Raw genomic sequence first — 115,864 nt, forward strand, 5'->3', positions numbered from 1 at the left:
CCAGCGTAAGGATACCAGTTCAAGCCCCCGGCTCCTCACCTGCAGGGGAGTCGCTTCACAGGCGGTGAAGCAGGTCTGCAGGTGTCTGTCTTTCTCTCTCCCTCTATATCTCCCCCTCATCTCTCCATTTCTCTCTGTCCTATCCAACAATGATGACATCAATAACAACAACAATAGTAACTACAACAATAAGACAACAAGAGCAACAAAAGGGAATAAATAAATATTTTTTAAAATAAAATAAAAAAATTTAAAATATTTTTTTAAATTTAAAAAATATTTTTTAAAAATAAAATAATTTTTTTTAAAATACGGCTTAGCCAAATATGCCTTTCCCAAGCAAAGACAATTTGTCAAGTGGCAAACACTCAAGAGCTTTGATCTGCAAGGCAGATAGATGCATTTAGATATTTCCTAGATCTGTGAGCCAAATCCTCCCAAATCCACCCACTCTCAGATTTTCATATTTCACCGTTCCTATCAAATGGTTATTCTCTCTTTCAATCTTACACTAATTTGACAAATCCCAGTGAATGGATCCACATTCCATATTCAAACACTCCCATGTCTAAGATAAACTTCAATTTCAAACCATTTATCATATGCAGCTAAAAGGGAAAAATGAGATTCAATAAAACCTTAACTCACATAACTAAGCCTTGCCTGATTGAATGACAAATTCATCAAGTTTGCTTGTTTTTTGGTTAATTGTACTATCTTTTTTTACTGAAAAAAATTAATATTCAAACTCTATCAGGTAACAAAGGGCAACTTAATATTTGTGAGGAATGAATTTCTTCACAGTTTATACACAAAATCACATTAACCTTGAAAGAAAGGATGATAAAGCCAGAAATCAAAAGGAACAAAGGTAGAGTTTATGGTGCTGCCTGTTTTTTATAATTTGTTTTTAAAATACTTTTATTTACTTATTTGTTAGATAGAGACAGAGAAGTTGAGAGAAGTTGATAAGGGAGGAGGAGAGGAGAGGAGAGGGGAGGAGAGGAGAGGAGAGGAGAGGAGAGGAGAGGAGAGGAGAGGAGAGGAGAGGAGAGGAGAGGAGAGGAGAGGAGAGGAGAGGAGAGGAGAGAGGAGAGAGGAGAGGGAGAGGGAGAGGGAGAGGGAGAGGGAGAGGGAGAGGGAGAGGGAGAGGGAGAGGGAGAGGGAGAGGGAGAGGGAGAGGGAGAGGGAGAGAGAGAGGCCTACAGCACTGCTTCACCTCTCAGGAAGATTTCCCCTGCCGGTGGGAACTAGGGACTTGAGCCTGATCCTGTGCACTGTAACATGTGTGCTCAGTGAGGTTTGCCACCACCCTGTTGCCACCACCTGTTGCCTGCTTTTTGAACAGATGTCTAAAATGAGTAGAAAATTCTATATAATAAGAAACTACTGTCTAGAAAAAAGAATACATAAACATGCATACACATACACATACATGATTCTGCAAAGACACTCAAAAGTGGATAAGAACCCAAGAGGGAAACTTCTAAATAGAAAATTCTTGGGAAAAATCAAAGCTGCCAAGCAGAATCCTTATTTGTAACAGAGAAGGGGAAGTAGTGAATGTTATTTATAATTGCAAGTTAGAGTTAGCAGAAAGTCCTGAAATCTCTTATTCGCATAACCTCAATTACCCCCCAAAATCGCATCGTGTTCTTTGACCTCTACTGAACCCAAAAACCTAGTACTAAGACATCTGGTGTTTCACTTTCTCATGGGTAAGAGAGTTTATTTAAAACAAGTATTAGTAGTATGATAATCGATAATACTTCTATTTTCTGCTTCAGGTGAATCATCAAAGAAATCTTAAGTGGCAATTATGCCTAGCATCTTCACTTTATAATTCAGAAGTTAAAATCAGAATGCTTAATATGCTCAGTCTTGCTTGGCCAGTAAGTTGGAGAATAAAGATTCCTATACAGAAGAGTGAAGAGAGTTTGAATCCCCTTTCTGGAAAATCATGGTTTAATTGTAAGCTCACTGTTCACAAGGTTTGTAAGATAAAATTATTTTTAGAAGAGGCCAGACAGTGGTACAACAGGTTGAGCACATATTATGATGCATAAGTACTCAGGTTCAAGCCCCAGTCCCCCACCTTCAGGGGAGGAAGCTTCACTAGAGGTGAAGCAGTATTGCAGGTGTCTCTTACCTGATCTTCCTCTTCTCTCCCAATTTTCTCTGTCCCTATCAAATAAATACATTTCATTTAATTTAAAAATTATATTTTGGAGAGAAAGTCCATTAGTCCTTCCTTAATATTTTCCTTCCGTTGTGATAAGGTCTGAAAACTGAGTTCTGAGCAACCTTCCTCACTGCTCACTAAAGTGTTTTCTTTCTGTCATGTTGGATTCATCCTTCTAACTCTTATCTCCATCTTGATTCAGACCCAAAGTGCTGTTTCCTCACTTTCCTGTCCATTTAAACTCACACAAAAAATGAAGATTAATTAGTGACAACAGTTGTATTAATCAATTTTTAGGCTTATGCACCAAATGCAGTTCTTGAACTCTGCATGTATTTACTCATTTAATTTTCAAAATTTCATTAGGCGTGAGGTACTCTGTTGAAGCCCAAGTGAAACAATTTATCCAGGGTCAAATCTGAGAAATCTGGAAACATAAACCACTGGAGATATGCACATACATTCAATAAATTGTTTAAAAATACAGGTTAAAAAAGAAAAGGGGGCCAGGTAGTGGCACACCTGCTTACGCGCCCACGTTGCAGTGCACAAGGACCTGGGTTCAAGCCCCTGGTCCCCACATTCAGTTGGGAACACTTCACGAGTGGTAAAGCAGGGCTGCAGGTGTCTCTCTGTGTCTTTCCCTCTCTATCTCCTCTTTCCCCTCTCAATTTCTCTTTGTCTCTATCCAATAATAAATAATAAAAATATTAAAAAAAAATTAAAAGTCAACTTTTTGTTTTGTTTTTGTCTTGCCCCCAAGGTTACAGCTGGGGCTCAGTGCTGGCACTATGAACCCACTGCTTCTAGCCATTTTTTCCATTTTCTTGGATAGGACAGAGAGAAATTGAGAGGAGAGTGGGAGATAGAGAGGGGAAAAGAAAGAGACACCTGCAGACCAGATTTTGCAGTTTGTGAAGCTTCCCCCTGCAGGTGTGGAGACCAGGGTTCGAACCCAGATCTTTCAGCAGGTCCTTATACTTAGTACTATGTGCCCTTAACTGAGTATACCACCACCCAGCTCCCCACCCCCCCCCCAAAAAAAAAATCAAGCTTGATCTTCACACATTATATCCAGAGTGATGCTCTGGTTCTCTCTGTCTCTCACTAATAAATAGATGAATCCCCATATTTTCTTTAAAAAGTTCTGAATGATGATAAACATATCTAGAGATAATTTCTCTGGGTGATCATTAGGCATAAACTCTCGGTTAAGCACTGTGGTTAGTACAGGGGTCATGTGTGGCAGGTTAGGAGAATGAGGAAACCATTTCATTTTACTAAAAACTCTGTATGTTCTATATTACCTACTTAATTAAAGAAAGAACAAAGTTTTATTTAAAAGAAAAACTAAATTGAAAGTTGCGGATTTTATGGGAAGACCTAAACTAAAGGCAATTTCTCACAGCACACCATGCCCTGCTCTGGCAACCAGTTTGTGCTTCCAAGAGCAGCAGGCCAGCTGCTTCAGGCTGAATTAAGCTAGCGGCAGTTGATAAATGAAATAAAATGGCCTCTCCTGACAACATGAAGAGGTACCTGGGCATGATCATGTTGATGTACCAAGGAAAGGATAAGGATATTAAGACATCTTGAAGATCACCTTCACTATCTAGAACAAAGATATGAGTGTGATCCTATTTTATAAGCATAGTCAACGACTGCTACCTCTCCAGATTCAAAGGAAGTCTCAAAACTTTACATCAGGCTCAACCTGACGCTGTTGACTGGCTACGGAAGAAGGGCAAATGCTAGAAGAAGAAGATAAGCATAGACACTGTGACTGTAGCTTAGAATATATATCTGCAAAGTCCTTGGAGACGCTTACATGTTCAGAACCTAACTGTCCTCCAGAAAGAAAGGAAATGGGGTTAAAGTAAAACATAACAAAAATCTTCTGGGTTTGGCAGATCTTCTGGGATATATATGCACGAAACATCACCAATGCAAGTATGCCATTCTTTTTTTTTTTTAATTTTTTATTTAAGAAAGGATTAGTGAACAAAAGCATAAGGTAGGAGGGGTACAACTCCACACAATTCCCAACACCCAATCCCCATAACCCACCCCCTCCCATGGTAGCTTTTCCATTCTCTATCCCTCTGGGAGCATGGACCCAGGGTCGTTGAGGGTTGCAGAAGGTAGAAGGTCTGGCTTCTATAATTGCTTCCCCGCTGAACAGGGGCGTTGACTGGTGGGTCCATACCCCCAGTCTGCCTCTCTCTTTCCCTAGTAGGGTGGGTCTCTGGGGAAGCTGAGCTCCAGGACACATTGGTGGGGTCTTCAATCCAGGGAAATCAATTGTATGTCTCAATGTTTCTCAAAAGACAAACTGAATCTTTTTAATATATAGGCTATGTATTTGATATGCGGACTCTTTCAAAAGCCTAGACCAAGTAGATTAGAAGCTTCCAACAGCACAGCTATATACAAGATAATAGGTACTGTCCAGCAAACCATAACAAAGGGACTTTTCAAAGTTAACCCAATTAACAAATAATGTGATGATAATATTAACTATTGATTGTCTTTTTGAACCCTAAGACAGCAGGAAGTATGCCATTCTTAATCTTTTTGAGGAAGCCAGAGAAAGCCAGTGGGAAGAAAATAAAATTGAATGTGTGGGCTTCAAATATGGGGACGCAAATAGGACATACTTGAGTGACTCTAACAAGCTCATTTGGCGCTCCTTGTATAAATAAGCTCAAATAAATCACAGGGCTTCAAAAAGAAATCAAGCTTCCTTGCTGCAAAGTTTCACATAATAAATTTTTTAAAATTAATTAATTAATTAATTTTAAAATTAATTAATTAATTTTAAAAAGGAGACATTAACAAAACCGTAGGATAGGAGGGGTACAGCTCCACACAATTCCCACCACCAGATCTCTATATCCCATCCCCTCCCCTGATAGTTGTCAGGGGATCTGCCTACCAGCATGCAAGCAGATAAAATCTTTAATGCTCGTGTATTCATAGACTGACTAAAGAAAGGAACTGCTTGCTTCAGCTAAAACCACAAAACATGCTTTACCTAATGAAATGCAGGCTGGCAAGATAGCTCACTTTGATGAGTTTGCTTTGCTTTTGTTACTACCCAGGTTCAAGCCCAACTCCTATCACATTGAGTTTCCTTTAGTACTGTGCTATCTTTCTCTCTGTCTTTCTTTCTGAAAAACTCAGCCTACAGAGGTGACAACCAGAAAAAAATGAAATACTATTATTAATTTTTCCTGTTCCCAAATTATTTTTGTCATATCCTCTGTTAGGGAATAATTAACTGAGGTTTTTTTCAAGACTTCTGTGTCTCCTTACCCATTAGTTTCTTTTTGTCTTTCAGTTTATATCTATCATGGCCACTTTTAAATTATATTGTATTTTGAATATTTTGCAAAAAAAAAAAAATACTTTCATTCCTTAGGCACCAAAGGTCCCAGGTTCAATTCCTAGCAATACCATAAGCCAGACCTGAGCAGTGCTCTGATCACTGGATAAGACTTCCATATTCATAATATGTTTAGTGTCTACCAAAGTAATACTAAAATAATGTCTTGCTTTTTACTGTAGAAACTATTTTATGACAAAGATCATAACTAAAATATGCCACTCTTTTTTTTTTCCTAGTACTGAAATTCTTCCTGACAGATTGTGCTGATTAACTGGACAAATCAGGCTATCATTGTCTCAAAAAAAATTAATAGATATACATGTTATTAGCAGCAAGAATAGAAGTCAATGAACAGAGAAAGTATCAGAAGCCAAATAAGATAAGATGATCACGTGTGGATTGGTCAAGTCTGGTTCTAAAGAGTATCTTAAGACAGTCTCTTCCTCAGAAGCTTAATTACCTATCATAGAAACTAGAAATCAGTGGGGGAAGCTGGGTGGAGTATCTTAGAGGCAAGAAAGAATGTGAAGTCATTCAAAAGCAGAAATCTGAGGCAGGGGTAGACAACATGATGTTTATGCAAAGAGACTCTCATGTCTGAGGCTCCAAGGTCCCAGGTACAGCGCTGTCACCACCATAAACCAGAGATGAGCAGTGCTCTGGTAAAATGAATAACTAAATAATAAAATAAAATAAAATAAAAATAAAGTATGATTGCCTGGGACTGAAATACAATAGCAAATTCCAATGTGAGAGGCAGAAACTACCTAAAAGGAGAAGATGATGACAAAGTTCAAAAAGAGAACCTAAGGAATCTGCTGAAGTCCTATGGAGAGTATCGCTAAAATAAAAGCAAGTGGTCTATTTCTAGAGTCGTTTATAACTAAAAATACTTTTCCAGCTGTAAAAACATATTCCAATGGAGATCTCACTGTTCTTGTATTCCCAAGAGGTTACAGTCCAGAGAGATGTTTGTCTTTTTAATATATATATATCCTCCTCCTCTTCCTCCTCCTCCTCCTCCTCTTCCTCCTCCTCCTCTTCCTCCTCCTCCTCTTCCTTCTCCTCCTCCTCCTCTTCCTCTTCCTCCTCCTCCGCCTCTTCCTCCTCCTCCTCTTCCTCTTCCTCCTCCTCCGCCTCTTCCTCCTCCTCCTCCTCCTCCGCCTCTTCCTCCTCCTCCTCCTCCTCTTCCTCTTCCTCCTCCTCCTCTTCCTCCTCCTCCTCCTCTTCCTCCTCCTCCTCTTCCTCCTCCTCCTCCTCTTCCTCCTCCTCCTCTTCCTTCTCCTTACCAGAGCACTGCTCAGGTCTGACTTTTAGTGGTGTCGGGGATTGAACCTGGGACCTTTGGCACCTCAGCCATGAAAATCTTTTTGCATAGCCATTATGTTATCCCCCCCAAGCCCGTATGTATACTTCAGATAAATGCCCTTGACACCGCCTGAAAGAGTCTCTGTTGAAACCAGAACTAAATTACATGAAATATGCATTCATAAGTATAAATCAACAAGGTGAAGACAAGAAACTCAGTGGAAATATGAGCAAAATATATGAACAAGCCACTCTCAAAAAAGGGAACTCAATAGGGTCTCCAGTGTTTGAAAAATATGACCCAGAAATGTGCAAATACAACATTAATCAGAAATGTTAAAGTCCATAAGAATGTATAACAAAATCAAAAAGTTAGAAAATATGAAGTTTTGACAAGGTTGTGGAGCTTGGGCTGTCTCCTCTGCTAGTGCAAATATAAACTGGTACAGATATTTTGGAGAACAGTGAGATCATATTGACTCATTTCATGCATTTGATGTTGTTATTAATGTTACTATTATTGCCACCAGGGTTATTGTTGGAGCTTAATGCCTGCATGACTCCATGCTCTCAACAACCTTTTTTCTTTCTTTTTTAGATAGGTGAAGAGAGACAGAGAGAGACAGAGAGAGACAGAGAGAGACAGAGAGAGAGAGAGAGAAAACAAGGAAAGGGCAGAAGTATTGCAACATTGCTCCACCACTTATGAAGTGACCTCCTTGAAAGGACTTTCTTGTAGTGACTAGGGGCTAGAAACTGGCTTCTCTTCCATGGTAATATGTGCACTTAATTAGGTGGGCCACCTCTGGTCCGTTATTTCATGTACTCCCAGTGAAATACATGACACCTGCCAGTAGAATGTCTGTAGTTACATCAAATATACTTCAACACAAGAAGTATGAATTCATGTGGATAGCAGATTAAATTGTATGATTTAAACTGTATGTCAGAATGATTGCTTTAAGTAGAATGCAGACTCTGTAAGTGGGCAACTAGAATTCTAGTCAGGGAGCCACTGTACAGCCACTATGAAAACGTCAGTGACTTTAACCTTCTACCAACATTAGAGAATTCGCCAAGTAGACTAGTAGGTTTGGAGAATGGATTTCACTAATAAAATCAATAGTGCCCTGCCGTTCCATGCCATTCTATTCTATCCTGCATCAAAAGAGCTAAGAGTTTAGTGAGTCAGGGCCAGCAAACTAGCTCACTCTACACTCATTTGGGACATATCTGACCCAGATTTGAACCTGACCCCCACCATGCTGAAGAAAGCTTTGGTGCTGTGGGTACCTTTGTCGGGTTTTCATTGTTTCTGACTATCTGAAAAAAAAGGCCTGGAGTGATGAAGCCCCAGCCCCAGTTATAAGAGAGTGGGAGAGAAAGTGAAAGAGAGAGAGAGACAGAGAGACAGGGAGATACAGAGACAGAAAGACAGAGAGAGAGAGGGAAGCTAAGGAGGCAGTAGATCCAAAATTTGGTTTGTAAAATGTCCATATCCTGCCGTTGGTTCACAGGGGCTTCCCAGCTTCTTGAGCTCAGTGGATAATGAGACAAGTACTATTAATGAAATGTTGTCATATCTTTCTGAAAAATTTTATGAAAGCATTTTTGAAGCACCAGAATTTTTTTAAAGACAAAATTCTAGGCATTCACTGACCTTTAAGAAAAATATATTGACAGCTTTGCTTTTGATTGCTAGTAAATGTCTGTGACAGAACGTGCTGTGAGACTTGCTTTTATTATTATTTTCATGACAACACTGCAGGAAAGCAGTTGACCCTGGTCTACATTCACCTGTAGGTGGGTTCAGAGATCTATCACAAGTACAGTGACAGCCAGCCAGAGCTGAAATAGGGCTGTTCAATGGTGGTTAATATTTTATTCATTATCTTCTAAATTAAAGTCTATAAGCCAGGTTTCTCTCACAAGCATTTTAAAATTGATATGCAAAAAGTTTTATGTAATTCAGTTCTATACAAACTCCAGAGTTTTGTACATGCTGTTATTGTGAAAAAATGTCAAGCCTTTTGTCCAATGCCATAAGTAGAAAGTGAGTGTAATTATGCACTTGACAGAATGAGAACACCAGCACATTACTAAATCAGCATCTGAGACAAAGGCATCATCCTAATTAAATGGCAATGATTTCTCATTTTTTCTTTTTTTGGCAATGATTTTTCTAAGATGCAGGAACAATGCATCCAAGATAGGATTTGGGAAACATGGTGTTTAAAATCCTTCCCAGTGTTCTGCTTTGAAGGGTATAATTTAGCGGGTCTTTGATAAAGTAAACAGCAAATATTAAAAAGCGATATAATCCTCCAATTAATGTAGTCTTATAAATCACCATTTAATTGATATGAGGGGGAAATAGATTGAATGTCTCAAACTTTGTGATGCATAGACCCCAGTCCTGAGTATATATATTCCTTCAGTCTAAGCACTTAAGGTTTCAAACTGACTGAACTTTAACAGTGGGCTTAAACTGTTAATACATTTCTAATAATGATTTTTTTCTTCAAAATATATAATCACCTATAATCTTAGATCAGGGAGATGAGAAGCAACTGGCCCTATCATATATAAGCTACAGCTATATGTAGATAGCATTAAAGGACATAAAAAATGGTGAGGTCTTGAATGATATAGGAAATCCTAACCATAGGATTTTCAAAATCAACCAAATTCCCAAATAACTTGGTTATAATAATACCTGTTACCTGCTTAAGCTCTAAGAGAGCAAGGAAACCTTCCCCATTCTCTACAAAACCCGTATTTCTTCCAGTCCTGGGGATTCTGGGCCAGGGCTCGCTTTTCTGCGTGCTTCTCTCGATCCACACCATTTGATGCTGCATTTGCTGATCTCAACCAAATCAATGCAACCAGTAGCACCTTGACACATTTCACTTCAGACTGTGTCCAGAGACCCCAGGTATGTAATATCAACCCTTCGGCTCCATTACTCTGGTGAGAAGTTTCCTAGGTCATAGGACTCTTTAATTCCATTTCCGGTGGTGCACTTCCTAAGAAAGCCACAGAACCTAGATATAGACCAGGGCCCATGAGACAGTGCGCATGTGCACATGTATCCATAAGTTAGGGGAATATATACCTTAAAGTAAAAGTGTGCAGTTTGCAGTGACTCAGTAAGTTCAGCAAGCAAGTAGAAAGACCTTTAAAAAAGAAACCATAAAGCACTTAATCAAACAGTTTCTTTTTTTTTTCTTTTTTATTTAAGAAAGGATTAATTAACAAAACCATAGGGTAGGACTTAGACCAAATACTCTCCTCTCCTACTTCCTATTTCACTTCCATCAATCACCCCGTGGCTAACCTTATCAGACAGAGTAAGGACTACAATAGCTGGATAAGGGCAAGGTACCAGCATACATTAATGACGGCTCTTTTGGTCACTACCAGGTCACTCCATCATCCAGGGCACTAGTCAGGCAATCCGGAGATTCCCACATAGACATGATGGGAACAGACCTCTAACAGATCCCTCTCTCCACCTTCACTGGTCATCTCCATCAGGAACAACATAGTGGACCCTACTGTGGACCTTTACAAGACCTTGCCCTCAATGTCCATCAACAATGGTAGGGAATGCTCCATTCTCCTAAGGGAGGTTGGGTCAACATATTCTACCACTTGAGGAAGACGGATCCCGCAATAAATGCAGCCTAGAATGTTCCTAGCTATGACCACAGAATGCAAACTTAGATCTACAGAGATGCAGAGGTTACACAGGCTCCTGTGCTGAATATGGGCCCCAGATTAAATCGATAGGGTTTACAGTTAATGATATTTATATGCTTTTCCCATATTTGGGAGCTACTCTCTTTCCTGATCCAGTTTTTGAGTCCTTTTTTTTTTTTCTTCCAGGGTTATTGCTGGGGCTTGGTGCCTGCACCACGAATCCACTATTCTTGGAGGCTTTTGTTTTTCCCTTTTGCTGCCCTTCTTGTTTTATCATTTTTGTGATTATTATTATTGTTGTTGCTATTAATGTCATTGTTGTTGGCTAGGACAGAAAGAAATGGAGAGAGGAGGGGAAGAGAGAGAGGAGAGAAATATAGATACCTGCAGACCTACTTCACCAACTGTGAAGTGACTCTCTGCAGGTGGGGAGCTAGTGGCTCAAACCAGGGTCCTTATGTTGGCCCTTGCACTTTGCTCCATGTGCACTTAACCCACTGCACTACTGCCCGACCCCCTCTAGTCCTATTTTCAACTCTGACACCATCTCCCCAGACAACTCCTTTAGGCCACCTGCATGTTAGCTGTTGGGCTCAGGCAAAAATTAGTAAAGTCATGGACCTCCAGGAATATACCTAAAATAGACTTTCAAACTTTTTCCAAAATGGAGATGCCCCAAATCTCATCTGCTCTATTCTTGCCTTTATGTTCCTGATTATTAAACAATGTGCTCTGCTTTACATCTTAATGCTTTTCAGTCACCAAGTTGCAGATGATACTATGAAGCCAACCTAACTTCCCTGGGCAGACGACCTCACCAATGTGTCCTGGAAACCCCTGTCTCCAGAGCCCTGCCCCACTAGGGAAAGATAGAGACAGGCTGGGAGTATGGATCGACCTGTCAACACCCATGTTCAGCAGAGAAGCAATTACAGAAGCTAGACCTTCCACCTTCTGCACCCCATAATGACCCTGGATCCATGTTCCCAGAGGGATAAAGAGCAAGAAAGCTTCCAATGGAGAGGATGGGATACGAAACTCTGGTGGTGGGGAATTGTGTGGAATTGTACCCCTCTTATCATATGGTTCATTATTAAATCAGTTAAAAATGATATTATCCATTGGTAATTTTCAGGCTTACCAAGGCTGCGTTGATAATTTTAATAAACACATTTCTAACAGAGGATTTTAATACTTGAAATCTTTAAATCTAAATATGACAAATGCATAGTGTCAAGTCTGCTAACAGTCTTTGGTCAAAATAAAAATACTAGTAGGACACAAATCAAAAGGCAAATTGGTAGAGTGCACATGTTACAATGAGCAAGGACCCAGCTTCAAGTCCTTGGTCCCTCCTGAAGCTTCATGAGTTGGGAAGTAGTGCTGCAGGTGTCTCTCCTTCCCTCTCTCTCTCTATCTCCACTTTCCTTCTCAACTTTTCTCAGCCTCTATCAAAAATAAACAAAAATTCAAAATATTTAGAAAAAGAAAATATGGACATTGTGTCATAATTTCAACTCATACCACTTTTATGTGATGATATAGAGTGCTGGTTAAGAGGTCAAATGTATTTTTTAATTGTTAAATTTATTTTATTTGATAGAACAGAGAGAAATTCAAAGAGAGAGAAAGAGAACCAGAGAGACACCTGCAGTACTGTTTCACCACTCATGAAGCTTCCCCTCCTGCAGGTGGAGGTCAGGGGGCTTGAACCTGGGTCCTTGTGCATGGTCATACCTGCACTTAACCAGGTGCAGCACCACCCATGCCCTTGAAGTCAAACTATTTTAAGAAAGATTTTTTCTTCATAGGAACTGGAAGGGGGGGTAGTCACTTCCCTATCTAGATTATCAGAAATATGTATTTTAATTTTTTTAAATCACTCATTTGTTTCAAGAATGGAAATTTGACATTTATTAAATATCAAAGTAACTTGTTTCTATGTTATGGAATTCTTTCTGTTTGGAAGTTTCTGTATTTAGTCCATTAAGATAAATCTTGACCTTGCTTCTAAATACAAACAATAGTCTTACTTATTCCATTAGAAGGAGTCAAAAGAGATATGTCATGGTCAAAGTAATTGGAATTACTGGACAGTGCCAAGAGAATGCCAGGGGGCATCCTGTCAAGAGTCAGTGGGTGTAGCAAGGAGTCTTAGCACTGGTTCTGCAGTCTAACAGGTGATTCCTACACTGCCTGAGTTCTTTAATATTCACAGTGACTTCTCTGCTCTTTCCTCCAAAGATCTCCCTATAGTTCCATAAGCCTCCAATTCTCTACACAAAGTGGTTTCTGTTATTTTGATGGAGCAGTGCAGAAATACTAGGCTCTGAAGAGGCCTTCTGGGACTACCCCACGTGATTATCTCCTTTCTCTGAACCCCAAAGCCATGATTACTAAAGGAAAGCTGAATGTTAGCCTGCTACTTTCTTTCTTTTAAAAATTTTTTATTATATTTTATTTATTTTTGGGTAGAGACAGCCAGAAATCAAGAGAGGGAAGGGGGAGATACAGAGGGAGAGAGACAGAGAAACATCTGCAACACTGATTCACCACTCATAAAGCTTTCTCTTTGCAGGTGGGGATGGGGGTCTCAAACCTGGGTCCTTGCACACTGTAATACGTGCATTAAAACAAGTGCACCGCCACCTGGTTCCTGTCCTGCTATTTTCAACTGCAAGCTGAATTCCACTAATTCGAACTGAATTCATAATCTGACCAAATATTTTGGTGAAAATTAGGATGAAGTCCTAATAATATAGAATGGATATCATAACTACACATATGCAAGGCACATAATATCATTTGCTCGGCATGTTCATAAAGTAACACAGATTATATTGCTTCCTTCTGTAAATTTCTCCATATTTGAGAGACCAAATGATGAAATGTCTCTATCTTAATGTCAGAACAGTGAGGAATAAAGGTGGGTACACAAGGGGAAGTTATCATGCTGTAATTAGTTAATTATCAAGTTCTGTGAGGGAGGTAAATGTGGGAGAGGGTTTTGAGTAATAGTACGTGGGTGGATGGAAAGACTTGACATTTCTATTTAAAATATGCTTCCAAATGAAGAGTGTGTGTAATAATCAAATGCAGATTTGGTCAGTAGAGTGAGAAGGAAGACTCATAAAAGTAATACAGTCATGGAGTCCTGTATTCCTTTCATCTTTATTCACGTTTTCTGTTAATTTTACAGAGCCCTAAATGATGATTTTTTTTTTCATTTTTAGTTTTGTTACAATTATAAAGCTGTCAACCAAAGTGGAGTTATCTCCCAGTAATTCTAAGCAAAGTATATATTATCCTTTTAGGGGAAATTGCTTTCAGATTTCATAAGAATCTAGAAGCTTCTACATCTTCATTGTAATTGTTTTTATTTATTCTTTGCGTAACCTCAGTTTACAACTCCATAAGTGTGTGTGGTTTTGTTTGTTCATTTGTTTGCCTGTCTGTCTGTTTTGCCTCCAGGGTTACTGCTGGGGCTTGGTGCCTGCACTACAAATTCACTGCTCCTAGAGGCCATTTTCCCCATTTTGTTGCCCTTGTTGTTGTTCCTATTGCTGTTGTTGCATAAGAGAGAGAAACAGAGAGAGGAGGGGAAGACAGAAGGGGGAGAGAAAGATAGAAACCTTCACACCTGCTTCACCGCTTGTGAAGTGACTCCACTGCAGGTAAGGAGCCGGGGTCCTGAACCAGAATCCTTTGCGCTTTGCACCATGTGCACTTAATCCACTGCGCTACCGCCCAGCCCCCTCCATAAGTGTTTTAAGTATATTTTTCACCAAAAGCATTACTCCAGTACCACCTTCACAGAAGCCTCAACATCCTTCCACCAAAGTCAGAAATCTCTATAATCATGTTTATATATGTATGCAACAAATGAAATCAAGAAGAGAAACATCCTCATCTGTGACCTAATGTTTGAAAACAAAGCACATACATATACATGTACTGTCATTCTGTCCACACAAAATTCACCTTAATTAGATTTAAATATAATAAAGTTCAGGAAATTTTAGAAAGGAAAAACAACTTTCAATAAATCAACGGCAAAAAAAAATAGTCGATTACAGGTTAGGTGGAAAAGCACACGCGGTCTTCATTTCTGTTAAGGCTGCATTCAGTTACCCAACTCTGACATGCATTTGTGATTCTCTATATAACGTTTGAGGTTCAGGTCACAGTAAGTAACTATTGAAACTAGTAGACAACTATGACCTAAGTAAATAAACTGTCACACTCCTTTAACAGTCACAGCTAAGGGACAGGAGACCAAATCTCATGGGGCACTGAAGCCGTTCTCCTCTTGAGGAGGAGAGAGAAGGTCCCAGCTGAGAAGACCCCACTACTCTAAAGTTGCATATTGTCTTGTGGGAAACAGTAAAATGAACACGCGCTGACTGTGGCTAACGTGGCATCTGTGAATGTGAATAAAGTAACTGTCCTGATGATATTTTTGTAATGACAATGTCTGAATTTTAAGTCAAATACAGAGCCTCATTCAATTTAAAGAGAATGGAAAAGGTAAAAAAAAAAAATAATGATGATGATGACAAAGGAGACCTCAGAAATTTGTCTTTATAGATTGAAGGGAAAACATGCTCCGAAAGCCTGTTTTGTCTCATACTGGAAAACTCACACACAGAAAAGTGGTGGTGCACCTGGCTGAGTGCATATGTTCCAGTGCTCAAGGACCTGGGTTCAAGTCCCTGGTCCCCACCTGTAGGGGGAAAGCTTCTTAAACAATGAAGCAGGACTGCAGATGTCTCTCTATCTCTCTTCCTCTCTATCTCCCCCTCCTTTCGCAATTTCTCCCTGTCTCTAGCCAACAAATAAGTAAATAAAGAGGATAAGCAACAGGCAGTGGTGCATCTGGTTGAGTGGACATGTTACAAAGGTTGAGGACCTAGATTCAAGCCCTTGGTTCCCACCTGAAGCAGGGAAGCTTCAGGAGTGATAAAGAAGGTGATTCTTTTTCTCCCTTGTCCTTCTTGATTTCTCTGTTTCTATCCAATAAAGAAAATTAAAAAGAAAATCACACACAGCTTTTTATTGATCATACATTCACAATGTGAACCAAAAGTGAACCCCAACTCCTAAAAAGATGTAGACATATAAATATTATTAACTGTAAAACCCCATCAATTTGATATTTATATACTTTTTCCATATGTGGGAGCTACCCTCTTCCCTGATCCAGCTTTTTAGTCCTTTTTCCAACTATGATACCATCTCTCCAGACAATAACTTAGGTTACCTGCACATTAGATGTCAGGCTCAGGCAAAAACTAGTACGGCCATTGGCCCTTTAGAATATATCTAAATTACACCTACTAGCTTTTTCTAAAACGGAGACCCCAAATCTTCATCTGCAATATTCTTGCCTTTAGGTTCATGATTAATCAACAATTTGTTCTGCTTTATATCTTAACTCCAAGTTCCAGAAGCTATCATGATGCCAACCTGAATTCCCTGGGCAGAGGACTCCACCAATATGTCCTGGAACCCCACCTCCCCAGATTCCTACCCTACTAGAAAAAGAGAGAGACAGGATGGGAGTATAGATTGACCTGACAACACCCATATTCAGCAGGGAAGCAATTACAGAAGCCAGACCTTCGACTTTCTGCATCCCATAATGATCCTAGGTCCATACCCCCAGAGGGATAAAGAATAGGAAAGCTATCAGGGGTGGGGGGGGATTTGGATACAGAGTTCTGGTGGTGGGTAATTGTGTGGAATTGTACCCCTCTTGTCCTACTTCCATTTTATAAGAGAGAGAGAGACAGAGACAGAGACAGAGAGAGAGAGGAGCGAAAATATTGACATAAACTCAGCCTGTGTTGGCAGTGTTCAGAACTTAAAAAGAAATTATTCCTGGGCGGGGATACATAGCAGGAGACTCTCATGCCTGACAGTGTACCTTCTTTGTCATGCTTGCCACCAAGGTTCAAAGCTGGTCCCTACCGCACTGGAGGAAACTTAGGCACTGTCTCCCTTTCTCTTTCTAGCCCTTTGTCTCTGTCTGTCTGTTTGTCTGTCTGTCTATTTCTCTGAAAAAGTCAGTCCAAAGTGATGAGGTCTTGTTGGAATTTGTTTTTTTAATTTCTTTTTTTAAACATTTCATTTATTTATTTATTCCCTTTTGTTGCCCTTGTTGTTTTATTGTTGTAGTCATTGTTGGATAGGATAGAGAGAAATGGAGAGAGGAAGGGAAAACAGAGGGGGAGAGAAAGATAGACACCTGCAGAACTGCTTCACCACTTGTGAAGTAACTCCCCTGCAGTTGGAGGGAGGGCGGCTTGAACTGGGATCCTTAAGCTGGTTCTTGTGCTTTGCACCACGTGCGCTTAACCCGCTGCACTACAGCCCAACTCCTGGCCTGGTTAGAATTTGAATCAATCACCATCAGTTGTAAAATAATGAATGTCTAACTACAAATCTTCAGATATCATTAATGTTTAATCCAGCAACTGTCAACTTTTGATGAACACACACATACACACACACACACTTCAAAACAACACAAATATAACAAAATCAGACAGAGAAAAAAATAGACTCAGGAGTAGCTTGTAGGGGGAAAACTGTCTTACATAATACCTTGGTTTTTTTTTAAAGGAAAATATTGTGGACATCAATCGTAGAAGCAAAGGAGCTAGTAGAACATATAATGCAAGACATGTCTGTAAGATTTTTACAAGGTGTGTTCTTAACTCTCTCTAATAGACAAAATATATAAGTTCACTATGAATGGCATGAATATGCTCTGATAAAAAGGATATTTGAAATCTGGACCCAGACCAAGGAATATAAGCATCTCAGATATTTACTTTGGAATCAGGAAAGTTCATTTTAAGGTTAGGAAACTTCCCTAAAGAAAATATTATCAGAGTTTATTCTAAGTTGGATGAAAGTTAATGAATATAAAACCTAAAAGTCTATCTACATTTGGGCTCATGAGGTGTCTATGAAGTTACATGAAATATTTAGTGCTGTTTTAGAATTCATCATTGCCTACTTATATGTGAGAAGCTTTAACTTTCATTATTTTTATTTCTTGTGATTTAATGGATTTCTTTAAGAGAAGTACATTAAATACCATTGTCCTAATGCTAGGTATGAGCTATAGAATTAGGGAAATTTGTAATGGTTTATTTTTACCCATTAGTAGGGCATTTTTACTTACCTTGAATAATTCCTTCTTCTCTTGATTCTTAGTTTCCTTTTAAAAAAATGAAGAAAAGAGTATTTCACATATATGTGTGTTATTTGATGGCTAGTTTTTTGTTTTTACTTCAAGTATAATCCAAGAAAATTGTTTTAAGGGTTCTTTTGAATTAAAGGCAATAGAGTTGCAGAGAATAAGATAAAAACAAAAGTTGGCAGATCACATATTATATAATCAGTTAAGCAGTGAGTGAGTTTAACTAAAAACTATTCTTGTGATGTTCTTTGCACTGTATATTGTAAAAAAAAAATGTCTGGGAGATATTGTCAGTGAGTACAGCATAGTTAATGTGCATACATTTTGACCTGGTGGTTCTATCTCTAATATTGTATTCAAAATAACTAACTATGCCATAATATTAATTCAGGGATGCTCATTAAAATTGGAAGCAAGGGCATGCTGTTTTATCATATGTGCAGTTTCCAGCCAGGCCCACAACACTGAAGGGAGTTTTGATACAGTAGTGGTGTCTTTATCTCTCTCCCTCTACTTCTCTGTCTTGCTACTTTTATCTTCAGAAATCCAGCCCTGATCCTGACAAAACAAAAGTTGGAAAGAAGCTAAAGAGTTATTATAGCGATTTTTAAAGTGTGCATAATTGTATAAGCATAGAATAATGCACACTTCAGATTTGATATTCAAGTATTCAAGAGAAAAGACCAGGTTTATAAATATAAAAGAATACATGTGACATGAACAAGTTAATGTGCTCAAAGAAAAGGGCCTATCAAAATTGTCATGGTTGAATTTGGATCACGGTAAGCAAATGATTCAGTCTTTGCATGTAAAACTACCAAATTTCTAACCTGGTAACATAAAAAGTTGGCCATTTAAAAAAGTATGCAATGATTTTTTTTTAAGGTCGATTTTGTTGTTGCTGTTTTTTCTTTCTCTTAACATGATATTGAATCACTCTAAGCAAAATAGTAACACCTGCAAAGGTGTCCATTGACTACTTATTATCTGGTACTAAATCCTTTGCTGCCATCTACTGGACATTGCATGCTATTGCATGCTAAGGAATTTCCTTTTTTGGAAAAAAAAATCTTCCAAAAGGTTAACTATTAATTTAATATAGATTGGTAAAGCATAGTTGGATATTATTAATTATTTGGTATTAAGCTTAAGAAAAAATTAAATGAATCATATAGAAAAGATACAATCTTTCCTCTTTTTAAAATTTATTTGATAGAAATCAGGAGGGAAGGGGAAGATAAAGAAGGCCAGAGATAACCTGCAGCACTGCATCACTATTTGTGAAGCTGAACCCAGGTTCTTATATATTGTAGCATATGTGCTCAACTGGGTATCCCACTACCAGGCCTCAAAGATGTAATCTTTTTATTTTTTTATTATCTTTATTTATTGGATAGCAATAGCCAGAAATTGAGAGGAAGGGGAAGATAGAGAGGAAGACAGAGACACATGCAGTACTACTCACCACTTAGGAAGCTTTGCTCTTGTTAAACAGTGGTTCTTGCTCAGTATAACGTGTGCATTCCTTCAGGTATGCCACTACAGGGCCCCAAGATGTAACCTTTTCTTCAGGGCTTTCTCCTGAGAGAGAGAGAGTGTGTGTGTGTGTGTGTGTGTGTGTGTGTGTGTGTGTGTGTGTGTGTGTGTGTGTGTTTTATTTTCTCATATCCTAGTGAAAACTCTATTAGCCTAGAGAGTGAAACAATGAACAGAGCAGGTGTTTTGAATATGGACATGTCAATGTGGACAGCCATAATAATATATGTTCATATATACACACACTCACACACATATGAAAAATATTGAAGTTGTCCCCTTGGTCACACCTTGCTATAATAGAATCAAAATATTTGACTAGTAGCTTAGACATTTAGGAAAATTAATAATAACTGATGAGACTAGGACTCACTCAAAATTGTTTGAAATGTTGAATTTAAGTGAGTATTAAACAAACTTGTATTTTCAGACAATTTAAGACTAAGCAAAAGACAATTTGGAAAAGTTGGCATTACAAATAACATTCTAACATCTCCTAAATGTCATTACAACTTCTCCTTTTTAAACTAAATTATGTGGTTCTTCTTAAGTGCATTTAGTTTTCTAGCATGTTGTTGTACTGAGTCATATTTAAATGTGAGTTACTTATATATAACTTCAAATACACATTCAAAAAATACATTTTGGAGAGAGGGAGCAAATACTAGGATCAGGTTTGGTTCCTGTCAGTGAGTTCACTGAGGTGATTTAACTGGAATTACTCTCCTTTAAATCAAAAATTGCAGTAAGCAATAGTATTTCAAAGTCTCTGGAGAGTTTTTTTTTTGTCTTTATTTGTTTAAGTTTTATAGTTATGTTAATTGAGTGGTGTTGGTTTTGATTACTATAATAGTGGCAAACGCTAGAAGAAGACTATAATAGTGGTTGTCCCTCCAGCCTATTAGAACACCTTGTTCTAGTTAGAACATTTTGTTTAAGTGGCTGATTTTAATGAGATTATTCGCTGCAAATACTAAGAGGAAAACTTTATATTAAAGAAACACTCTGAATTAGTTTTCACCTGTGAGGAGAAAGAATAAGTTCTGCACAGGCCCTTCGTGGCTGCATTGTATAGAGTGGATTTGGGACCAGGTACTATGCACCTAGTAGAAAGTACATGTTACAATGCTTAAGGACCCAGGTTCCAATCCCCATCCCCACCTGCACAGGTAGACACTTCACAAGCGGTAAAGCAGTTCTGTAGTTGTCTCTCTCTCCCTCTCTACCTCCCCCTTTTCTATTGATTTCTCTGTCTCTATCCAACAAATATTTTTTAAATAACATGTTTAAAATAACACTAACTGAGTCCAGTCCCAGACACTCTTGTAAGTATTCCATTTGCATTTTTTCATTTACCATTCACCAAGATCCTCTAATATATATTACAAAAGAAGTTTGTCCAAGTTTCCAAAGGGTTGTGGCAAAGGTGCAAAGGACAACTAAAACTCTAAATAGCTCTTAAAGACATGACAAGCCTGCTCTTATACTCGTTCATTGAGCAGATGTTCTTCTTGGCTGTCCTGAGCAAGTCTGAAGCCTTTTTTTTTTTTTTTTACCCAATATAAACACAAGCATGGCATTATAGACACGTATTTTAACACACATTCACAAATAAGATAGCTATTATTGTTGTTGCTAGTAGTAGTCAAAAAAGATTCCCTATGAGAGGCACTGAGTAATAGAAACTTCAACTTGCATGTCATCAAATATCGCAAAAGGACGCCAGGCTTCAAAAGCACATGGAATAATGTCACTGTCATACCTACTAGCTGCCCCATTTGCCAGCACACTGTTTGTCAGTAGACTACTCCAGAATTCCCAATCCTAGCGGTAACAAAGCAATGAATACATATCCTTGGCTCTGGCAGTCTCTTGAGGATAAACTCTCACACCAGTCTAACGCTCCACGCTCTCAGGTGAGCACTGGGCGGGTCCTGTTTCCTAGGCAACAGCTGACACCCTGCCGGCCAATACTCACTCCTTTCCAAATATCCAGCGGGGTGACGTCATTTCCTTCGGCTGGAGGTTGCCTGGGCGACGCATCCCACTGAAAGGCGGTGATGGGTACCCGGGAGACCCGGCCGTGCGGAATCACTTCCTCCGGGAGACGCCGTTTCCTAGCAACCGCCTCCCACCACCGCCTTTAGTCCCGCCCCCTTAGCGTTGGCTGCTCTGTGTCGGACCTGGCAGGCCGGGCCGAAGACAGATTCCTCCCTCTCGGGGAGTCGTAAGTACCAAATGCTGGGCGTGGGGTGGCGACTGGCGCCCGGCTGGGCATTGGCCGGGCGGGCTCCGATTGCTGGGTGAGCGTGATGCGGCGGGAGGGGACCCGGCGCCACCTGGCCAGGCCGCGCTTTCCCGGGTGCTGCGGCGGGGAGGGGCGGCCTGGGCCCTGGCCTCCTGGAGCCCGGACACTAGCACCCACCCCCTGTGCAGTGCTTTTAACGCAGGCCTTCGTGCACCGGGGAATACTAGTTTTGCTTTACCGATACAGCTAGCACTGTTTTATAAGAAGGAAGAATGATTTGAAAAAACTATGCATCGTTGTTTGCAGTTAAGCATTCTTTATTTTGCCTTTCCCTAGCACTGCACCCAAGCATGATTAATTACATAGCCTTTTCAATCAGTTATGATGTTGAACTTGAGATGTTATACCTCTTTAGTGGAAGAGAGGTGAGAGATAGGTTTTGATTTTACTTTGATAACGTATTGTGGTATTAACCTACTGTCATCATTTACTTGTTTGTTTTTTAAGTAGCTGCAAAATACTTTACTGTAATTTCCGTTTGCATTTGCACTCATTGGGGGACGGGGGATTAGAAAATGTAGCTTAGTGTTTTGGTTTTGTTTGACTATTTCTATTTATTTAGTTGTGTTAATAGAGCTGCAAATAAAGCATCCAAAGAAGTCTGACTAGCTTCTTATATATTTCAGCCAGGAGCAGAGTGAAATATTTCTGTTACCTATTCTCCATATTGTAAAGTTGAGACAAAATCCAGTAGTATGTCTGATGAAGTTTTTAGCACCACTTTGGCATATACTAAGAGTCCAAAGGTCACCAAAAGAACTAGTTTCCAGGTAAAGTATTTTTTTAGTCCTTTTTTATTTTAAGTGATTTTGCCACTATTGTGTAAGGACTGGAAGTTTTATACTAGGAACAGTTCAGCTTTGATGGTGACGTAAATCTTAATTCATTTTGAGGTTTTTGTGGATATGATTGTATTTGGGCTTCAAAATTAAAACTCTCCCAGGTGGCTTTCAGGTTACCAAACTAGCCTCGGTACTAGAATTTCACTAAGTTAAAAGTTAACTCAGCTTTTTAAAGTTAAAGAACAACAAAATATTTGGGGTGGTTTGTTGTTGTTGCCCTAACATGTTATTAAACTTTCTCTGTCCACATTTTATTTTTGTCTTCTAAATTGCAGAATTGATTAATTCCCTACTGTGAGATGCTGAAACAAAAGATCTGAAAAAGTACCAGTGACTTTCATTTTTCTGATTTGTAATAAATCCTGTTTAGGTTGAAAGCCCACACTTCATTTATTTGATATTGTTGTCTCCTCTGGTTTAACTATTCACTGAGGAGAGGGTTGGGACATAGCCTGTGATCTTCACTGAATCAGAGGGTTTGGCATAAGGTAAATTGTCAGGGAATGTCTGCTCTCAAATGAAACCCAAGTGGGAAAGCACTTAGTAATCCAGGATTGTTGTTTAAAGAATTGATTCTGGAAAGCAGACCCCACCCCCCAGGTTTGGGTGGAAATTTATTTTAATTCTCTCATTTCAGGATGAACTAATAAAAGCAATTACTGCTCGCTCGGCCAGACAGAGGAGCTGGGAATACTCAGATGACTTTGACAGCGATGAGATTGGTATGTGAGATTATGGACAAGTAAACCACTCCTCTTCTTCCTTCCTTTGTTACTTTAGTGTGTTGCTGAAAATAAATTAAACCCTTGTTAAAAATTATTCCTGTGAATTTAGTTCTTGAGTTGCTTGTTTGTTTTATTTTTGCCACTGGGGTTATGGCTGGAGCTTGTTGTCAGCACTATGAATTTTTGTTTTTTTTTTTATTAGATAGGATAGAGAGAAATTGAGAGATAGAGAGGAGAAAAAGACACTTGCAGACCTGCTTCACCACTTGTGAAGTGTACCCCATGCAAGTGGGGAGCAAGGTCTCAAACCCAGGTCCCTGTGCTTGGAACTATGTGCACTTTACTGGTTTACCACCACTTGACCCCCATTCTTGGGATTTTTAATGAATAAAAAAAATTCTTAAATTTTTTGTTTGTATTTCTTTATAATTTTTAGTTGTTTGATAGAGACAGCTGGAAATTGAGAGGAAGAGGGAGACAGAGAAGGAGACAGAAAGACACCTGTAGCACTGCTTCACCACTTGTGAAGCTTTTCCCCTATAGGTGGGGACCGGGGGCTTGAACCCTGGACCTTGTTCACTGTAATATGCACTTAACCAGGTGCACCACCACCCAGCTCCTTAATTTTCAAGAATGGTATGATTGCCTTGGTTATATATGAATGTATACATGACAGTACATAATAAACTGGCACCAAGACACTGGGAGGTAGAATACACACGTTACTAAACACGAGGACCCAGGTTTAAACCATCCATCTCTATATGTAGGGGAGGAAGCTTCAGGACAGGTGGAGCAGCATTGCAGGTGTCTCTCTTTTCTCTCTACCTCACCCTCTCCTTTGGAAAAATAAGGAAAAGGAAAAGAAGGAAATTAGCCAGAGGGAATGGTGGAGTCATTGTGTAAAGCACTAAGCTCCAGTGATAACCCTGGTGGCCAAAAAAAGAAGCAAAATATACATACATTGATAGAAAATTCACAGCATAAGGTTATCTGTCCATGGTAACCCACTTTGGAGATAAGTTCATCTCTCAGCTCAATCCTCTGAGGCCCTAGAACAAATTAATAATAACCTTCAGTTTCACTTTTATATTATATTTTATGCATAGGGTATTTTTTACTGCAATGGCGGCAGTTTAAAAACACCTGGTGTATAAATACCAGTATAATTCAACTGAATTCAGTTTCTTAATCAAATTAACATTTTAAATTTCAGAGAAGAGCTTCAGAATGCTAAATTTGAAGTTCATTGTGTTATACTTTAATAAGTGACTAATTCTGAAGGTTCTCTGAGAAAATAATAAGGTAAGGTCATTATTAAATTTGCATTCTTTATTACTGTTTTCATAAAATCTAAACATTCTGGTATGAATAAAGTTCCAAATTTTTTATGGAAAACAATTATACTTAGCAAAGAACTAGTTAAATTTTTCTACATAAGCTGTATTTAAAAAAAAAAAAAGTAAAGATTTTACACTACCATTATCACAGAGGCTTAGTGCCTACACAACAACTCTACCTCCCCCCCCCCCTTTTTTTTTCATTCTGATAGAGGGTGAGAAATAGAAATGGAGCGTGGAAGAGAGAGAGAGAGAGAGAGAACACTTCCCCTCTGTAGGTAGAGACTGAGTGGGGGGAAGGGGTGTGGGCTTGAACTTAGTTCCTTGCTTATGATAATGTGTATGACACACCCACTGTACCACCATCTGACTCATATATGTTTATGTCTAGCCAGTGAAGTTGCTTGTCAATATAAATTTTACAGCCCCAAATCCAATTTAAATGTCCCATGACTGATGGCTATTTTTAGCCACCTGTCAATGACTTTTCCTAAAGCAAGCACAGTACTTAGAACACTTTCTACACTAGAAAAGTGTATTTTAAATAAATGAATGAAACTAAATTATTTGTTACATAGTCAATTAAAAAACGCCATACTTCTCTAGAATCATGGTTGAAATCTATGTTTAGTCTTAAAAATTCATCTCTGATAAGTGTGACCTTCAGAATTTTAAAAGATAAACTATTGATTTTTTTCCCCATTTTACAGTCTCCTTAGGTGATTATTCTGACACTTCAATCGATGAAAATTCAGTTAAGAAAAAACTGAATGATTTCCATATATCAGATGATGAAAGCAATTCTCCAAAACAATCATTTTTGAAAACCAAGAGATCAAACAGTGTCATAATAAAAGATGAGCCAATATTCCCTGTGAAAAATGATGGGGAAATGGCACTTGATACTTGTGAAGCCATGGCAGTAAAGTCTTTATCTGAATCCCAAAACCAAGAACAGGAAATTGAAAAGAAGACCATTGAGATGAAACCCAAGCCTAGAATTCTTCCAATCAAAAGCATATCTTCAGGTAATTTTTCAAGTGATTGTACTTGCATTTTATATAAACGTATTCAAAAATAATCAGTGCCAAAACAGCTCTCAGTGGTAACTAACAAATATTCAAAGAAAAAAAAAAAAGTCAAGCTGTACTTCACAGTTTTGTAGACATAAGTTAGAATAATAGTATTGCAGAGAAAACAATATGTGTAGATTAGATGTTTAGTTGTAACTTTCACTCTTGGGTCTACGCTAATAACTGAGACAGGAGGGCAAAGTGTTACTCTCATTCTTATCCTGGCTGTCAGCCATCCACAGCTGAGATTTCTGAAACACCTGGCTCCAGCCTTACCTAGCTCTGTGAACTTTCATGTTGTTATTCCGACTAAAACTGCAGTGAAATCCTTTGTAATCCAGCCCACAGTCCAGAAAACAGACTAATAGCCACATCAATACCCTTCTTGGGACATTTCATTCCCATGCCACTCACTATTTTATCAGGCCATTTATCTCCTCCTCCCCCTCGTCCACTTCCTCCTCCTCCTCTGTCTTTCTCTCCTTTCCCTCCTTTTCCCATTTGTATACTGAAATGGAGAAATGCGGTTCCAAGTATGGTTGTTTAAACCTCACACTCCTTAAGAAAAGACCACCATCATTTGATATCTCTGTGTTCCAGGGAAGTCCACTAAAGTCAGTGCTCAGGGGAGTGAATTCATGGTATAATCTGGGATTACCTTTGTTTTCTTCACAGCCCTGCTGAGCCCGGGCACAGTGGAACAGAAGTAAAGTAGAATAAGTGTGAACCCTTCTGAGATTCCCTGGGCCGCCCCACAGAAGCATGGGCATTCGAGGTTAAGGTTTTAGTGTCATCCAGTCTGTCTTCCTTTTTCTCTTTCATAGAAAAATGATTTCTTCATACTAACTTTCATGAGAATATCTTTTCTTTTTACATCACTAAATACCATGCTGCTAAACTGTCCCTATTTTGTATATTAGTTGTTATGTGTAACATTAAACAGAACTATATTGTAGACTTGTAATAAGGAACTACTTCAACCCACCCCTATCCCATTAATTGTCAAATGAAGGGTTATGAGCAGAACAGGGAAAACGAGAAAAAAAAAAAAGGCCACTGTGTAGTAATTATATGTGACCTCGGCAAATAAGATAAGCTTTACTGCCTTCATGAGGAGGAGGGTGAAACCTGCTCTTCTTGTCCTGTGGAACTGCAGTGGGAATCTTTTGAAGTGTGTGTCTCATAAAGTGTGTAATTTTACAAAACTAAGTTCATGACACTGTAAAGTAGATTAGCTTGTTGAAAAATACACTAAACACAATCAAGCATCAAGAGAAGGGGAGCGTTATTGAGCTTGGAGAGTAAATTTTCCAGTAAGTAGTGCACCATTTCCCAAAACATATCACCATGTTGTTCATCGGTGTGGGAAAAACAGTTACAGGAATGTGAAACTACCTCTTCCTGAGAGGGTTTTTTTTTTTTTTTCTTTTATTGGAAGCGTTCATGGTTGACAGTACAGTTATTGACACATGGCTACAGCTTCTCACCTCCCTGGGATAGGTGTCTGCAGAACACTTTCACCCACAGTTTGGGTCCTTTCCATCACACACCAGGACTCCAATGCTTTCTCTATATCCCTTGCCTTCCTGTCCTTCCCAGAGTCCTTTGCTTTGTTGCCATATACCACACCCAGTCCCAGTTTCACTTTGTGTGTTCCCTTTTCATCCTTGTTGCTTAAGTTCCACTCCTATAAATGAGATTATCCACTATTTGTCCTTCTCTTTTTAGCTTTTCTCATTTACTTCAAGTTTCCTTCAAGTTCCATCCATGATGAGACAAAGATGACTTCATTTTTAACAACTGAGTAGTATTCCACTAGGAACTATTCTACACTGCTAGGGGGAATGTAAACTGTTCCAACTCCTGTGGAAAGTAGTTGAGATTTCTTAGAACATTAGACATAGACCTAATCTTTGACCCAACAGTCTCTCTCCTGGAGATTTATAAAAAGGAAGCAAAAACACCTGCCCAAAGAGATTTCCATATACCTGTGTTCATGGCAGCACAATTTGCATTAGCGCAAACTTAGGAGGACCCAGAAGAGAGAATTTCTGGGTGCTATTAATAAAGAAATGAGGTGGCTGGGAGATAAGTCACCTGAGAGAGCACAGGGTTTGCATTGCTGAGGCTCTTGGTCCAACCCTTAGCATCATATACACACTGGTATATGCTTGGCCCTCTCTCTTTCTCACTGTCTCATATGAAATACATAAATCAAACCTTATGAAAATAAAGAAATGTGCACAGTGGGTCTTCAAGAAGAAAAGAGAAAGCAGTGTTTCTTCAACTAAGCTGAGCTTAGAAACCTGTTTTCTTAAATCATTTTTATAGTATTTGTCTTGATGCTAACAAATTTTTCACTAGGCTAGTAAGAAAATGAGAGGACATTTGAGCAGAAAATTTTGATCTAATGCAGTGAGGTATATAATTGAATTTTATGGTAAATAATCTGCAAGAATCCCTGTGCTTAATACCTTTTTAAAAAATAAGTTAAAATGAAAAGATAAATACTATATTTTAACCACAAGATGGCAACAAGAGCAGGGGGGGTAGTTAGAATAATGGTTATGCAAACAAACTGTCATGCCTGAGGCTCCGAAATCCCAGGTTCAATCCCCCCCCCACACCACCATAAACCAAAGCTGAGCAGTGCTCTGGTTAATTTAAAAAAAAAAAAAAAAGATGGCAACAAGAGTCTAAATGCTAAACATAGACAGGCAAACACTGTATTTTTAAACTATATTAGGTATTTGCGTTTCCGTTCATGCATGTAAAAGCGATTGCCCAAATAGGTGATTTGCATTTGGTATTAAAACAAAGTAGGTTTTTTTCCTTTTTTTTTCTTTCTTTTTTACTAATGGTTTACAGTTGACAGTAAAATATAATAGTTTGTACATATGTAACATTTCTCAGCTTTCCACATAACAATTCAACACCCACTAGGTCCTCCTCTGCCATCCTGTTCCAGGACTTGAACCCTCCCCCTCTCCCACCCCAGACTCTTTTACTTTGGTGCAAGACACCAACTCCAGCCCAAGTTCTGCTTAGTGTTTTCCATTCTGATTTGAACAAAGTATTTTTATACTATATATTATAAGATATTATGTACTATAATAAGTAACAGAAAATACAATATTTTACATAATATATATAGACAGTATTTCTGGAAGCAAACTTATGAATAAAGTATATTAACACTATTATTTCTAGTTTCTTGAGGTTAAAAAAAAATGAAGCTTGTGGTGTTATGATGTTGCCTAGCATTTAGAATTCATTAAGTGTTTGAATATAGAAAGGAACAAAGAAATGATCCCAAAGGAGGGAATGAAGTTCTCAAACTTAGCTTTATCCTTGGTATTTTCAGACCTTTTTTTTTTTTTTTCCTTACAGGGTTTTCTTGGAACTGAACATTTTTCAAGTGGTGAGATAGCAATTACTGCTTTCTAAAAGGATGGAACTTGAGGCTTCCATTTGTTCTAGCTTGTCTTTTCGCTTTATTGAGTAAATATCACATGCCTGGTCGTTGAAGAACATAATTTTTACAGAATTTGCTTTTATTAGAGCATTAAAGTCATGGGCTTTAAAGTCAGGACGCTTCTGTTTTAATCCCGCATACTAAGATTTATGAGACCAGTGACACAAGACCTCTGTGTGCCTTGCTTTATTGACTCCTTAAATGAGGCTAATAGTTGAATTACACTTTGAAGCACTAAATCATTTCATATATTTAAAGTGCTTGAAGCAGTCTTGGGGTATAAATTAAACATAAATGCTCTTGTTACTCTCTTTATTACCTAGCATTTATTCACACAGAAATTGTTTTATTTATCTGTGTAGATTTATTGCAGATTTATAAATTGCATAGGGCATGTTTCATAAGCCAGGATTTTCCAGTGTTCTAAGTACTGTGGTGGTTAACTAAAAGTATGACATGAAGAAATCTCTACCAATCCTCCAGTACTAGCTCTCTTAGTTTTGGCTTTTGTAACAAAATACCTCACTCTGGGTGAATGACAACCCGAAATAACAGAAATCCATGTCGCCCAATCCTGGAGGTCTGAAGTCCAAGATCATGGTGTCAGCATGGTCACCTCTCAGGGACACCCCCCCCCCCTCCCCAGGCTAGGGCTTCAACCTAAGAATTCTGGAGAAACAAATACTCTAGCCCTAGCAAAGACTTTACATTTCAAAGGAGAGGTGTATAAAACATGCAGGAAGAGCACAGGTAAATTGACCTGAGGGCACCAGGGAAGACCTTGCAGAGGAGCTAGTGAAGACAGCAGCAGCTGGCAAACAGTAGTGAAGCCAGGGCCAGGACTCCCTTGCAAATGACCTGACTCAGCAGAAGGCAGTAGAAAAGGGACTTGTTACCTGACTGAGCATGACCATCAGAGACATTGCTTTAGGGTCAGTTAGTTTGGAGACAGCACTTCTAGGTCATCTGGATTCCCATTTTCTACCTTCCTTGACTAACCCATTCTTCCCACTCCTGTCACTACCCCCAGTATTTCCAGTCCTGGCTTCTGTCTTCTGTCCTTTGGTCTCTTTATGTCAGTCACCCCTTCATTTGACAGGGGAAAAAGCCACAAGCCCTGTCCAAAGCTAAAATAGTCAAACACAAAAAAAAAGTAGATTAGTTACCTGGGATTCAAGTGGGAAGTTGTTATTCCACAGGTAGATAGTTTCAAGTGTTCCAAGACAAGTTGTAGAGATCTGCTTAGCAACATAGTGCCTATCATTAACAACACTGAGCTGCACACTTACAGATTTGTTAAGAGGGTGGGTCTCTCTCTGCCTCTCTCTCTCTTCTCTCTCTTTTTTTAAGTGCTTTTATGGCAATAAAAGCTTTTACCTAACACCTACATGTGGACATTACACAGCATTCTGCTTAAACTGAGGCTCAAAAGACACACAGACATTTCTCAGGAGACACAGGAAGCTGACATTCTAAGCAGACAGATTAGCTTTGGTATAGGTACATTAGCAGGGGGCATTATGGGAGAGCTACAAAACACCCCTCAGCCCAGCATTTTAGGAACACAAATCACACAAGTAGGTGTGCTGTTTAGAACACAGCATAGGTATGTAGCCAAGGATGAGACCCGGACAGTCTTTATATTGTTCAAAGATGATTACATTTGCTTTCTGTAGTGTGCTTGACATGAGTTATTGAAGAATTCTGTGGAAAAAGTGCCACAAACTCATGTGGACAGTGTCAATTTCCCTGTGAGAGTGGGGTACAGTGATGTTTTAAATACAGAGGGAGACTCTGAAGTGATTTTTAGAATTTGGACTGAGCATTTTTCCTGAGCTTAGGATATATGTAAAGTTGTCAGTAAAGCATAGTGGTCCAGTTGAGAAATCATCTGATACCATTCATAGTTCAGAAGGCCATCTCTAGGTAGAGAATGGTGATACTTAGTGCAGTTTGAAAGCTTATTAGAAGAATGCCTTTGTATACAAAGGAGAATTAGATATGAACAACAGGTAAAACATAGTTAAATGGTTGTTAGACTCGGCATTAGATTTTGGTTTTAAGGTTACACGTGGTAGAAATAGTAACTAAGAAATGTCAGTGACAGCTTTTATGAACCTTGAGAAAAATACTTCCCAAATCATCTAGTTCATTCCCTCCAGGTGACTGCACACTTCTGTTTCCTGTGCAGATACCATCTTCTTACTAACCTTTAGCTATCATTTTATTTAGCTAGAAGCATCTCTCTCCCCGACAAGTAACACCCCAGAGCAGGGCCATTGCCACCATCTTGGTTATGAGAGACAGTTATATGAACTTGAACTCGCAGGAGATTCTCCATGAATGTTTGATGGATTTTAAGATGGTTTATCCTTTTATTGAAGTAGAAATTAGGGCACGGTTTGGATTTTGCTGGTTTTATTTATTTATTTTCTTTAATACTAGGAAAAGTCATATAGCTGAAGACTTTTAACAAAACTGAAAAACTGAAATTGTTAGTTACTTCCAGGATGGCAGTTGCACCTTTTTTCCTTTGGTCTCCCAGGCTTCACCACTCCAGGATGACTTTTTCAGATAGAGTCAGAGAGAGAGAGAGAGAGAGAGATCCCACAACACTAAAGCTTCCTTCAGTACAATGGGGGCAAAGCAGTACACTATACATGTAAGCTCTTCTGTAGCCCAGAACTCTTGCTTTTTCCCTGGGCCTCTGTTTAGGGAAGGACTGTTGGGCATGCTTGTTTCTTCTGTCCACCTGAAAGCACTATGTTTCCCAGCAGAATACAGCAGCAGCCTTGAAGCAGATAACCACTTTAAACCTTCACCTCGGCCACGGAGTTTATTGGTGAAGCATAGCCACAGGGAGGAGAAAGATGGGCCAGGAGAAGAGAAGGAAACTGAAGAACCAGAGGCCCGCTCAGTACCTCTGCCTCTCCCAAGACTGAACGGCAGAACTCTCACAGCTGAGAAAAAAGCCTCCCGTGAAAACCTGGACTCTGAGGTTTGCTCTCCTACACAACCACACAACTGGCCTTGGAGTGTGATTATGAGAGAGAATATTTGTGTTTGTCTGTGTATGTGTGTGAATTGCCTGTATGTATGAATTTCATGTTTTCTTCAGCAACTGATGAGAATTTTCAGGGTTTTTTTCTACATATACTTCATTAAAAAAAATTTATATGTATTTATTTTCCCTTTTGTTGCCCTTTTTTTTATTATTGTTGTAGTTGTTGTTGGTATTGATGTCATCATTAGATAGGACAGAGAGAAGTAGAGAGAGGAGGGGAAGACAGAGAGGGGGAGAGAAAGACACCTGCAGACCTGCTTCACCGCCTGTGAAAAGACCCTCCTGCAGGTGGGGAGCCAGGGGCTCAAACCAGGATCCTTATGTGGGTCCTTGCGCTTAGCGCCATGTGCACTTAACCCGCTGCACTACTGCCCAACTCCCAATTTTCAGTTTTTAACACACTGCATTCCATTAACTCTTAAACTCCATCAATGGATATTACAGTACTGGTATGTAAACAGCAAAGCCGCCAATGAAGTCTTAACACACCAGCGATTATAAGATACATCTAATTTCGGGGAAAGGAAAATGCATGAAGAAAATGTTGCCATTTTGACTGTATGCCCTACTATTTATCTCTTATGGGAAGAATTTATATTTTTATTTGCATGCCTCTGCATTATGCCGATGATGGCTAAGGACACTATAGTCCATTTCATCTGATTCCTCTAGCTTCCTTCATGTTTTTAGTACATACTGAATTTTCATGGCACTGTCATAGTCTCTGGTATAAACCAACTTGGTTTTAAATGTAATCCTTTGAGATCTCATCAGGAATTGCTGTTAGGGAGAACACTGATCTCTTTACACTCCCATCTGGTGAGCAGACTCCCACCTCACAAACATGTAGCATAGCAATCCTGAGGTAAAAATCTAGGTAATTGTGATATCATGTCTTATTATTGTTGACATGTCAATGTTTTGTTAAGACTTTTAAGTCTACACATATGGAAGATAGCTGTATTTTTTTTTTTTTACCATGAAATGTTATCCACTTTGAATATCATGTGAGTTGAGGTTTGTCTCTTCCTCTTTTATTTGCTTACTTTTGTACTATTTTTTAGATAGACAGGCAGGCAGGCAGTAAGGGGGAGAGAGAGAACATCACAGCATCAAAGCTTCTTTGAATGTGGTGGGGCCTGGGCTGGAAGCTGGATGAAACACATGGCAAAGCAGTATAAGTAAGCTTTTCACTGGCCGAGTACATTTACTATTAATGTAAACACATTTAGGGGCAACTTCTTTCTCGATCTACTTATTGTGGACTTTTGATTGAGTTCTGTCACTTGTTCCAGCATGCAGAGATGTGGCTGGAGTCACAGTATCTTTCTTTTCTGCCATAGGAGACACAGGCAGCACTGAGATCTCAGTTTAGGATCTGTGTATTGGTTCTTTCCAGCATCTGTAGTTCCACAGGACCCTCCTAGGTTTTCTCTAGATCTTCTGTAGGTGAGCAGATTGTATGCAGATTCTGAGGTTCCTGCCCTTGGCAGCTCCTCTCCAAATTTGCCTGATGATTTTCTAGTCCTGCCCTCTATTCTTTACCCCATGCAATTTTCCTGAGGGAATGCCCTGCCCCTGCAAAGCTACGGATATGGAAATCTCAGGAGAAACCGCATCTTAACTTGAAGTTAGACTTCAGTGTGTCATGCCTTCTATTATCTGCTCAGGTGGTTTCTATCAGTTGCTTTTGGAATGGAGAGAGAGAGAGAGAGTGTGTGTGTGTGTGTGTGTGTTTTATAAGATAAATATAAGAAAGAAAATTAGAATGTCATTTATTTAAAAAATCAAATGTTTTGCAAATTATCATCACCGTTAGACTGTATTGCAATTCTACAAGCAACTCTTTTAGACACACCAACATAGTGATCCCACTCAGCAGAAATTTTAGATTTTTTTGGGAGGGGAACTCAAATGCATTAAACCTATGTATTTATACTGGCTAAAGTATTCAGATGTCAGGCTTTCTACATTACCTGTTAAAAGTTGGTTTGAAAATAAAAGTCTTGGGGGTCTGGCAGTAGCACAGTGGGTTAAGCACACATGGCGCGAAGCACAAGGACCGGCATAAGGATCCCGGTTCAAGCCTCTGGCTCCCCACCTTCAGGGGAGTCTCTTCACAGGCGGTGAAGCAGGTCTGCAAGTGTCTATCTTTATCTCCCCCTCTCTGTCTTCCACTCCTCTCTCCATTTCTTTCTTTCCTATGCAACAACGACAACAACAACAATAACATTAACTACAACAAGAATAAGACAAGGGCAACAAAAGGGAAAATAAATAATAAAATAAATAATAAAATAAATAAATAAATAAAAGTCTTGCTTACTGTCCTTATACTTTCTAAGAACTAGACAATGAAGTATATAATCTTTGTTGAAAGAACTTAGATAAGATCTTATTTCCTAGCAGTAAAGTTTTAAATATTGCTTAAGAAAAGGAACACAGATCAATAGAGTAGTTAAAGTACTAGCATAGGTCTTTTAGTGATCAAGATACTAAATCTTGAAAGGACATTTAGTCTACATTGGATTAACACTTTTGGTGTTTCAACAGAAAACACCTAGTAACTCAAATTTCAGAATTACAGAATAATCTTAATACTATCCCTCTAGGGAGTCGGGCTGTAGCTCAGCAGGTTAAGCGCAGGTGGTGCAAAGCACAAGGACTGGCATAAGGATCCCGGTTCGAGCCCCCAGCTCCCCACCTGCAGGGGAGTCGCTTCACAGGCGGTGAAGCAGGTCTGCAGGTGTCTATCTTTTTCTCCCCCTCTGTCTCCCCCTCCTCTCTCCATTTCTCTCTGTCCTATCCAACAACAACGACATAACTACAACAACAACAACAACAAAAAACAAGGGCAGCAAAAGGGAATGAATAAATAAATATTTAAAAAAATACTATCCCTCTATAAATCCACTGAAATAATTTCCATGCAAATATATTTTGTTAAAACAGGATGCCTGGTTAACAAGTCTATCGATATCATCTCCCAAAGAAAGTCTTGAAGATTCTCTTTCACCAGGATTTGAAGAGAAATCATCTATAAAAGGTGGTTTGATCTAATTTCTGTATTGTACTTTGCATGTAAAGTCTGTGCTGCTAGAAATTCTACTTGGGGGAGTCGGGTGGTAGTGCAGCGGGTTAAGCGCATGTGGCGGAAAGTGCAAGGACCTGCATGAAGATTGTGGTTCGAGCCCCCAGATCCCCACCTGCAGGAGGGTCATTTCACAGGTGGTGAAGCAGGTCTGCAGGCTTTCTCTCCCCCTCTCTGTCTTCCCCTCCTCTCTCCATTTCTCTCTGTCCTATCCAACAATGACGACATCAGTAACAACAACAATAATAACTACAACAATAAAAAACTAAGGCAATAAAAGGGAAAATAAATAAATAAAAAGAAATTCTATTTGGGAGGCCAGGTGGTGGATGGGTTCAAGCCTTCAGCCCCTATATGTAGGGGGAAAGCTTTGTGAGTGGTGAAACAGTGTTGCAGGTGTCTCTCTGTCTCACTCTATCATTCCCTTCCCTCTCTATTTCTGGCTGTCTCTATCAAATAAATAAATTTAAAAAATTAAATTAAAAAATTCTATTTGGAAAAGGAATTATATTTTGCATAGATACAGGGACAAGGCATGTTCATATCTGCACTGATTGTTCATCCCAACTATCCAATTTTCTAACTCGGATCATTTCAGATGCAGAACTTACTCTCTCACTGCCTCAGTCTCTCCGAGTTATAAAAATGCTTATGTCAACAGGTCGTTGTGAAAAGTCATATGACTCCTTGCATTGGGCAGCTTGTCTGTTTTCTGGCACAAATGTGATCACTAAATGTGAACTATTATTCTGTATATGTTGTACCAATCCAGCATTCTGAAATTGGACTTAATGTTTAATTGGACTTTTAGGTTGAGAGTCAACAGAATTTGAGTTCTGACAGTCCTAGCTGAGCAAAGTAACCTCTCTGGCCATGTATAGCCCTCTCTATCATGGGGAGTATCCTACCTCTTAGGATGGTTGTAAGATTTCAGTGAGTAAATAATTCCTGTTAGAAACCTAGACCAGAACCACATAGGCACACAACATATGTGAGGCATGAGTTACTTCTCTCGCTGGTCCTGTGATATATAGACTAGTAAGAATAAAGACCTAGCTGTTTCTAGGACTGACTGTATGACTAACTCTTATTTAGTGTGTACTAGGCAGTATCATTTTTGCTATTTCATAGATAAGGAGACCCAGTGTGTGCAGAGATGTGAGGGAACATACTCAAGATCAGTGGTGGAGCCATAGTTTGAATCCATGGCTCGGAAGCTCATGTTCTTTTCATTGAATACACTGATTAGTATCTATAAAGAAGGAAAAAAGCCAAAAGTGATCCTCTATATCATGAATTCTCTCCAAATATGATTATGTAACTAAAACTATAAAATGATTTTAAATCTAGCTCCCCCAAAGCAAGTTAAAAAAGAAAAAGAAAGGAAGAATGACTGCATTGAAAGCAGCAGAAACAGGCCTTTAACTAAAGTGAAGAACCTTGAGCCTGTCCCTTGGAGCACTGAGAAGTGGTTGGCCTGCCTTTGTCCTTTTGATATCAGAGGCCACAAGGCATCTTAGTTTTTAATTCTCTGTGTGGTGGTTTCTTCTGAGTTCTTGGTTCCTGCTAACTCTATAGTTCCACTCAGTGACTGTAGTGACATAGAGAACAGCCTAGTGTTTTAGGTAAGAATTTTAGGCAAACTCTCCAGTAGAGCATCTGTGGTCATCTGGCTGGGTTTATATATCAACAAGTGTTTTTGCTGTCTTTCTTTGAGGGTAATTGTTTTTTATTTCCTAGCCTGCTATTTTTCCTAAGGGCAAGGTATGCCAAATGCTTTGGTAGATGATCCACTTTGGAACTGTTATTCTTGATAAATTTTAATAGCTTTCTTCGGACTTTATTTTGCAAAAAGAAGGGAGAGATCCTGGATAATCTTCCATGAGCGGAAAGCCAGTGAATCTTGTTACCCGCCTTCTTAAATCAGAAGGGATATTTAGTGATTTTACTCTGTCTCAAAATAGATCAGAATGAAGAGGTCACTGAAAATCAGAATTCCTTAAAATCAAGCGCAAATGAAGAGAATTCACTCTTGATAGATGCTGCTGCTACTACTGCACCTGAGAAATCCAGTGCCAGTCAGTTGGCTTCTGGTGACCTTGAAGAAGAAAAGGAGAAAACTGCTCTGATTATAAATGATCACTTAACAGCTGATGCACCACTCAAGAAATCTCAGAGTATCTTGCTATCTCCCAGTCCAACGGAATCGACAAAGGTATTTATGTAGAATTATGTCTTTTGTACTACAATTTAAAACTTGAGATCAAATTTTAGAAAAGTTACCTTCTGTACATTGCACTATGAGACTGTGTCGTCTCCTTTAGGCTGGTTTTAATTTTCCTTTTAGTGACCTCTTCTAGACATAAATTCTTGGTACTCATAGTGCTTATGTGTTGTGAGTTTACCTGTGGAAAACTCATCTTTTTTTTAGTGGTCTGGGAAGTAGTGCAATGGGTAAAGCATTGGACTCACAAGCATGAGGTCCTGAGTTCAATCCCCAACAGCATATGTACCAGAGTGATGTCTGGTTCTTTCTCCTCCTATATTAATGAACAAAAGCTAAAAAAAAAAAAAGGAAGAAAGAAAGTCCTCAAACTCATCTTTTTTTCTTTTCTTTTTTTTTAAATAGGGGGATTAGTGGTTTAGGGTACATAAAATTGTTGGTACGTGTGTGTCACGTTTCTCAGTTTTCTGTAAACCACTCATCGCCTGCCGTGGTGTTCCTCCTCCAGAAAATTCATCCTTTCATTATGGGGCTGGATTGTTAGGTGGTTCTGATGCAGTGCATTAGTTTTAACTTCAAGGAAGATTTTTCAGTCAACATGATAAATCCCAGTGTTTCATTAAAATTTAAAGTATTTTGACACTCATTTTAAAGTATTTGTTCACACTTGTTTTAGTAGATTGACAGATCATTACGAGGAACATTATTATAACTTTGAGAACCATACTTGCTCCTACTGTGTAGGATTTCTTGTTCCTGCACTAAATTACAACAGATTACTGAACTTCTAAAATTTATAATAGAGCATTTTCAGTCTGGGTTTCTTCTGAATTTAGTGTCTCTTAGAGCTTCAACTAGATGATATCTAAGTGTATTCATTACTGGAAAAGATAACAGTGCTGGCTGGAAACTTGTGACTGAATAGCACTTTTAGAACACAGACTGTTCCCTCTATTAGGATGTATGAAGCAAGTCCATTAAAACATGTTCCGGGTATACTGTTTGTAGTTACTGTCCTAAGGAAAAACACTAATGGCAAAGCTTTAGATGTGTTTACAGCTGTGTTCTCTTTCTAATGCGAACTCTCACCTGTCTGTGTAAAGGAGAGAAGATACTCCATAAATAGAAGATGGGTGTTCTCGTATTTTTAGAGAAAGTCTTAGAAATGTGTAATCAAAGCAATCCTAAATTAATTTATATATCATAAGTAAAGTAGCAGTTTTACTTTAAATAAACTCCTTGGACTTAGTTCTTACTGCTGAATCATCGTTGCTGTGGCTGAAGCTGACAATTCCCTTGCTCAGGCCTCTTTTTTTGTTTGTTTGGTTGGTTGGTTTTTTGTTTGTTTACTTTTTTTTTTTTTTACCACCAGAATCAAATGCAGGAGGCAACAAGGTGGCTCACCTGGGAAAGTTGCCTGCTTTTCTCTGTGGGTAACCAGGTTTAGAGCCCCTGGCACACCATTTGGAAGTATCACCATGCTGGAAGAAGCTTTGTTATGTCGGTCTCTCTTTTCCTTTGTCTCTCATTCTCTCTGAAAAAGTTGGCCCAGAGCACTGAAGGCCCATTGATAACAACAACAAAAGAGAATCAAAATGCAAATTCCTTCCTACTTCCTGAGAATTCCAGAATCTTCTTCATTCCCTTAACCATAACCTTTCACTCTGAGTCAGCATCATTCCCCTTTTCTGGTCCTCTAAATCGTGATCACTTGCTCTCCCTTCTCTGGCTCATAGCACTTCTTGTTTCTTTCTTCTTATGGACCTGGCTGTGAGCCCTTTGTACTCATCATCTGTCTTGGTTCTGACATCATCCCCTCTGCGAGGCCTTCCCTGAGCACCTTCACATAGTAGCTCCCCACTCTGACCCTGGCCCATCTCCATCAGGTGTTGGTTCTGGGTCTGCTGTTGGTCAGCCCTCTCTAGGCTGTGCTGTCCTTGAAAACACTTGATTCACTTGTTTTCTGCAACTGTTATATTAGACATATAGTGGGTGTGTTTTTTAAAAAAATGATTCACTGGCAGTTTGACCTCTAAACCTAGCTGTGTACAGAGTAATATACTTGTGACTTTTTCTATTTCATAGAAAACAATTGAAGATAGAAATATGAAGAATAAAAAAACAACAAATAATAGAGTATCCAGTGCATCTGGCAGGTAATAAAGTGACCAATATCCTACATTTATGGGGCTAACATTTCAATGAAGCTGGTCTTATTTCACTACCATAAAGTATATTTACTGTTTGATATTTTTACTTGTTTATTGTATTTTTTTTTTTTTTTTGCCACCAGGGTTATTGCAGGACTGGGTGTATGCAAGAGGATGCCACAACTCCAGCACTCTTTTTCTTTTTCTTTTCTTTTCTCTTTTTTTCTGACAGAGATGGGATGGGGGAGATAGGAAGACAGACACATGCATCATTGTTCTAATGCTCATGAAACTCCCCCCTTGCAGATGGAGGCCAAGAACTTGATCTTGGGTTCCTGCATGTGATAGCATGTATACTCTACCTGATATGCCTCTGCCCTGTCCCTACCATACAGTAAATTCTGTCTCCTGAGATGAGTGGAATTATTTTATGATAAAGCCATTTGGATGATTATATTCTTTTATATAAATAAATTGATGAGGAAATCTCCACAGTGTACATTGGTTCTTATTTTTCCCCGAGACACTAGATATGAATAAAGTAATAAGCTAAAATCCAGAAGTCTACTCCTATACTAGGTTTCTTTAACTAACTCGTGAAAAAAAATGTACATGAAGGACTGGTCGGTGATGGCGCACCTGGTTAAGTGTGCACATTACAGTGTGCAAAGACCCAGGTTCAAGCCCCTGGTCTCCTCCACCTGCAGGGGAAAGCTTCATGGGTGGTAAAGCAGGACTGCAGATGTCTTTCTGTCTCTCTTCCTCTCTATCTCCCCATTCCCAGTCATTTTTTTTCTCTGTCTCTACCCAATAATAAATAAATAAAAATATTTTTTTAAAAGTCCCAAGGACTAAGTTGGTTTGTTGAAACGATAAGAACTTACAACATCCATCCACACTGATGATAAATGAATGCCTGACTCTCACAAACACTTCTCAGAACTGTCTATTTTTTAGACAGTTAACCAAATTATTGCTCCAATTTTAGTATATGTGTTGCCAAAGTGAGCACCCAGATTATCATTAATAAAATAAAGCTGGGGTGAACAAAGGCTCTGTAAATTGCCAGTTAGAACAAATACTTCATTCATTGGCCATAGAGTCTCTGTTGAAGCAACTCGGTACTACTATTTGTAGGAAAGCAATTGTAGATAGTATGCAAAGGAATGAATATGGCTCTAGTGCTGAGAACTTTGCACAGCAAATCAGATAGTGGGCTAGACTCCCCAGTTAACTAACTCCTGGAGTAGAGTATATTATTCTTTCTTACTTACTATTTAGAATGTAACGGGTACAAGAAACTGTTCAAACTCACTTTATTAATAATGTTTCCATATAATTTGAGTTACAGTTCCTGGTTCTTGGAAAAAGTCCTGATTACTATTAAAATGTCTCACAAAGAGTATTCATATTGAAGCTATATAATTTAAAACTATAAAGTTGAAATTATGGGGCAGGGGTAGATAGCATAATGGCTAGACAAAGAGACATTCATGCCTCACCCTTGGAAGTCACAGGTTCAATCCCCCACACTACCATCAACCAGAACTAATCACTGCTCTGGTAGTAAAAAAAAAAAGTAAGTTGAAATTAATTATGTCGAGATGGGTTATTTGTATACAAAGCCAAGTCTATCCTTTTCAAATAAATTAAAACTTACCCAATTATAATGTTTAATTATAGTGTTTAAATATAATAGGTCAAATTCTAATGATTCCTTACCAAATGCATTAGTGATATTTTACCTTCTTTTATTTGAATCTTTTCAGATTGATGACCTCTGAATTTTTAAAGAAATCTAGCTCTGGAAGGAGAACTCCATTGACAACTACCTCTTCTCAATATCTGGGAACTTTGAAAGTCTTGGACCAAAAGCCCTCACAGAAACATAACTTAGAACCTGACAGAGCAGATAGCCTTAGGGCAGCTGTTTATCAGGTAAAAAAAAAAAGGTGGGGCAGGTGTTGGTGCACTTGGTTAAGCGCACAAACTACAGTGCACAAGGTCCTAGGTTCAAGCCCCTTGTCCCCACCTGTAGGAGGAAAGCTTCATGAGTGGTATCTCTATATCTCTCCCTCTCCATCTCCCTCTCTCCTCTCAGTTTCTCTCTGTCTCTATCCAATAATGAATAAAATAAGTTTTATTTATAAAAAGGAAACATTGACTAAACCATAGGATAAGAGGGGTACAACTCCACACAGTTCCCACCACCAGACATCCATACCCCATCCCCTGATAGCTTTCCTGTTCTTTAACTGTGTGGAAGTATGGACCCAAGGTCATTGTGGGGTGCAGAAGGTGGAATGTCTGGCTTCTGTAATTGCTTCCCTGCTGAACATGGGCATTGACAGGTCAATCCATACTCCCAGCCTGTCTCTCTTTCCCTAGTGGGGAAGGGCTCTGGAGAAGTGGAGCTCCAGGACACATTGGTGGGGTTGTCTGTCTAGGGAAGTCTGGTTAGCATCATGCTAGCATCTGGAACCTGGTGGTTGAAAATAATTAGCATATAAAGCCAAACAAATTGTTGACCAATCATGGACCTAAAGGCTGGAATAGTGCAGATGAAGACTTGGGGGTTCCTTCATTTTGTAGATAGCTAATAGGCATATTTTAGTTATATTCCAAAGGGCCTATGGCTATACTAGTATTTTTTTTTCTTTTTCTTTTTTCCCCTGAAATCTGATATGCAGGTGGATCCAAGTTTTGTCTGGGGAGATGATGTCATGGTTGGAAAAAGGACCAGAAAGCTGGATTAGGGAAGAGAGTAGCTCCCTAATATGGGAAAAGGGTATAAATATTGTTGACTGTAAACCCCATCGATTTGATGTGATCAGGGGCCCATACTCAGCTTATGTAACCTCTGCATCTCTTTAGATCTGAGCTCACATTCTGTGGTCATGAGTAGGAACATCCCAGGCTACCCCAATATGGACCCATCTTCCTCAAGTGTAGCATAAAGTATGTTGTCCATCCTCCCTTTGGAGGATGGAACATTCTCTACTGTTGTTGATCCAAGTTGAGGGCAAGGTCTTATGGGGGCCCACAAAGGGGACTATTGTGTTGTTCCTGATAGAAATGACCAATAACAATGGAGAGAGGGATTTATTAAAGGTCTAGGCCCATCTAAAATAAATTTCTAAAAAATTAGAAGAATGAATCACTAATATAAGGTTGCCTATTTATTAGGAATAAAATAACCCTGCCAAATGATGACTTGAGATAGCTTTTCACTTACAGTAACTGAGCAATCCAAACCTTTTTTTTTTAACTTTATCATTTTCTCCCAAGGTAAAAGTTTATATAAAATTTGTGTTTCTTTTTTTCTTTTTTTGTCAAGTGTTTTAGAAATAAATAAGAGGGGCCATGGTGGAGCATTTGGTTTAGTACACATGTTACCAGGCACAAGGACCCAGGTTCAAGCCCTTCATCTTCACTTGCAGGGGAGAAGCTTCATGAGTGGTAAAGCAGTGCGCAGGTGTCTTTCTTGCCCTCTCTTTTTAAAAAAAAAATAGATTTTATTTATTTATTATTGGATAGAAACAGAAATTGAGAGGGGAGAAGGAGAGACAGAGAAACACCTGCAGCCCTGCTTCACCACTTTTGAAGCTTTCCCTCTGCAGGTGGGGACCAGGGGCTTGAACCTGAAGTAAGATGTAGGTTCATATGCACTGTAATGTATGTGCTTAACCAGGTACGCCACCACCTGGTCCCCTTTCTTTCCCTCTCTACCTCCCCCCTTTTCCTCAATTTCTCACTGTCTGTATCCAAAATAAAGTAATATTTTTAAAAAAAGATGAAAGAAAGAAGAATCATAGTTTTTTGGGGGAAATTTTGAGTATCAAGTAATCTTTCATGTTCTCACAGGAATGGTTAGAAAAGAAAAATGTCTATTTGCATGAAATGCACAGAATAAAAAGGATTGAAAGCGAAAACCTAAGGATCCAAAATGAACAGGTATTTATTTTGAAACATAAAAGTCAAGACTATTCTCGATTTTTTTTTTATGCTGGTAATGTATGTCTGATTATTTAACATCTCTGAGTCAGTAGTTTTTTTTCTTCTTCCAATGTCAAAATGCAACTTTTGATCTTCACAGCTTAGTGAAGCTGGTGGTTCTTTTACCTCTAAACCATGCTATCTCTATAAGAAACCTTCTTATCATTTAACTTGAAGCAATATTATAAGGCAAGTATAGACTATTAGGCAAGTAGATTGACGTAAAGAATGTAATAACATGCTAACCAGACATTGACCTATATATTTCTAATCTAGAACACATTTTCAACATTTGGAATTGGTTTATGTGTAAGAGTTTTATTCTTTGATATAAGTCAAAACTCGGTTCCAGAGAAAAATCCAAAGGCTAGGAAGATAGATACATTGGTTGCACAGCCTATGGCATGAAAGTCCCAGGTTCAATCCCCTGCACCTCCATAAGCCAGAGTTGAGCAGTGCTCTGGTTAAAAAGGAAGGAGAAAAAACGGTAACCTCTTTGACTAGACCAGATATCTTTGCTCTGACTTCCAAGCCTGTAATTTTCCTGAAATTTTTTTCTCTGAAATATTTCACTATGAAAACTTTGCCATCCATCAGCCCATTATAGCTCATTTTCTTAAATGTGGTTAATGTACTTTCAGAAAGTGAAGTGGACTTCCTTTCCTTGCATAATGATAGATCAGTTGCTGGTAAATGTGCTGGTAAATGAAAAGGAAATTTTAAAATACAATCACCATGGGGCCCCGGTAGTGACACACCGGGTTAAGCACACATAGTACTAAGGGCAAGGACCCTCTCAAGGATCAGGGTTCGAGCCCCACTCCCCACCTGCAGTGGGGACACTTCACAAGTGTTGAAGCAGGTCTGCAGGTGTCTATGTTTTTCTCGCCCTCTATCTAGCTCTCCTCCCCTCTCAATTTCTCTCTGTCCTATCAAATAAAAAATAGAAAGTAGAAAAAAATACAATCACCAGTCTAGATAGCATGTTTTATTATAAGTTTGATTTGTCTAAAACAATGTATATCTATAATCTGCATTGAAACATAATTTATACATATGATGAGATTTGTGTATCTATTTCTTTGTCTACTTATATGCATCTATGGAACTTATTTTCCACAACAGAAAAGAGCCGCTAAGAAAGAAGAAGCATTAGCATCATTTGAAGCTTGGAAGGCTATGAAGGAAAAGGAAGCAAGGAGAACTGCTGCCCAGAAAAGACTCGAGGAAAAAAATAAGAAGAAAACTGAAGAAGAAAATGCAGCGAGAAAAGGAGAAGCACTACAAGTACTCACTGGCTACCAAGTTTATTATCTTACATATTTGGAACTGACTTTACATATTTGAAATTGAAATATATACATATTGAAATTAGTGATTTGCTGTATCTTTACTTGTTTTATAATATTCACAACCAGTAAGACCATTCTGAACTTTTTCAGGCCTTTGAAAAGTGGAAAGAGAAAAAGATGGAATATTTTAAAGAGAAAAATAAGAAGGAGAAAGAATCTGAAAGAGCAAAGAAGAAGAAAGAAGAAGAAAGTGTTGCCGAGAAAAGGAAAGATAACTTAACTGCTGTTGAGAAATGGTAATCTGAGAGGACTATAAATTTCATGTAACATTGTGGATTTTCTAAAATACATTAACTTTCAGTATACTTCTGTAACTTGGTCCCATTAGTGTGAGATTTTTTTTATGAAGTCTATACTATGTGTTTGCCTCTAACTTTCCAATTCTCTTTAATACTGTCCTCTACAGGAATGAAAAAAAAGAAGCTTTTTTTAAGGAAAAGGAAAAAGAGAAAATCAATGAGAAAAGAAAAGAAGAGCTGAAAAGAGCAGAGAAAAAAGATAAAGACAAGCAAGCAATTGACGAATATGACAGGTGGCTGGTAGGTTTTGTTTAATACAAGTATTTGTTAAGGCTTTTAGTGACTTTTTGTTGTTGTTGTTGCTGTTGTTGTTCCCAACTCCTATTCTCTTTGTCCCCTACCTCCTTACCATTTCTATTTGGAAGCTGCCTTGTTGATGTCATTCTCTCCCTCTGTCATCTGTTTGCTTTACTTATTTCTTTAATGATTCTGCTACCTGCCTGGCAGCTAATCTCCTTATTCCTGTGTCTTTATTCTTATGTCTCAAATCAGAGGGACCTGAGAAGTACACTACTGAAGCTGTGCCCTATATACACTAAGATGGAGATAGGCTGTGAGAGAACACAGTGACTCCACAGGAACCAATAGGATTTTCCTGCCATTAGAGATTCTTACCAAACTTTGGGTTCATGCCAGTTTGCTTTATTAAAAAAGGGTTCAGGGCATTCTGTAGTTTCCTTAATTTAACTGAAATTGGACTTGAAAATCTTTTCATTTGTAGAAAAGCTATTTCTGTTTTTCTTACCTTTCTAAGGCATCAGTTCATAGACATTATACATTTTTGCTGTTCTCAATTCTTGATTTCTAGAAGCTTCTTTCATGTACTAGGGAAGTTAGCCCGTTACTTCTATATGATTTAGAAATATCATTCCCACAGTATAATTGATCTCTCTGCTTTGCTTATAGTATTTGGTGCTGTGAGGAATTTCATTTTGTTTACACTTGTCATGTTTATCAATCTTTTCCTTTGACTCGTAATTTTCAGGTATAGTTGACAAGATCCTTCTCCATAAATTGAGGTTGAACAAAGTGTTTCTTCTTTTCCTCTGACAACTTTTTTTTCATCTTAATACCTAAATTTAAAAGCTTTGTCTACTGGTTATAGTAGAAAAATATGATTCTAACTTTTATCTCTTCTGAATACATCTTGTATAAAATAGACAATTTTTACCCAGTGATGTATGGCACTGCCTTTACTATATGGAACATTCACATGTTGCTGATCTGTTATTTGACTTTGTGTTCCATTGGTTCATGTCATTATGCACATTCTAGTATGTTGTTTCAGTACCAGGACTTCTTATGTTTTCATAGCTTTTCAGATTAATCTACTATCATAGCTTTTGTTTTTCTGTCTATACTTGTTTATTTTTTCAAAAAGAGTTGGAGTCAAAAGTAGATAGAAAGGCATCTGGTAGCCAATGTAGACAAATTAAAAGTCAGACAAGAAAGATAAAGCACTTAGAAATAAACTCAAGACCAGTATGAAGAAGTTTTTAAAACACCCATGAAGTAAACAAATGAAGACTGGAGAAACTGGAACCAAACTGCTCTTGGGTAGAAACACTCAGTTAAGATGTCAAATTTCTGTGAATTAGTTTATAAACCCAATGCAATCCTAATAAAAAGTAGCAACAGAATCAGTTGCTGTTTACATGTTGACTTCAGTGCATGCTGTGTGTCAAATCTATGCCAAGAAATAGTCATCAAACAAGGATCAAAATTGGTCCAGTGGTTTGAGTGAAGGAGATAGTGTTTCATGATGATTTTCTTAAACTCTTAAAATTATGTTTGTATGAAGAAAAATTAAGTCATATTATTAAGATATATACTATGGGATGTAGGATAGTGCTAGGTAGAATCTAGGACTTGTCAGCATAAGGTCCTCAGTCTGATCGTCAAGTTGTGTAAGAGTTCTCTGGTGTGTTCTCTATATTTCTCTCTCTCTCTTTCTCTCTCTCTCTCTCTCTCTCTCTCTCTCTCTTCTATTAATAAATAAATTGACTGGTCTTACTAGAATAACTGCACATAAATGTCTCAGTTTTACTTTATTTTCTACTTTCTCTTTAACATGGGATAGAATTCCCTTAATAACTATGTCATAGGTACATTTTGGTCTTAATCACTTTCTCAAGAACTCTAGTAAGTTTTCAGGAGAACAAAAGTCACCAAATCCTGACTTTCTAGCTGCCTGCAGTAAGATCAGCCTTGCTTTGGATGTCTGTATCTCCAAGTTCAATGGAGTGGGAAGAAGTTTTTTTGTTTGTTTGTTTGGTTTGGTTTGGTTTTTTGTTTTTCTCAGTTAGATTTTGGGGATATAGTCTGGTCACTGAATTTCCTGCACCAAACTGAATGTCTAGTTCTCTCGATAACACTGAAATGATTGACAAATTCACTTACAGGTTCTCTTTTCTCAGTTAAGATTCTAAAAGAAGATTCCTTTTATGCTTTAACAAGAGCAGCAAATACACTATTATGTCAAACCTTTATAGATTAATGTTTAAACTCTCTGTTATCTGTTATTTCTTTCAATATAGGATATACAGTGAAACAGAATGACTCTAAAATGTATGTGGCTTAGTATTAAAATATCTGAGAGTAAAGGAAATAGCATGAAACAATACTATTCCTCTTAAACAATAATATATGCCCTTACCACTCCACTCCCCTGTAAATCAGTGTTCTTCTCTCCTGGATTGCTCTTATCATGTCTCAGGATATGTCACCTTCTATAAACTCCCTAAATTCTTCATTTCTCTCCAGCTTTGGTCCCACATCCCACTGCTCTTCTTTGGAGCAAAGCCTAAAATTTTTGTTTATACATATTTATACCTCTACAAAATCCAGTCTCACCTCGTCCTGGATGTCACTTCTTGACTTCTCTTAGCTATATTTTCAATCTTACTGTAGTGGCCCAGATAATCTGACTCCTCTGCCTCTATGCCCATTGATAGCTCACTCCCTTCAAGTCTCAGCCACACTGGTTCCCCCACATTCCAAGTATCTTCCCTCTTTTCACAGCCTTCACATGGAGTGTCTTCGCAGTGGAAATGCTCTCTCCTCAGTGTGTACCCCCAGTGCTGTCTCGTATCCAGCATGCCTCACTCAAAAGTGACCTCCTCTGGGCCCACAGTCCTTTGAATGAGAGTAGTACTCTTAGTCGTTATCAACCACTACTGCTTATATTCATACTTTGTGATTACTTGTTTATTTATCTAACTCTATTTTGAAAGTTTCCTGAAGGACAGAGGGCATATGTCTTTGTACTTGCTTTTCTTTTTCTTCTTAAAAATTTATCTCTATATTTGCATAAGTAAGATAAGGCAGAACTCCCCTCCACCATGGAAGAGCCAGATATTGGACCTGAGACCTTGGGTATGAAAATATTGTGTTCTACCACTGAGCTGTTGTCACAGCCTGGATTTAAATCACTTTATGCAGGTCATCTTCTTTTTTTTTTTTTAATTTAAGAAAAGATTAATTAACAAAACCATAAGGTAGGAGGGGTACAACTCCACACAACTCCCAACACCCATTCTCCATAACCCCCCCTCCCCTGATAGCTTTCCCATTCTCTATCCCTCTGGGAGCATGGAACCAGGGTCATTGAGGGTTGCAGAAGGTAGAAGGTCTGGCTTCTGTAATTGCTTCCCCGCTGAACATAGGCATTGACTGGTCGGTCCATACTCCCAGTCTGCCTCTCTCTTTCCCTAGTAGGGTGTGTCTCTGGGGAAGCTGAGCTCCAGGACACATTGGTGGGGTCTTCAATCCAGGGAAGCCTGGCCAGCATCCTGGTGGCATCTGGAACGTGGTGATTGAAAAGAGAGTTAACATACGAGGCCAAACAAATTGTTGAGTAATCATGGACCCAAAGCTTGGAATAGTGGAGAGGAAGTGTTAGGGAGGTACTCACTGCAAACTCTAGTGTACTTCTGCTTTCAGGTATATATTTTGCAGTAGTTTATGGATACGTGTGAACATAAGCTCTCCCTCACAGAAACTGGTATATATCTAGGTTTTGGGACTTTGTTAGAAAGTGAACCACCTGAGATGAAATTAGAGTGTACTATAAAAGGAAAGGTCTCACCCGCGTAATGAAGCTGAAGGGTTGTCATTCCACACGTGAAGTCTCTGGACACAGTCTGAGGTGAAGTATATTGAGGTGGCAATTGTTGCATTGGTTAGGTTGTGATCGGCGGATGCAATATTATGTGGTATGGATTGGGAGACGCATACGGGAAAGTGGGTCCTATCCAAGGGTTCCAGGACTGGGGGAAGTAGGGGCTATAGTGGAGATGTGAGGTTGCTGCTGTCTTAGGGTTCAAAAAGACAATCGATAGTTAATGTTATCATCACATTATTTGGTAATTGGGTTAACTTTGAAAAGTACTTTTGTTATGGTTTGCTGTACAGTATCCAGTATCTTGTATATAGCTGTGCTATTCGATGCTTCTAATCTACTTGGTCTAGGCTTTTGAGAGAGTCCACATATCAAATACACAGCCTATATATTAAAAAGATTCAGTTTGTGTTTTGAAAAACTTTGAGACATACAATTGATTTTCCCCCTCTCATATTAATTAACTACTGATTTATATGTCTACATTTTGCTAGGAGTGTACATAAACACCATTCCCACCACCAAAAGACTGTGACCCATCCCTCCCACCCACTCCCACCCCCTACTGGCCCAGGAAGCTGCAAGTCTACCCCTCACCACAGGGTTTTTACTTTGGTGCCCTACTTACAATTTGGTCAGGTCCTGCTTTTAATTTCAGATCTTCTTTCTCAACTTCTGTTGATGAGTGGGATCATCCCATACTCATCTTTATCTTTCTGACTTAGCTCACTTAACATAATTCCTTCTAGCTCTGTCCAACATGGGTCAGAGAAGGTGGGTTCATTGTTCTTGATAGCTGCATAGTATTCCATTGTGTATATATACCACAGCTTTCTAAGCCACTCATCTGTTGTTGGGCACCTAGGTTGCTTCCAGGTTTTAGCTATTATGAATTGTGCTGCTATGAACAAAGGAGTACACACCTCTTTTTGGTTGGGTGTTATGGAGTCCTTGGGGTATAACCCCAGGAGAGGAATTACTGGATCATATGGAAGGTCCATGTCTAGCCTTCTGAGAGTTTTCCAGACTGCTCTCCACAGAGGCTGGACCAATTTACATTCCCACCAGCAGTGCAAAAGGGTTCTTCTGTCCCCACAGCCTCTCCAGCATTTGTTGCTGCTGTCCTTTTTGATGTATGCCATTCTTACAGGAGTGAGGTGGTATCTTAGTGTTGTCTTAATTTCCATTTCTCTGACAATCAGTGACCTAGAGCAGTTTTTCATATGTTTGTTAGCCTTTTGGATCTCCTCTGTTGTGAATGTTTTGTTCATATCCTCTGCCTATTTTTGGATGGGGTCATTTGCTTTTTTGGTGCTAAGTTTGCTGAGCTCTTTATATATTTTGGTGATTAGTTTCTTGTCTGATGTATGGCATGTGAAGATCTTCTCCCATTCTGTGAAGGGTCTCTCTGTTTGTTTAATAGTTTCTTTGGCTGTGCAGAAGCTTTTCAATTTGATATTGTCACATTGGTTTGTTTCTGCTTTAGTCTTCCTTGCAATTGGGTTTGATTCATCAAAGATGTCCTTGAGGTGTAGGTGGGAAACTGTTTTACCAATATTTTCCTCTAAGTATTTGATTGTTTCTGGTCTGACATCTAGGTCTTTGATCCATTTGGAGTTGATTTTTGTTTCTGGTGAGATAAAGTGGTTCAATTTCACTCTTCTGCATGTTACAACCCAGTTTTCACAGCACCATTTATTGAAGAGAGCCTACTTTTTCCATTTAATCCTTTAGGCCCCCTTATCAAAGATTAGATGCCCATAGGTGTTGGGATTTATTTCTGGGCTTTCAATTCTGTTCCACTGGTCTTTGTGCCTATTTTTGTTCCAGTACCATGCTGTTTTGATGATGATGGCTTTATAATATAGTTTAAGGTCTGGGAGTGTGATGCCTCCATTAATGTTTCTTTTCCTCAAGATGGTTTTGGCAATTCTAGGTGTTTGCAGGTTCCAGATAAATGATTGTAGTGTTTGTTCTATTCTCTTAAAGAAGCTTGGTGGAACTTTGATGGGTATTGCATTAAATGTGTATCTGGCTCAGTAGAGAATATTCATTTTGATGATATTTATTCTTCCAATCCATGAGCATGGGATATCTTTCCATTTCTTGGTATCAGTTTCTATTTCCTTGAGTAACGACTCATAGTTTTCAGCATACAAGTCTTTCACTTCTTTGTTCAGCTTTATTCCTAGGTATTTGATTGATTTTGCTGAGACAGTAAATGGGAGTGATTTCTGGATGTCTTCTTCTTCAGATTTAGTGTTTGCATAAAGAAATGCCACTGATTTTTGTACATTGATTTTGTAGCCTGATACCTTGCTATATTGCCTAATAACTTCCAGGAGTTTTCTGCTGGGTTCTTTAGATCTTTCTATGTATACTATCATATCATCTGCAAATAGTGAGAGCTTGACTTCTTCCCTTCCAATCTGTATTCCTTTGATTTCTTTCTCTTGCCTGATTGCTATGGCAAGAACTTCCAATACTATGTTGAAGAGTAATGGTGACAGTGGACAGCCCTGTCTAGTCCCCGATCTGAGGGGGATTGCTTTCAGCTTCTGTCCATTGAGTATGATGTTGGCTATAGGTTTGCTATACATAGACTCCACTATCTTGAGGAATTTCCCATCTATTCCCATTTTTTGTAGAGTTTTGAGCATAAATGGGTGTTGGATTTTGTCAAAGGCTTTCTCTGCATCTATTGAGATAATCATGTGGTTTTTGGCTTTGCTTTTATTGATGTGGTGAATGACATTGATTGACTTATGGATGTTGAACCAGCCTTGCATTCCTGGGATGAATCCCACTTGGTCGTGATGAACAATCTTTTGGATATGTTGCTGTATCCGGTTGGCCAAGATCTTGTTTAATATTTTGGCATCAATGTTCATCAGAGATATTGGTCTGTAGTTTTCCTTTTTTGTTTGTCCCTATCAGCTTTTGGTACCAGGGTGATGTTGGCTTCATAGAAGGTGGAAGGGAGTATTCCTGTTTCTTCAGTCTTATGGAATAGCTTAAGAAGTATGGGTATTAACTGTTTCCTGAAAGTTTTGTAGAATTCGTTTGTGAAGCCATCTGACCCTGGACTTTTGTTGTTGGGGAGTTTCTTAATAACGGTTTCAATTTCTTTGTCTGTGATTGGTGCATTTAGATTTTGTAGTTCTTCTTGGTTCAGTTTTGGAAGGGCATATGTTTCTAGGAATTGTTCCATTTCTTCCAGATTCTCTAGCTTGGTGGCATATAGTTCTTTATAGAAGTTTCGCAGTATTCTCTGGAATTCTGTTGTGTCAGTTGTGATATCTCCTCCATCGTTTATAATTCTATTAATTTGAGTCTTCTCTCTTTTTTGTTTGGTGAGTCTGGCTAGGGGTTTGTCAATTTTGTTTAATCTTTCAAAGAACCAACATTTGGCTTCATTGATCTTTTGTATGGTTCTTTTATTTTCGATGTTGTTTATTTCTGCTCTAACTTTAGTGATTTCTGTCCTTCTGGTTGCTTTAGGGTTCCTTTGTTCCTCTTCCTCTAAGTCCTTGAGGTGTGCAGTAAGGTCGTTCATTTGAGCTTCTTCTTGGTGTTTAATATGTGATTGTATGGCTATAATTTTCCCTCTCAGTACTGCTTTAGCTGTGTCCCAATTGTTTTGATAGGTTGTGTCTTCATTTTCATTAGTTTCCAGGAACATTTGAATTTCCTGCTTGAGTGAGTCTCTGACCCAGTGATTCTTAAGGAGTATGTTGTTTAGTTTCCAAATTCTGTGACTTTTAAAAATTTTCTGTTTGTTGTTAAATGTTAGTTTTACTCCACTGTGGTCTGAGAATATACTTGGCATGATTTCAATGCTCTTGAATTTATTGATGCTGTCTTTGTGGTCTATCCTTGAGTATGTGTTATGTGGATTTGAAAAGAATGTGTATTCCAGTTTTTTGTGGTGGAGGAGTCTGAAAATGTCCAAGAGGTCTAGTCTGTCGATCTCTTCATTCAATTCTCTTGTATCTTTATTGGTTCTCTGCTTTGTTGATCTAAGTGTGAAAGTGGGGTATTGAAGTCTCCCACTATTATTGTATTACTATTGATGTATTTTTGAAATTCTTTCAGTAGGTGCTTAATGTATTTAGATTGTCCCTCATTGGGTGCATAGATGTTAATAATTGTTAAGTCTTCTTGGCTGATTGATCCTCTAATCATTATGTAATGTCCTTGCCTATCTTTTATTACTTTATTTAATTTAAAATCTATCATGTCTGAGATGAGAATGGCTGTTCCTGCCCTTTTTTGTGGTCCGTTAGCCTGTATGATAGTTTTCCATCCTTTCACTTTAAGTCTGTGTTTATCTTGTTGTGACAGATGGGATTCTTGCAAGCAGCATATGTTTGGGTTATGTTTTCTGATCCATCCCCCCACCCTGTGCCTTTTGATGGGTGAGTTTAAGCCATTGACATTTATTGATATTATGTATTTAATGTATTGTAGTGCCATTGTTCAAAAAAAAATTTGTTTGCTCTGATATATTGCAAGTATTATAGTGATGTTCTTGTTTATAAGAGGTCTTTTAGATCCTCTTTCAGGGCCGGCTTGGTGATGGTTGCCTCCTTTAACTGTTGTTTATCTAAGAAGGTTTTGATCCCTCCATCTAGTTTGAATGAAAGTCTAGCAGGATATATTATCCTTGGTCGAAACCCTTTTTCATTCAGGGCTCGATAGATATCTTGCCACTCCCTTCTGGCTTTTAGAGTTTGAGTGGAGAAGTCTGCAGATAATCTTATGGGTTTTCCCTTGTATGTGACTTTTTGTTTCTCTCTTGCAGCCTTTAGGATCTTTTCTTTATCCTTACTTCTTCTCATTGTGACTATGATGTGTCTTGGTGTCTTCAGGTCTGGGTTGATTCTGTTTGGTACTCTCTGGGCCTCTTGAATCTTGATGTCCTTTCTGTTATTCAGGTCTGGGAAGTTTTCTTCTATTATTTCCTCTAGAATGTTTGCTTCCCCTTCCTCTCTTTCTTCCTCTGGCAGGCCAGTTATACGAATGTTACTTCTTTTGAGATCATCCCATATGTCTCTGTTGTTGTTTTCAGTGTCTCTCAATCTCTTTTTAAGCTCTTTCACCTCTTTCTTAGTTTTCTCTAACTCATCCTCTGTCTGACTAATTCTGTTTTCTGCTTCTGTTATTCTACTTTCCCTTGCTTCAGCTTCTTTCTTCATTACAGCTATTTCAGCTTTCAGTTCTCTAATTGCCTCAAGATAATCAGTATTTTCCTTGGGGGTCTCAACTGTTGTTTCCCTAATACTGCCATTCCTTTCCTCCAATGTTGTTTTCATTTCTGTGATGAATAGTTTATTATTGCTTGCATACTTTTCTTATCTATGGTTACTTCTGGCTGATTTGTAGTTTCTTCTGGGCTTTTGTCTTCATTCATTGGAGTAGCAGTTTTATTTGTTTTTGATCTACCCATTTTTTTATTTATGTGTTTTTTTTATGCTCTGTTGTTCCTCAGTTGTTGTGTCTTGAGTACAAGTAACCCTGTACTAAATACCTTTATGACAATCGCACTCACCAACCTCAGGAATTACAGTAGCAACTGAAGCAAGTATTGAAGTAGTTTAATCATTACCAGTTAGCTAAACAATTTCTCCAATCCATGAAAAAATAGTAACCAAATCCCAGTGAAGAAAGAGAAAAGAAAGGATAGCAAGAATAGACATATAGTTATGCAAATCTACTGTCCACTGTATATTCTAGGGGTAAGAAGAGGGGAAAGGGAACTAGAGCAGAGATACACACATAGAGAGTCCACTCTGAGTCAGATTTCTTCCCCCAAATAATTCACAAATTCAGACAGGCAAAGAAGAAGGAAGATGTGTATGACAAGATTTAAAAAAAAGAGGGGGGGGGAGACAAGAGAGAGAAAAGGAAAAAGATAAGAAAAAGAGCTGTAATTAAAGAGCAGTGAAAGGAAATTCCCAAATGTGTATCAGTGAATTCAAAAAAGCACACTTTTGTTGGTGTGGGGGCTGGGGGCTGTGACTTTGGAAGCTGTAGGATTAAGGAAGAAAGGATGACATAATGAGAAGAAGAAAAAAAAAGAGAGAGAGAAAAAAAGAAAAAGATAAAAAGAACAGTCATAAAAGGGCAATGAAAGGAAAGGTTTTTTTTAAATGTATTTATTTTTAATTACTTAATTAGCTATGCAGGGTGAGGTGGGGGTGTTGGCTACTTAGAAAGAAAAAAGGCCAGAGGTTTCAGAAGGGTATAGACTTAGAATTAATGATACTCCCTGGTGGGACAGGAATTTGGTAAAGAAAAGGACTGGTTATGGGCGGGGGCTGGGAAGGAGGTATGCTTGAAAATTAAAAGGAAAAAAAATTGTTTTTTCCTTTTTTTTTTCCCCCTTTTTTTCCTACTCTAATTCTTAACCCAAATTAAGTTATAGTCACCTCCTTGGTGTCGCTGCTAGGACCCCTTATTGGCTGGCCTGCTAAAGGCAGAAAATCCTACCGTTTCCAGGAGATATGGTCAGAGCTCAAACCACTAGCAGCTTCTCAGTCCACCATCTTCCGGGAACCCCCCCCCCCCCGAAGCTTTTTTAAAGGATTTCTCAAAGATGAAAACTAGCTCCAAGTCCTTTTGATCCAATGAGAGCTGTACTCAAGGATGTCCTCGGATCCGCCCTCAGGGTCATGGTGGTCCCCGGAAACTCCCAAGAGGAAGCCCCCGAGCTACAGTGCTCCCTCCCGGTCCTCTGCCGGCCGCCCAGCAGCGCTCTGCAACCGGCGGAGGGGCCGCCTTCCCGGGCCGAGGACAGTGCCCGGCGCACCCGCCTTGCCTGCCACCACCTGGCATGCCTGGAGCAGCCCGCCCGCTAGTCCGTGCCACCTCTACTCTAATTCTTGACCCAAATTAAGTTATAGTCACCTCCTTGGTGTCACCACTAGGACCCCTTATTGACTGGCCTGCTAAAGGCAGAAAATCCTACCGTTTCCAGAAGATGTGATCAGAGCTCAAGCCACTAGCAGCTTCTCAGTCCGCCATCTTCCGGCACCCCCCTGCAGGTCATCTTCTATATTGCTTGACCCTGAAGAGTATCACAGTGCCTATGACTGAATGAATAAATACAAATCAAAGCAGAATAGCGTTAGTAGAATGGTTGACTGTGGAGATACCTCAGAACTTGTTACATATACAAATTACTGTCCAATAAATTAACACAAATTATGGATGAAATGAAATTATGTGATGTAACCTATGTAAAAGGAATTACAGCAATGGAAACTCCAAAAATAATTCAAGTATTAGATATAAAGTACCTAGCAATAGAAAGTAAAAATAACAAACCTCAGGGATGAGGTGCTTTTCTTTCTTTCTTTTTTTTTTTTTTTTTTTTTTTAAGATTTCTCTCTTTTTTCTTCTTTTTCTTGGGAGGTTAACTGATTACAGCACAGTTGTTGACACATGGGTATAGCTTCTCTCCTCAGAATAGGTCATCTTCAAAACATTCTCACACTCAGTTCAGGTCCATTTCCACCAACATGCACCAGGACTCCAAATTCCCCCAGCCCCTTGCCTTTCCCTCATGTCCTACAATCCTTCGCTTTGGTGCAAGACACCACACCCAGTCCAAGGTTTGATTTGTATTTTCCCTCTCTGTCCTTATTTCTTTAAGTCCTTATTTATTATTTATTTTCCCTTTTGTTGCCCTTGTTATTGTTGCCATTGCTGCTGCTGTTGTTAGATAGAACAGAGAGAAATGGAGAGAGGAGGGGAAGACAGAGGGGGAGAGAAAGACAGACACCTGCAGACCTGCTTCACCGCCTGTGAAGTGACCCCTCTATAGGTGGGGAGCTGGGGGCTTGAACCCGGATCCTTGCACCAGTCCTTGCGCTTTGCGCCATGTGCGCTTAACCCACAGTGCTACCGCCCAACTCCCCTCTGTCCTTATTTCTTAAGTTCCACCTGTAAGTGTGATCATCCAGTTTCTGTCCATTCTGGCTTATCTCAGCATGATTCTCTCAAGTCTCACTCAAGATGCAGCAAAGAGATGCTTTTCCAATCCTAGAAATGCTTTAAGAAATCGTAGAGGAAAGCATGAACAGGTATCAAATTTAAAATCACTAGGACATCAGAATAAGTGGTGGTTACAAGAGGAATACCCACAGCTGCTTTGAAAAGTAAGTGGTCATTAGGCAAGTAAGTTGGATATTCACACACTATAAACCAGCTCCACCCCTTGTAGGCATTTAGAAGGAAAGTAGATCTTGGCACACAAGCAGAAGGAATCAAGAATGGATATTTGTAGCACCATCGTCTTTTGGTGGGGCGGGGGATCCAAAAACATTTTATGTTAGTTTACTAGAATTCTGTACATGAATAAGGTAGAGCTACAGACCCAAATAAGCAGAGCTTAGGAATATGATGAGTTAAAAGGAAGATAGAAAAGGGCCAACAAGGGGCCAGGCAGTGGCACATCTGGTTGAGCACACACATTACAGTGCACAAGGACCCGGATTCAAGCCTTAGTCCCCACCTGCAAAGGGAAGGCTTCAAGAGTGGTGAAGCAGGGCTGTAGGCGTCTCTCTGTCCTCTCCCTCTCTCTCTACACCTCCCTTCTTAGTTAAGAAGAAGGAGAAGGAGGAGGAGAAGAAGAACAAGAAGAAAGGAGAAGGAGAAGAAGAAGAAGGAGGAGGAGAAGGAGAAGGAGAAGAAGAAGAAGAAGAAAGGGCCAGCAAGATAACTCACCTGGATAGTGTGCCTGGTTTGTCACACAAGTGACCCAGGTTCCTACCGTAGTAGAGGAAGCATCAGTACTGTAGTATTTTTCCTTCTCTCTTTTATCTGTGAAGGTTTCTCAGAGTGGTGAAGCTCCAGTGACAACAAAAAGAGAAAACAAGGGAAGTTGGGAAAAAAAAACCCATATATAAATATATATATCAATGATACTTTTGTTGTAAGTCCTACGATCTGCAGAGCATACTTATTCAAGGGTGAATAGCATACATTTAAAAAGGACTAAGAAATGCACTTCAATCATGTGTGGAATTCAGACTATTGGTTGCTTCAGTTCAGTGGGGAGGAAGAAAGTAAGCAGGGAAAAGGCACACAGAACTTCAGAGTACTGACCATATTTTATTTAGTAAATTGAATCCTGGGTACCCAGGTTTGATATCAACAGTTATCCATAACAGGAATGTTTAATGCTGTTTTTGTTTATTTTTATGAAAAAATAGAATTTAGCTTAAGGCAATACAGATAAAATGTTTGCTGGAAAGATGGTATTATATGAAAATATGCAAATTGCTAAAAATTAGCAGCACTGGTACCCATATAGTTAAATGAGCCAAATAGTTAATCAGAAACTTGCAAAGGGGCTATAGAAATGAAACTGCTTGAGCTCATCAACAAGCAAAGGAACACCACACTTATGCCATTTGTAAACATTTCAGTGTCTCACAGCATCATAACATATTTAGTGTTTGCACCCTGGAAATTTGCTTCTGAGATCCTGCCCTTTGAAAAACCATAACTAGCATCTAGTGATTATTCCCTTTGACTTAGGGAATTCCTGGGCCTTTCCCCCTGCTTTACATAATTTTTAAAATGTCATTTTAATATTTAAACAAGTGCTACATTAATGCCTATTGGTAGTGTTCTTGCAGAAAAGCAAGTTTCCCTTATTCCCTTCTACCCATTCAACTAGGAAGTGACACAGAAGTGTCCTGTAATAGGCTAGTCTGTTCTTCAGCAGCTGACCTGTTTGAAGGAATCATCTTAAATGAGATAAACAGAAAGAGAACAGTGAATATGAATATGGGATAACTTAAGAAACAAGAACAGAGGGGGAAAACAGAGTAAAATTAGGACTAATTGGGTGCCTAGCATCAACGCAAAGGACTCCGGGAAAGAAGAAAAGGGAGAGAAGGGTGAGGCTTACAGGTCCTGGTGCATGATGGTGGAGAGGGGCCTAATCTGGGACTCAAGAGTGTTTTGCAGACACCTATCACAGCAAGTTGAGAAATTGTACTTGTGTGGCAACAGCTGTGCTGTAGACCGTTAACCTCCCAATTGAGAGAGAGAGAGGTGTATGTAAATTTACAGCTCTCTGTTTTCTTCTTAGGAAAAGAAAGAAAAGCAGGAAAGAAGTGAACGAAGACAAAAGAAACGCCGCTCCTTTCTTGAAAATGAGACACATCCTCCATGGAACCCCCCCAGCAGAACTGTCTTCTCAAAAGTGTTTTGATAATTTTTAACTATCTGTTACTTATCAATTTACCAATTTGCCATGGGCTTAAGGGTATTTATTGAATTGTTCAATAGGGAGAAGAGTCTGTTGTAAGTAAATGCCAGCACTTCTACTGACTGCAAAGACTATCCATTGGAGTTTGGTGAGTTGATAGCATTTTTGATCTCCAGATAATTGCCTCAAAGGAAAAGCTAACAATCCTATTATTTTAATCATAAAGCTAAGTAACCTTTTATCATGTCCTGAGAATTCTTACAGCAGATGGCCCATGATTACTTTTATGAAACCGTGCATGTTATTAAGGTATTTTTATTCCCGGTAATGGAAATGAAACCATCTAGTTGCCAGAATCTTAGAAATAACTAAATCTGTGAGTGGTTATACATCTAGATTCTGGTCGTCAAGCAAATGGATTCTAGGGAGCATCAGTACACTGTTTCTTCTGACCTTTTACAGGAGAGAATTCTGACCAATTGAGGTGGCAGTTCAGTGGAACTCTAATCATGTAGGCATTTTTTATGTAAGAATTTTGCCTTGTGTTTTAAAAATGACAGGATTTTATCTGTTCAGTCTTGTATGACAATCATAGGCACTTTATTGTCAGCTGACCTCTGAAACTTGTTTTTCTAAATTCTGTCTCCCTCTTATTTCAGTGATACCAAACAGATCGCTATTTTGTGGTACTAGTTATATAAATTGCGCAAGAGTTCAAGGTCATTATCACCATAGTTTTCTCAAGACTAAAAGTCTATAGATGACTAAGTAAATTGTCCTCTTAATTAATACAGAGTATTCTATTTTACACTGGTGTAAAACAGCTGGGTGAGAAAGTAATTTGTAAAGAAAAAGAAAAAGGTCCAAAGAACCCTTATTTATTGTTCTCTACTTAGACTTGTGTTAATTATACTCATACTTGAAACTGGCCGGCTAGTTTATTACAGACCAAATGTATACTCTCAGAGTTGAAATGCTACTTCTGCCAACAGTGCAATATCGAGATTATGAATGAGAACAGATACATGATTCATTAAGCACCTGTCTTTAAAGATATCATTTCTCACCGTTGAGCAGCTCTTCAGAGTAGGTTTATTGATCTCACTTTGCATATAAAACTACTGAGACTCAAATTACTTGCCACACATGTAGCATGTGGCTGGGTGAGGACTAGAAATGACCGTCCCTCCAGAACCCATTTGCTCTTTTCATGTTCTCTAGGGTTTCAGAAAATTGCAAGTCTATCATATCAAACCTTCAGCATAGTTTCCACCTCACATCCTAAAATGTTGTTCAGAGATTATCTTTCCCTTAAGAAATAGCCCTTAAATCTCTGAGATAGGGATCTCATTTAGTCTATAAAATGATAAAAGAAGCCATATTATCTAAGGGGTTAGTGAAAAATCTTATATCTAATATTTGAATGTTAGAAACTACGATATGTTACAGAGCATGAACTTTGAGATAATCTCTCAGGAGGCTTCACACTCTTAAGATTAACCTTCTTATCACAGTCTGTGAGCGTGATAAGGATGGCATGAATCCCTTTCTAAGATTGTGTTAGTACCATAAAGTGAAATTTCCTAAGGAAAGCCAGAAGCCTTGTATACTGCCAGAATTAGGAGGATATTTAATAAAACTTAGATTCTCATCAATATATATCATCAGCATGGGACTTAAGATCTCTTCTTCACTCACTTACTCCTCATAATAATGAATGCAGCGTCTACTAGGGTAGATAGGTGAGGACTTGTATAGAATTAGTTATTCTGAATAACAGGATAATTGTGAATTTCCCTGCATAAAAAAGGAAACGGGAAAAAAAGTAGAGCTGCTTTTATGGACATGGGCTCATGACTTTGTCATAGATTTTGCATAAATTATTAAACACCCTTAGTCTTCTATGTCATCCTGTCTAGTGATACTTATATTGTCGTTACCTCTTTGTTCTTGTGCAAATTGAGTTAATTAACCTGAAACATGGAACAGAATAAGATACTTGATAAATGTTCATTGTTCTCATCTACTTAATCCCATGGTCCTGCATCATCCCCCCCACACACACACACACTTTATTGTGAGAAGGTTGGCAGACAAGGTTGGTGGTGAAGGTTTGAATTGCACAGTGTTAGTAAGAAGCAGTCTGCATTCCTGGTGACCCCAGACTGTGCCACTCCAAAGTCTACAGAGGTAACCTGTATTAGGGCCCTCCTTTAGCGGAAACAAAATAACTCCTTTTTTAATTTATATATTGATAGGACAAAAAAAATTGAGAAGAGATGAGGGAAATAGAGAGACCTGCAGCACTGCTTCACCATTTGTGAAGAGGTGGGGGCTGGAGCTTGAACCTGGGCACTTGGTCATGGCCGCATGTGCTCAACTGGATGTTCCATCATGTAGCCCCCAAATAATAATGTATTAATGTTGGTTGTGAGGTGGGATAAAGGGGAGATGGAGGTATTTGTAAAAAAAAAAAAAAAAAAGCTTATTTCCCTCAAATAAGGACTGCTGCTTTACTTTGACAAATTAAATTGCTGTCTGAAGCAACCTGAGCTGAAATTGCTTAGCTGAATGAAACCACCTCTTCTCCTGTAGCAGAAATGAAGCTGAGATTGGGAACTGAAAGGCAGTACAGTATTTCAGAATGTTGTGATTGGAGTGAGGGCATTAGCAGGAGATAGCTCAGCAGTAGAGCACATTTCTTGAATACATGACACACCTACTCAGTTCCCAGTACTGATTGTGTGTGACTGAGCAGTGCTCTGGTCTCTCTCTCGCTCTCACACGTGCACACACAGTAAATGAATAAAAAGAATTAGAAGTAGGTATCAGGTGTGGCAATTTTACTCTGCTTACCTTTCCACAGTTTTCACAATCTGGTAAAGCTTCCACTCAAGCCTTCATATATGATCTCATTACTAACTTAGTTAATATTTAATCTTTCATATGTTCCCTTACTCCTCCACTGAATTCTTCATAACTATCCACTAGACTAGAGCCACTTAAATACTCATTGTACCACCTAGAGTGTGGGAAATGCTGGTTTTAAAGATTCTAAATCATGTTCTAGTGTCTAAAGTAAAGTGGAGAAAGGGAATTTTACACAATGAGGGAAGTTGCATGTTAGTTCAAATAGTTCCTAAGGAAAAACTACACAGGAAACAAAACTCTTTGATTTGATCTTCACTGTATTTCAGTAGCACTGTATCAAAAAGTATTTAAACCCAGATCCATCCTACACCAAGGAAAGGTATTATCAGTTTTCCTAATTCCTAGGTATATTGACTGATAGAATAACAATTGTTACGGGACTTCTCTGAATTCTATTACTTTAAATTGTTATGTAATTGTTATTTTGAAATATAGATCTTACATGTAATTATACATTGCTAAAGTGGGTAGACAGAATATGTACATTAAAGTAAAGATGTTTTAAGAATTACATGAGATGTATTTAATGTCTGAATTTTAGTGATATGTTTTCATGTAATGCTCAATTAAAGTGAACTATTAAAATTCATCTTGCTGAGTAATATGTATTGACTTCTAGGATTTCTTTTCATAATGGTAGAAAATGAGGTAGAATTGTTTTTGGAAGGGGTTGTTCAGGATGAAATAATCACATCAATATACCTTTTATTTAAAAAAAAGACTGAAATTTTGATGTAAAACATTTTTACTTTAAAAGCCATATAATTATTGAAGAGTGAAAAAATGAAAAGCAAATATTGTCCACACTCCCAGCTACAGAATCATAGTTAACATTTTATCATGTACCTTTCTCCCTTTCAGTTTCCAGTGCCTTTTCCCCTAGAGTTGAGAATGAAGAAGGAAGTTATAGCATGCCCACTGTCTCTGTCTGTCTCCTAGGCTGTGTGTCTATATAGTGTACACTATATATAAAACAACTGGCATAATACATGCATGGATTCCTGCACATACCTCTTATTGAAAAGGAAATTACAATATATATATATTTGCTAAGCAGACTTTTCGTTCACTGATAAATGATGGACAAATTTCTATGTTAATATACTTACTTTTTCAATAATCTATACTGGAACTGCAATTTATATGATTTGGGACAACTAACTCATCACTATATAACAACTAAGTAATATCCTTGCAGCCTGTAACCTTGTTATTAGAAATGATGGACCACATTTAAATCACATTATTAAGCTGTGGGCAGGGCCCGGTGGTAGCTCAGCAGATTAAGTACACAGGACAGGAAGCACAAGGATGGGCACAAGAATCCCAGTTTGAGCCCCCAGCTCCCCACCTGCGGGGGGGGGGGGGAGTTGCTTCACAAGTGGTGAAGCAGGTCTGCAGGTGTCTGTCTTTCTTCCTCTGTCTTCCCATCCTCTCTCGATTTCTCTCTGTCCTATCCAACAACAGTGACAGCAATAATAATAAGGCCAACAAAAGGGAGAAAATAGCCTCTGGGAGCAGTGGAGGCAAAATAAAAAGAAGAAGAAGAAAGAGAGAGAGAAAGAAAGAAAAGGCTAGGGGCTGGGTGATGTCACACCTGGTTGAGTGCAGATGTTACCAGGTTTGAGCCTGAGGTCCCACACCTGCAGGGGGAAAGCTTCCAAGTTGTGAAGTAGTGCTGCGAATGTCTTTCTCTCTACCTCCCAATGCCCTCTTGGTTTCTCTCTGTTTCTATCCAATAAATAAAACGTTTTTTTCTTTTCCACAAAATTTATTTTATTTTTTTCTCTCTTAAAATTTTTTTAGAGAAAGAAAGCTAACCACATGCTTTGTATCTGGCATTAGAATCTCAGAAAACCTGAAAGATTGTACACATGGGCTTTGAGACAGTCCATCAGATTTCACACTCGGAGCATTATGCTTCTTACTGCAGTGTGTGAGCGAGATAAGAAAGAGGTCATGGATTATTTAGTAAGGTCGTCCTAGTGTTGCAGATAGATGAAGGAATAGAAATTGTTTACACTGCCAAAGCTACATAATTTGGTGTTGCTCACTGAGTCTGTATAATGTTTTAGTCTTACGGGATAGAAATTCTAGAGGTTGGCGGCACAATCTGAATGCATTTAGTTACTGAACTATACACTTTAAATAAAGTGGTTAAGAGGAATGTATCCTATGCTTGTATGAGCTGAGGGCTCAGTCCTCAGCACCACGAAAGACGGGGAAAAGTTAAGATGTTAAATGTTTGTTTTTGCCTCCAGGGTTATTGCTGGGGCTGGGTGCCCACACTCCACAATCCACCACTCCTGGTAGCCATTTTTTCCCCATTTTATTGTATAGGACAAAGAGAAATTGAGAATGGAGGGGGAGATAGAAATGGAGAGAGAAGAAAGACACCTGCAGACCTGCTTCACCACTTGTGAAGTGTCCACCCTGCAGGTGGGGAGTGGGGGCTTGAACGCAGATCCTTGTGCTTAGTACTATGTGAGCTTAACCAGGTACACCATCACCTGACCCCCAAGAGGTTAAACTTTATCTTTTTTTATTTTTATTTTTTATTTAAGAAAGGATTAATTAACAAAACCATAGGGTAGGAGGGGTACAATTCCATACAATTCCCACCACCCAATCTCCATTTCCCACCCCCTCCCCTGATAGCTTTCCCATTCTCTATCCCTCTGGGAGCATGGACCCAGGGTCATTGTGGGTTGCAGAAGGTAGAAGGTCTGGCTTCTGTAATTGCTTCCCCGCTGAACATGGGTGTTGACTGGTCGGTCCATACTCCCAGTCTGCCTCTCTCTTTCCCTAGTAGGGTGGGTCTCTGGGGAAGCGGAGCTCCAGGACACATTGGTGGGGTCTTCAGTCCAGGGAAGCCTGGCAGGCATCCTGATAGCATCTGGAACCTGGTGACTGAAAAGAGAGTTAACATATGAAGCCAAACAAATTGTTGAGCAGTCATGGACCCAAAGCTTGGAATAGTGGAGAGGAAGTGTTAGGGGGGTACTCACTGCAAACTCTAGTGCCTCTACTTCCCCCAGTCCTGGAACCCTTGGATAGGGCCCACTTTCCCATATGCCTCTCCCAATCCACATCAAATAATATTGCATCTGCCGATCACAACCTAACCAACACAATGATTGCCACCTCAACATGCTTCACTTCAGACTGTGTCCAGAGACTTCACGTGTGGAATGACAACCCTTCAACTTCATTACTCGGGTGAGACCTTTCCTTTCATAGTATACTCTAATTTCATCTCAGGTGGTTCACTTTCTAACAAAGTCCCAAATCCTAGATATACACCAGTTTCTGTGAGAGAGAGCATATGTTCACACGTATCCGTAAACTACTGCAAAATAAAAAATAAAAATAAAAAAACTACTGCAAAATAAAAAAACTACTGAAAGCAGAAGTGCACTAGAGTTTGCAGTGAGTTAAACTTTATCTTATGCATGTTGTTAAAGTAATTTTTAAATTGCACAGCAAAACAATATGACACACAAAAAAAAGAAAGAAAGAAAGAAATTTTTCCCTGATTACAGGATATGTCCTTTCTGTTGGTCTGACTGAACCAAATTGCTTATCCCAGATGACTCATCAATGAGTCAGTTGCAGTTGCTAGGGCAATGTCATATGCTGATGGGCTTGAATCTAGTTTGAATGTTGAGTAAGAAAGCAACAATTCCACTAAACCTTTTAATAACTTTTTTTTTTCCCCTGGGATAATCTTGCCCACTTTGAGATAAGCCTACTGAATCTTTTTAGACTATTAAAACAAAGTTTTGACATTTACTACCACCATGAAAAATAATCTAAATGGTTGATATGAGATAGATATAAAGTGAACCCTTATCCAGAAATTTTTTCTACACATTTATTATTTATAATCATTTTACTGGGGCTTAGTGGTTTACAGTATATTATTTGACATATGGGTACAATTCCTCATCTCCCTGAGATAGGAATCTGTAAAACATTCTCACCCATATTTTTAATGAGGTTGTATTGCTGTTATTGTTGAGTTTAGTGAGTTCTTTATGTATATTAACTAGTAGTCCTTTATCTTGTAAAGATCTTCTTCCATTCTGTAAAATGTCTCTGTTTTACTGATAGTTCCTTTTGCTGGGCAGAAACTTTTCAGTTTAATATAGTTCCATTGGGTTGCTTTTGTTTGTTTTCCTTGAGTCTTCAAAGACATTTCCAAAGCATGGATCAAGAGGTGTTCTATGTAGCTGATGGTTTCTGGGTTAATTTTTCTATCTTTGATCCATTTGGAGTTGACTTTGGTGCATGGTAGTATGTGGTATTCCTGTTTCATTCATCTGCATGTTTCAGCAAAGATTAATTTTAATCATTTTATATGTGTATACGTGTAATCTTTTAAACAACTCTGTGGTCAAAGTCTACTGTCACAGCTAACCATTCAATTAGAATAACTTAGCTGTTCTCTTTTTTGCACTGTTTTTCTTCCTAATAACTTATGTAACTTAGTTAAGAGCTTTATGAACCCAATTACTGTATTTTATACACTTCAACATTTCTAGTTTATTAGTGACCTCTGCATAAATCTTGACTGATGAAAAAAAGTTAAAAATAGAACATAAAATGGGCCGGTGGTGGCACACCTGGTTGAGCACATATGTTACAGTGTGCAAGGACCCAGGTTTGAGCCCCAGGTCCCCACCTGCAGGGAGAAAGCTTCACAAGTGGTGAAGCAGGGCTGCAGGTCTTTCTCTGTCTATCCCTTCCCTCTTGATTTTTTACTGTCTCTATCCAATAAATAAATAAAGATAGTAAATTTTTTAAAAATAGAATATAAAAATAGTTCATATGTGTTCGTACTCTATACATTTTTGCATGTGAACAAAGATTCTATATAGTTTGGGAGATAAAGGGATAATTCTAGCAATGTATGATGAAAATAAGATTCTGTATAATGCAGAAAGTCAGGAAGTACAATGGATGTACCCAGTGCTAGTTTAAGTACTGAGCAAACCTGAATGGATAAAGCAAACTTTCTGCCCGTGTGTAGTTTAAACTGTAGCAGAGAAAAAAGAATCACTGAACAAACAAGTGCATATAGAATATAATATGCACCAGATTTAAGTACAGTAACCTCTAAACAAACTAAGAAGATTGTGTTCTAGAGGCTGCTATGTAGGGTTAACAGAAGTCTCTTTGGAAAGAAAAATTCTGAGCAAAAGTCTCAAAGGATTGACTGACAATTATGTAACTAGTTGAGAAGTATCTACATTTCTAAAACCCCACTGACATGATAAAGAGTTCATTTATACTCTAAGTGTCATGGTATGAGATCGGCTATTTAATAGCAGTTAAATCACACAATCATGTTAAATGGACTGGACGGGTGGACAATAGACTTTTAAGGTGCAAGAATGAAGAACTAGGACATTATTGCAATTGTTCAGGAAAAATATGATTCTGGTTGAAGGAAGTGCAATGTCATCAAGTTTCCAGTTGTACTTTGGGGGAGAAGCTGCTGAATTTTCTCTTGATAGATGAGATGTGGAAGGGTCAAGGGTGAGCTGAACAACTAAGTAATGTTGCCATTTATCAAAAATTAAATGCAGAGTAATCAAGTGTTAGAAGGAAACAAAAAGCTCCAAAAGGAGATATCATGTAGCCTATTTGGATATTCAAATCATGGAAGATAAGCTCCAGAAATATCAATACCAATTTAGTCATCATTAGCATACAGATGATACTGTATAAAGTCTTGAAGTTAATGAGATTGCCTAGAGTGAATATAAAGAACAGAGGGGTTTTCAGTTTGAGCCCTGGAGTGACTCCACACCTACAAGTCAGAAAGGAGAAAGGACAGGTCCATGTACTGAAAGGCGGACCAGTGTTCTAAGAGGGAATCTAAGAGAGCTAGATTCTCTGGAAATCAATAGAATTAAGTGTTGAGAAGGGCAATGACATACTGTATCAATCTTCCTAGTAGATAAAATGTTCAGGAGACTAGAAGGGCAGATACTAGATCATCTAAAAAACAAGAACAGAAAAGGAAAACACAAAGTCAAAACTGGAGTGGGTAGGTGTATTGTACCAAAGCAAAAGACTCAAGAGAACAAGGGGAAGGAGGAAGGAGGTGGGGTGGAGATTGTGTTCCTGGTGCATACTAGTAGAAAATGACGTACACCGAGGGTGAGAATATTTTTGCAGACATTGTCTGTTAAGTCATTAACACCCCCATAAAATTATTCTTAAAAATCTTAAATAAAAATGAAGTGTTCAGGAGACTGGCCATTGCTCTATTTAGGAAAATAGAAGGCAACTTCAAAATAAAATGTAGCAGAGTGATGAGATAAGGACCTGATTAGATTGTTTCTAAGAAAAGGACACCTCCCCCAAAAAAGTTGGATTGAAAGTATAAGCCTGACATATGGAGAAAAAAGAATCCTCTCCCATTCTATAAGGGGTCTCTCTATTTGGGTAGTGGTTTATTGGGCTGTACAGAAGCTTTTCAATTTGGTGTAGTCCCATTGGTTTATTTTTGGTTTTGTTTTCCTAGCAAATGGATTAAAGTAATTTATAGAACCTTATCTTAGTGAGATAACAAGTTGCACCCATGTGCCAACAACTGTACCTAAACAATTAACCTCCCGGGAGTATGGCACCAAAGTAGAAAATCTCTGGGTGGAGGATGAGGGTAGATGTTCAGCTTCACCGTCACAGGTCATCTCCATCAGGAACAACATAATGGACCCCTTTGTGGGCCCCTATAGGACTTTGCCCTCAATGTGGATCAACAGTGGTAGGGAATGTTCCATCCTCTGAAGGGAGGTTGGATAACATACTCTACCTATCACCCGAGGAAGATGAGTCCTGAAATTAGTGCAGCCTGGAATGTTCCTAGCCATGAGCACAGAATGCGAGCTCAGACCTACAGGGATGCAGAGGTCACATAGGCTTTTGTGCTGAATATGGACCCCAGATCAAATCAATGGGATTTACAGTTAACAATATTTATATACTTTGCCCATATTTAGGAGCTACATTCTTCCCTGATATAGCTTCATTTTTTTAACATTCACTTATTTATTCCCTTGTGTTGCCCTTGTTGTTTTATTGCTGTAGTTATTATTGATGTCGTTGTTGTTGGATAGTTCAGAGAGAAAAAGAGAGAGGAGGGGAAAACAGAGAAGGAAAGAGATAGATAGACACATGAAGACCTGCTTCACCACTTGTGAAGCTACTCCCCTGCAGGTGGGGAGCCAGGGGCTCAAACCGGGATCCTTACACTGTTCCTTGTGCTTTGGCCACCTGCACTTAATCAAGGTGCTGCGCTACTGCCCAACTCCCTCATGATACAGCTTTTCAGTCCTTTTTATAACTATGACACCATCTCCTCAGACAATAACCTGGGTCCACCTGCATATTAGATGTCAGGCTCAGGCAAAAACTAGTAAAGTCATGGGACCCTTGGAATATACCTAAAATAGACCTACCAGCTTTTTCCAAAATGAAGACCCCAAATCTTCATCTGCAATATGCTTGCCTTTAGGTTCATGATTAGTCAAAAATTTGTTCTGCTTTATATCTTAGCTCTTTTCAGCCACCAGGTTCCAGATGCTACCATGATGCCAACCTGACTTCCCTGGACAGACCCCAACAATGTGTCCTGGAGCCCTGCCTCCCCAGAGCCTTGCCCTACTAGGAAAGAGAGACAGACTGGGAGTATGGACAGACCTGCCAATGCCCATGTCTAGTGGGGAAACAATTACAGAAGCCAGACCTTCCACCTTCTGCACCCCATAATGACCCTGGGTCCATGCTCCCAGAGGGATAAAGAATAGGAAAGCTATCAGGGGAGGGGATGGGATATGGAGTACTGACAGCAGTTGTGTGGAGTTGTACCCCTCTTATCCTATGGTCTTGTCAACACTTCCCATTTTATAAACAAAAATTTAAAAAAATTAAAAATAAAAACAACCTCCCAATAAAAGAAAAAGGGGAAAAAAAAGAAATATGAACCATTTTTTCCATGTGTTTTCCTGTAACACAAAGAGAAAACCAGAAGGGAGCATCATAGAAAAAAGAGATAATGGAGTAAAGGGTACTATTATTTGTTTCTAAGATGGAGAACTTACACCTTATTTATAAGAATCATTGTTGTTATTATGCCATAATAACATTATTATTAATAAATATATAATAATAAATATATTATTATTTTATTAATAGCTCCTGGCAGACATTTTTACTTTTTTTTTACAGGACAGAGAGAAATTAAAAGGGTTGAGGGAGATAGAGAGAGAGAAAGATACCTGCAGACCTGCTTTACTGCTTAGGAAGCTTCAGGTGGGGAGCAGGGGCTCGAACCCAGGTCCTTGTGCATGGTGATATGTGTGCTTAACTGGGTGCACTACCACCCAGCCCCCTACAGGAATGACTTAATGAGCATAAAGCTGAATTATGCCTCATGTGCTTTTACTGGGAAGTACATATTTTAGTGTACTATTTTGCTAAGATTCTCTAAGTAGCAAATATGGGTATTTAGTGATCCATATAAATGATTACAATTCATTCTAGAATAGCATGTGGTCACAAAAATATATCAAATAAATATGTACACACAATTATTTTTATGTTGAAAAAAACAGTTGCAAAGAAAATAAATAGAATTTATAAATACTATGGATTCAAAGGTAGTACCACAAAGTTTCTTTAGTTGCTGAATGTCTCCGATGAAACTACCCCCACATCAAAAAAGAAAGAAAATGTCAACCTTCAAATAAATGATAATTATTATCATCCATGAATCATGACAGCATGTGAAATTTGTCATAAATATAATATGCAAAAGTGAGTTCCAGATGTTTTTGACTGAACAAAAATATATGTTTTATTTATGAGTCACACAGGAGAGTTAATGAGAAACTCCTGGTAAGATAAATCAAAAAGAAGCTAAGCTATTCTTCACTGCAATTATGTTCTCAAAAGAAAGTAGATTATTAGTTGATTAATTAAAATTAAGCCAAATTGAAATGTAATTGAAATTTGATTAAAAAAGATAGTATATAGAAGAATTAGGGGCTATTGTCCAAAAAAATTTTTTCTACTTAATTCAGGAGTTAATGGAGAAATAGAAACCTGCAGCACTACTTCACCACTCAAAAGCTTTCCCACCACAGATGGGGACCAGGGGCTCCAACCCAGATCCTTGCACATTGTAACATGTGTGTTCAATCAGGTGATCCACACCTGGCCCCTGTCATTTATTTCATCTTTCAGACCGACTTTGTTTTCGAAAACTGGCAGGTGCAGGGAGATAATGATTCTAGAAATGAATCTTCTATTACTTTGTGAAGGCTGTGCCTCAAGTCAGAGGAATGAAGGCACCTTCCACAGCAGAAGCTGATCTCTGTCATGATCCTTGTTTCACATCCTTTTGTCTCTCCCCAGAGACAGAAAATTTGCTAAAGGCCAAATCAAATCAAGTTGCAATCTGCCCACGGAGAAGAGACCGCAATAGCTTTTCAGTCTGTAAAGAAGTCTGGTTAGGTTTTGCCCCAGGTCATGACGGTGATAAGAATCATTTGGGATTTGGCTATTTCCACTTTTTGTGTTTCTAGAGGTACAAGATACCATTTGACCATCTCGCTGAGGTTTGAGGTTAAAGGAGAAGTGCATCTTGGGAAGCTCACCTACCAAACAGATTCTGGAGCCACTCTGAGCTGCATATTGTTTCGTCAATATCGCACAGGGACCCGGAGGCTTCACAGTCATCCCTGAGTGATTCTTCTGTAATTGTGAAGTTTGACACTGGTTATACTATGTGGCTGGTTTATTGTTGTTGTTTCTTTGTTTGTTTGCCACTATGGTTATTGATGGCACTTGGTATCAGCACAGCAGACCATTCCTTACCCTCCTTGTTTTCCCTTGTTTGATAAATTCTACATTGAGATGGCGAAAAACAAGATTTCCATAAGGTCTGATTTTCTTTTTCAAATTGATATAGGTTGAGAGAATCAGCCTTTTGGTAGACGGTATTTAAGAAGTGAAAGGGGGTCGGGCAGTAGCGCAGCGGGTTAAGCACACGTGGTGCAAAGTAGGACCAGTGGAAGGATCCAGTTCCAGCCCCTGGCTCTCCGCCTGCAGGGGAGTCGCTTCACGGGCGGTGAAGCAGGTCTGCAGGTATCTATTTCTGCTCCCCACCCCCCCCCCCACGTCTTCCCCTCCTCTCTCGATTTCTCTCTGTCCTATACAAAAGGGAGGGGGGAAGCAAAATTTAAAAAAAAAAAAGTAAGAAAATGGAAACTCAAAGTCAAACTTGGTGTGGGTAAGGAGTATTGCAGTAAAGCAAAGGATTCTGGGTGGGTAGTGATGGGAGGTGGGGGTCAGGTATCCATATGGGTTGGTGAAGATGGGCATGGATTAGTGGATGAACACCTATCATGGGGACATAAAGAACTGTATCCTGCCCCGGCCAGCAGGGTGGTGAGCAGGGGCTAGGAACCCAATGAGACCTGAAATGATAGGGACAAGAGACACGAAGAACGAGAGCAAGACAGGTTTCTGATCAAGCTCTAAATTTTATTGTGTGCACAGACATTATAAGGCTTTGGGGAAGGAGGGGGGAAGTGCTGGAGGAGGAGGAGGGGGAGCAATCTTCAAAGGGGGAATGTTCCTTGCAACATACAATGGATGAAATCATGTTTGCTACCACAACTATGTGTTGTGTCACTGTTTCTGATAAATGGTCTACCTGAGGGGAAAATGGCCTGCCCAGGGGGAAATGAAACTTGTCTCGAGGACTTCCATTGTTTCAAAGCTTATCATCTATCAAGCAGAGAAATGGCTCCTGGCAGTATCCATGTGTCAACAACTATCTAGAAAACTGTGATCTCCCCCACCACCAATAAAACAATAAAAAAAGAAGTATGTGCAAGAGAAGAAATGATGGATTGTGAAATAATGTGGAAAGGAAAATCACTCCTGCATTTAAAATTGTACTTCCTTAATCGAAGTAATCTCTTAAGCAAACATCCAAAGCAAGGTAAAATAGTTCCTATTCTATAAAGTAATTAGAATTTACCCTCTGGTTCTCTCTGATTTCTGTAATTTTCTTATCTCCAATAAGAATGAAATTGATTGAGCTTATAAAACCACATGGGGAAATAATAAGCTAGTGAAAAACAGTTCCTCTTAGTGTTGAAATAAAAATGAATAATCAATACCATTTAGCTTTTTACCTAATGATCGAAATGTTCTCTCCTGAAAAAAGCATTTGAATAGAAATGTCATAATTATTGTTTATCTTCTTGAGAAACTCTATGTTATATAGAATAATATTCCTTATAGTTTCATCCTGATATCATTGTAGATGCCTACATTTTCCATGAAGACATAAGAGCCATAAATTTAAATCTAATCATCCTACCTCCAGGAATAAAGTTTGATTAGTAGTAGTGGCACATAACAATGAAAATAGAAATTACAAAGGCCAGGGGCTTTTGATATTAGAGCATGCTAGGTTTACATGCCAGTCTTCTTAAGTCATGTGGCTCAGGAATTCCTAAGTTTCTATTATCTTATCTGTGAAAGGTAGAGACTCACACAAAATGCTTAGTTAAATGATATTTCTTGGGACTTGCCCCCACCTAAATTTAAAGTTGTCTTTTCCAGAAGCAAATGCATATATAAGAAAATAAATGATAAGGGCCTTAGCCTCACTGATCCCTAAGGGTTCAATTACTACAGAGAGACTTCAGTTCTAGGAACAGCTGCTCGAAGTGCTCTCCATAAAGACAAGATCTACAAACCAGGGAAGGATCACTAGTTTAGTATTTTTTTTTGCACTTTAGTCTGTTGGTCCAAACATAGTAATATTCACTCTATTTGTAAGAGGGAAGCTTCCTGAACAAAGAATCAGTGCTGTGTTTCTCTTTCTCTCTCTCTCTTCTTCACTCACCCTTTTCAGTTTTTCTCTCTTCTATCAAATAAAATGAAAGAGGGAAAAAATGGCCACCGGATGCAGTGGATTCATTATGCAGACTTGAGCTTCAACAGTAACCCTGTTAACAAAACAAGACACAAACAAACAAACAAAAGTATGATTTAGAAAGCATTATGGATTATCTAACTATTCCAGCTCCAGCCAGCCTTGACTGGTCTCTCTAATCCTTTTACCTTTTGTATAGTACCATGTGAGTGCTGCCAGCTTGAACCTGGGTCAAGGACATGGCAAAGTAAGTACATTATTCATATGAGCTAGTTTGCTGGTCTTTTGTTATATTTCCTAGCTGATAGGCTTAAATTATTTGTAAATATTTTTTAAAAAAATAATCTGTGCTCCTGAGGCCAGAAAGACAACTTACCTACTCAGGTCTGAGTCCCAGTACTTCATGGGAATGCTGTCACAACACCAGAAAAAAATTCCCAGTTCTCTGAGCTCTCTCCCTCTTTCTAAATATAAAGGGCTCCTTGCAGCAGTGAAATCTTGAGGCCCTGGTTTCTAAAAAGAAAAACATGTGGGGACCAGGTGTTGGCACACCTGGTTGAGTGCACACATTGCTGTGTGTAAAGGCCTAGGTTCAAATCCCTGGTCCCCACCTGTAGAGGGAAGCTTCACAAGTGGTGAAGCAGTGCTGCAGGTGTCTCTCTGTATCTTTCTTTCTCTATCCCCCCCTCCATTCTCAATTTCTCTGTCTCTATCCAATAATAAATAAATAATAAAAAATTTAAAAAATATATTTAAAAAAGAAAAACATTTGTGCTACTGTAAATGCCAAAATGGATAAAAAAAAAATCCATGTGAAAGAACAAAGGACAAGAAGATGAGAAGGAGGGAGAAAAAGAAGTGAAAGGAGGAAGAGGAGGAGGAGGAGGAGGACGAGAAGGAGGTTCCAGGAGAAAATCTAAAGCATATGTATGTGATAGAACAGACTATGGGTGATGCCACACAACTTATTCTCTGGCTGAGTGGGAGGGAAGGTCTTAGTGCACACTGTTACGGTGGCTCTTAGCTGTACCTCTCTGGGAGGTATGGCAGTCTTCCCAGAAGGATGAGTCGCTTAGGCTGTGCCTTTCGAGCAAGCCTGTCATACTGTTTACAGCAGTGTCTACCCAGGACTCATCACAATCGTGAGTAACACTTCCTCCCTCCCACCCACACGGTCACCCTTGACACTTAGTTCCCTGGCTATACAAGAAAAGAATGTCTTACAAGCAAGAGAGGAGGCAAGTTCGAGTATGTTTGAATCATAAACTATGACAACAGAGCTGGGGTTACATTTAGAAGGATGGTTTTAAAAAATCTGTGTTGGGGAGCTGGGTGGTGGTACACCTGTTTTGAGTGCTCACATTACATTGACGAGAACCCAGGTTCAAGTTCCCAGTCTCCACCAGTGGGGTGAAGCTTCGAGAGTGGTGAAGCAGTGCTAGAGGTGTTTCTCTCTCTCCCTCTCTATCTTCCTCTTACCTCTCCCTTTTCTTAAAAAAAATCTTATTTATTTATTGGATATAGTCAGAAATTGAGAAGGTAAGGGAGATAGGGAAAGAGACAGAGAGACACCTGCAACACTGCTTCACACCTTGCAAAACTTTCCCCCTGTAGGTGGGGAATCTCCTTACTTCTCAATTTCCCTCTGTCTCTGTCGTAAATAAATAAATAAACACATTTAAAAAAAATATCAAAGACCTTTTTGACTGATAGTCATCCTTTTAGAACTTAGCTAGGTGTGAAAGTATTTTGCAGACAACTGCCACTTGTCACTTATCATGTGGAGGTGAGACACTGCATGTTTGTACTCCAAGGCACTTACTGTCCCCAGTAAAGTGAAGAAAAAAAAATCTGTTGGGGGGGCTGGACGGTGGCTCACTTGGTAGCATACACATGCTACCATTCAAAAGTACTCTGCTTGTGGTCCAGGCAGTGATAAAGCTTTGGACTCTCAACCACAAGGTCCTGAGTTCTATCCCCGGCAGCACATGTGCCAGAGTGATGTCTGGTTCTTTCTATCTCCTCCTATCGTTCTCATAAATAAATAAAATCTTTAAAAAAAATGACTTGGCTTCAAGCCACCTGTCCCAGTGGTCAAGGTAAAAGGATTAGAGAGACCAGTCAAGGCTGGCTGGAGCTGGAATAGTTAGATAATCCATAATGCTTTCTAAATCATACTTTTGTTTGTTTGTTTGTGTCTTGTTTTGTTAACAGGGTTACTGTTGAAGCTCAAGTCTGCATAATGAATCCACTGCATCCGGTGGCCATTTTTTCCCTCTTTCATTTTATTTGATAGAAGAGAGAAAAACTGAAAAGGGTGAGTGAAGAAAAGAGAGAGAGAGAGAGAAATACAGCACTGATTCTTTGTTCAGGAAGCTTCCCTCTTACAGATAGAGTGAATATTACTATGTTTGGACCAACAGACTAAAGTGCAAAAAAAAATACTAAACTAGTGATCCTTCCCTGGTTTGTAGATCTTGTCTTTATGGAGAGCACTTCGAGCAGCTGTTCCTAGAACTGAAGTCTCTCTGTAGTAATTGAACCCTTAGGGATCAGTGAGGCTAAGGCCCTTATCATTTATTTTCTTATATATGCATTTGCTTCTGGAAAAGACAACTTTAAATTCAGGTGGGGGCAAGTCCCAAGAAATACCATTTAACTAAGCATTTTGTGTGAGTTATTTGTCCTTTCCTAAAAAGAAATGAAAGGGCCAGGCGGTGGCACACCAGGTTAAGCACACACAGTACGCAGCTTAGGGGCCTGCACAAGGGTCCTGGTTAGAGCCCCGGGTTCCCCACCTGCAGGGGGGTTGCTTCACAAGCGGTGAAGCAGGTCTGCAGGTATCTCTCTTTCTCTCTCCCTCTCTATCTTCCCCTCCCCTCTCAATTTCCCTCTGTTCTACCCAATACAAATGGGGAAAACATGGCCACTAGGAGCAGTGGATTTGCAGGGTACTACCACTTAGCTCCCTAGCTAGACTTTTATCTGTTGCTCTCACCTGGTATTCTCAGTTTAGCAGTGCCTTTCTGACCAATGATTGCTTTGCTTGTTAAGTTGTTACATCACGGGGGGTAGATAGCATAATGGTTATGCAAACAGACTCTCATGCCTGAGGCTTCATCAAGTTCCAGGTTCAATCCCCCACACCACCATAAGCCAGAGCTGAGTAGCTCTGGTAAAGAAAAAAAAAAGTTGTTACATCACTCTGTGTCAATTAGACCCTCACTTGATCAGACTGGATCATTTAATATCAATACATAATAATGCCAGCTAAGGCACTTCCATGGTGCTTGCCCATGACTCTTTTGTTACTAGTGACTGAATAGTGATTTACAAAATTTAAAGAAAATAAGTTATTTTTCCACACCACTACCAAAGTCCTGTGCCCTCACAACCCTTCTCCCCCAACGATAACCATGATAGTTCTCCCAAAGTCTTAGATATAGGTTAACTATTTTTTTTTCAAGTTCATGTGTTTCAATTCTCTATATTCCACATATGAGTGAAATCATCCAGTGACTGCCTTTTACTTCCTTACTTCATTAAACACAGTCACCTCCAGTTCCAGCCATTTTGTCCGAAAGGACACGACACGATATCATGAGTACATGTCCTGTAACACCTTTATTCAGCCGTCTGTCAGTGTTGTTCATAATACTTTTCTGCAGTGGAGCCCCCATCAAAGGCATTTAAAGAGAAGCATTAAAGCTAGAGCTTTTCAGAACAGAGTTTGGAATGTTCATGCCTCGGGACATTGTTGTGTGAGGTACTCTATTGAGTAATCTCAGCAATTTAAGACTGGAAGGGACAAGAGGAGAGGATCACAGAAATATGAGTTTGAACTCTGACTCTGTGAACCACAAATTTTTACCACCTAGAAACTAGTTATCTTCAAACCTTTTGGTGTTTGAGGCAGCCTATATTCACATTGATTAAACCACTGTGGGCAAACTTATGTGCTCTCAGAAGGGACAGATTTAGACTCTCCCACTGTCACCTTTATGCAGGCAATCCATTTGCATATAAGTATCTGTAATCTGTTTATTATTATTATTAATTATTATAATTAATAATAATGAGAAAGATAGGAGGAGAGAAAGAACCAGACATCACTCTGGTACATGTACTGCTGGGGATTGAACTCAGGACCTCATGCTTTGAAGTCTAGTGCCTTAGCCATAGCACCACCTCCCAGATGACTGATTGTAATCTGTAGCTAAAAGCATCCAGAGCATATGTCATCTGTTCCTCCCCTGGTAAGGGGTTGGCGAGAACTCTCAGTACAACTTCTGTACTGAAGAAAAGAGAATTCAGTGGAGGGGGACAGATATTGCACTCATCAAATAATGACACTGAACTATGTCATCATTTCATTTTAGTCATCATAAATAAAATTATGAACCTTATATTATGTGACAAAGGGAAAATGTTTAATTATTTTTTGTGCACGCATGATAACGTCACTGGGACAATTATTTTATGCTATTGTAGAGAGAGAAGGAGAAACAGGGAAGAGAGACATCTCACTTCATCCACCATCCACAGAACTCCCCCAAGAGTGTACCCTTGTGATGCTGAGGTTTTGTTTTTTTTTAATTTAAGAAAGGATTAATTAACAAAACCATAGGGTAGGAGGGGTACAACTCCACACAATTCCCACCACCCAATCTCCATATTCCACCCTCTCCCCTGATAGCTTTCCCATTCTCTATCCCTCTGAGAGCATGGACCCAGGGTCATTGTGGGTTGTAAAGGGTGGAAGGTCTGGCTTCTGTAATTGCTTCCTTGCTGAACATGGGCGTTGACTGGTGGATCCATACTCCCAGTCTGCCTCTCTCTTTCCCTAGTAGGGTGGGTCTCTGGGGAAGCAGAGCTCCAGAACACATTGGTGGGGTCTTCAGTCCAGGGAAGCCTGGCTGGCATCCTGATAGCATCTGGAACCTGGTGACTGAAAAGAGAGTTAACATATGAAGCCAAACAAATTGTTGAGCAATCATGGACCCAAAGCTTGGAATAGTGGAGAGGAAGTGTTAGGGAAACTAACAAACTAACTAGGAAGTGTTAGTGCAAACTCTAGTGTACTTCTGCTTTCAGGTATATATTTTGCAGTAGTTTACGGATACGTGTGAACATATGCTCTCTCTCACAGACACTGGTGTGTATCTAGGTTTTGGGACTTTGTTAGAAAGTGAACCACCTGAGATGGAATTAGAGTATACTATGAAAGGAAAGGTCTCACCTGAGTAATGAAGCTGAAGGGTTGTCATTCCACATGTGAAGTCTCTGGACACAATCTGAAGTGAAGCATGTTGAGGTGGCAATCGTTGCATTGGTTAGGTTGTGATCGGCAGATGCAATATTATTTGATGTGGATTGGGAGCGGCATATGGGAAAGTGGGCCCTATCCAAGGGTTCCAGGACTGGGGGAAGTAGAGGCTCTATAGTGGAGATATGAGGTTCCTGCTGTCTTAGGGTTCAAAAAGACAATCGATAGTTAATGTTATCATCACATTACTTGGTAATTGGGTTAACTTTGAAAAGTCCTTTTGTTAGGGTTTGCTGTACAGTACCCAGTATCTTGTATATAGCTGTGCTATTGGTTGCTTCAGATCTACTTGGTCTAGGCTTTTGAGAGAGTCTGCATATCAATTATACAACCTATATATTAAAAAGATTCAGTTTGTGTTTTGAAAAACTTTGAGACATACAATTAATTTTCCCCCTCTCATATTAATTAACTAGTGATTTATAAGACTAAATTTTACTAGGAGTGTACATAAACACCATTCCCACCACCAAAAGACTGTGACCCATCCCTCCCACCCACTCCCACCCCCCACTGGCCCAGGAAGCTGCATGTCTACCCCTCACCACAGGGTTTTTACTTTGGTGCCCTACTTACAATTTGATCAGGTCCTGATTTTAGTTTCCCTTTCAGATCTTCTTTCTCAACTTCTGTTGATGAGTGGGATCATCCCATACTCATCTTTATCTTTCTGACTTAGCTCACTTAACATAATTCCTTCTAGCTCTGTCCAAGATGGGTCAGAGAAGGTGGGTTCATTGTTTTTGATAGCTGCATAGTATTCCATTGTGTATATATACCACAGCTTTCTCAGCTACTCATCTGGTGTTGGGCACCTGGGTTGCTTCCAGGTTTTAGCTTTTATGAATTGTGCTGCTATGAACATAGGAGTACACACCTCTTTTTGGTTGGGTGTTATGGAGTCCTTGGGGTATAACCCCAGGAGAGGAATTACTGGATCCTATGGAAGGTCCATGTCTAGCCTTGTGAGAGTTTTCCAGACTGCTCTCCACAGAGGCTGGACCAATTTACATTCCCACCAGCAGTGCAAAAGGGTTCTTCTGTCCCCACAGCCTCTCCAGCATTTGTTGCTGCTGTCCTTTTTGATGTATGCCATTCTTACAGGAGTGAGGTGGTATCTTAGTGTTGTCTTAATTTCCATTTTTCTGACAATCAGTGACCTAGAGCAGTTTTTCATATGTTTGTTAGCCTTTTGGATCTTTTCTGTAGTGAATGTTTTTTTCATATCCTCTGCCCATTTTTGCATGGGGTTATTTGCTTTTTTGGTGCTAAGTTTGCTGAGCTCTTTATATATTTTGGTGATTAGTTTCTTGTTTGATGTATGGCATGTGAAGATCTTCTCCCATTCTGTGAGGGGTCTCTTTGTTTGTTTAATAGTTTCTTTGGCTGTGCAGAAGCTTTTAAATTTGATGTAGTCCCATTGGTTTGTTTCTGCTTTAGTCTTCCTTGCAGTTGGGTTTGATTCATCAAAGATGCCCTTGAGGTGTAGGTGGGAAACTGTTTTACCAATATTTTCCTCTAAGTATTTGATTGTTTCTGGTCTAACATCCAGGTCTTTGATCCATTTGGAGTTGATTTTTGTTTCTGGTGAGATAAAGTGGTTCAATTTCATTCTTCTACATGTTACAACCCAGTTTTCACAGCACCATTTATTGAAGAGAGCCTACTTTTTCCATTTAATGCTTTGGGCCCCCTTATCAAAGATTAAATGTCCATAGGTGTTGGGATTTATTTCTGGGCTTTCAATTTTGTTCCACTGGTCTGTGTGCCTATTTTTGTTCCAGTACCATGATGTTTTGATGATGATGGCTTTATAATATAGTTTAAGGTCTGGGAGTGTGATGCCTCCATTAATGTTTCTTTTCCTCAAGATGATTTTGACAAGTCTAGGTGTTTTCATGTTCCAGATAAATGATTGTAGTGTTTGTTCTATTCTCTTAAAGAAGCTTGGTGGACCTTTGATGGGTATTCCATTAAATTTGTATCTGGCTCTGGGGAGAATATTCATTTTGATGATATTTATTCTTCCAATCCATGAGCATGGGATATCTTTCCATTTCTTGGTATCAGTTTCTATTTCCCTGAGTAGCAACTCATAGTTTTCAGCATACAAGTCTTTCACTTCTTTGGTCAACTTTATTCCTAGGTATTTGATTGATTTTGCTGAAACAGTAAATGGGAGTGATTTCTGGATGTCTTCTTCTTCAGATTTAGTGTTTGCATAAAGAAATGCCACTGATTTTTGTACATTGATTTTGTAGCCTGATACCTTGCTATATTGCCTAATAACTTCCAGTAATTTTCTACTGAATTCTTTAGGTTTTTCTATGTATACTATCATATCATCTGCAAATAGTGAGAGCTTGACTTCTTCCCTTCCAATCTGTATTCCTTTGATTTCTTTCTCTTGCCTGATTGCTATGGCAAGAACTTCCAATACTATGTTGAAGAGTAATGGTGACAGTGGACAGCCCTGTCTAGTCCCCGATCTGAGGGGGAATGCTTTCAGCTTCTGTCCATTGAGTCTGATGTTGGCTGTAGGTTTGCTATATATAGACTCCACTATCTTGAGGAATTTCCCATCTATTCCCATTTTTTGTAGAGTTTTGAGCATGAATGGGTGTTGGATTTTGTCAAAGGCTTTCTCTGCATCTATTGAGATAATCATGTGGTTTTTGGCTTTGCTTTTATTGATGTGGTGAATGACATTGATTGACTTATGGATGTTGAACCAGTCTTGCATTCCTGGGATGAATCCCACTTGGTTGTGATGAACAATCTTTTGGATGTGTTGCTGTATCTGGTTGGCCAAGATCTTGTTTAATATTTTGGCATCAATGTTCATCAGAGATATTGGTCTGTAGTTTTCCTTTTTTGTTCTGTCCCTATTAGCTTTTGGTATCAGGGTGATGTTGGCATCATAGAAGATGGAAGGGAGTATTCCTGTTTCTTCAGTCTTATAAAAAAGCTTAAGAAGTATGGGTACTAACTGTTTCCTGAAAGTTTTGTAGAATTCGTTTGTGAAGCCATCTGGCCCAGGACTTTTGTTGTTGGGGAGATTCTTAATAACGGTTTCAATTTCTTAGTCTGTGATTGGTGCACTTAGATTTTGTAGTTCTTCTTGGTTCAGTTTTGGAAGGGCATATGCTTCTAGGAATTGTTCCATTTCTTCCAGATTCTCTAGCTTGGTGGCGTATAGTTCTTCATAGAAGTTTCGCAGAATTCTCTGGATTTCTGTGGTGTCAGTTATGATATCTCCTGCATCGTTTACAATTCTACTAATTTGAGTCTTCTCTCTTTTTTGTTTGGTGAGTCTGGCTAGGGTTTGTCAATTTTGTTTAATCTTTAAAAGAACCAACATTTGACTTTATTGAGCTTTTGTATGGTTCTTTTATTTTTGATGTTGTTTATTTCTGCTCTAACTTTAGTGATTTCTGTCCTTCTGGTTACTTTAGGGTTCCTTTGTTCCTCTTCCTCTAAGTCCTTGAGGTGTGCAGTAAGGTCGTTCATTTGAGCTTCTTCTTGGTGTTTAATATGTGATTGTATGGCTATAATTTTCCCTCTCAGTACTGCTTTAGCTGTGTCCCAAATATTTTGATAGGTTGTGTCTTCATTTTCATTTGTTTCCAGGAACATTTGAATTTCTTGCTTGAGTGAATCTCTGACCCAGTGGTTCTTAAGGAGTATGTTGTTTAGTTTCCAAATTCTGTGACTTTTAATAATTTTCTGTTTGTTGTTAAATGTTAGTTTTACTCCACTGTGGTCTGAGAAGATACTTGGGATGATTTCGATGTTCTTAAATTTATTGATGTTGTCTTTGTGGCATAACATGTGGTCTATCCTTGAGTACGTGTTATGTGGATTTGAAAAGAAGGTGTATTCCAGTTTTTTGGGGTGAAGGACTCTGAAAATGTCCAAGAGGTCTAGTCTGTCAATCTCTTCATTCAATTCTCTTGTATCTTTGTTGGTTCTCTGTTGATCTGTCTAAGTGTGAGAGTGGGGTATTGAAGTCTCCCACTATTATTGTATTACTCTTGATGTATTTTTGAAATTCTTTCAGTAAGTGCTTGACGTATTTAGATGGTCGCTCATTGGGTGCATAGATGTTAATAATTGTTAAGTCTTCTTGGCTGATTGATCCTCTAATCATTATGTAAGATGCTGAGGTTTGAACCCAGGGTCTCATGCATGGTAAGGCAGTATATATTCTACAAGGTGAGTTAGCTTCTGTTCCCTAATCTTCTTTATATGAAGAAATATACCCTTCCAATTCTCCAGTTGCTTGTGACATAGAAGCAATCATCTGTATCTCATTTGTCGTAATCTAAACACAATGCCATTTGCTGCATGGAAAATTGAAAATATTTTTGTCTGAGATATACTCCCAGCTGAACTTCTTTTTATTAACTTGTTAGACACAAGAGAAATTTCCACCACCCTTCTGGGTTTCTCTTGAACTGGATGAGCAATCAGCCAGCATCAGACAAATTGCGAAGAGAAAAAAAAAAATCAATCTAATAACATACAGAGGAGAGCTGCAATGATTACACAGGTCTCACCATCAGGTGGGAATGATTTAATATTGAAAAAAAAATACCACAGGGAATTGAGAAGACAGCAGGGAATTTGGGACTCCAGGAGTGTCAGACAAGGGGCAAATGAGGTAACCACTCCTTCCTTTTAGAGCAGGGAAAGGAAACAACTAAAGAAGTTCCATTTAGTTTGCTAATGGCTGGAGAAGTAACACTTGTTTTTAATAAAAACAAGGGGGCAAAATAGCTTTCCCTGCACCCTCTGGGCCTTCATTGTCCTTAGCTTAAAAGAATCTGCTTAAGAAGAGGACTTAGAGCACCTTCAAACTGTGTATCACTAAGAGAAAGAAATACAACAGACATTGGGAACTTCTGGGAGTCTTTATTATATAGGTTCACTATAATGTAAGACAGTTTTATTTTTACTTACTTAAGACTATGGAATACCCAGTAAAAAAATCAAACACAGAGGTTAGAACAGACTGAATGATGAGCTTGGCAGCGTAAAGTCCGAGTTTGATCTCAGTACCATATATGCCAGAGTGATACTCGGGTTCTCTTTCTCATTAATAAATAAATGAGTCTTTTTAAAAATAAAATATTATGTGTCCAGTTTTCAGAATACTTGAAAAACTGAAAAATACAGATGTCAAACTAATAATGATCTGCCAAAAGGTTTAAGCATTGCCACTGTTTTGAGATATGCCTTTTTCTAGACTTTTTCCTACAAACAGCTACATTTTTCTCCTGTGATAGCATAACTGAATTATCTTGATAGTCATTTTTGTCCACTGATACAATATATCATGAATGTCTTCTGCTATAAGCAAACATCTTCCTATACTATTATTTTTATGGATTTTCTCCTAGCTGTAGTTCACTTCAATAGTTCCCTGGGATATTTGAATGTTTTGCATGCTGTGGCTATTAGGGATATCTTACAGTGAGTTTTATTTTATTTATTACATCTTTATATTAATCTATTTTCTTGTTGGCGGACCAGGTGGTGGTGCACCTGGTTACAAGCACATGTTACAATGAGCAAGGACCCGGATTTGAGCCTCCACTCCCCACCTGCAAAGGGGACCCTTCACAAGCAGTGGAGCAGGGCTGCAGATATTTTTCTCTCTCCTTTTCTATCATCCCTCCCTTCTCAATTTCCCTCTATTCTATCAGATAAAAAAATAATAGAAAGAAAAAAATGGAAAAATGAGCAAAAAAAGAAAAAAAAGGAAAAGAAAGGAAAAATGAGCAGTGGATTAATAGTGTTGACACTGAGCTCCAGCAATAGCCCTGGTGTTACTTTAAAAAAAGTAGAATTTTGTTTTAAATGAGGTTGGATCTCAAACATCCCAGCTGCCACCTTTATATGGCAGCCTTCACTTTATTACTCAAGTCAACTGCACCATATTGCAGTGTTGAGGCCTGGTTGAGCACACACATTACAATGTACAAGGACTCAGCTTTGAACCCCTAGTCCCCACCTGCAGGGGGAAGCTTTTCGAGTAGTGAAGCAGTGCTATAGGTGTCTCTGTCTCCATCACCCCCTTCTCTCTTGATTTCTGACTGTCTCCATCCAATAAATCAATAAAAGATAATTATTTTTTTTAACTTTTTAAAAAATTAAATTACAATATTACTTTATTAGGGAGGAGTCCCCATTACAATAATACACAAGTATAGGATTCAATTAGCAGTAAAGAGGAGGAAAGTAGAGTATTGAAACTGGTTACATTAGTTAGGAGAGATGAGCACATAAAGAATTAACTTAAAACATTTGAGAGAAAATCTAAGATTATCAGATAAAAAAAGGACTACAAAAATTGAATAAGGGCAAGAGAATGGCCCACTTAATAATGGCCTGTTTGGTCAATATCACACCATCTGATCATCTGGAATCCTAGTTAGGGAATCGTTGGATTCTCATACACATATGATGGGCCTTGACCTCTAAAAGGTCCCTCTTGGGAGTCGGGCGGTAGTGCAGTGGGATAAGCGCACATGGCACAAAGCACAAGGACCGGAGTAAGGATCCGGGTTCGAGTCCCCCGCTCCCCACCTACAGGGGAGTCACTTCACAGGTGGTGAAGCAGGTCTGCAAGTGTCTATCTTTCTATCCCCATCTCTGTCTTACCCTCCTCTCTCCATTTCTTTCTGTCCTATCCAACAGCAACTGCATCAATAACAGCAACAATAACTACAACAATAAAACAACAAGGGCAACAAAAAGGAATAAATAAATAAATTTTTAAAAAAGAAAAAAAAAGGTCCCTCTCTCCACTACCACTGGTCACTTCCATAAGGAACAGCATCTTGTGGGAGGGAGGCTGGTAGGGAGAACCCCAGTTTCTGAAGGGAGGCTGGGAGTACCCTACCCTGCCACTCGACAAAAACTGGTCCTGACATGAGTGCAGCCTGCAGTGTTCCTCAGATGTGACCATGGCCTATAAGCTCAGACCAATAGGGACTCAGAGGTCACACACGCTCTGGCACTAAATATAAATGTGCATTTACATATGGGCCCTGGAGTAGGTGGATGGAGGGAAATAGTTAGTCAGCCACAAAATTCTTTTTTATAAGAATGGGAGCTACTCCCTTCCCTAATCCAGCTTTCTAGCCCTTTTCTCTACTCTGACACCGTTCTCTCAGACAGTATTCTCATCCTACCTCAGGCTAGCTACCAAACTCAAGCAAAACTGCTATAGTTGTGTGCCCCCAGGAACACACCTAAAATGGCTCTCTCAGCTTTCTTCTACCCTAAAATCCCTAGTCTCATCTGTTCTGATCCTATTTTCTGGTTCCTATTCATTAACCATCTTGTTTCAACTTAGGTCATGCCACCTTCCAGACACTAGGTTGCAGATGCTACCATGACTCCACCCCAACTTCTCTGGGCAGATGACCTCACCAATGTGTCCTGGACCCTCGCATCTCCAGTGCTCTGTCCACTAGGGAAAAATAGATACAGGCTGGGGGGATGGATCAACCTGTCAATACCCATGCTCAATGGAGAAGCAGCTACAGAATCCAGAACTCCTACCTTCTGCTCCCCATAAACAAACTTGATCCAAACTCTCAGTGGGGGAGAAGTGATAGGATGAAGATAAGAGGACTCTGCACTCCAGCTCCATCAGCACCCAGAGAGAGAAGGAAAAGGAGAGGGATATGGAGGGATTTATGATATCATGAGTGGCTTAGAGGGAAAGAGAGGAGTAATCAGAAAAAGAAGGGGCAACTATGTATAAATGTGGACAGGTAGTTGTAGGGAAGATGACTGGCCCATTTCTACAACCTCAGGGGAACTGTGGTGGATTGCAGTGGGGAGAGTGAAGAATCAGAACTCTGGAGGTGAGAATGGTCTGAATTCAAACCCCTGCCCACATGTAATTCTGTAATATAAAAAATAAAGAAAAAAAAAGAAAAATCTAAAGAAAAAATTAAATTAGATGAAGAGAATAACAACTAATTTGTAAATTTTTTTTTCCATTATCGTCACAGATGTGTCCACAGTTCACAGGAAAGAGAACATAGTTAAATATTGTTAGGATGCTCGCTGACTTTGTGCAGCATAGAGCTAATTGGTTGATATGCTACAAGGCTGAAGAGACGACTGGGAACAACTTTTGGGTTTTATACTCAATGTGCTCAGTGTGAGCATCTAAGAATGCTTTCTCCCAAAGGAAATGGATTGAAATAAATTCATCAATACTCATTTGAGACCTTGTTTTCATCAAAGAAATGAATGTACGTGAAAAGCTCTTAATATTCAGATTTCTCGTGGGCTATTATTACACCTGGTTTCTAGAAGGCTGCATTAAATGACAATCAGCAAATGCCAAGGGAAGCACCAGATTGCAATAGCCACAAAAGGGAGGAAGACTGGGCAAGAAATGGGTTCATTAAAGACAGCAGTCTCTGGTGGATTCCATCCAAGAGTTTTGTGATTGGAAATCCAGTCAGTGCTTTACCCAGCAGGTGCTGGCTATGTGAAGTAACTGGGGTCAGGGATTCTGGAGCTATTATTCCTTCTAGGGCATGAACTGACTACAAACTTTCTTAATCTGCTTTAGCTGGATTGTAAATACCATAGTCCTCTCTGAACACCTGGAGGTGAAATATTCTAATTCTTTTGAATGCTCATCAGTTAAAGTTCAAAGTCTGAGATGAGCATCCAGATCCATCCTCTGGATGACTCTTTGTCCAGAAAGATCAAATAGAGATTGCTAGATCAGATGGCTAGTGTATATATTTAACCAATCCAGATGTTTACCTCTCTTCACCTACCCCACTATAACCCAGTTTTTTTGTTTTTTTTCTATCCAGGGTTACACTGGAGCTCAGTGCTGGCACAATAACAAATCCACTGCTCCTGGTGGTCATTTTTTTTTCCTTTTTTTTTTTCCTCCATTTTATTCAATAGGCCAGAGAGAAATTGAGATGGGAAGAGGAGATAGCCCTGTAGCCCTGCTTCACCATTTGTGAAGCTTCCTCCCAAAAGTGGGCAGGGGCATCGAACTGGGTCCTTCTGAGGGTCCTTGGGCATAGGACTATGTGTGCTTGATTGCGTGCACCACTGTCTTCTCTTTCTCACTGCTTCTCTGTCTCTAAAAAAAAGTTGCTATCCCTACCTAGACCATTTTAGAGACTGTAACTGAGAGAAATGACTTACTAAGCTAACTAAAAATGTTAGGTTAAGGGGCAGGGCGGTGGTGCACTCAATCAAGCACACATAGTCCTATGCCCAAGGACCCTCAGAAGGACCCAGTTCAATCCCCCTGCCCACTTTTGGGAGGAAGCTTCACTCACTAAAATTAATTAATTAATTAATTAAACAGTTAAATGAAGAAAGTCTCTCTTTTGACAACTTAGCCCCCAGTCCTTTATTCTTTCAAATTCAATTTGATTATCTCAACGTGTACATATTCCTTTAAATTCTATGTGCAGATTCACTGGTCACTGAAGTATGTGTTTTTTATCTTTCAAGTATGTGTTTTTTGCTAGCTGGAAGCCCAAGTGCTCAACTGAAGACAGTTCATACAAGTCCTCTCCACCCCTAGACTTCTTTAGCTTTCTCGAATTCACTGAAGATAATTCAGAAATGTGGGTAGCGTCTAAAATGAAAGTTGTCTGCATTTTAGATTCAATTCTGTATGAATCCCCATTAGCCAAATACAACAATCTTAAAGATGGCTTATTTGGTCATAAGTAGACCTTATACTCAATCAATTCTGTTTCCTTTATTCGCAACATTTTTTAAGAGTAAATAATAGTAATAATGAATCAGAAGTTATTGAGTATCTGTATTCTGAGTTCTACCTATAAGAAAAAAAAAATTTTCCTCCAGTATTATCGCTGGAGATGTGTGCTTGTACTATGAAGCCACTTCTCCTGGAGGCCATTTTTTCCATTTACTTATTGTTTTTTTATTGGGTAGGACAGAGAGAAATTGAGAGAGGAGGGAAAGGTTGAGAAGGGGAGAGAAAGATAGACACTTGTAGACCTGCTTCACTGCTTGTGAAGCAAACCCCCTGCAAGTGGGGAGCTTGGGCTCAAACCGGGATCCTTGCATGGGTCCTTGTGCTGATACTATGTGCGCTTAACCTGGTGAGTTATTGCCCGGTGCCTGAGAGAAAAAAAAAAAAACTTTCTATGTTCAGTTTTCTTCTCCTATTTTTTCCTCTGCTTTGTCAAACAATAAAAAGTTCTTATATTGAAGACAAAAAGAATGCTCCTGAGTTAAAGCAAAATGGAAGCCACTGCTGTTTTAATTAAGGTGTCATTAGGGGTTGACCAGGTATTACTTAGGGAGGTGTTTTGGAGGATGAAGAGAATGCTGGCATGGACTTACAAAGGACAACTTCTTCAAATGTTAGATGGCTTTAGCTCATATTTCTGCCACCAGCCTGGGGTTTCCACACCAAGCAATTTCCTAGTTTTCTACAGATGTGGGATGAATGTCTTATAATCTCATTCTCTGTCTACACTAGCAAGAGCTAGAGCTGACACCATAGGCTAAGGACTCAGTCCCACAAAGACTGTCCACTCTTTAAACACTGGTTTCAAAGTATCACTTGGAATTTTTATCACTTGGCTATAAATTGGGAAGTCCTTCTAGCTTCCTTCTTAGGTTTGCTACTTCTTACAGTTCACTGAACTAGGGGAAAGACTTGGTATTTGTTCATTAGTTTATGACTAAGGATAATATGAAGGGTACTACTCAGAGTCAGATAAGGAAGCAATTTGTAAAAAGGTCCCCAAAGATCCAACATACATTTAGGTGAAGCACTATCCTAACATCCAGAAATGTTCTGTTGCTGGCAACCTCTTTATGGTGAATATCTGAAATGTTCAACCCTCAGGCCTTCCTTTGGACTTTCCAGCAAGCAGCCCTATCTTGAATCTAAGGTATCAATAATTACAAAGCACACAGAAGCCACTGTAATGGTCAAGGGGCAGGCTTAAAGAGAGAAAGAGAGCCCAGGGGAAGGCCAGCTCTGCTTCTGCTCACTCGCTTCTGCTTTTATTGCTGTTCAAACAGCCTTTACACATTCCATCAACCAGCATCAGGTGAAAGAGTTAACATCTCATCAATAAAGCAAAATGTGAACTTTGAGCTAGAGCTACCACAAGCTTTGAGTCGGGCTGTAATGCTGTCCTAACAGCCGCTCTGTCATCAGTCTGGAGTTTCCAACATTTTTAGACGTTCTTCTGGGCCGGGTGGTGGTACACCTGGTTGAGTGCACATTACAATGTGCAAGGACCTGGGTTCGAGTCTCCAATTCTCACCTGCAGGGGAAAGCTTAGCAAGTGGTGCTGCAGGTGCCTCCCTGTCTCTCTTCCTCTCTCTCCCTCCTCTCTCAATTTATGACTGTCTCTATTCAGCAAATAAATATAATTTAAGAAAGTATAAAAAAGAGAGATGTTCCTATCAATCCTACTGTTCAAGAAATTAAAGGGTTTTGAAAGACCTGTGCTAATAACCACAGCTCAGAGAGAAGGACCAAATATATACTTCTTATTATATCACAGAGCTGGAAGAAATGGGTATTAAAAGGAAATCATGTATGAAATGTTCCAGCTGTCACAAAGCATCTGACAGAATGTGAGTCAGCTTTCAGTAGGCAGCTTGAGTAGATGCAGGTGAAGGCCTTCTCCAACCATCCTGTTCTGTTCTCTTTGTGCTTTTAGGATTTCTGAAAAGAAAAAAAGAAAAATAAAGAAAGTAGGGGTGAGGAGTTTCTATCACTTTCATGTTCCAAGGAACCAATTTGGATCTGAAAAAGTATACAGAGGGATAAAGGAGCCCCAAGCTAACCAGGGATATTTTGACCATGAAATGTGAGTTGTTGAGAAACAGTATCTAGTTAATTACTCTAATTTCCTTAATTACTTACATTCTCTAAAAAGTAAGTCCTAAAATTACTCTAGAATGGGGGCTGGGTGGTGGTTCACCCAGTAGGGTCCAATTGTTGCCATGCGCAAGGACCCTTCTACCTTTTGGTTCCTGTTTATTAAACATTTTGTTCTACTTTATATCTTACTGGCTTTCAGCCACCGAGTTGCAGATGCCACTATGATTCCATCCTGACTTCCCTGGGCAAGTGACTTCACCAATATGTCCTGGAACCTCACTTCCCCAGAGCCTTACCCCACTAGGGAAAGACAGAAACAGGCTGGGGATATGGATGGACCTGCCAATGCCCATGTCCAGCAGAGAAGTAATTACAGAAGCCAGACCTTCCACCTTCTGCACCCCATAGAGAATTGTGGTCCATACTTGCAGAGGGGTAAATAATAGGGGAAGAAGACCAGAGTGCTCTGAGCTCTAATTCCATCAGAACTCAGGGGTGGGGGGGGGGAATTAGGAAGGGTACTCAGAAGTAGTAGGTGTGACTTAGAAAGGAAGAGGAGGCAGGGCCATAGAAAAAAATGGGCAAATATATATAAATATAGGGCCCCTGCGGCTACAGACAGACTATGACCCACATAGTCAACGACTGCTACCTCTCCAGATTCAAAGGAGGTCTCGAAACTTTACATCAGGCTCAACCTGATGCTGTTGACTGGCTATGGAAGAAGGGCAAACGCTAGAAGAAGAAGTTATAGAAATAATATTCAACCCGGGAGCCGAGTGGTAGCACAGCGGGTTAAGCGCACGTGGCGCAAAGCGCAAGGACTTGCTTACAGATCCAAATTTGAGCCCCCGACTCCCCACCTGCAGGGGAGTTGCTTCACAGGCGGTGAAACAGGTCTGCAGGTGTCTATCTTTCTCCCTCTCTGTCTTCCCCTCTTCTCTCCATTTCTCTCTGTCCTATCCAACAGCAACTACATCAATAGCAGCAACAATAATAACTACAACAATAATAAAACAAGGGCAACAAAAGGGAATAAACAAATAAATATAAAAAAAAGAAATAATAGTCAACCCATATCTGTGATATTGGGAGAACTACTGCAGTTTCCAGTGGAGGAAATGGGTTCACAGAACTCTGGTGGTGAGACAGGTATGGAATTATACCCCTGTTATCTTAATAATTTTGTAAATCAAAATTAAATCACTAATAACAATAAAAAAATGTATAAGTGAAGGAATTCTCAATATGATGAGAGTGAGCTAGTGAATGTATAAATTGGAGGTTGTTGTAGTCCTGCTTAAACAAGCCTTTGTTCACACCGAAAAGATACATGAGCGGAAGAAGCCATGGGATGTATGTAATTTCATTTAACAGCTTCTTTGAAGAAGAAATAAAACAACTTTTGAACAAAAAAAGTAACTTTATCTGTTCATATCTCATTCTGTGGTGTCCACTTTGTCCTATGAAGTTCTTTGCTCATGGAATTCATATTTTACCTTCTACCTATCTTGTTAGTCAATTTTATAAATATTTATTTTTATGATTAAGCTAATACATGCATCTTTATTTAGCTTAATGAATATTGTTTTTTTTCTATTGAGGAAATAAGAGATGCTTTATTAAATACATTTTTCAGTTCTTTGAATATAAATAGATCAAACATTTATTGAACCTGGGCAATATTGAAAATGTATTTATTGTACACCTCTCTTGCTTAAGTCAATACTTAGAAACTAGCAATTACCTCACAGTCTGAATATAAGGAAATAAATTTAAGTAAAAAAAGAAAACTAGGGGGTCAGTGGTGGCACAGCAGGTTAAGCATACACAGTACAAAGTACAAGGATCCAGGTTTGAGCCCCGGGCTGACCATCTGCAGGGAAGTTGTTTCCCAAGCAGCAAAGCAGGTCTGCAGGTCTCTATCTTTCTCTCTCCCTCTCAATCTCCCCAAACCCTTCTATATATCCCCCCTCTGTATCTCCCCCTTCCTCTCTTCTCTCAATTTCTCTGTCCTATCCAATAAAATGGGGGGGGGGGAATGGACTCCAGGAGCAGTGGATTCCAAGTGCAGGCATCGAGCCCCAACAATAACCCTGGAGGCAAAAAAAAAAAAAAAACCATCGACTACAGTATGCTTTAGTGCCATGTTAGAGAATACATATAAGATGCATGGACACATAGGGAGAATGGGTGATTAATTATGATTAGAGAAAAAAAAGAGATCACTCTTTTTGTGTGTTGGCATTCCTACTCTTAAATGATATGTCAACACATTTGAAAGAAATGTGTGGAGGACCTAGTGAATCCTATATGAATACCATATACAGTGATTTCTAGACACAAAAGAAATCAAAAATAGTCATAAGAGAGAGTTTAGAGTGAGTGAGTGGGGTGGAGGTAGGAAAATTCTTCAGCGCCATTTTGTAAAAATAGATTATGACTTTAGTTATATAAGAGGAAAGCAGATGGGGGTCAGGATGCCACTTAAGCGCATGGTGCGAAACTCAGACCGGCATAAGGATCCCGGTTCAAGCCCCCAGCTCCTCACCTGCAGTGGGGGTCGCTTCACAGGTGGTGAAGCAGGTCTGCAGGTGTCTATCTTTCTCTCTCCCTCTCTGACTTCCCCTCCTCTTTCCATTTCTCTCTGTTCTAGCTGGCAACCAGGACATCAATAACATCAATAATAATAACCACAAAAATGATAAAAATAAGGGCAACAAAAAGGAAAATAAATAAATAAAATATATATTTTTTAATTTTTAAAAAAGGGGGGGAAGCAGATAAAAGAGTGAGAGTTGCATCATATTTTCTGTGAAAGAGTTGGATAGTCTGCTTGTTTAGCTTTGAGTTGACAGCCACACCCATTTTAGACTTACATTAGACTTCCAAACAGCAAAGATAATACCATGCTTTCATAAAAAAATGCATTTATCTGTATACAAATGAACATGAGTTTAATTTCTTGAAGAATAAAAGCACAGAATCCCCAAAGACTTAAGAACTACATCTGCACTGGGTTATGCCTTCTTTTAATTAGTTATCATCTTGAATATTTTATAAGTTAGAGATTAAATTAGTAAATCAACTGCCCCCAAGAATCCTTATGTAAGATACTCTGAAAAATAAATACAAAATGTATATATTAAAAACATACATTACAAAGGAAGGAAGGAAGAGGCTGGATGACCGTTCTATTCATCTCAGTAATGTGTGATGAGATCTAAGATGAGATTTACCTAACTCCTGGAAAGGAAGAGCTCTTAATCACTGGAGATCAAATTTGTCTTCACTGGAGTAATACATTCTGTGAATCCATCATTAGTCATAAGGCAGGTTCATCAGCCTATTGAAGCTTTGGGCAGGTTTACTTTTGGGTATAGGATGCTGTCCTGTCCATTTCAAGATGTTCAACAGTCTCCTTGAGCTCTACCTCTACATACCAAAAGAATCCAGAAAATAAATAATTAAATAAATAACCTCAAAAATTATACTGTCTCAGACCCATGGGAAGATGGAAGGGGACAAAAACTACACTTAGTTAAAAACATTGTATAAAATGATATTTTTAAGTATTTATTTTATTTTTTTAGATTTTTTTATTTATAAAAAGGAAACATTGTCAAAACCATAGGATAATACGGGGTACACACAACTCCACACAATTCCCACCACCAGAACTCTGTATTCCCATCCCCTCCTTGATAGCCTTCCTATTCTTTATCCTTCTGGGAGTATTCAGGGTCATTATGGAATGCAGAGGGTGGAAGGTCTGGCTTCTGTAATTGCTTCCCCGCTGAACATGGGCGTATTTATTTTATTTTTGAGAGAGATGTAGAGAGAGAAAGACACAGAGAGAAACACCAGAGCACTGCTCAGCTCTGGCTTATGGTGGTGTGGGGGATTGAACCTGGGACTTCGGAGTCTCAGGCTAAACAGTCTCTGAATAATCATTATGCTATCTACCCCCACCCTAAAGTGATTATTTTGAGTTACTCCCATTCCACTCCAAGTTTCCTTAATCTCTATGTCCTGTCTTGTCTTGAAATATACATAACAAACTTCCAGGGTAGTTCAGCATCCAGGGAGGATATCCTCCAGGGAGGAATATAGATGAATTAGCAATAGTCTATCCTCCCATTTCATCAGTGGTCTTGATGGGGTGTGGAACAATTCTTGTGATTTTCATGAATGTTGGCCCATTCTTCACCTATTTTATTATGCAACATCTGGGGAAGTATTCGGTGATTTCACAGTAACTAAGCAGGAGTATAGACTCACACCTAAAGGTGAGTGTCTGAGAGCAAATTCTCACCAGCTACCAAATCAGTCCACCACTATGTGGCTGGTTCTAAGAACAGAGCTCAACATTGACTTGTCTGGATACTCAGCCAGGAAGAAACTGTGGGAGAAATGAATTCTCCAGGTTCTCCAAGCTCAGACTGTCAGACTTTCCTGCCTGAGAAAGCAAGCACCTGAGTAGACATCATGTAGCTGTAGGCTATACTCACTACTACTCATGTACGTATCTCCTTCTTGTAATCTTGGGGACTGAAGTAGTAGTTGCTGGATCCTTGCCACTTTTGTTCACCCCATTTATAATTGGGTGAAGGGAAAAGCCTGTGAGGACTTTGGGGTGCGGGGAGTAGGAAATTTAGAGAGAGGATGCTGGAGGACACAGAAGATGACCTTGAGAGAAGGGCTATAGTGACAGGGATATAGAGATGCTGACCCTGCTTCTGTTGCCCTGGGAGCTGAGCGGGGATATAGGACTTGCATACATGGGGCTCCAGGTTCGATTCCCAGCAACACATATGCCAAAATTAAGCAAGGCTCTGGTCTCTCTCATATGAGAATGAAAAAAGACTTCTTTATTTTGGTCCATACTCCCAGAGAGGGATAAAGAATAGGGAGGCTTCCAATAGAGGGGATGGGATGCAGAATCCTGATGTTGGGAACTGTGTGGAATTGTATACCTGTTATCTTACGATTGTATTAATCATAATTAAATCAATAATAAAAATTTAAAGAACAGAACTCAGGTGTAGGGACACAAATCTATGGTGGTGGGAATGGTATTAATCTATAGTCCTATTAATCTATAGCCTTAGAAATCACTATTTATTTAAGGGGAAACAAAGAAACTGTACTCCTATGGAAAAAATAAATTAAGGAATTTTTTTTTTAAAAAAACCAATGTTGATCTCTTTAAACCAAAGTCTCTTAAATAAGAACTACAGATCCAAATGATCTCACAGGCAATGATATTAAAAACTCTCAAGAAGGAAACAGCTCTAATCTTGTAAAATAATTTAGAGGAGATGGAGCAAATGTTCACTTCATCTTATGAGGCCAATGTACTGCTCAGACTAAAGTTGGATTCACATTATTAGAAAACAGAAGTATACCAAAACTTCTATCCCTCATGTAAGCAGACAAAAGAACACATTAAAATATTAGTGAAGGGCCAGGGTGGTGGCACACCTAGTTGAGCACACATGTTACAATCCTCAAGGATCCAGGTTCCAGTCACCAGTCCCCACCTGCAGGGGGAAGGCTTTGCGAGTAATGAAGCAGTGCTGCAAGTGTCTCATTTTGTCCCTCTCAGTTTTGTCCCTATATCTTTCCCCACCCTCTTAATTTCTAGCTGTCTTCATGCAATAAATAAAGAAAAAACTATTTTTAAATATTAGTAAATCAAATCCAGAAATACATAATTGGCAATGATTTGTCCCTCAGGCACAAGAATTGACCACCACAGAGAAATCACCATAAAGCTAATATGAGTACTTAAAAATAACAGTGAGCAAAAGTAGCTAGTGCCTATTACAAGTGGTACAATTTATGACTATTTCTAATAATATTGTGCATACTTTTGTTAGGGTTAATTAAAAAGTAACATCAAATAGAAATGGAGAAGTATCCAAAACAGAGGAAAAAATTACATTACCAAGAGTTCTAAATCAGTACAGAGACTAGAAAGTAGATCTTAATCTTCATTCCCTGACACCCCTGAGTTAACATATTTAAACTTGAAAAAAATGAGTTCTGTGTTCCAACAGTTTTGCCTCTCCTCTACACTTTATGTAAACCTAATATTCTCATTACAATATAATATTCTCATCCAGTCATCATGATCTAATTACTTACACACATCTTCCTTTTAAACCAGGGATCACTGGATGATTTCTATCATCTCTGTAGGATACAATCATCAGAAAAAAAAATTTGTTTTTTGAAAGTATTACTCTCATCTCTACTCTAAAAATCACACCATAATCATGGCATCTAAATTTAGCAAGAGAGAGAGAGCCAATTAAGCCTGCTCTAAAGCCACATGCGTAAAGCTCCATGAAAGTCCTTTCAATTACTTTTTCAGGACTTGCATCTTGTGACCTGACATTTTCTGTTTTATTTATCCCATTGCATTCTTGGTTAGTACTACATAAATTTAAATTAAAACGATCATTTACTTGCTTAACTCCCATCAGGTTTAACCAAGTAACAAAATCACTTAGTAGACTTTTTTTTATATCAATCGTATGTTAGCCATAAATTAGAATGAAAAGTTGAAAGACAAACAAACAAAAAAGAGACAGTTTGAAATGCTGGACAGAATACATGCCTGGACAAAGTTGAATCCTTCAAGATATTATATAAGAGAAAAATACCAGAATCACTGTAGGTTACCTTGTAATGCAGCTAGAGATGGAACTTAGAAATACTACTCACTTGGAAATAGATGGTAGAAAGGAATGTTGAGCTAGTGAAAAGGAGAACAAGAAAAGAAAGAGATGTAAAGTGGTCTAAACATATGATAAATAGAAATGACTAGATAATCTTTAGAATCTAGTGCCAGAAAATAGCTGTTAGGATAGTATGGGGTGACATCATACACAAGCTCCCTATTTCATTACTAGGGATGTCCATCCTACCCAAAGAGGAAAAACACTACAAGAGAATTCAAAGCCATGTTATAGTCCTCAGGTGGGTGTCCAGGATGAATTCAGGTCTCATGTGTGCAAAAATCACTCTTTATCAAATAATTCTAATTAAATAATCCTAATACAATAGCACTCCTAGTCAGTTGGGAAAGAAAAAAAATGTAGATTCACTGTAGGGAGGTGTATTCATCCTAGACCATAAAAGAATATATGGAGAGAATTCCAAGGACCATTAACAGAATTTATTTTATTTTATTTTATTTTATTTTATGAGAGCATTGCTCAGCTCTGGCATATGGTGGAGCAGGGGATTAAACCTGGGACTTTGGAGCCTCAGCATAACAGTCACTTTGCATAACCATTTATGCAAAGTGACTACCCCACCACAGGGCCATTCACTTTATTACAAGTTGAAAAACAAAAACATAAAGTCCTTTCTCAGAAAAGTCAGTAAAGATACAAGAAGATGGAACACTCACAGTAGGAATTATCTCAGTATATGCTACAAAATTTCCCCCTGAAGATAGAAAGTAGTAGAAGTTAAATAAAGCTTCAGACAGTCTCATAAAATAAGAACCAGGGAAATGGAGCCCAGTAATTTTTCTTCAATATGAATTAATAGCATTTTACTATAGATCATTACCTTTTCTTCCCTTCTGCTTATAACTGAATCAGAAATTTAAAGGTTCTTACTATCTTTCTTTCAAAGATTCTTTAAGCTTTTGACATTTAATTCCACTCATCACAGTTCTTGAATATTTTTAAAAATATTTTATTTATTTGTTAATAAGTATGATAGGAGGAGAGACAGAAAGAACCAGACATCACACTGGTACATGTGCTGCCAGGGGTTGAACTCAGAACTTCATGCTTAAGAGTTCAGTGCTTTATCCATTGCGCACCTCCCGAATCACACTGAATATTTTCCTCTTGGAAGACACAGTAGTGAGAACTGAAAGGAAAAGCTAAGATTAAAAAAAAGAAGAAAAACAGTGCTAGCACTGAAGTTCTCAAAAACGTTGATTCTAGAGAAGTGAGACTCCTCTGGTAGAATCAAATAAGCAACATAAACAAGTAGACATTGGTCATTTTTTGTAAAAACTTGTGAGACTTGTACCCAAGTCACAATTTCCTGTCCTTTGGGAACTGCCTTTTGGTTCAGTAAACCATCAAATAGGTTTATTATGTTCATGACCATCTCTGTCTACAAACCACTAAACTCCAACTCATCCATCTTCTAGCCCATGGTGTGCCCATCAGTTTAGATAAGCTGTGAATTATGAATGATAATGACATACATTAGTGGATGTGGGTAGCTGGAAATATAATTCCTAAATTCAGCTGTTGTGGGATGGTCATTCAATCATACTATGAATAAAAGAATCTATTCTAAATAGCACAAATACAAGGACTCACATGGTTTGTTTTTCATTTCAGTAAGGAAAGAATTATGTCATGTCTGTACTTTCATCTCTTTCCATTTTCTCATTTTATATATTATATTATGAGTTCCCTCTCTTAGTACTTTTCAAATTACAGATCACTATTTCCTGGATTGACTTGTGTCTAAGTAAGGTAATTAAAGGGTTCACAGTGGTGGAAGTTAACAGTTGTTTCAACAGTATTTTAATCCCTGAGTTGGAGATCAGTGGTTTAAAAGCCTCTTTTTTTTTTTCTTCTCTGTAGGCTATGGGAGCCTGAGGGCTTCTAACTATAAGTAGGCTTCTTAGCTTAATCACTGACTTCTAACCAAGAGATAAGGCAGGTGTGGCAGAGATAGTCTGGTGGTTATGCAAAGAGACTTTCACAGCCCCACAGCTACTCCACCGAGGTATAGGTCTCCTCAATTTCCTGGTTAGATCTCTGTCCCCAGTTGTCCCTCCCTGCCACTGCTTCAGACTTTGAGGGCAGTAGCAATGGAGACCCAGAGTTGCACTTGGTGAGTCTCTGGGGAGTCCTCTCTTCCCTTCAGCTGTCCCCTTGTTGGTGGAACAGACTGGAGGTGGTGTCTCAACTGATAGACCTTCGGACTGTTACCAGCCACTTAGTCTCTCCCTAGGCTCCTCTCTGTCACCAGCCACGTGTGTTTGCACTCACCGGTGACTTGGTGGATTCCTGTAGTCGTTCTAGTCCTGTCTTGTTTCAGTCCCAGGTGGTCTCCTTTGGTATTCCTAGTTGATCCAGGACAGGAGAGGAGAGAAACAGATCTACTGCTGCTCGTAGCCCCGCCTCTGGAAGTCCTCCCTTTCCATTTTCTTACCACCACGTTTTGGCACTGGGATGATATAACAGATCAGATGATAATAGTTCAGTGTAGAACCAACTGCCCAAGTATAATCCCCTTCCCTAGCCCATGATTGATAGACTTATGACCTTGAGGGTGACAATAAATGCTCTATATCTAATTTTTCTCATCTACAGAATAGGGGCGATATTTTTTACCTGCCCCCAAATATGACCATACTATGCAAATAGTATTTTTCTTAAATAAGCAAATATTAATATTGATTGACAAATAAGAAATGTACCTAATTTTAAATGAAAATGTCCATGACTTGGGGCCGGGTGGTGGTGCACCTAGTGGAGTGCACATATTACAATGCACAAGGACCTGGGTTTGAGACCCCAGTCCCCACCTGCAAGGGGAAGGCTTTTTGAGTGGTGAAGCAGTGCTGCAGGTGTCTCTCTGTCTCTCTCCCTCTCTATCTTCCCACCTCCTCTCAATTCCTGGCTGTGTCTATCCAATAAATAAATAAAGATAAAAAAAATTTTAAATGTCCATGACTCTAGTACCTTTGTTAATGACATCTGGTTGCTATTAACTTTGACAATGACCACTATAAGTCCTTTGTTTATTCTCAATATTATCCTTGTTTTTTTTTTCTTTCCTAGTAGAGTACACCTTCCAAGATTTCTTTTTAAAATACCTGTGTCTGGGGGGTCGGGTGGTAGTGCAATGGGTTAAGCACAGTGGGTTAAGGGCATGTGGCACAAAGTGCAAGGACTGGAGAAAGGATCCCCGTTCGAGCCCCTGGCTCCCCACCTGTAGGGGGGTCACTTCACAGGTGGTGAAACAGGTCTGGAGGTGTCTTTCTCTCCCCCTCTGTCTTCCACTCCTCTCTCCATTTCTCTCTGTCCTAACAACAATGACATCAATAACAACAACAACAATAAAAAAGCTATCTAACAGAAATGTGTAAGTACATTTTCAAGAAGAGATAAAGTTCAATGAATTTATTGTAAACTCAGAAATAAGATAATGAAGGTCATCATTACTTCTCTGTTATAGAATTGGTCAGAAAATTAAGTGACTTAAAGATAAGAGGTGAAGCGATAAGGGACTCATTACTTGTAGGTTATATAAATATTTAAATAGAGAAACAGTTTGCTTTTTCACTTAAGTGAACTGGGTTCAAACCCCACCCCCATATCCTTGAAGGGAGCTTCGGCACTATAGTGACTCTCTAGTCACTATCAGGCCACCCCATCACCTGGCACCCTAGTCAGGGAGTCCTGGGATTCCCACACAGACATGATGGGCCTAGACCTAGCAGTTCCCTCTCGCCACGGTCACTGGTCATCTCCATCTGGAACAACCTAATGGACCCCTTTGTGGGCCCCTATAGGACATTGTCTTCAATGGCAGGGAATGTCCCATTCTCTAAAGGGAGGTTGGATAACCACTATGGTTTCTTTAACTCAATCTCTAAAAGAGAGAAAATCAGCAGTAAATGCACAATAAAAAGCACTGCATGCCATTTATGAAATACTAGTGTTCTCTTATAGTAGCAAGCAAATATGTTAATTTAAAAGATAATATACATATTTTTCCTTTTCTTAATTATAGCTGCTCTTTTTTTGGGGGGAGGGCAAAAGTGGGAAGACAGATAAGATAAACAATGAGTAAGTCATCAGCATTAGTTTAAGAGTTTCCAATCTAATTCTGAGTATTCTGTGTAGAAACTAGATGAAGTGCAAAGGACATTTGCGTAATGCCTTTATTTATTTATTTATTTATTTATTTTAAGACTATTTTTTGGTAAAGGATTGTAGCCATTGATGCTTTTTAAAAAAAAAATGTATTTATTTATTCACGAGAAAGATAGGAGGAGAGAAAGAACCAGCCATCTCTCAGGTACATGTGCTGCCAGGGATCTAACTCGGGACCTCATGCTTAAGAGTCCAGTGCCCTAGCCATTGTGCCACCTCCCGGACCATGCATAATGTAATTTTTTTTACAGAGATGTCCAAATTCAAATCAGCAGGACTCCGAAATTCACCATTTCTTCCTTCACTCTTCTTTCAACTCAGTGAATCCACTTCTCATTCATTAATTCAATGACTATTACTGGTTTCCGGAGATATTAAATAATACTGAATGTGAACTTATAAAAGGGGTCAAAATATAGGAGTTGACTGTCCCTTTGGATTCCCATGTCACTGGTTTCACGCTAACCAATTCAGGTAGATTAGCAACTATGAATACCTTTTGTATCCTCATGTAGATCCTTACTCTTAATTTGAGTTTGTGATTGTTTTGAAAATCTTAAGCATACTTTCATATTCTAGCATTTCTTTTTTTTCAGGAAAGCAATCTGTGAGAGGATTTTGGTTTTATAAAGCATGCCACTTTACCTCTGTAACTAGAATTAAGAAGGATCTTCAAGTCTCACTCTAACAATTTCAGATGATTCTACCTTGTGAATATTTCTGTTCAACCTCTACCCCTCATTTATTTTTGTTAAAAATTGTCCTCATCCAGAACTATTTAAACTACTTGATTTTTTTTCCTTGTAAAGTTCACACATTTCTACGAACATTTCACGTCAAATGCGTTGTAAGAGCCTTAGTATAAGTAATGAAGCTGTCAAGTGTGTCTCTTGGGGAATAGAGGTGAATGTACCTGCTTTTGTAGAAAATAATATGTAAGTAGCTTCAAAAGCTGAACTCACTTTACCTTTAACTGTAAATCAATTGCATAATTAAAATAAAATTTAAGACCTTCAGAACTAAGAGAGTACCATAGGTTCTATTCAGTATTCTAAAAAGAAGTAGAAAGGTAGATGTAATTGTTCTCAGTTATTCATTCAATCAAAACTGAATGATGTCTGATATGTAATGGTATGAATTATGCCAACTGTCATAACAATAACTATAAAAATAAGATATTTTCTCACAGATAGAGAAATGTGAAAAATAATTTTCCATAGTCGTACTTCAGACTATATCTCCTGACCTCAAAGAATCTGGGGAACAAACATTAGCATTTTCCACAGAGAATTTTAAAGGAACTCATGAGATCTCTAGAGTATTTTGCTCCAATTCAGGGTTCCTACCATAAAGCAATTTAGTGTAGGGAGTTGGGCGATAGCACAGTGGATGCAGTGGGTTAGGCGCAAGGACTGGCTTCAGGATCTCAGTTCGAGCCACCACCGGCTCCCCACCTGCAGGGGTGTCGCTTTACAGACAGTGAAGCAGGTCTGCAGGTGTCTATCTTTCTCTCCCCCTCTCTGTCTTCCCCTCCTCTCTCCATTTCTCTCTGTCTTATCCAGCGACGACAACAATAACTACTACAACAATAAAAAAAACAAGGGCAACAAAAGGGAAAATAAATAAATATTTTTAAAAATTAGTGTAACATTAAAATATTGTGAATTTTGTTAGTCACAACTATAATACCAATGTTCTTATTTGTTTTATTTACGTTTAACTATTTAAGTACTTATTTTTTATATTTATTATTATTTAAAAAAAATAGGTATATATCTCTTGCAGAACTGGGCCCTCTCACCTGTGCTCCTGGGATTGCTTTTTCACATACAGAGAAAGAGAGAGAGGAGAGAAAGAGAAAGAAAAGTTTCCTCCAGTGTGGTGCTACACCATATGGTGTGGGGTCTTGAACATGGACTGCACATATGGCAAGGCATGTGCCCTACTCAAATGAGCTTTCTCCAGCCTTCGGTGTCCTGATTAGGATGAAATAGTTTTTGAATGCAGTGTTAAGATATCAGCTTTTCAGCTATGGGATCCTTTTGTGGGCCAACTCATTAAAGTAAGGAACTTACAGTATAGACAGGAAAAGTGTTAGTATTGTTTTTTTCAACATGTTAAGTCTGTCTGATTGACATATTAATGATTATTCCTGCAAGGGCAAAAAAAAATATCAAAAGTTTTCTTCACATATAGGCCTGTTTCAACATGGTATCAGAGATCTGATATAAACAGTAACAACCAAAAGATACTAATGAAATCCCTACTCCAATACAGTCAATGACTTTCAGTTTCCAGGAAGCATATAGAGGAAAAAGGTTTGGGTCAATGTAATAAATCACTGGGTAGAGCACAGCTTTGTAAAAGTTAGCATCCTTGGTGTGGCGGTAGTGCAGCAGGTTAAGCGCACCCGGTGCGAAACAAGGACCAGAGTAAGGATACCAGTTAGAGCCCTGGCCCACCACCTGCAGGGGAGTCGCTTCACAAGCGGTGAAGCCGATCTGCAGGTGTCTATCTTTCTCTTTGCCTCTCTGTCTTCCCCTCCCCTCTTGGTTTCTCTCTGTCCTATCCAATAATGACATCATCAACAACAACACTAATAACTACAACAACAAAACAGCAATGGCAACAAAAGGAAAAGTAAAGAACTTTTTAAAAAGTTAGCATCCTTGAATGGGGCCAAAAGGTAGTGAACCTGGTTAAGTGCTTACATTACAATGTGCAAGGGCTATGGTTCGAGCCTCTAGTCCTCCCCCTGTAGGGCAAAGCTTTCCAAGAAGTGAAGTAGTGTTGCTGGTGTCTCTGTCTCTCTCCCTCTGTATCATCCCCTTCCCTCTCCATTTCTGGCTGTCTCTACCCAATAAATAAGAAATAAAGATGATAATAATAATAAAAAAGTTAACATCTTGAGTGTCCAAACCAACGCCTATAGCCCCAAAGGCTAACTTCAAGGAATTATGAATTCACCTTCGTGGTCCTATTTTTTAAAAAAAATATACAGTGTTTATTTCTGAATGAAAGTAGAGGTCAAGATAAAAGAAAAATTGTGTATAGAATACATTTTACTAGTAAAAAATTAAAATATTTGGTATTTTCACAAACTTTGAATTGTCAGTTACAAATTTATAAGCAAATTGGTCTTCCATTAAGCTGTTTATACTCTATCCAACCCCAATGTAATGGCCTGTGATTTCTTTTTCTTTTTTTTTTTTTTATAAAAAAAACAAGTTTGAATTGTGCCTTTTGGAAGCCTGATGTGTGGGAGGGAGCAACAGCTTGTGAACAGCCTGACATTTGTTGCAAAGAAATATGCTCATTCAAATTGTCTATCCTTGATGAAAGCCAAGGGCAAAGCAATTAATTCAGCAGACACAGCTATGAGAAGGTCAAGTTAATGTAAACTACACATGTAGCTTATTTGTGTGTGTGTGATTATTGCATTTTTTTCATTTATCACTACATTAAAAATGAGAAAAAAACAGAAATTACAAATGCACATCATTTCATGAAGAACGTGTAGTAATGGAGACATCACAAAATTACACAATCAACATTACACAACAAATTGCCCCCACCTGCAGGGAGAAAGCTTCACAAGTGGTGAAGCAGGGCTGCAGGTGTCTCTCTGTCTTTCTCCCTTTCTATCACCCCCTCCCCTCTCAATTTCTGGCTGTCTCTGTCCAAATAAATAAGTAAAGATAATTTTTAAAATGTTAAAAAAAGAATGTAAACATTATACAAAATTAAAAGTAGCCAACCCTTTGAGAGTAGTACAAGGATTATACATCAAAAGCTCAGCAAGAGTGAAATTATTGGCAGCATCTGTTAGCTGGAATTCACACAACAACGGAAATTTTAAATATGAATGTAAGGAAAAACTAATTACACCTGGCCTTTCTGTCAGGGAGTATATGGGTGAGCAGGCATCAGATGCCTAAACTGTCTACATCACATGAAGAAAAAGGCTCCAAACTAAGACATTTCTTCTGGAAGAAGATCCTCATTTTGTGACGTTTGGATACACTCTCCTGCTGGAGAGTTTCTTGTGAGGGAAGGGTGTTTATTTCTCTCTTAGTATTGGTTTTCTTCAGTTTTGATCTATCAAACTTTTCCACTTCAGACAAATCAGGTTTATCACTCATCTTGACTGAAGGTCTGAGGGAGCAGGCAGGCAGCAGGTAGAAAGGAGCCAGGAAGGCAGAGGGCGCTCACAGGACTAGACAATTGAGAGGAGCTCTCACATTTAGCTTATTCTTAAATTTTTATTTTATTTTATTTTATTTTATTTTATTTTATTTTATTTTATTTCCTCCAAGGTTATTACTGAGGCAAGGTGCCAGCACAACAAATCCACTGCTCCTGGAGGCCATTTTTCATTTTTATAGGATAGGACAGAGAGAAATTGAGAGAGGAGGGGAGATAGAAAGGGAGAGAGAAAGAAGACATCTGCAGACCTGCTTCGCCGCTTATGAAACCACCACCCCACATACACACTCCCTGTGGGTGAAGAGCCTGGTGCTAGAACCAGGATCCCTATGGGGTCCTTGTGCTTAGTACTATGTGCACTTAACCTGGTGCACCACAGTTCAGCCCTCCATTCATTTTATTTTAATGAGAGAGAAGTAAATGTCAGAGAACTAACTAACCATGGTGTTGGGGACTGAACCTGGGACCTCAGATCTTAAGGCATGAAAGTCTGTTACATAAGCTCTACGCTGTCTCTCCAGCCCCATGCATGCAGCCTGTACACTTCTCAAAACTTGGTTAGATAACTCACTGGGTAGGATATGTGTCTTGGTGTGTGCTCTGCTCAGGTTCAATTTTTGGCACCAAAAAGAAGTGCTGGAGAAAGGTCTGGTTGTTTGGTCTTTCTCTCTCTCTTTCTCTCTCTCTCCTCACTCTTTGAAGAAAAAAAAAAAAAGCACCCTGGAGTTGTGATGTCATGAGATTACATCTGCTTCAGCTCTGTGAGGATCCTATTTGCCTTCCTGGGGGCAGGGGGAGGGGTTATATATTTGGATGAATCTGAAATGCTTCATCTTTGTATGCATGTTTTCTTCCCAGAGGCATATAGGCCACTGAAAAACAGAATTGTTCCTACACCATTTGTTGTGTAGCTTATTCCCCTTCACTAAATTAAAGAAACAAAAGATGTACTTGTATTTGGGAATACCATATGCTAGTTCTAAACGACTGTTTTGCCCTTTGGTGATATCTACCATGGTTTCTCTTCTCCAAATACATAGGACACTCATTTAAATAGCCATATGCACACCCCTGTGCACTGTAACATTACTTACAATAACCAAAAGCTAGAAACAACCTAAATGCCCATTGAGAATGACTGGATAGGGGCCAGGTTGTGGCACGAGGGCACAAGTTACAATGCACAAGGACTTGGGTTCTAGTCCCTGGTTTTCCCATGCAGGGGGAAATCTTTGCAAATGGTAAAGCCGTGCTACAGGTTTCCTTCTCTCTCTCTCTATCTCTCTCTCTCTCTCTCTCTCTCTCTCTATCTATCTATCTATCTATATATATATATATATATATCTTCCTCTTCTCTGTAACTTTCTGGCTGTCTCCATCCAATAAATAAATAAAGATCAAAAAGAGAGTGATTGGATAAATGTGGGTAGATTATATATTATATATTATAATTATATATATAATATCTCTATTTGCAACAACGTGGGTGAACCTTGAGATGATAATACTAAGTGAAATAAATCAGAAAGAAAAAGACAAATAATTGAATATATAATATCACTCATTGGTTGAATGCATAGACAAAAAGTAAAGAAATAAACAAAACAAATAAAGGAATCTCATAGACTTGTTTATACTAGCAGGGAAGGGAGGAAATAGTCAACTGGATAGCAATGGAGGGTAACTTGAGTTTTATATGTGGGGCTGGTATATATATCCATAGTGAGATGTGACAGTGTACTCCTACACTTACATGATTTTGTATATGATAGTCCCTCAATGAAAGGAAGGGAGGGAGGAAGAGAGGAAAGGAAAGGAAGAAGGAAGAGAGGAAGTAAGGAAGAAAGAAAATGGACTCAACCCTTTACTTAAGTTGTGTTCATGGATGAGTGTCTTCAGGCTAGACAACTAGGAGAGGAGTCAGAAGAATTAGAGAGTAAAGGATCGTATCTCCCCCTCTCCCTGTGTCCTCGGTCTTCCCAGTTTTGTGGGCAGTGGCCAGGCAATAACTGTTGATTGTATTAGCATGGCTGACTGAGAACACGCTGTCATCACAGACTTGTGCCTCATTATTTTTAAATTAGATTATGAGGATTAAAGTGCTTTGGCTTCAATGTGAGAGACTTAAAACAAAACATGTTCTGAATATAAAGGATTGGACTTTGGGTTGCTCTAGGTCTCCTGCCAGTTCCGACTGTCTGCTCCCCAGAGTCTGCAAATGAGCAAGGACCCAAAAGGGCTAAAAGATGACCCCTCTGTGAGTATCTCAAACAATGAGGAATCTGGACACTGGAGTTACAACTACAAACCAATTTTATTAGTAAAAGCATTAAAGGTCACTGGAGCCTTCCATTTCTGAAGATAATATTTTATCTTAACCTTCACACTGGCATCAAGAAAGCAAGGCAATGACTTGTGGTCCATATGACACAAAAGGACATGATGTACTTCCAAGAACATTTCTCACATCCCTGTTGAAATACCGCATTTTCAGTAAATCATGATGCCACGCTTTCAAATTTAAAGCAATGGACTGTGGACAGGCTCATAAATGTACAAGCACATGTGCAAAAATAAGAGAGGGAGCGTGGGGGGTGCTCTTTGTGAGTGGGAAATCAGTCAAGTAGCATTTATCAAATGACTGTGGGAAAGCAATTAACCGTTTGGGAAACGCCAACCAAGCTGACTTAACCAAACCGTATTATCACAGCTAATGTGATACCCCTGTGGTTTCATCCACCCAAGACTATATCAAACACAGCTTAATGTGGTCAAGTGTTTCCTTTCTGCTGCTGCCCCCATTAACAATGTCGAAATGATTTGCAAGGCCTGGACTGTGTAGTTCTGATTCATGTCTCTAATGGGAATTCACACAGCTTAATCACTATTCACCTTCCTGGGAATACAAAGCCTTGTGTGATGAAATTAGCTACTATAACCAATATCCTAACTGCTGCGGTCTCAGTGCTTCCAATTCTAGGCCACACAGGTAGCCCACTTATGCCCCTGTGGGTAAGAGGAGGGGCTGCTCAGTTCACAACAGCAACAGGGGTGGGGGAGGGGATAACAGGCAGGTGAGTTCTCTGAATGACTGTAGATTTACCTCTTGGTCTTTTAGAATGAATTGAGATCAGTAGGTTCCAAGTGATGTGGCTTGGAAGAATAAGCTGCTGTGGTCAGCAGCAAACATTAAAAATATAAATTATTGAGGCTGTAGCTTAATTTTCCCTGAATTTAAATAGTTGACAGGCAGATTGAGGCTAAGAAATCTTATCTGCTGGTAATGAGCCAGAGCTATAAAATTATATTAGAGAGGAAGAACAGGTTTTTTATGGCATTATATAACTTGAAGCATACAATAAGTCCTCAATTTTTTTGGGTCTTAAATTGGATAATGAATAAAATCTACTAACATTAATGATTTTCTAGCTTTTATGTCACTTATAGCCTAAATTTTTCATCCCAGAAAGAGGATGTACAGATATTTGAAAGCATGCACATGCAGAACCCAAAGCCAGGAATACATACGCATCCTTTGGAGTTGGCATGCTTTAAAACATGGACCTATAAAACACATTCTTTTAGGGTGTTGGGCGGTAGCGCAGAGGGTTAAGCGCATATGGCGCAAAACACAAGGACTTGCGAGAGTATCCGGGTTCGAGCCGGCTCCCCAACTGGAGGGGATTCCTTTCACAAGCGGTGAAGCAGGTCTGCAGGTGTCTTTTTCTCCCCCTCGCTGTCTTCCCCTCCTCTCTCCATTTCTCTGTCCTATCTAACAACGACGACATCAATAACAACAATAATAACTACAACAACAATAAAAAACAAGGGCAACAAAAGGGAAAATAAATAAATAAAATAAAACTAAAATAAAACACATTCTTTCAGTTCATCCTGCATTTTTTTTTTTTTTTTTTTGCCTCCAGGGCCATCACCGGGGCTCGGTGCCTGCACCCAGAGGCCTTTCTTTCTTTCTTTCTTTCTTTCTTTCTTTCTTTTTTTCCCCTGCTGCCCTTGCTTTATCCCTGTGGTAATGATTATTATTGTCATTGATATCATTGTTGTTGGATAGGACAGAGAGAAATGGAGAGAGGAGGGGAAGACAGAGGGGGGAGAGAAAGATAGACACCTGCAGACCCGCTTCATCACCTGCGAAGCGACCCCTCTGCAGGTGGGGAACCGGGGGTTCGAACTGGGATCCCCACACCGCTGGTCCCTACGCTCTGCGCCTTGTGCGCCCAACCCGCCACGCCACCGCCCAACCCCCCATCTTGCATATTTTTTAAACTGAGTTTTTTTTTAAAAAATAATAGCCAGCTAAATCTGCCTATGCTTAATGGGTAAACAGTTTCAGACCGTAAATAGGTAAATTTATTAAGACTACAACTTGGAATGATTAATGCATTGGAGTTAGATCTTTCTAGCTTACATGTCTGTTGTATAACTCTGGAGAAGTTAGTGTCTCCAATTCTCAATGTTTTTTTAAAATATTTTTATTTGTTTATTATTGGATAGAGATAGTGAGAAATTGAGAGGGGTGAGAAGGATAGAAAGGGAAAGAGAGAGAGATAGACACCTGCAGCCCTTGTGAAGCTTTCCCCTGTAGGTGGGGACCAGGGGCTTGAACCTAGGTCCTTGCACATTGTAATGTGTGCACATAACCAGGTGAGCCACCACCTGACCCCCAATTCTCAACATTTTTACCTTCAAAATTAGGTAATAAGGAGCCAGAACATAGCTCGGCCCGTTGAGTATGCACAGTTTACCATGTGTGAGGTTTTGGTGTTAAGCCTCATGGGAGTACCGTGGATGGCACTGAAGGAAACCCATGGGTTGTGGAGCAGCTATGTAAACCTCTCCTCACTCTTAAAAAAAATAGACACTATAAAGTTGGGCTGGGTAGTCTGTGTAAAACCCTGGTATGATTCCATTCAATCCTATCTTTAAACAAATATATATCCATCAGCAGGGTTTAGTCATTCTGAGATGACTCTTTCAGGTGGACGGATAGAGAGACATCATAACTCCAACTCCAAAGCTGCTTTCAGTGTCCCCATATGGAACACTAGGGCCTTGGACTTGGGCTGCATGCATGGCAAAGTAGGTGCCCTTCCAGGTGGGCTACCTTGCCAGCTCTGCATGTAGTATATTTTATTAATGGGTTTCCATGATTTCTACTTAGTCATAATTGCCTATTGTGTGCCATCCACTATGTCTAAGTATTTTGGGATCAACTGATGAGCAAAGCAAGCTGCAAAGCCTGTAATTTTTTTTAGTCTATAATTTAAAGGCACACATGGAGCTTCCTAGTCTAATGGAAGGCAGAGTCAAACAAATAATCTGTAGATGATCTGAGAATCGTGACTGTGAGATGCACATGACTCTGTAAACATATATATTAAGGAAGATTTAAAAAAAAAAAAGGAAGATCTCCTTGAAAAGTGATGCACTGACTGAGATGTGGAAAAGTAGAAAGAGTGAGAGAAGGAAAAGCTTTTCAGGCAGTGTTTCTAAAGCCCTATGAATGAGCCCCTACTGCCCACCAGGTGAACTCGGAAGGTCTTACTACAGAGCCGTTCAAGGTGAGGAAAGAGCAAGGGGCTGAGGTGAGGCTGTCCTAGGACAGGCTATTTCCATCCCCAGTGCCCTGTGGTCTTGCTGAGTTGTCAGTGGAGGGGTAGGATGGATGAACAAAACTGCATCTGAGAAGACTATCCTGGCTACAGTGGTAAGGATGGATAAGAAAGAGTCAGAGGAGAAATGTGTAAGTCAATCAGGTAGCCAGTTTACTAGTATAGGCCAGAAGCAGTAGTAGATTAAACCCGGGAAGTGGTGGAAATGGAAAGAGGTGAGTGACTTTGAGAAATATGTGAGTTATAGTTGACAGGACTTGGAGTTGAGTTGAATAGAGTCCTGCGATAGTGTAAGCTATCCCTCGTCCATTCTCTCTCCTTCTTTGGATTTCATACTTTCTTCTTTTGTTTCATTCTATTAGAACTATCTCCCTAATCCCTGTTATGAAGTTACTCAGAAAATGGAAGCAGTCAGAAGATAAATTTTGGAACCCTGAACTGGACCAGCATTCTCATACACATATCTTGCTCTCCTGAGGTAAGCCTACAGGTTATGCTACCCAAGCCTAGTACTATCCAGTATGGTATAGTCTTTAGCACATAGGCACAGCCTCTCAGCTCCCCTTGACTGGTGGTGTCTAAGAGAGATAAAGGGAAAGGAAGAGAAAGATCAAAGTGCCACTATATCATGTATTATGCTCTATTTGTTTTTGGCTTTCTTGTTCTGAGGCATCAATGATCAAATCCAAAGCCTCATACATGAAAGGCATTCACTCTAATATTGCACTATCTCTCAAGTCCTCAACTTGGTTAATAATACTTCTACGTCTCTCCTCCATCATTAACTCCTCTGTCCTGAATCATTCTCTCTGTACAGTGATAACTTTGTTTTCTCTCATCTCTAGAAAATAACTCTCAACATTCTTTATTAATAGGTAAGGCTCCAGTTTTGTTTGTTTGTTTGTTTTGTTTTGGTTTGGTTTTGCTTTGGTTTAAGCAAAATTTCTCAAAGAAATTTGTCTACTTTTTCTCCAATTTTCCTGAAGTCTAATGTTTACCAGTCCATCATAACTCTATTAAATAGTCAGAATCAAGACTTGTCAATGCAATATATATATAGGATATATATAGGATCTAGAAAACATAAGAATCAGAAGAAATAAACACCCTAGTCACATACATCACCTTTTAACTGATAGTTATTAAAGCTAGCAACATAAACCTTTTGTGCACATTCACAGTGACTGGCCTCCTAGCTGAGTTACTGGGGGCAGGGTGATGCTATGGAAAAGAACTGACATGACTCTTTATAGCCTTTTTTTATTCCTTCTCTTGCTGGCTTACTTCAGGCTTCACTATAATTCACAGCTATGTCCAAAAAAAAAAGTATCAATTTTTCAACTATATTGCATATAGGATTATTTGTGAAATAGCCCTGGAAGGTTTTGTCTTTATAAGATCATTGCAAATATGAAAAGTAAAAAATAAAATAAAATAACGCCACTATGGAGAACCAAAATGGCAGAATTTAGAACATATTCAGGTAAAGAGTGCTCTGAAACAGTTAATTTCCTGAAGCCATTTGTCTTAATCAGACCGTGTCTCACACGGAAGCAGATAAAGGCAAAAACAGAACAGCACAGCACATGAAGTGAAATGAAGAAAGATTTATTATGACTGCATAGGTTTTGGGATCAGAGCTCTAAATGTCACATAAGTGGGCTGAAAGAATGCATTTTATCAGGAAAAAATAATGAATATAAGATAAATAAACTCTGAGATTCTTACATTGCTGTTTTTACATTTCCACAGCATTTCCATTTAGATTCTACATTAGTTATTCAAATTCTCTTTTATACATCTGGCATAAATCAAAGCAGATGAAGTTGTTACAGAGTATTGGTTGGTGTTTCTATTCAAGCAAAAAAATAGATTCATAACATCTCACAGCTCCCCTCTGGAGTATTAAAAGCAATATTATATTATATATATTATAAGTGTTGAATAAGAAGGTTCTCAGTGAAAATGTTTCCTTTCAGAAAGCTTACATATAGAAAAGACACTTTAATACAGCAATTCAGTTCGACTTCAAGATGGGTACCCAAAAATATGCACTAGAAAAATATTCTATTGGCCAAACTTTTCATCTCAACTACATTCTGTTAACACTCTCATAATCTTGAGGCTTGTGAAAGATGAATTAAGGTTAGGTATACATTTAGGAGAATGCAACATTTGGTTTCCTTATGTGTTCAAATCAAATCAGTATTTAAGAATAACGAGGCTAATAATGAAAAACATGGGGAAAAAATAACCTAAATCTTAAGGATAGTGACTCAGCTGCAAAGAGTATGCCTTTCATACACGAGGCCTTGGGTTCAGTCCCTGGCACCGCACAATCCCATGAAAAATAATAAACACAGAGCATCATAAGTGGATGAGCAGTGCCCTGCACATGTTCTAAACTCTTCACTGCTCATACAATGAAATCCAGTGGCATTAATGCCAGTACATACCCATCATCCCTATAACATGCCAGGTATTCAGAATGTGTAGCTTTAGGATGCATTGCTAAATGTAGAAGCCACTAACTGTTGACATTTGAAAAATAACTAACCCAGATTGAAATGTATTGCAAGTGGAAGACATACACACACTTCTGAAGACATTTTATTTAGGAAGGAATGTAAAGTATTTATTAAGCTGTTCTAGTATTCTCCCCAAAAGTAGAGAGCAAGAACGAACATCACTTCCATCTTTATCTTTCAAAAGAGAGTTGAAATTGCTTCAAAGTCTTTCATAATCTATTAGAGAACTGAAGTTGCATAGCAACCAACTGTCCAAACACTAAGGAAAGATGGACACCTTCTAGGTGCACAGGCATATGCTGACCAGATGCCACTGGTGACTAATAAGAATTCAGCTCTGAGAAGGATGAATATGGAGTCATTCCACTCACACACAGAAACTGAAAAAATAAAAACAAAAGAGAAAACACAAAGCAGAACTTGGACTAGATTTAGTGTATTGCACCAAAGTAAAGGACTCTGGGATGGGGGTGGAGATCCTGGAACATGATGGCAGAAGAGGATCTAGGTGGGGGAGGGTTGGTTACAATGTTATGTGGAAAACTGAGAAATGTTACATTTTACTGTCGACTGTAAACCACTAAACCCTACCTCAACAAAGAGGGAAAAGGTACTTTTTGACAAGTTTGTGAATATACATACATACTGGTAGGACCCTGTAGAATCCTTGAGAGCTATAGAAACTATAGGAGTCCATATCCCCATGCAGGATTATGGGGAAAGAGAGATAGAGAGGAGAGACACTGCTGAACTGCTCTACTGCACATAAGGATCCCCTTCATACAGATGGGGATGGGGACTTGAACCCAGATTCTTGAGCATGGCAAAGGGTACACTCTACTGA

The 115,864-nt window shown here is 39.1% G+C and overlaps 1 protein-coding gene across 4 annotated transcripts; it reads left to right on the forward strand.

The window, feature by feature from the left end:
* The first annotated feature begins 21,387 nt into the window (after window positions 1–21,387).
* MAP9 (microtubule associated protein 9) lies at window positions 21,388–59,733 on the forward strand. 4 transcript variants are annotated; one of them, XM_007535057.3, is made up of 14 exons: window positions 21,388–21,553; window positions 22,265–22,404; window positions 23,114–23,198; window positions 25,252–25,569; window positions 31,864–32,087; window positions 35,106–35,199; window positions 37,209–37,459; window positions 39,554–39,624; window positions 41,388–41,556; window positions 43,483–43,572; window positions 44,740–44,901; window positions 45,057–45,202; window positions 45,373–45,505; window positions 59,491–59,733. In XM_007535057.3, exons 2-14 carry the CDS (start codon window positions 22,330–22,332, stop codon window positions 59,611–59,613), a joined length of 1,941 nt encoding a protein of 646 aa, XP_007535119.1. In that variant the 5' UTR covers window positions 21,388–21,553; window positions 22,265–22,329; the 3' UTR covers window positions 59,614–59,733. The 4 variants fall into 4 exon arrangements, with proteins under 4 accessions (XP_007535119.1, XP_016048903.1, XP_060034891.1 ...); XM_016193417.2 differs by having other exon boundaries at window positions 21,389–21,553; window positions 22,261–22,404; XM_016193418.2 differs by having other exon boundaries at window positions 21,390–21,553; window positions 22,261–22,404; window positions 31,867–32,087.
* The last annotated feature ends 56,131 nt before the right edge of the window (window positions 59,734–115,864 follow it).

The sequence above is a fragment of the Erinaceus europaeus genome, chromosome 19 (genome assembly GCF_950295315.1).
Source record: "Erinaceus europaeus chromosome 19, mEriEur2.1, whole genome shotgun sequence".
Lineage (NCBI taxonomy): Eukaryota > Metazoa > Chordata > Mammalia > Eulipotyphla > Erinaceidae > Erinaceus > Erinaceus europaeus.

What these genes read in the sequence shown, in the direction of transcription:
- MAP9 (XM_007535057.3), top strand. Translation starts at nt 22,330, where the DNA reads ATGTCTGATGAAGTTTTTAGCACCACTTTGGCATATACTAAGAGTCCA. An exon ending in TTAACTGCTGTTGAGAAATG is followed by an intron (nt 45,203 to 45,372) that starts GTAATCTGAGAG and finishes TGTCCTCTACAG; the next exon opens with GAATGAAAAAAAAGAAGCTT. An exon ending in ACGAATATGACAGGTGGCTG is followed by an intron (nt 45,506 to 59,490) that starts GTAGGTTTTGTT and finishes TTTTCTTCTTAG; the next exon opens with GAAAAGAAAGAAAAGCAGGA.